This window comes from Zingiber officinale, chromosome 8A (assembly GCF_018446385.1).
Source record: "Zingiber officinale cultivar Zhangliang chromosome 8A, Zo_v1.1, whole genome shotgun sequence".
NCBI classification, from domain to species: Eukaryota; Viridiplantae; Streptophyta; class Magnoliopsida; order Zingiberales; family Zingiberaceae; genus Zingiber; species Zingiber officinale.
Genome location: NC_056000.1, coordinates 25,626,424 through 25,749,513, shown reverse-complemented (window position 1 = coordinate 25,749,513; position 123,090 = coordinate 25,626,424). Strand labels below are relative to the sequence as shown.

General features: G+C 41.0%; 6 protein-coding genes across 12 annotated transcripts; 4 read left to right on the top strand and 2 right to left on the bottom strand.

Moving 5' to 3' along the window:
* The first annotated feature begins 29,245 nt into the window (after nucleotides 1-29,245).
* On the top strand, nucleotides 29,246-40,082 carry LOC122008089 (zinc finger protein CONSTANS-LIKE 10-like). 5 transcript variants are annotated; one of them, XM_042563688.1, is made up of 6 exons: nucleotides 29,246-29,406; nucleotides 30,307-30,342; nucleotides 30,434-31,034; nucleotides 31,523-31,756; nucleotides 37,062-37,378; nucleotides 39,563-40,082. In XM_042563688.1, the coding sequence occupies exons 3-6, from the start codon at nucleotides 30,450-30,452 to the stop codon at nucleotides 39,690-39,692; spliced, it is 1,266 nt and encodes a 421-aa protein (XP_042419622.1). In that variant the 5' UTR covers nucleotides 29,246-29,406; nucleotides 30,307-30,342; nucleotides 30,434-30,449; the 3' UTR covers nucleotides 39,693-40,082. The 5 variants fall into 5 exon arrangements, with proteins under 5 accessions (XP_042419622.1, XP_042419623.1, XP_042419619.1 ...); XM_042563685.1 differs by having other exon boundaries at nucleotides 29,248-29,406; nucleotides 30,281-30,342; XM_042563689.1 differs by lacking the exon at nucleotides 39,563-40,082 and having other exon boundaries at nucleotides 29,247-29,406; nucleotides 30,281-30,342; nucleotides 37,062-37,383.
* A 6,588-nt stretch (nucleotides 40,083-46,670) lies between these two features.
* On the top strand, nucleotides 46,671-50,799 carry LOC122008088 (protein kinase G11A-like). Its single transcript, XM_042563684.1, has 3 exons — nucleotides 46,671-46,829; nucleotides 47,556-48,641; nucleotides 49,710-50,799. Exons 2-3 carry the CDS (start codon nucleotides 47,698-47,700, stop codon nucleotides 50,578-50,580), a joined length of 1,815 nt encoding a protein of 604 aa, XP_042419618.1. The 5' UTR covers nucleotides 46,671-46,829; nucleotides 47,556-47,697; the 3' UTR covers nucleotides 50,581-50,799.
* An 896-nt stretch (nucleotides 50,800-51,695) lies between these two features.
* LOC122010621 (inactive TPR repeat-containing thioredoxin TTL3-like) lies at nucleotides 51,696-53,811 on the top strand. The gene is made up of 5 exons (XM_042567137.1): nucleotides 51,696-52,663; nucleotides 52,730-52,925; nucleotides 53,012-53,187; nucleotides 53,255-53,588; nucleotides 53,680-53,811. Exons 1-5 carry the CDS (start codon nucleotides 51,696-51,698, stop codon nucleotides 53,809-53,811), a joined length of 1,806 nt encoding a protein of 601 aa, XP_042423071.1.
* Nucleotides 53,812-54,283: 472 nt separating this feature from the next.
* On the top strand, nucleotides 54,284-54,904 carry LOC122010620 (ethylene-responsive transcription factor ERF084-like). The gene has a single exon (XM_042567136.1). The coding sequence runs from the start codon at nucleotides 54,284-54,286 to the stop codon at nucleotides 54,902-54,904; it is 621 nt and encodes a 206-aa protein (XP_042423070.1).
* Nucleotides 54,905-55,912: 1,008 nt separating this feature from the next.
* Nucleotides 55,913-75,273, bottom strand: LOC122008087 (phosphatidylinositol-3-phosphatase SAC1-like). 3 transcript variants are annotated; one of them, XM_042563682.1, is made up of 16 exons: nucleotides 74,999-75,273; nucleotides 74,699-74,903; nucleotides 74,446-74,611; nucleotides 73,880-74,102; nucleotides 71,904-71,980; nucleotides 69,560-69,735; nucleotides 69,304-69,401; nucleotides 67,280-67,413; nucleotides 67,067-67,201; nucleotides 64,312-64,684; nucleotides 64,059-64,180; nucleotides 63,774-63,890; nucleotides 63,386-63,598; nucleotides 56,911-57,102; nucleotides 56,541-56,652; nucleotides 55,913-56,464 (listed from the first exon to the last, which is right to left on the bottom strand). In XM_042563682.1, the coding sequence occupies exons 1-16, from the start codon at nucleotides 75,125-75,127 to the stop codon at nucleotides 56,216-56,218; spliced, it is 2,721 nt and encodes a 906-aa protein (XP_042419616.1). In that variant the 5' UTR covers nucleotides 75,128-75,273; the 3' UTR covers nucleotides 55,913-56,215. The 3 variants fall into 3 exon arrangements, with proteins under 3 accessions (XP_042419616.1, XP_042419615.1, XP_042419617.1); XM_042563681.1 differs by having other exon boundaries at nucleotides 69,560-69,747; nucleotides 74,999-75,272; XM_042563683.1 differs by having other exon boundaries at nucleotides 69,560-69,747; nucleotides 74,977-75,112.
* An 18,548-nt stretch (nucleotides 75,274-93,821) lies between these two features.
* LOC122008086 (BTB/POZ domain-containing protein At2g13690-like) lies at nucleotides 93,822-103,550 on the bottom strand. The gene is made up of 2 exons (XM_042563680.1): nucleotides 102,672-103,550; nucleotides 93,822-94,899 (listed from the first exon to the last, which is right to left on the bottom strand). Exons 1-2 carry the CDS (start codon nucleotides 103,386-103,388, stop codon nucleotides 93,976-93,978), a joined length of 1,641 nt encoding a protein of 546 aa, XP_042419614.1. The 5' UTR covers nucleotides 103,389-103,550; the 3' UTR covers nucleotides 93,822-93,975.
* Between the last annotated feature and the right edge of the window lie 19,540 nt (nucleotides 103,551-123,090).

Here is a 123,090-nt window from a genome sequence, read left to right as displayed (position 1 = left end):
AACGTGTTAAGTTCCGCAGGAGATCCAAGTCAAAACCTAAAAGAACAAATAGATTAAGTTTTGGATCAAACGTGTTAAGTTCCGCAGGCGATCCAAAATTTAATTTAAAAGAACACATGGTAGCTAGGAAAAGGTTCAGACCTTTGTACAAAATTTTTGTACAGTGGAACCTCTAGGTTTTCCGAGTAGCAACCAACACTTCTCAACCCCGAAGCATCAGGAAGGCTAATCAAATGGACGACTGAGTTGAGCGAATTCAACATTCAATATCAACCCCGAGCAGCAATCAAGGCTCAGGCCTTGGCGGATTTCGTCACACAGGTCCAAAATGTCGAGTAAGAGGCAACATGGAAGATATATGTTGACGGCTCATCCACTCGGCAAGGCAGCAAAATTAGCATACTGCTTATCTCACCACGAGATGATCGGATGCAGCTCTCTTTTCGACTGGACTACAGAGCCACTAACAACGAAGCAAAGTATGAGACACTGATAATCGATTTACATGCAGCTCGGCATGTGGGAGCCACTAAAGTCCTCATCCACTCGGACTCTCAATTGGCCGCCCAACAGCTATCCGGGGCATTCGAGATAAGCAATGTCCGACTCAAGCTCTACGTGGAGGCCTTCGAGAAGCTGAAGACCAACTTTCAAGATGTCATCATACAAAAAATCCCTCGATCGGAGAACCAGGCGGCAAACAAGTTAGCAACATTAGCCAGTTCGTTATCGCCGATCTTCATAGGGTAGCTGATTGAACAAGTCTCACTTGTGGCAGACATCGACCGAATGGGAGGAATTACCTTCTCGAGCGACTAGAGAACAACCCTAATAGAGTTTTTGCGTTCGGGGGGCGGTAACACCTTCCGATCTAGAAGAAGCTCTCTTACTGAAGAAGCGGGGCGAACGGTTCACCTTGGTAGGGGACCAGCTCTATAAGAAAGCCTTCGCCAGGCCCTTACTCAAATGCGTCGGTTCGGAAGACGTTGAGTATATTCTACAGGAGGTGCATCAAGGCACCTGTGGAGGACATACGGGCGGTCGGGCATTAGTCCGAAAGATACTCCTTGCCGGATATTTTTGGTCGACCTTGCAAGATGATGCTGCTCGAACAGTGGTGACTTGCTTGTCTTGCCAAAAGTTTCACAACCTTTCTCACCGACCGACAAAGGAAATAAAGGTCGCCACTCGACCTTAAACCCGGGATCACATCAAAGGTCGAGCAGCAACCTTAAACCTAGGATCACATCAACGGTCGAGCGACGACCTTAAACCCAGGATCACATCAACAGTCGAGCGGCGACTTTAAACCCTCGGCTCAGTGAGGAAAAGTGTTGATGAATAGCCAACCATGAACCCGGGCTACGCAAAAGCTCAAAGTCTTCAAAGTATAGTGATCGTTCGGCACTATTCTTCGAGATGCTCTTAGAAGCCGATCGGAAGTTCGCAAAATCATAATGGGAACTCTGGATATAAAAGGGATCGGTCGGCTGGATAGACTAATCATGGACGATTGGAGTGACAAGGCCATGAGTTCTTGTAATGCTCAAAAGAGTTTAAAAAATATACAAGGAGATAAAGCTTGTCCGAACAGACAAGAATTCATTAAGACTACAAAATTTTACAAGAAACTTCAAAATTACAAGAGCTCTCGGCCTCACTCAAGGTAGTCCAGGACATCATCAGGTAGAGACGAGGTAAGCTTGTCCCGGCTTATGATATTGCTGGTCAGAGCTGGTCAGTCATCTCATAGATGGCTAGATCAAAAAGGCCCAAAGCCCGATCGGCGACCTTCTCGTTGAAAGCATCCGAGCGAAGGTAATTCTTCTTCATAGCCTCGAAACGGCTAGGCTCAGCTTCTTGGCAGGTCTTCAGGGTCACTCGGGAGGCCTCCAGCTCATCCTTGGCGATGGTCAGCACAATGTCCTTGGAGGCGAGTTGGCTGCGAAGGGCAGTTTCTTCTGCCGATCGGCTGTTCCGCTCGTCGACCAGGAAGTCCTCAGCTTCCTTGAGTTTTTGTGCGAGGGTCTAGGCCTCCTTATTCTTCAGCTCGAGGTCTTCGATGGTCCGATTCTTCCGCGCGTTGGCCGACTCAATTTTATTGTCGAAAGTGGTGACCTGCTTATTAAGCCAAGCCAGAAGAGTCCATGCCCGGAGCTCTTTTCCCACTCGGCCTCGAGCAGTTTGTTGCTCTTCGCCAGATCGGCTTGAAGTTTGGCCACCTCAGCATTCGTCTGTTCTTGAGCGGCGGAGAATTGGTCGCTCGATGCCTTCATTTTCTTTACTTCTTCCTCAAAAAATGCGAGCCTTTGGCACATGGCCAAGCTCTCCACCCAGTACTGCAAATAACAAAGTGAATATAAGCGTCGATCGGAAATAAACTATGCAAATGTAAGACTTACCCAGTAGACATCTGGGTGTGGTTGTCCGTGAGTGCCTCCGGAGGCGTCACCGTCGCACAGGCCTGGGCATCTTCCCATATTTTGGCGAGCGACCCTTGGATGATGATCTGGTGTTCCGGAGCTCAGGAATCAACGCTGGATTTGCGCCACTCCTCGGTCGGCAGATGCAGAATCACCGTAATGTGGCGTTGGCCGCTCGGGGCTGACTGCGCAGAAGTGGCCCGCCCCGACGGTCGGATGCCCGACTTTTTAGTCTTTGATTTTGGAGGCAGGATGGCCACCAGCGGCGCGCAAATCGTCCCCAGAGGCAAACCGAACAAGGAGGGCATCCAATCCGACGACTCAGGGGCAGTGAACTTTTGGATGGGAGCAGGGGTCGATGTCTCGACCCCGTTCGACGGATCGCACCCCAGAAATGGCGGAGCGCGACGAAGGCTCCGCTCATCGCCTCTTGCGCCTAATCAGTGGCTCGGCGGAGGAGGCTGGGCCTGAAGCCCCTCGATCTCGACGACCGGCTGTCGTTCATAAGTAGGTTGGGAGCCACCGATCGCTCCACCAATGGCCAAAATGTGAGCCGCCTCGCTCTCGTCCTGCGACTCCTCTTGTGAGTCAACCGACTGTAGGCCGCGGCTCCCCAGTTCTTCTGCAGCGCCTGTGTTGATCGCGGCATCCGCATGCTTCACCTTGCCGGCCAGACGTGCACGCAGTATGACTTCGACTGCACGAAAGGAAGAAAAATCAGTTAAAATCAAAGAAAGAAGTAAAGTGGTCACATACCTAGGCTGAACGGAAGTCGGCTGTAGATCGGACTCAAGCCGAAGATATACAGTACACCCTCTAGTAGTAACTTGTGGATGTCGTGTTTCTGACTGTCCAACATTGAGGCTGCGTTGAGGTAGTTCGATCGGCTCTTGTACTTTCTTAATGAAGGTTGAGCCGCCAAATCGAGCTGTCAGGAGGTGGGAAAGTCCGGCCACTCAGGAAAGCGCACCAAAAAAAAATATTCCTTCCAATATTTATTAGAAGTCGACATTTTATCAAAGAAAACCAAGCCCACTCGAGCTTGGAAAAGGAAAGTCCCTGGCTCGGAAGATTTGGGATAATAAAAGTGATGAAAGAGCCGAGAAGTGAGTGGAATGTCGTGCAAGCGAAAAAGAACCACCATCCTGCACAGCAGCCGAAAGGAGTTCGACACCAGTTGATGAAGGGAGACTCAAAAATATTTACACACGGAAGAAAAGAATGGGTGGATAGGAAATCGCAAATCAGCAGTAAAATGATCTTGAAAGAAGGTGATACAGCGGCGCGGTGGAGAATTCAGTCGATCAGAAGGAGAAGGAAGGATGACTTCATATTCGGAAGGAAGCTCAAAAGTGGCTTTCAGACTCTCAGCATTGCCGGCGTCAAACCGGGACTCGGTAGCAGTGTACCAGGGATGCCGGCGAGAGGCTGTGATGAACTTGTCATTGCAAAACAAGACAGAAAGAGAAGGAATAAAGTGGCGGAATGGTCGTCGGAACACTGAGACATCGAAAAACTCGAGAACGAAGAAGAACATATGCCGAAAGATGTGAAAACGGGGGGAGACGGGGAGAAAACCTACTGGACAAAGATCGCCGGAGGAGCAGTAGAGGAGAGATGTCGCTGGAGCACAAAGAATCTAGCGTCGAAGAGCACGAAGATGAGGATGCGAAGGAAGAAGCGGTGACACACACTAGGTTATAAGCCTCGGGGTTGGCCGACCGGAGTCATCCGATCTACGTCACGGAAATCTAGGCCAAGATCTCACCGTTGAATTTGAACTGTCAAACGTCATATCACAACGGATATCTGCCTGTCACGTCAGGCGTGCAGCGACAGAAAGCAGGACATGTGGCGCATCACCACGGGTCGACATTTAATGACAGTATAGGAGCGCGCTCAGCCTGAATACGCAGATATTTGCATGATTTCTCAGAAATCTAGGTGACTTAAGCCTGGCTCGCGCTCGCCCGAGACAATCCAAGAAAAGATTTCACCAAGTAAAAACCTTTGTAATGCCGATCGGATTGAGGGAGCATACCTACAGTCGAACAACAAGCTTTAACAGGTCGATCGACAAGGAACGATCACACCCCAATCAAAACCCAAGTTGATGCCGAAGGCCAATCGGGAGGAAATTTGCTCAGACAATTATCTAGTCAGTTGGACTTACAACCTCCTTCGGCTAGACTTGATGGGGAGGCTTGTGATGCGGTGATGATGAAGGGTCCCACCCTGCTGCCACGGTGGAAGTCAAAGGAAGTCAAAGTCAAGGTGGTCAACACGTAGATGGCATCGGCCGGTCCAGCGAAGAATGCTCCGACCGGGGAAAGGGCCCAGACCCGCTGCCGCCTTCGATACGGGGAGCAATCAAACAACCGACGCTCGTGACAATGTGCAGAAGCTGAGCTGAGCGACTACTTCGCTCGACCAGACAACAGAGCTTGATGTGTGTAGAGTTCAACTTTGGCCGAGCGGCTACCCCCGGTCGGCCTGGCAATGACTTCGGCTGAGCGGCTACCCCACTCAACCTGGCAGCAAGCTTCGACAATAACAAAGTGGACCTTCGGTCGAGTAGACACACTAAGGAACAACGAGGTTCTGGCCGATTAGACGGGGCACCAGGGCGGCAGAATTCAGGCTGAGCGGCCAATCCGCTCGTCCTAGCAGTATACTCCTGATGATATCCAGTGATATCCTTTTGAGAGTTAGTGTCGTTGACACGGGCCATGGGTTGCCAGAAAATCGTAGGCAGAAGCTTCCACTGTCACTTCAGAGATATGCTCGACCCGTTAAAGTACTATGTCAGGGATATTTTACTGTCAAGTCTTTTCAGGGAAAGCTTTGAGAAGTGTGCTCGCCTTGGGAAACGTGCATGCGCACTACCGAAGCTCTATATAAAGGGGGGGGGTCCAAACATCAGCGGAGGTACGCAATACATGCGATATTCACTGTTTGTGCTACAGTCTTCTTGTTGCTCCGCTTTACGCTTCATCGTCGGTGACTGACTTGAGCGTCGGAGGGCCAATGTCGGGGACCCTTTCCTTGGCTCGACACTTACGTAGTTTGTGTTGCAGACCCGAGCGAAGTCCACAGGAGGTCAGTGTGAGCCATATCTCCAGCTTTCCGTCTCTTCGACTTTCAGACAGGATCAGACAAAAATGGTTGATTCCTCAGTAGGTTTCAAATTTTCCTTTTCAGATTCAGCTACTTCATCTAATTCAGCGACCGCTTCATCTTCAGATTGAAAAGCTACTCCCTTTACTAATGGAGTCAACTCCCGCTCATCCTCCTCGACCAAGTCCTCACCTTTAAGGTTCTTCAAGCTCTCTATCGTATTATCAGCAACATCAGTGTTGGTTCTAGGAGCACAATATTGAATCCAAAGTTTTGATGTAGGACTAAGATTAAAATTAGATTTGTTGAGATCTAACAAATTTGTATCAAGTGTATAAGAGCAAGTTACTTGACGGATGGTAAAGTCCTGGTTGGAAACAGACATTGGCTAAGTTCTAGTAAAGTTAGGCAAATGAAGCCCTGATTGAGAATTAGGTAGAAACTAAGTCTTGGTTATGAAAAAGGCACTAGCTAAGTCCTAGTAAAATTAGGCAACTGAAGTTTTAATTGGAAATCAGGCAAAAGCTAAGTCTTGATTGAGAATCAAACAAGCATGTCTTAGTTGGGAACTAAGTGGATCAAGTCTAAGTAGAATCAACTGGTAGTTAAAATCTTGACAAACAAATCCAAGTGAAGTCAGCTAGAAGCTGAATATTAGCAACTCACACTAGATGAGTCAATTGGGAGCTGAAAATCTAACTAAGGTAAGTGTGGAACTTAATATGCTATATCCTACTCATTACATATAAAAAATGAAAGAAACAAAATTTAATAATTCTAGCGATCGGAAGGGAGTTTGGCTGTTTGGGCGACCGACTAGTGATAACTCTTGACGTGTAAAGTCAGGAGTTTCCAAGTGACCAGAGATAAGGTCAGTGCGACCGAAGCATATAAGTGACCGGAGATGCTTCCATACTACCAGTAGAAGACAAGATCCAATGATCCGAGTGAGACGATCAAGATCATATTTGACCATGCTTCAGATGATCGGAGGGATTCCAATCGACTGAAGACCACAGACGACATTATATAATGAATAACAACCACATCAGTAGCTTCCAGGTGGTCGAGGAGGTTCTGGTTAACCAGAGCTTGTCACGTTAACAATCAAGGAAAGACTATAAAAGGAACCTCAAGACGGAACTTTAATATCAACTTTTCATCTTGGTGCTACTCTGCTCGTGCTTTTTTTTTGCTCCCTTGCTTTTTATGCTATGACAACGTCACATTGCAACCTTGTACTCAAACTTCGATTGACAACACTTGTGTAACTTTTTATTATTTATCCTATTATCACACATTCATGTTTTTTTATATTTTTTTCTGTAAGGTTTTCTCCCCTCGAGAGGCTTTTTAAAAAGAGAATTTGAAAATAAAATTAAATTTTTTTTATTGTGGGTGTGTTTCGGCTTAGTTGTTATTAATCATTGCATGTTTCTAGAGATTAAGTCTAACTAATTTTGCAGGCTCTAATTAATTGAATTACTGTCTAAGTCTTGCATGTTTTGTGTTATCAATATCTGACTAATTTGTTAAGGTTACATCACTGACGGAGCTAGTCCAAGTGATTTATTCAAGCTATGGACTATATCAACACGGACGCCCGAACTATCTTCCACTATTGTTTTCTCCTTTTTCCTTTTTCCATAGGAAAATCAAACTTTTTTCTTCTTTTGACTGGCGTTGGTCCCCAGGCTACAGCCCGAGTATCACACCACTTGGCTCCACCATTGGGTTACATGCTTGCTATCTTTTGTTCAAAAATTGTTTGTCTGTTAAACCTATTAAATCATTACTTGTTACTTCTTATGTTGCTGTATTACTTTGTTTGATTTAAGTTTTTGTTAAATTAGCTCATAAAATCTGTAACATTATTTATCTCCCCCCTCTAATATTGAGTTCGATTTGTACCGTCAGATCCAAACCACTCTTTGGAGAATAAAGGGTTTTGGTTCTTAGCACGGGAAAAAATTACGACGTTGAAGAAAATGTTGGGGACTGGCTATGTAGCTATCTCTCTGCCCTCGTGCAGCACCCGATCCTCAAGTTACTTAGCATCCGTCAAAATCACCTGATGCCATGAACCGAAGAGAAAGGCAAAAGAGTAAATCAAAAGGAAAGAAAAAGAAGATACCTCAAGGAGGATCGGAAGGGGAGGGAGTCTTCATTTGTTCATCCATTTCCTTCTTTCGCCTGGCGGCTCTTCTCTTCCTCGAACTGATGGCATGGATTGGAGATGAACAAAGGAATCAAGAAGCAAACAATTTAATCCAGTGGAAGAGGAAGGGAATTAGGAGCGGAATCGAGGAGATTTGCTATCCTATCGATTGTTGAGGACAAAAAGTTTCTATAAGTACATTTATATTTGATGTCGACAACTTCCTATCCACTTAACCAGCAATTATCCTATATTTTTCCTGATAAAAATTTGCTAAATGAAATATAGGAAAAGATGAGATGATAATGTACTCGTGCTAAGTGAATTCGGATCTTTTCTAAGACATCCTTGGTGAACTTGGCCAAGTGGGGACAATCCAATACACTTCTAATTTTTAGATTTGTCCCTAAAAATGATATAAAGTCACTGATATGGGTTGTTACGAACGAGACCCAAATATAACGTGGTATTTAAAGTCAAGATGAGGTGACGGTCCAAGTCATGAGGAGGTGGCAGTTAAAGGGTTAACATCAATAGGGCGTGGCTCCTCGCCCAGTGCTAAGGCCCCTAATCTAGGGACGACTGACCTTAAGGTCGTCCAGGTCTAAGGAGCCTAATGCATTGCCGCCGCACCAGGACACAACATATAACCAATCGTCTTTGAGCCCAATCGTTCCTTAGAAAATCGGGTTCAAGAAAGGACCGGTCTGTCATGAGACTAGTCAAGAATATATTCGGCCAGCCCCAAGGACCCGGTCTTCCATTCTCATAGTATGACTCCATATACAACTAATCTAACATATGGGTTTTCATTATTCATTATCCCGCCCTCCTACATATGGGTAGCCGGGTATAAATTTGACTGAGTTCCAGGGCTCAGCATCCTTATCTATGCAAGGTAAACTTACAAGGCAATTCTCAGAAGACATTCGACCGAATTCCTATAGCTCAGGATATCACTCAGGGACATGGCTCCAAACATAAAGACGACCAGCTGAAAGTACAGGTCAAGCCTTTTGGGGCTCAGATGCCCATTCTCTATAAGCAAACATCCCTACGTAAGGCTGGTCGGTTATAGAACTACCTGGACCTAGTGTTCGGTTCTCTATCACTTCATAATCAGATCTACATCACTAAACATATATCTGAGCGATCTTAAGGGTTAAACGTCCTACCATACTCAGTACTCTGCTTATACAATATACAGTCGGTCGGCTAAGTGTCCGACCAAGATATACTCAGGAGACAATATTGTGAGAGAATCACAACAACTTGTCAGAGAATATTCTTCTGTTATCATATAGGCATTCAATGGAACCTTCCTCGAATGTGACTCTACACTTTCTCTTAACTGACACATTATTACAGCATATTCCTTCAATCGTCTCATTAATGACATCAATTATAAAAAGAGGTGCACATGGTTGAAGGAAGATTCCTCGGACGGTGACTATACACCTTCCAAGTTATACATATTCCTTTACTCGATAATTTCTGACACTTGACATTCTTTGTCATCTCATAATTGTGGAGATTATAAAAGTGATATATAAAGGAGGTCCTCTCCGACAGCAAGGTTCGCTTACACACACACTAAATACATTTACTACGTGTGTGTCCTGCTACTCGTTTATTGTTCTACTTCCCGCTAGGACAATACATTGACCTGAGCATCAGGGGGCCTTTGGTAAGGATCTCTTTCTTGGGTTTTGGGCACTGACATTCTATTTGCTCGTTTGAGTGTGTGTAGAGAGGATTTATGCACCAGCCCACAACCCCTTCATTCGAAAGGTCTTCGTCCCATCAACATCGCAACCATCTACCTAGCGCACTATCTCTAGCTTTCAGATAGGATCAGTCACAGGCTCCGAACCAAGTAAAACTAACGTGTATCACATTTCTTTAATTGTTCTTATTCCGCTGTAATTTACTCTATTCTTTTAAAACAAACGAATTAATCATGAGCACTATTCATCCCCCTCTAGCGCTTTTCGATCTTACAATTGATATCAGAGCGGGGTCGCTTCGAATTGGTGAAGCCACCATTCAAGCATTTTTTTTCTTCTTTTCGTGTTTTTTTTTAATTTTCGGAATCAATCGAAATCGGTAAAATTGTCGCCTTCCGATTTGTTTTATCGATCGAGTTCTTTCATTTCTCGAAGTCGATGCAAACACCACTTGAGTTTCTATTATATTCTCTTGTTCCTACACTACCAATCCAAGACCAAGTCTTGAAATCTTTGCTGTTTTTTTATTGTATGCAAGATTTTTTCTTAAATCGCCCACCAAGAAGGGTATAGCACTGCATGCCCTCCCCTCTTCTCTGGCGAGGATTTAGCTATTGGAAGAGTCGAATGAAGTATCACCTCAAGACGCAAGTCGAGATGTGGATAATTATCCAAACGGGTCTCAAACTTCTACTCGACAGTGTTGGAAAGCCAGTGTCATGCCAGAACTGAGACACAATCTTGATGAAGAAAATTGAGGCCAACACCAAAGCAACATGCGCTCTACAATGCGGCCTGATAAAAGAAAAGCTGAACCGAGTCGACCCATTCTCAAGCGCAAAAGAATTATGGGAAAAGTTGATCGAGCTGCACAAGGGTACTTCTGACACAAAGGTAAGCAAATGAGACTTAATTCTAAATAAATTATATAATATAAAAATGCAGGAGGGAAAGTCAGCGAGCCAACTTCATGTTGGCATACAAGATCTGCTGAACGGACTCCACGCGATCGGACAGAGGGTTGAAAATTGCGACGTCATTAGGTATGCATTAAATGCATTTCCAAGGAACACCTCGTGGGCGTCCATGATATATGCTTATAAAGTGTCTAAGGATTTGTCATTAATTAAATTAGATGAATTATTTTCTGAATTCGAGCTTCATGAAAAAACTAATACTACTCCGGCCGAGAAAGGTATTACTTTGATTACAGGAGCAAGCAAAATGTGGGAATCAAAAGAAAAGCGCACAACTGACCTCGAGTTCGAAGATGAATCAGACTCAGAAGATGGCGAAATTACCGTCGAGTTCGTAAAATTGGTACGAAAAATATGCAAAAAGAAGAAGGTAACTCAATCGAACACAAAGGTCAAGTCTGGAGTTACCTGCTACGGCTGCAACTAGAACGGACACTACAAGCCAGAGTGTCCGAACTAGAAGCAACGAAGAAGGAAGGTCTTGAAAGCAATGTGGTTCGAGTCCTCTGAAGATTCTAATGAAGAACATGAGCAAGCAAGCTTCCTTGCTCTACCAGTACAAGCATACATTGCCGAAACCGAGTCCGAGTCTGATATCGAGAGCGAATTAGAACCCGAGTCTAAGAGAAGCCACGGATCCATATTCATTTCCGAAGGGCCTAATCACATTGTAAGCTCTCTAATTTCTGGTACTAAAATTAATGAATTACAAAATTTAGTTTCATATTTGTCAAGAAAGTTTGCAAAATCCAACCTCTGAGTCAAGTCACTCCAAAAGGAGGTAACAATCCTTAAGGAGGAGACTAACCAAAGTCCTTTGATTAAGCCAATTCAAAATGGAAGTTCAACCCAAGTCCAACAACTTGAGAAAGAAAATTCTAATTTAAAAACTCAAGTTAAAAAACTTAAGGACACGTTGGAATGGTTCACCATGAGTTCTAAGAATCTTGATCCGATTCTTGAAAAACAAAGAGACGTTTACAACTGATCCGGACTTGGATTTAAGGCTAAACAAAAATACAGATCTTACTTATCACTTGTAAATAGAACAAATAGAAAATTAGTTCAAGCATGGGTCCCCAAGTCAAACTTGATTAATCAAGTTGGACTTGGTCAATATTGGATCTCCAAGGATCAGATTCATTACCTTGATATACCTTATCAAGACTATGATCTAGGGGGAGTCAATAAAAAGACCATTTTTATCATAAAATAGAATTATCTGATGTTTGATTTACCGCTTTTTATTATTCATGCTTAGAATAGGATAGATAAAGACCTATACTTGATTCACACTTAACTAGTTAGATCGAGGAGTTTCAGAAAAGAAATTAAATATCCAATTTCTTTGAAAGACTTTGTCTAGAAGTGGTGGATGATCCCATACCCAAGAAAACATAGTGTCTCGCCACAGCCTGGAAGTCAATTATTGAAATAAATATTTAATTGACTAACTATAAAACCTTAGTCTAACTCAATTATAAATCAATCCTTAGATTGGAATTTAAATTGAAGATTAAATTAACCATCTCACAAAATTATTAAAGTTCCCTGATTAAAAATCTAGAAAAGGGTGAGATGGACCTAGGTTTAAAGTGGTTAACCAAATCTAAATTAATTAAATCAAAGCTAACTCAATTAAAATTCATTATAAAAGTTTAATTAATTTCAAAATCCAATTAATGTCAATCCGAATTAATTTCAAAATGTTAATCTTAATTAATTTCAAAATATTAATCATAATTTCAAAATATTAATTATTTTCAAATCATAATTAAATTATAATTATTTTTAAATTATAATGAATTTTAAAAAAACCTTAATTATTTGATTATTAATTTTCAAATCATAATTAATATGCAAGTTTATAATTTCAAATTTAATTAATTTTTAATATATTTTCAAAATTGTAGTTATTGTCAAATGTTTAAATCTAATTAAACTTATATTTTAAAATTTAAAAATGTAAAGTTATATTTTTAAAAATCTCAATTTCAATATTTTTAAATATTGATAAAATAAAAATAAAATTTAACCCCGTCTCACACAAACTCATAAGTTTTACATGTCTGATAACTTAAAAATGGTGAGATGAAAAATCAGGAAAATAGAAAACTACCTTGGAAAATTAGAAAAATAGATAATTTTTTTTATCTTATACATGCTTGAACTCTAGGATTCTCAAAATATTCTTAAGACATTAATCAAGGGAGAGTGAAGGGAGTCAAGTTAAGTTAATTTTTTTTTGAAAGGTTAAAATATTCTTTTCAAAATTTCAAAGTTAATTTTTTCTTTTTGCTCTTTGAAAAGTTAAAAAGGAAGTTCAGTTTTCTTGTTTAACTATTTTTAAAAATAAACTTTATTTGAAAAAGCAAGTTCAAATATTTTTGAATATTTTTTTGTTTAAAAAATACTTTTAACTAAGTTCTTATCAAAACCTTTATAAAGCTAAAATACTTAACTAAAGCTTTTATGAAAATCCTTTTAAATCTAAGTATTTAACTAAGCTTTTATCTAAGTACTTAACTAAGTTTTTTATCAATTTTTTTTTAAAGCTAAATACTTAACTAAGTTTTGATAAAGCTAAATAGTTGATAATTTTTTTTAAAAAAAATAATTCATCTTCTTAAATAAGTTTTTTTTTCAAAGAATTCTTTTTAAAGTTAAATGTTTTACCAAAATCTTTTTCAAACCTAAGTGTTTATCAAAATCTTGCAAAAGCTAAGTATTTTCAAAGTATTTTTTAAGCTAAGTTTCTTTTTGCTACCTTTCAGGGGAGCTTAAAATTAAACATTTTCTTATTTTTTAAACAACCTTCTCTCTACTTATTTTCTTTTTGATATATGTCAAAGGGGGAGAAAGGGGTTAAAGTTAAGTGAAACATAGTGAAACTTAATTTTTGTGAAAGGGGGAGCATAAGGAAGTTTTTTTACAAATTATTGTATTTATGCTCATGTTAAAATTCCTTAATTATCGTTATGTTTTACTTAACTTTGAACCAGGTTGCCATAATAAAAAGGGGGAGATTGTTGGAGCGGGAAGCACCAGATGATCGGACCTGTGTTTTGATTATGTCAAAGGGTTCAAAGTTAATGTTATTTGTTGTTTGACAAGTTTGAATGAGATTGAAGGAAAGTCCTATGTGTTGTTAGGCAAAAGTTCTAGTGGATTCTAGACAGGTGGAAAACCCTAGATGATGAAAAGTCCTAGCCGTGGTTAGGTAGGTGGAAAACCCTAGGGGGTGGTAACCCTAGTTCCTAGAGGGTGGTAACCCTAGGCGGAAAGTCTTGGTGGGTCGAGCGCTTCAGGCAAAATCCTAGAGTCGGGGACTCTAGGTTGAAATTTTGGTGTTGTGAACCCGGTGGAAGTCTGGATGGGTCATGGAGCGGATGTTCAACATGAAAACCAAGAGCCTCGGGCGCTGAGCAAAAGTCTAGTCGGTCTGGAGGATCGATCTAGCAACAGGTAAACTCTCCTGAGTGGAGTAGGTGAGGACGCATTCCCTGGTGAGGGAACAGTAGGCGTCGGTTCAACCTAGGATTTTCGGAGGGAAATCCGAAGTCAGAACCGGATAGTCTGATGACTGTCAAATAATTATTATTTGTATTTTATTGTGCTAACTTAGTTTTGCAGGGTATACTTTGTTTGTGGACTAATATGCCTTGCAGGAATGAAGTTGCCCAAGGGAAGCCTCGGATGAACAGTACGCGAGGCGCCCACCATGGAGCTTGGAGGTGCCTCGGGTGCCTTGGATGAAAGCCTCGCAGCAAGGAGCGAAGGTGCCTTCTAAGGAGATGGGAGGCGCCTTGAACGTTGGATGGAAGGCGCCCTCCATGGAACTTGGAGGCGCCTTCAGGTGGATAAGCAGCGAACGCCGCAGAAGCTTATCGACGCTGTGGACTCGGGTTGGAGGCATCTCCTATGGAGGTTGGAGGCGCCCTCAATAGGCTATTTAAGCTTGGTTCAAGCAGAGGCAAGAACACACTTCTCTTTATAATCTTTCTACTGCACATTGCTCTACAAGATGAACCTGCTACTCAATAACGCAACTCCGGCAACCAGGTGATGCGACTCCGACGACCTAAAGCACAATCTTCAAGATCTGAAAAGTCGTTGGTATACCTTTATTGTTGCACTTAAAATATAAATCATTGTACTTATACTTGTAATTTTCGAATTTGATATGGTGATGATGAGGGGCCCCACCCCGCTGCCACGGTGGAGGTCAATGGAGGTCAAAATCAAGATGGTCAACGGATGGACTATCTTGGCCGATCGGATGGATGGTCTTGGCCGATCAGATGGATGGTCTTGGCCGATCAGGCGAGGCATATTCCGACCGTGGATTAAGCACCGACCCACCGTCTCCGACACGGAGTAATCAAACCAATGCTCAAGGGACGCACAGAAGCCGAGTCGAACGGCTCCTCCGCTCGGCCTAGCACCAGACTCGACATCAACCAAGCACGCGGATAATGAACTGCCCGCCGAGCGACTATCCCGCTCGACCAAGCAATACAGCATGTGGACAATGGGCTTCCGACCAAGTGGTCATCCCGTTCGGCCCAACAATGGACGACACTTGGACAGGAGACTTTTAGCCGAGCGGCTATCTCGTTCAGTGTGGCAGCGGACGCAAGGATATCATAATCCTGGCCGAGTGGTCATTCTGCTCGGCCGAGCAACAGACTCAACGGGATATCCTTCAACATCCTTTTGGGAGCTAGTGCCGCTGACAGGCAACATGGTCAGATAGAGGATCGTACGGTGAAAGCTTCCACTGTCACTTCAGAGATATGCTCGACCCATTAAGGTAATGTGTCAGGGATACTTTACTGACATGTCTCTTCAGGAAAAGCTTGGGATAGCATATCCGCTTTAAGAAACGTGCACTCCGCTACAGGAGCCCTATATAAAGGGAGGTCCAAGCATTGGTGGAGGTATGCTTTTCTCGCGATTTCTACTATTGCGCTACAGTTCTCTTTGATTCTTCTGTTAGAGTGTATACTAAAAGTCTAGCTTTTGATATAAACATTTATCTAGAAATAAGAATCACATTGGTCAAATGTCTACATTTGTGATAAATGTAGTTGTTCAATTAATTTATATTGTAGATAACATGGTATGTGGTGTCACACACAGAGGATCATGTTATCAGTACCTTATAAATTATAAACAGTAGCTCACGACCAAGATGGAAAGGAACAAACCATTTGAAGGTCGTAGTGTAATTAGGTATTAGTTTATCTTAACTATATAATTACACTAGTACACTTAGAGTGTATTGAGTAGGACCATTGGAGGTCGTTTCTTTTATACTGACTTTATAAAGAAACAAAGACCTCAGTTATTATGGAAGTGTGTGCTCTTAATCCTAATATAATAACAAGCACATATATTTGATATTTATTTCTTTAATTTGTCAATGAGTGAGATTTAGTTCGATGAATCAATAAGCTCGATAAGTTGGGAAATGATATCACTTATAGTGTGTGTTGTTGATTAGAAGGAAACTATGTCCTAGAGATACTAGGTTGAGAATGTCCCCAAGAGGAGCTCAAAAGGATTGTCATGTTAAACCCTGCAGGTGGACTTAGTCCGACATGACGATGAAGTTGAGTGGTACTACTCTTGGAGCTAGATATTAATTAAGTGAGTTGTCAGTAACTTACTTAATTAGTGGACATTTGTTATCTTAAACACAGGGAGACTAACACACTCATAATAAGAAGGAGCCCAAAAATGTAATTTGGGATTGGTGCGGTAGTTCAATAATAATTCTCTAGTGGAATGAATTATTATTGATAAAATTAAGTTGTGTGTTCGGGGCGAACACGGGATGCTTAATTTTATCGGGAGACCAAAACCAATTCCTCCTCTCAGTCCCTATTGTAGCCTCTTAATTATAGAGTACTATACCCACCTTCTTACCCATCCTATAGGGGGCCGGCCAAGCTAGCTTGGAGACCAAGCTGCCGGCCATGTTTTGGTTCATGGGTGAATTCATGTGGCCGACCCTAGCTTGAACTCAAGCTTAGGTGGCCGGCCCTATTAAAATTAAAAGGAATTTTATTTTTAAAATTTTTCTCATGTGGATAACATGATTTAAAAGAGAGTTTAAAAATTTAAATCTTTCCTTTTATAAGATTCTACAAAAGATTAAGAGAAGAGTTAAATCTCTTTCCTTATTTGTAGATTAAAAGGTTGATTTTAATTTTGATAAAAACTTTCCTTTTAATCATGTTCATGATTTAAAAGAGAGTTTAAAAATTAAATATCTCTTTTATAAAGCTTCTACAAGGATTAAGAAAAGATTAGATATCTTTCCTTATTTGTAGATTGGAAGAGATTTTAATTTTTTAAAGATAACTTTCTTTTTATCCACATGTTTAAAAGAAATATTTTAATTTATAAAATTTCCTTTTTATTGACCATCATGAAGGGAAAATTATTAGAGAAATTTTTATAAAATTTCCGGAAACAAATTAGGAAAGTTTTAATTCTTGATTGAATTAAATTTCCTTTGCTTGGTTTAAAGTGGTCGGCCACATTGTTGATGAGAAAAAATTATTTTTAATTAAATAAATTTTCCTTATCAATGGCAAAAGAATTAAGGAAATTTTTATTTAAATTTCCTTATTTGCCAAGGCCAAGGATTATAAAAGAGAGGGTAGAGGTGCCTTCATGGAGAACAACTCTATTATTTTTCCTCTCTCTTTTTCTTCCTTGGTGTGGCCGGCCATCCTCTCCTCCTTTCTTCTCTTTGATGGCCGAACCTCATCCTTCTTGTGGAGACTCATATGGTGGCCGGATCAAGTTTAGAGAAGAAGAAGAAGAAGGAGAGAAAGAAAGCTTTGTTTCTAGCATCCCTTGGAGCATGGTGGTGGTGGCCGAACCTCTTCATCCTAGAAGAAGTTTTGATGGCCGAAACTTGCAAGGAAGAAGAAGGTGCTTGGTGGTTCTCATATCGGAAGATCGTTGCCCACACAACGTCCGAGGTTAGAAGAGGAATACGGTAGAAGATCAAGAGGTTTTTCTAAAAGGTATAACTAGTAATTTTTCTTTCCGTATCATACTAGTTATTTTTTGAAATAATACTAAATACAAGAGGCATACGATTCTAGAGTTTCGAATTTGTTTTCGATATAGTGTTCTTTTGTTTTTTTTCCTTGTGATTTGATTGTTCTTTTCGGTTAACCTAAAGTTATTTTAGGAAATTAAATATTAGCTTTCTATAAAAGGTTTTGTCTAGTCGGTGGTGGTTGCTCCCATATCCAAGAAGGCCATGTGCCTCGCCACGTCAGTACTGGGAACCGATTATGGAAATTAATATTTGATGGAATTAATAACTTAAGGTGACTTGGGTCGAACGTGTTAAGTTCCGCAGGAGATCCAAGTCAAAACCTAAAAGAACAAATAGATTAAGTTTTGCATCAAACGTGTTAAGTTCCGCAGGCGATCCAAAATTTAATTTAAAAGAACACATGGTAGCTAGGAAAAGGTTCAGACCTTTGTACAAAATTTTTGTACAGTGGAACCTCTAGGCTTTCCGAGTAGCAACCAACATCTTCTTGCTCCACCGGAGACTGACTTGAGCATCAGAAGGTCATCGTCGGGGACCCCTTCTCTGGCTCGGCACTAACGCTGCTTGTGTTGTAGGTGGGAGCGAAGTCCACCCGAGGTCAGCAAGAGCGCCACGTCCCCAGCATCCATCTCCCTGACTTTCGGACAGGATCATATTTGGCGCCATCTATGGGAACGCCACCTAAATCCAAGCCGAGGAGATAGAAGACACTGTATGACTTACCACCGTGACACTCACTCAAGAGGAGTTGGAAATGCTCATGCAAGCACGGACAGCAAAAATGATGGAGCAACAACAACAACAAGCAATAGCCGATCGGCAAGCACTGCAACCTGCAACCTCGGTGGCCGACAAGTGAGCGGGGCAAGAAGATCGAGCGGAGCAACTCTCCGTATAGGGACAAAATTGAAGGCCAACTAGCACTCAAGGGGAAGCACCTCCCGTGTCGATCCCCTTCTATAGGGCTCTATCCAAACCCCCTCGGAGATAGTCCAAGTGCATCAGGAGCGGGGATCATCTTTCAACGAAGCCCCTGTTCGGGATGCGCGGAAAGGAAAAGCACCCCGAAGCGCCGCATCCCCCGAATGGATCAACAAGCAGTTCTCACAGAGGAGATCTTACAAGACCCTCTGCCTCGACACTACACCCCGTTGGCGATCAGGACGTACAATGGGACGACCGACCCAGATGATCATCTGGATCAGTTCGACAATGAGGCTACGCTACACCATTACACGAACGGAGTAAAGTGCAGAGTCTTTCTCATGACTCTCTCCAAATCGACGCAGCGCTGGTTCAGAAGACTGTCGGACGACTCAATACGAAGTTTCAAAGACTTCTGAGCCACCTTCCAACACCACTTCGCTAGCAGCCGATGCTACTATAAGAAAAGCATCAGCCTCTTCGCCCTGAAACAAAGGCCCAAGGAAGCGCTCCGAGCGTACATCCAATGCTTTAACCAAGTGGCCATGGATGTCCCCTCGGTCTCGTCCGAGATCATGATGAATGCCTTCACCCAGGGGCCCGCCGAAGGAGACTTCTTTCGGTCACTCATCAAGAAGCCACCCTGGGACTTCGACCACATGCTGAAAAAGGCCAATGAATACATCAATGTGGAAGAAGCCCAGGCGACCAGAAGAAAGGAGGCGCCGACCGAGAATTCGACGCCAACCAAGCGTCGACCGGCTAATAGCCATCTACCATCCAAGGGGCCGAGGGCTGAAGGAGCACTGCTGCACCAAGAGACCCGGGCGCACGCCATACAACATGTGGCATCCGATCGGCCCAAGGCGACGAAGGGCAATGTATGGGCGCCCATGTTTTGTTCATTCCACCAGTCGACAACGCACAACACATGGGATTGCTGAGGATTGACACCAATCGTCAGTCGACCGACCCCCAGGGGATATCGCTGTCGCTCCCCATCTTCTGATCGACGGGATCGTTGCCGCTCAACCGAGCGACGAGAAGAAAGAAGGGAGCCCGAGTGCCATCACCATCAGCAGAGGGAGGAAACCGATCCTTCCAGGATCTCGGCCGAGCGAAATAGGTCGTCTGCCCGAGAAGAGGAAAACAGGAACAACGCTTCCTAGGGAGAGATAGGCATGATCGTCGGAGGCCCGATCGGCTGTGACTCCAACCGAGCCCGAAAGTTGTATGCTCGGCGGTTGGAGATTCCTACCGTAGGGTGCAGCAAGGAGAAGGCCGAAGAGACTCAGATCAGCTTCAGCCCCAGCTATCTGGAAGGGGTCAAAATCCCTCATGATGATGCTTTGATCATCCGAATGATGATCACCAACTACACCATTCATCGGACCTTCGTCGTCACAGGGAGTTCGGTGAACATCATTTTTAAGAAGACATTTGATCAGCTGCAGATTGATCGCAGTGAGCTACTGCCCATGGCGACCCCACTTTATAGATTCATAGGCAATGAGGTTTTGCTGATCGGCCAAGCAAGGTTGGCCATCTCGCTGGGAGAAGAGTCATTGAGGAGGACCCGAACCACCAACTTCATAGTGGTGGATGCACCATCGACCTACAATGTTATTTTGGGTTGACCAGCACTCAACGAATTTCGGGTGGCAGTATCCACTTACTGCCAGAAGATAAAGTTCTAGAGGACAACCAGGCGAGGTCAAGGGTGACCAACTGGCCGGTCGACGCTGTTATGTGGAAATGGTCAAAACCACGGCCAAGGCCACTCGAAAGACTCCACAACTAGAGGTAAATGCTATCACCGAAAAACCTCCCACTCTGATATATAAAGAAAAGGAGGAGGTTCAGATCCACCCGAGCCAGTCGGAAGCCATGACCTTCGTTGCCGTCGACCTGGAAGAAGAAAAGAAGGCAGAGCTGATCGCCTACCTCAAACAGAATCATGATGTGTTTGTTTGGTCGACACATGAGCTGCCCGACATCTCCCCAAGCGTGTCCCAACACAAACTTCACGTCCGACCGGACGCTCGGCCAGTTAAACAAAGAAAAAGGGATTTCAGTGCGGAGTAGAATGTGATCATCCGGGCAGAGATAGAAAAGCTATTGGAGGTCGGCCACATCAGGGAAGTCCAATTCCCGAGCTAGCTAGCCAATATGATGCTAGTCTCCAAGCCGGACAACAAATGGCGGGTCTGCATCAACTTCCGCGACTTAAACAAGGCATACCCGAAGGACTTCTATCCGCTACCCAGGATAGATCAACTGGTGGACTCGACAGCGGGTTGCGAGCTGATCTGTATGATCAACGCGTATCAAGAATACCATCAAGTGTTGCTCGCCCGCGAGGACCAAGAGAAGGTCAGCTTCATCACAGTCGACGGAACATACTGCTATGACGTCATTCCATTTGGACTGAAGAACGTCAGAGCCACCTACCAAAGGCTAATGAATAAAGTGTTCCGATGGCAGATCGACCGTAATATAGAGGTATACGTCGATGACAATCATGACATAGTCATCAAATCCCTCCGAGTTGCTGACCTATACGCAGATATCAACGAAACCTGTCGGACGCTAAAGGCATATGGAATAAAGTTGAACCCGAGCAAGTGTCTGTGTCGACGCAAAGAGTGGTCACTTCCTAGGCTACATCGTCACCAAGCGGGGCATCGAAGCCAATCCTAACAAGGTCCACGCTTTGCAAAACATGCCTCCACCTCGGAATTTGAAGGAAGCTCAAAGGCTGACTGGTCAGATCACGGTGTTGCCCCGGTTCATATCCAAGTCATTCGATTGAAGCCTGCCATTTTTTAAGATATTGCGCCGAGCCATAAAATTCCAATGGGATGCCGAGTGTGACCGAGTGCTAGAGAAGCTGAAGGAGTATTTGAGTTCACTACATGTGTTAGCCAAGCCAGTCGTGGGTGAGTCGCTCTGGATATATTTGTCATCCAACGAACATATCGTTGGATTATCTCTGGTTAGGAAGAAAGGCTAAGATTAGTAACCTATATATTTTTTGAGCCATATATTGAAGGATGCTGAATCTTGCTACACTGGTCTCGAAAAGTTGGCCTAAGAACTGGTACTCACCACGCGGAGGCTTCGTCCATACTTCCTTGTGCACTCAATAATAGTGATGACCAACAACGCTTTAGGGAGGGTTCTCCTCAATCTTGTGACGTCCGGATGGCTGATCAAGTGGACAACCAAACTTAGCGAGTTCGACATCTAATATCAACCTCGAGCGGTGATCAAGGTTCAAGCAATGACGGATTTTGTCATAGAAGTCCAAAATGACGAGCCGACGATGACGTGGAAGATATATGTGGATGGTTCGTCCACTCGGCAGAGCAGCGGGATCGGCTTAATCCTCATCTCACCTCGGGAAGATCGAATGCAGCTGTCTGTCCGGCTGGACTATCGAGCTACTAACAACGAAGCAGAGTATGAGACATTAATAGCTGGCTTGTAAGCGGCTTGGCACGTAGGAGCTGATAAAGTCATCATTTACTTGAATTCCCAGCTCGCCGCCCAGCAACTACCCGGGGCCTTTAAAATAAGTAGCACACGTCTAAGGTCTATGCAGAGACTTTTGAAAAGCTGAAGGCCAACTTCCAGGAAGTGGTTATACAGAAGATCCCCCGATCGGAGAGCCAAGCGGTGGATGAGCTAACGAAGCTGGCCAATTCGCTATCGGCGATCGATGTGGGTCACCAGTGACCTATGACAGAGAGAATCATCTTTTTGAATGACTGGAGGATGGCCCTGACAGAGTTCTTACATTCGGGTACTGTACCTGCTGATCCGGATGATGCTCGCTTGATAAAGAAGAGGGTTAGCCGGTTCACGTTGATTGACGACTAGCTCTATAAGAAAGCCTTCTCCCGACCCCTACTCAAATGTGTCGGACTAGAAGATGTCGATTGCATCCTGAATGAGGTGCACCAAGGCTCTTACAGAGGTCATTCGAGCGACCCCGCATTGGCCCAAAGAATACTTCTAGCTGGATACTTTTGGCCGACCCTCTAGGAGGATGCCGCTCGAACGGTTGCAACCTGTCTGTCTTGCCAGTAGTACCACAACATATCGCGCTGACTGACCAAGGAGATGAAAGCGTCCACGGTATCATGCCCATTCGACCAATGGGGCATGGACATCGTGGGGTCTTTCCCTATGACAACTGGTTAGCGAAAGTTTCTACTGGTGGCGGTGGACTACTTCTCAAAATGGGTAGAGGCCGAGCCGCTTGCAAGAATCACTGAGCGGATGGTCACCAAATTTATTTGGCAGAACATTATCTACCGATTCGGAATCCCGCGCCGACTAGTATCCGACAATGGAAGGTAGTTCGTCGGCCGGGAGCTCGAAGAATGGTGTGAAGGCTATGACATCCAACAATCCTTCACCTCGGTGGCCTACCCTCAAGGCAATGGACAAGTGGAAGTCGTCAATCGGGAGATCCTTAGAGTTTTGCGCGCTCGGCTCGACCACATGGGAGGTAGCTGGGTCGACGAGCTCCCTAGTGTGCTATGAGCTCTCCGCATGACTCTGAAAGAGGCAATCGGCGTAACCCCATTTCAGTTGGTATACGACGGTGAAGCAGTTGTCCCCGTCGAGGTCGGGGTAGAATCTGATCGGGTGCAACACTACGACGAAAGGAACACCGAATGGAGGCTGATGGAGCTCGACTTGGTGGACGAAGCAAGGGCAAAAGTCGTCATTCGGATAACGGCCTACCGGCAGCGCATGAGGCAAAATTACAATCGGCCAGTGATCCCGAGGTCCTTCCAAGTCGGCGACCTCGTCTGGAAGAAAGTGAAGTCGATCGGTAATGTCGCCAAGCTCGAGGCACCATCGGCAGGACTATTCAAGGTCATGCGTAAGCTCCGTTTGGACACCTACTATTTGGAGGATGAAGAAGGGAGGCAACTCGAGAGACCCTAGAGCGCGAACCATCTTTAACCCTACAGGGCTGGAAGAGAGGTGCGCAAGTGAATCCTGTATTTCGTAGCTGTTGTATGTTTGCCGAATGTAGGGCAAAGTTTGAATGAAAAAGCAAAGACCTCTTTTAAGTGCATCTCTCTCAATAGTCGAGCGGCGACCTTACACCCCGGTGCGAGTGCATGTCAACCGTCAAACGACAATGTTAAACGCGTGTCTCCGCCAATCGTCGAGCGGCGACATTAAACACATGTATCCAACAACCGTCGAGCGGCGACGTTAATCACGTGTCTCTGCCAACTGTCGAGCGGCGACATTGAACGCGTGTCTCCACCAACCGTCAAGTGGCAACGTAAACGCGTGTCTCTGCCAACCATCGAGCGACGACATTAAACGCATGTCTCCACCAACCGTTGAGCGACGATGTTAGACGTGTGTCTCTGCCAACCGTCGAGCGGCGACGTTAAACGCGTGTCTCTACCAATCGTCGAGCAACAACGTTAAACGCGTGTCTCCAACAAAGGTCGAGCGGTAACCTTAAACCCTCGTCTCCATCAATGGTCGAACGGCGACCTTAAACCCTCATCTCCATCAATGGTCGAGCGGCGACCTTAAACGTGGGCCTGCTTATAATCGTCAAGTGGCAATGTTAAACCCGGGGCTTCATCAAATAACCAAGCGGCAATGATAAGACAGGAATCTACACGGGTTGTCTAACGGCTGACTGCGAGTAAGGGTTGCCCAAGCCCCCAAATTCGTAGATGAACGACCCATTCGGGAGAATGTACCAAAATACTTCAAGCTCCGTGACTTGAAAAGAAAGGCGAATCGAGTAGACGTGCATACAAGCCACGACCGAGCGGAGGAGTTATGGGGCTACAATACAACCAAAGGAAGATCAAAAAGCAAACACAATAAGAAAAAGCTCTGCCAAATGACCAAGGATGCATTAATACTTCAAAATTTACAAAGGGGAGATTACAAAGATAGAACCCTTAGTCTCACTCTAGGTAATCTAGTACGTCGTCAGGCAGGGCGGCTGTCAGCTTATCTTGGCTTATGACCTTACTGGTCACAGTAGTCGGCAGGTGGCCCCCCTTGCGAAGCTGACTGATCGTCCCTTCGATCGCCAAGTTGAATAGTCGAAGAGCCTGATCAGTGAATCTGTCGCAGAATGTGTCCGAACGGAGGTAGGCTTGCTTCATGGTTTCAAACCTACTCCCTTTGGCATCCTGGTAAATCCGCAGCGCCGCGCGGGATCCCTCCAGCTCATCCTTGACGGCGGCTAGCGCGACATCCTTGGGGGCCATTTGATCATGGAGGAACTTTTCTTCGGCCGAGCGGCTGTTCCGCTCGACTACCAAAAAATCTTCGGCCTCCTTGAGCTTTTGGGCCAGGCTCCGGGCCTCCTTGTTCTTTAGTTCAATGTCATTGATGGCCCGTTGCTTCCTAGCAGTGGCCGACTCTATCTTCTTGTCGAAGGTGGTGACCTATTTGTTGCCCTCATCAAACCTAGAATCCATGGTATTGTACTAGAGCCCGAGGATGGAGGCTGACGACTGTGAAGAGCTAGCCATTACGAAAACATGCGGAAAAAGGGGACTGGAAGGAAGAAAGGCGGATCGAGCAAGGAAAGGTGCCCACTAGAAGATCATTGGAATAGCAAAAAGAAGAATGCTCGAAAGAAAAAGGTGACGGGGAAGATAACTTACTGAGAAAAAGAGGGGTCGCAGGAAAAGGGGAACGGAGGATCGCCAAAGAACAAAGCGCGCAGAAGCACGGAATTTAGAAACATAGCAACGAAAGCGTGGAAAAGGCAGCGACGTAGCGGGCTCATATACCCCGAGTTCGGTCGATCGGAGCCATCCAATCTAGGTCACAAAAACCTAGGATGGGATCTCACCGTTGAATTCAAACCGCCAAGCGTCGCAATCAATGCATGTCATGTCAGGCGTGCGGCAGCAGTGGACGTGACATGTGGCATGCTACTACAGGTCGACAATTAATGCAGCCGTGGGATCCTGTTCTGCTTTAATGAGAGAGGATTTGCATAATTCCCAAGAAATCGGGGTGAGGTCAGCATAGCCCGCGCTCGCTCGAGATAGCCCGAGGAAAAAGTTCTACAAGTGCAAACCTTTGTCCATCCGATCGGATCGAGGGAGCGTGCTTATGACCGAGCGACAAGCTTCAAAAGGACGATCGGCGAGGATCAGGCCTATCCTGATCGGAGTCCATGTAGTGACGAAGGTTGCTTGGGAGGGAATCTGCTCATACAATGGTCCAGTCAATCGGACTACAATCTCATTCGACTAAACTTGAAGGGGAGGTTTGTGATGCCGTGATGATGAGGGGCCCCACCCCGCTGTCACGGTGGATGTCAAAGTTAAGACGGTCAATAGATGGATGGTCTTGGCTGGTCGGGCGAGGTATATTCTGACCGTGGGTTAAGCACCGACCCATCGTCTCCGACACGGAGTAATCAAACCGACACTCAAGGGACGTGCAGAAGTCGAACCGAGCGGCTCCTCCGCTCGACCCACAACAGACTCGACATCAGCGGAGCACGCGGACAGTGAACTGCCTGCCGAGTAGCTATCCCGCTCGGCCAAGCAATAGAGCATGTGGACAGCGGGCTTCTGGTCGAGCGGTTATCCCGCTCGATCTAGCAATGGACGACACTTGGACAAGGGACTTTCAGCCGAGCGGTTATCCCGTTCGGTGTGGCAGCGGACGCAAGGATATTAGAATCCTGGCCGAGCAGTCATTTCGCTCGGCCGAGCAACTGACACAGCGGGATATCCTTCGATATCCTTTTGGGAGCTAGTGCCGCTGACAGGTGGCATGATCAGACAGAGGATCGCACGACGGAAGCTTTCACTGTCACTTCAGAAATATGCTCGACCCATTAAGGTACTGTGTCAGGGACACTTTACTCACATGTCTTTTCAGGGAAAGCTTGGGATAGCGTGTCTGCTTTAAGAAGCGTGCACACACGCTACAGGAGCCCTATATAAAGGGGGGTCCAGGCGTTGGCGGAGGTATGCTTTTCTCGAGATTTCTACTATTACGTTATAGTTCTCTTTGTTTCTTCTTGCTCCGCTAGAGACTGACTTGAGCGTTAGAGGGTCATCGCCAGGGACCCCTTCCCTGGCTCGGCACTAACGCTGCTTGTGTTTCAGGTGGGAGCGAAGTCCACCCGAGATCAACAAGAGCGTGACGCCCCCAACATCCATCTCCCCAACTTTCGGACAGGATCAGAACTGATAGTGGATTGCCCAACGTAAGCGATCGACAATCGCGAGCCTTGGAGTAGGAGTTACCACAGACTCTGAACCAAGTAAAATCAACATGTGTCATTTCTTTAATTGTTCTTATTCCGCTGCAATTTACTTTATTCTTTTAAAACGAACGAATTATCCACGAGCATTATTCACCCCCTCTTCCTCTAGCACTTTTTGATCCTACAACCATCACATCGAATCCTAACAGTTGCTTGTCACATCGAACATTTGGTGGCACGAGAGTGTGATACATGGTGATCAACCATAGGATGCATTTATGATGAAGGGAAGTAATCGGTAGACTCATGATGAAAAAGCATGCTCGACACACTTTGCATTAATGAAAGGGGATTTGATCGATTTCTAAAAAATTATAATGACGTCAGTAGTGAGCCCAGGGCACTGTGGAGAACTAAGGTTTGCTCGAAAAAAGGGAGAGGCAGAAGCTAACAAACAACCAAGTGTTGTTGATAGGCAAGCCAAGCGCCACCCCATGAGGCCTCCGGTTGGGGAGTAAAGAGTTTACAGAGCAACTATGGATAAAGGTAGCGTTCATTCAAGCCAAGCGGTAGCCAAGAAAGTGAAGCGCTCGGCCGGAAAGGAGGAGTATAAATAATACAAAGGGCCCAATTAGTCGGACTCACAACCTCCTTGACTAGATTTGGAGGGGAGGCTTGTAATATGATGATAAAGGTGGACCCCCAAAAGCTGATCCAAATGAGGAAGACCAACCAAGGTAGCGGTCAAAGTCAAGAATAGGTCAAAGTCACCAAGGCACCAACAATAATAAGAGTGTGTCTAAATTGGCCACATGACCGGTCGGACGTGGGTGCCCGACCGAGCATCCTACTCGGTTAGACTTCGTGTCACAACTCGGGATAGGTAGACCATCCTTATTTGTTAAGCATTGAGTAACCCAACAAACGTCCTCAGTCGATCGACGATGTGGGTTGATCGGACAGGTTTTTCCTTTACAACCAAGGAATAGACCCAGTGAAGATCGGGTCGACCCATAAGGCCAAGCTGACGGTCCTCTTGAACGACGACCGGTAAGCCGAAGGTGGGCCCCATGTACTTACCTTGTCGTACTCTCTTGGAAGTTTATATTATAAAGGACAGAGAATATCTTACAGGCAAATCGTGCTTTTGAAGCTTTCAACCTATCAAATCACAGAGATTTGTGCGCTCATTTAAGAAAAAGTGTCAGAAGCACTTTATAACTTGTCTTTTCTTAGGAATGCTTTGGGAAGCGCATAAATACTTTGAGATGTGTGCATAAACACAATAGTAACATTATAAAAAGCGGTCTCCATCTATAGGTGGAGGTATACGATACTTTATATTTTCACATGCTCATTGCTACAGTTTCTTCTACTATTTTCCTCACCACTCGAATATTGACTTGAGTATTGGAAGGTCAATTCCGATGAATTACTCCTTCCTTGGTCCGACACTAATGCTCCTTGTATTACGCAGGATCATGCGGAATCTTCATTTGGTCAACAGTAGAGTCATGTTCCTAGCTCACTACTTCACTACTTTCGGACAGGATCAAGTAACATTTAGAGCGTCATTTTTAAGTCCATATATTGAATTTCAAATTTTAATCGTAGTAGTTTTAGCTAGTAAACGAGTTAAGTTAAAGTTAAATTTTATGCTATTTAAGCTTATTTCATAATATAATTGAGCTAAATTGATATCGAGCATATAATATATCAAGTCAGTGAAATGATTATTTAATTTTGAATCGAACTTGGTTCATTTAGATATTATCGAACTCTTAATTATTTTTTTTAATTTATTTAATTAGTTAGTAAGTTTAATAATATAAATTTATTTATTTATTTTAAAATTTTATTTATTTATTAATTAAGAGTTTTATTGATGAACTTCATCTATTCATTTACGTCAATAAATTATTTAAATTTATTTATTTAATTGATGGTATAAATTAAAAAAATATAAATAAATTCTTTTTTATTCGTGAATATTTACGCCCTAGTTTTACCTATCCACTATCTCATCGGACGGTCAGTATTTATTGCTGTGTGATTTTGCTTCCCGGGTGATTGACGTTGGGTTGACTTGTGGAAAGCCACCACGCACGCTGTCCGTTGGATGAACCAGAGCAGGTTGGCGTCCATCTGAAAGCTCGAAGTTGGGCTCGCCAAGAGCGCGTGGCAACCAGTGATTGGTTGACCAGACGGGATGCCAGATATCCAGCCTCGGTCCAGGTGTTCCTCAAAGGGCAGGGTGTATCCCATTGGCTGATAGAGTTCGTGGACCACATGTCCACCAATAAGAGTGCAAGCTTGGAAGTTTGAGGGCGGGTCGGCGACACCGAACAACATCAGTCGATGGCACTTTTAGGAACCTTTTCACGAAGACGCGGTACATTATCCACGACTCAACGTACCCGCGGGGATATCTACCTTGCCACTGGATTGCGATGCAAGGGACCCGTTTCAGGCTGTTCGGTTTTGGAAGTGAGTCGAGTGTAGGCGGATAATAAAAAGCGTTTTAGGCCACGGGAGACCGTGGAGCGTGGGCCCCGCGTTGCCTCATCTCATCCTCTTTTGCTTCATCTTTGTTTTTGGTCCCTTCGATTCGCTATTGCGGTTTGCGCTCCCCTCTCCTCGCTTCTTTCCTATTGCTCTGTCTGAATTTCTTCTCGTGGGCGGATTTCGATATCGCATCCTTCTTTTTGGGCTAGGGTTTTCATCCTGTCACTGATTCTCGTCCATGCCATGGAAGAGGTAAAAAAAAAAATCAAGATATTTTCCCCTGATGAGATCCCGCATAAGTCGTAGCTGCCTTTTATTCTTTTTATGATTTTGTCGCGCTGAGTTGGAATCTGTAGCTGGCTTTGTGCAAGCTTTAATTTATTTTTTTAATCAATTCGATGAGTTGAAGATCATGATTACACTTCACGAGCTGCGTGTTTCTTTATTTATGTTTTTTTGGTTATCTCAATTAACGTAAATAACGGAATTGTGATGCGAGACCAACGAATGGATAGTAACAAATCCATCTTGGAGCATTTTTTTAGTTTGCTTAATCTCTGAATTACTTTTGTATATTTGTTTGGATTGGTTTTTTTTTCCCACGGATTAGTTTGATTAAAGTACTATCTATTCAGATTCTTCAGCTTCCCAAAATAGCTGGATTCCACAAAGTGGACTATTTTAAACGTGCTTGCTGTTGAACTGATTTATGGCTGTGTCCAGATTTTGCCCTTTTGCCTTTTGTTTTATTCGAGTGTCTTGCAAGATCAGATAGTACTATTTATAGATGCCACTGTATGTAAGTCAACTGGAGCTCCTAATGAACCTTAAGGCGTTATGAGTGGTATAATCTTTGGGAATTTATTTGTTGGATAAAATTTTACTAAGATATAAATATTCATGGCGTTACATATTTTAGCAATTTTTGGAGCTTGGCTTTGATCTTGCCTCGTTTTTTTAATCATGAACTCTGATTAATAAATGTACAACTTAAATATACTCCAACCTTAGTTAAAAAGTTGACACATTCTCCAACTATCACTGCTAAACTTATGTTTCTCAGCAAATTTGAGGTAGATTCAATTTTAGCTTATCGTACCTAACGCATCCAATTTTAATTTTCAAGTGTTTTTGGTTTTTTTGGCTTGGGAGAATGAATGCACCAGCTAAAACTCAGGAGCATCGTCGGTATGGACATGATGGAACTTTTTCTTAAAGAAGAACGGTGTTGTTAGAATTACCAAGAACTATAACACATCTCATTTGGTTGCTTTTTTAGCTGAGACTGTGGAAGCATGAATCATTTTTGTGATTATTGTGGGGAGCAAAGATCCATAGTCTATTGTAGGTCTGATGCTGCTTCTTTGTGTTTGTTCTGTGACCGGAATGTCCATTCTGCAAATGCACTTTCTCGGCGCCACTCTCGCACACTTGTGTGTGGGAGATGCAATGCACAACCTGCTGTTATCAGATGTATCGAGGAAAGTGTTTCTCTTTGCCAAAATTGTGATTGGAATGGACATGGCGGGTCAGCAATGGTTTCAGGGCATAAAAGACAGACAATAAACTGTTACTCAGGCTGCCCTTCTGCTGCAGAACTTTCAAGAATGTGGCCATTTTTACAGAATTTATCCTCTGGGGTTGAGTCTGATTGCGAACAGGGACTAGGCTTGATGACTATCGATGAGAACAGTGTTAGTAATTGTTGGGAACCTTCAGGAGGCAACATTAACAGAGATACTTCATTTCCACAGAAAGTTAAAGACCTAGAGATCATTGATAAGCAAAATCCATGGATTGGATCATCCTCAGGGTCTGCATTATGTCCATTGCCATCTACTGCTGATCCAGCTGGTTCATCACATTCAGTAATTGAAAAGGTACTCTCAGATCATTTCAGTTGCCAAGGCTGTTGCTAACTTACTAACTAACTAACTATATATTCACTTTCGAAGTTGATACTAGCAGTTGACTGTTTCATTGCGGCAGCATATATTGCTTCCTACTAAAATGTGTATCCTTGCTTTGGACAAAAACAAAAAAAATATTCAACCTATCATAATCCTTGTCATTTTCATCTTTTTGATGTTTGAGCTGCAATTAGAACTTGTCCTAGTTAGATGATTTTCTCCAATTCAGTGAAGAAATTAGGAGCCTCTTTCAAGTTTGATTTCATACTGTATGCTTTGTTAACTAAACAATCAGCCTCTTGACTTAAAACCTTTACAACTCCTTTGAAATTAATTTATAGTTCAAAAAATCATGCACTTCTACTAATGCAGAACAGGTCACATTGTCACTTGTAAACTTAAGTGTTTAGCTTCCATTTTTGATGGCAAGTGCTAATTTTTCTTTGATTCATTTGCAGCTAGGTTGTCCAGGGATTAAAGAGATTGAATTCAACAAAGGTGATTTCTATGCAGATTTCAATGTGGATGATGTTGGCTTGACATTTGAAAACTATGAAGAACTTTTTAGTGCATCTCATAGCCAAGCAAGTCATCTTTTTGATGATGATGGTGGAATAGATAGCTTTTTTGATATTAGGGAGGCTTCTGCTGCAAACTCTGACTGCCAGGATCTGGTTGGACAAGCTCATCTGGTTAGCTTTCATTATGCCATTTGGGATTCAATTATTATGCCAGCTTCTATGCATCATGTTCTGTTCTATTATATAATGAAACATGATCAGCTATTCCTTCCTCTAGGTCTTTCCGTTGGGGCACACTCAATATACACATCGCTTAGTCTCTGTTGATCTTTGATTTTATACCATGCATTGGCTTCTTCCTACAACTTATACTCCATCATTAATGTTTATCAGTAGGGAAGAATAGATGACTTCATAGAATAGAAAAGGAGTATTCCTTTTGTTCTATAGTTATTTTGCTCCTTTAGGATACAAGTAGTGGTGGAGCTAGATAATTGTTTAATGTGCACAATAACTTTGCCAAGTTAATTTAAAAATAAATTATATTGGTGTCCATTGATCCCATTTAATTTTATTTTTAAAAAATATTTTCTGTTTTTTCCACACATTACATTTAAAAAACAATTATGAGGCCGATTGACCTCATAAGTCCAGTGCGGCTCACTTCTAGATGCAAGATGCCCTTGACTTCTTTTTGAATTTTAGATTTGTCAGAATCATAAACTAGTAAACTACTAATTGCCTAGTAGTGGCAAGAAAAATCAGACTGTTGAAGGACCAGCAAAAAATTGCTTTTGTATTTGTTTTTTGACCATACTCCTGAAGTGCACAGATGACCAGAATCATGAATAAAATAAATGAAAAATACTGATGAATCATAATTGTGTTAAAGCAGATATGGAATGTGCATCCTTTTTAGATAGAATTTATTCAATTATAGGCAACCTCATATGTTACATTGTTTTACAAAAAAAAAAGAATAAAAATACCTCCATCATGGATTTTATCAGCAATTGTTCATACATGTGTTATGTGATTCCTCACGTCATCACATCAATTACCAAGACAAACTTCTTCGGCATTCAAGACTTTGAATACATCTACTTTGCTTGCTTCAGGCCCTGTATTTTTTTTTAAGTTTTTGCAACTGCAGCGTTCATCGTTACCTTGTCAATATGTGAGAACATAATTTACAAATTCTTTATCTTCTTGTGTTAACTTGCTCGAGTTTGGTGCTACCTTGACATGCTGTTGATTTGTTGATGCTGTAAAAACACAAAACCTTTTCTTTTACTTTCTTTCAAAAATAAAATGGTCCATTTGGATAAATAGATTAGGGATGTAAATGAACCAAACGGTTCGCGAGTTATTCGGAGCTCAATTCAGTAAAAAGCTCGTTCGAGTTCGTTCGTTTATCTTATCGAGCCGAGCTCGAGCTCGATTTCAAGCTCGACAGTTTTATCGAGCCGAGCTTGAGCTTAAGGATATTCGGCTCGTGAGCTCGCGAACATGTTCGTTTATAGGCTTGCGAGTCAAAAAAACGAGCCTTAAACCGAGCCAAAAAAACGAGCTCTAAAACGAACCAAAAAAACAAGCTCTAAAACGAGCCTTAAAATGAGCTTTAAAATGAGCCAAAAATGAGCTCTAAAACGAGCCCGAAAACGAGCCCGAGCTTGTTTAACGAGTTAGGCTCGTTAACTTTGATAATCGAGCTAATAACGAGCCGAGCTTGAACTGTTCGCGAGCTTGATAATTCTAAAACGAGCCGAGCTCGAGCCTTATGATAAAAGCTCGATTCGAGTTCGAGCCGAGCTCGAGCCCAAATATAACTTAAATGAGCAGAGCTCGAGCCTAATACTGTTCGGCTCGGTTCGGCTCGTTTACATCCCTAAAATAGATACGTGGTATCATGCCTTGCACAAGCTAGTCCCATTGTGAAGCAAGCTTTACTTGTCACATGTGAATTGTAATAATGACATAGCAAAATACACACAAGAGCTAACTACATTAGATGAATAGATCTGAAAAAAAAACTCCACTAGTACCATGAGAAACAACATGGAGCCTAAAACCTCCAGAATGTAAGCATAAAGTGCATGATATGATATATCCCGTTAAAGAATCCAAATAGTGACAATATTCAAAGTTGTCATTGCTACCACCTTTTGACAATTTGAAACTCTTTAAGCTTTTCTCATAATTGACTTTTTAATTACTCTCAAGTGATTTTATCATTTCCTCATATTTTCTCTTTTAAACTGTAAAAGTTTTCCCACCTTAATGTATCTAGAAATCAATGGCTATTAAATATATGCACACATGAGGGAATTAGTGAAAAAGAATTTTATTCAACAATCACAATGTATTGTACCCAATAAGAATGCATTTTATATATGGGGTAAAAAAAGGCAGCCAATGCACGAAGCTTTCACCAATGCGGCATCCCGGGAATGGTCTATTGTATGCAGCCTTACCTATTTTATATGTTTCTGATACTCGAATCCCTGACCTTTAGGTCACACGGCAATAACTTTACCTTTGCGCCAAGACTCCCCTGCCCTATTTTATATACGGGGTAAACTACTAATAATTCATCCAATATAAAATATATTATATAAATATATATAGAGGGTGAACAACGTATAATTCATCTAATAAAAAAAATGCACCTCATGAAAGGACGAACAATTTGCATTCCACCTAGTCTGGAATACATCTTATATAAAATGGCTAAAACTTATATAATGCGTGAAAGGACCCAAGGTCTATTGGGGCGTAGAGTAAAAGTTTTATAGTATAAGTTATTTATCCATTATATTATTAGTGTTGTATAAATAGTTATACATTTTTGTCTGTCTCTTGTTAATAATGTCAAGAAAACAACAAAACTAGATAAACAACTAACTAGATTAAATAAGAACAAGCAACAAAAAAGCTTCAAGTAATCAAGAGTAGAGACAATTTTGAAAACGATCCTTTTTTTTTAAAAAAAAAAACAACAAATAATTAATCTTATATCATTTATTTATTTATTTTTGATAATCTAGGTGTCCGGGCTTCGCTCGATTAACCTTGGAGGCAAACGGTTCACCTACTTGGTAAATATGGAGTAAAGCTTATGCACACTCAGAGGTTGACCTCTAGAATATTCGTCACAATTGAGATTCAAATCATGGTCCTCTTAGTTATTCCCCTGAATGCTTTATCGTTGCACAATGTAAGTTTATGGGAACAAGAAGGAACACCCACCTCGAAGAACAAATCCTCTTCATCATAGCTACCTTGAAACACTTTATCCTATACTATTAATTATATATGCATAGATGTCAAAAAAAACTAACTCTCAACTACAAATTGAATTGTCAAGATAAAATCATGAAAAAAAAACTTACCTCGGACACAAATACACAAGGTAGGATACTAGGATCAAGCTCCCTTTAATCACGGGGCAAGATGAATGGTTAAGCATTGAACTAGAACTCCAGCTCAAGAACTAAACCTCAACTTAATTAAAGACACTTACCTGAGGATTAAGGATCGACTTCTTAGAACCCATAGAGCATTGTTAATGACCCTAAAATTTCTGCCCCCACTGAAAACTGTAAGAGAACTCAATAAAAAAAAACTGAATATAAGCAACTAAACTAAACTCTTACCTCAAAAATCACGGCTAGGATCTAAACTTGGCAAAACAACACCCCACAGTCAAATCACAAGCTTAGGGAAGGAAACATCATTAACGATTGCACCTCGAGTGGAATCAACCTAGCATCAAGTTGAAATAACTACCTTAGCACCACCACTTCCACTTTGAGCTGAATTCAGCATCTTCCATTTGTCTTGATACTCAAATAATATTTTCTCTCAAACTTGCAAAAATGCCAATTGATGCATGTAACTTTTGAGACTGCTAGCTGAGGAACATCTATTTAACCTTACATTATCAGGTTTCATGAGATGACTGGTTGAGCCGCACAATCCCTTCTCTTTCTACATTAAGTGGTATCAAAGCCAACCCTTAGATGTGCCTTGTGTCCCTAGTTGCCGTCTTCCTCTACCATAGTATAATTCTCTTTATGGTATGATGTCTCCACTCCCTTGTTATTTCTTATCAATTTCCCACTCATTGCCCCAGATGGAAATTCAGCAGTAACCTAGCTGCACCTTTTTTTTCAGCCCAGGACATGTGCTCAAATCTCTCCTCTGTCCTGCTCTTTTTCTTCCGATGCAGCAGGGATCAAGTCTCCTCCCCCTTGGGTTCATCAGGACAGTCATGCCTCCACCAACCCACCTATTCATCCACCCTAATGAGTTCCTGGACCTGGCCCATTACATCCTGATCACTGCAATTTTTCATTGTTTATCCCTAGGAGCCCATTGCAATCCTGCAGTTCTGATCATGTTTCTCAACATCACCAACCTATTGAACATTCTGATGTTTATTTCCTTCTGAATTAAACATTAATATGATTTTAACATAAAAAATTTGCTATCTTACCTCTGAATATTTGAGTCTGTATTCATTTGTTGATTTTTTTCTCAAATTATTCTCTAATTCTGGTGCCTGTACTCTCCTCTACAACATAATTAACATCTCAAATTGAAGATGTATTTGACACACACACAGTGCGAGCTCTGGGAACTCACATAGATATTTAATCTTTTGGAAAAGACTCCCTACTATAAATGACATTTTTTCATGAAAAATGAGATTTGCCAAACAGCATCAGAGAGGTTCTTTGAAGTTTAATAGCAAATGTTAGAATCATCTTTCCTAAGGATTTCCTTGATCAACTACTTCACACTTACACTTATTGTCTGAAGACTTGATATGTTTTTATTCTTCTCACTGGATAGGCTCAAACTCTTGATGTAGAATAATAATGCAATACAAAATAAAGTTAAAACCTTATTTTCTTAAGATAAATGGCGAATAAATTGGTACATGGTTTAAATTTTGTGACTTATATAATTATCTTGTTTTGAGTTTAGTGTTTCTAGCAAACCTACTTTATTGTAACTAAGTCTTAGGTGAAGGTAAAAGAGGCCTCCACCTCTTTACTTCATTTATCCGATCATTGATCAAGTTTTCTATTGGAGTTTCTCTCTTCTTTCCTGCAAGATCACCAAGGGGCACACCATCCTTGAGATCATTGGCTGAGGTGCATAGATCTATCCGTAGTTTTTAACCGTCTTCTTCTTACTAGATTGTTTAAGCAGTTTTTCCAATTTATGCCAACTTATGGAATGACATAAGTAATGCTCAAATTTATAAGAATTACATTGCATTGATTGTTGACAAACTACAATCCACTAGTCCTTGCAAAAGTCTTCAAGCCAAAAGGCTTGATACTTAATCAAGAAATTTTATTTTGTCAAACTCAGTCAGCTTGCTGACTAACATTTCTAATCTCATGCTGTCGCTATTAAGGTCTTTTTTTTTCTAGACATTTATTGTTCTTGCCATCTTTTTCAGATATCTCCTGGAGAGGAAAAGATTACACAGGCAACGTGTCATGCAGTATCTACTGATGCTTTGATGTCAAATCCAGGAAAAAAAGCTGATTTGAGCCTGTCTTTTCCTCCACGCAAAGCTCACTCCAACATATCCCTTTCCTTTTCTAGCTTGACTGGTGATAGCAACGGTGGGGATTATCAAGATTGTGTTGTATCATCAATGCTTCTTATGGGCGAACCTCAATGTTTTGTGGCTGGTCTTGAAAGTTCTTCACTGCCTATAGTTACCAGGGATAGTGCTGTCATGCGTTACAAGGAAAAAAAGAAAGCACGCAAGTAAGTCTAGCCTGTGGTAACTTCATAATCAAAATTGTACTTATACTCAATTTCTCTAAAATCTGTGGAATGTAGGACCCTTTAAATTTTTAGTTGAGGTTAGATTTGTTGGTTAAGCCAGAAAAAAGTTATGATGGTTTATTTAATTTGTACATATTTGATATTTCTATCGTCTAACTATGTTTTATGGTAGCAGAAAAATGTTCTAGATCATTTGCTTTTATATAGCCACTTGCTTAGCTCATGGTTTGGCCAGCCTCTTTAACTGAACATGGCTTATCTCTTTTGAACTTTCATGGTTATTATTCTAAATTACTATATATATATATATATATATATATATATATACGGTAAAGTGGTTGCTTTGTGACCAAATAGTCATGGGTTCGAATCCTGAAAACACAGCCTCTTACAAAAAAAAAACAGGGTAAAGTTATGTACAATGGATCCTTCCCCAGGACCTGTCAACACAGTTTATCTTTTATTCAGTTTATTGTTTGTTTCAACCACTGCTAATTATTTAAAGGCCAATAATATATAGATGAGCATTTTTTGTGCACTTGAGGATAAGAATATGATTATGATTTTGCACACTAATTATTTACAATGCCCTTTTTACTTGTCAAATCCTTTGGCCACTTGCTTAAGTTTTATAGGGTGGCAACTCTACAGTTACTAGAGAGGATGCTTTTGGAATTAAAGATGAAAAAAATTATCTAATGGTCTTCTAGGTTATATGTAACACAGAAAAACCAGGAATTCAAACAACACATTCATTAGGTATGAACTAACACAAAGAAGTTCCTTGGGTCAAAGGTGATCCCTCTGAATGAACAAAGAAAATGATGAAGTAACCTGAAATCACCATGCAATTGGCCTAACATGGTTTTTTGTGGTTGATGAAGTAACATGAAATGTGATTATATTTATTGCATCCTCTGAAAGCATAAAAAGACTATTTTGCTTGGAGTTCTGTTGATCTGCATTGCAGGTATCTCAACTATAAACTCATCACTCTGTGAAAAGAAATTAGCAGCAACCTTGTACTATTACATAATGAAGAATACAATAATCAATAATAATGGAATGCAAAAATATGTTTTGATCTTTTTAGATTTGTGATAGATCAATTGTAACAAAGGGTAGCCACTGAGGTTCTGTTTCCTCAGCGAGAAGGGAAGGGAAAGGGAAAGGAGAGGAAGGGAGAGGAGAAAAAATGAGAAGGAAATCAAGAAGTTATTTACTTGGTGATGGGAAGGGGAAGAAGGAAAAGAGGTGGGAAAATGATCATATTATCTCCATTTTCTCCATTTCCTGAGACTTCCTCCCTTTGATTCCTTGACGACCTCCTCCATCTCCCATGACCTTGGCAGCTAGTTGCTGACATTGAACATCCTTCTGTTTGCTGAACACAAGCTCATGTTGTTCCCCCATCATCTGCCACAACCTCTACACAGTCATTCGCTGATGCCACTAATGGAGATGGGTGCCATGGATGAGAGGAGATGAAGATGAGAATGGGAAAGATTGATCTTCATCCCCACCTGTGTTAAATTAACCAAAACCCAAGGGTTTCGAGTCAGCACACACTCAATATCCACCCATGTTTGTCCAATTTTGTGTGGATGCCAAACTGGTGCAAACGTCAGTAGAAAGGGCCCAATCACCCTCTCTCTTTCAAAGTGAACCAGGGAATGGGTCTAAAAATTAGTCCCTTACCTCTCTTTCCATTCAAATAAACACACCCTAAGAATAGATTAGATTATTATGAATTCAATGGATCAGATACCATAATGCTAGATCCATCTAGCATCTTTTGAATGGCCTTAAAATTTTATAACATTGTAGGTACAACACATTGGAACATTTTTCTCCTTGTGTATTGGAGACTTAGTTTATGTTTATTTGTAGTCAGGTTGGGCGTTAGTAGAGAAAAGTTCATTTCTGAAGGTCGAACATTAGAAAAGATTGGCAAGGAATAGAATGATACCATTGGGAAGTTGTTGAATTAGTTGGATCATTGTGAAACTGAAAACTATGAGAATAACAAAATGGATAGACCTGTGTGTGTGTGTGTATATAACTTATAAGAATATTATGCACTACTTTCTAATTTTATTCGTAAATATATTCCTTAGAGCATTTCAATTGAATTATTTGGCTGTCTTCCTGGTATTTGTACAGGTTCGATAAAAAGATCAGGTATGCGTCTCGAAAGGCTATGGCAGAGGTGAGAAGGCGTGTAAAAGGGCGATTTGTCAAGGCTGGTGAAGCTTATGACTATGATCCACTTGCACAGACAAGAAGCTGTTGAGTGCACAGCTTATCTCATTTCAAGTAACATCAGTTGGTAGATATTTGTGTGAAGTGGAGACAGAAACAGGTTAGACATACCATGCAATCAGAATATTTATTTGATCAAAGATGAAGAAACAATGAGAAAGAAGACGGCATTTGACTGGCAGCAAAGGTTCCAAATATTAATTCAATCTTATACTGTCTAGTCTGGAAATATCAAATATGAGTTCTCCAACTCCAATGGCACAACCTTCTGATCTTGATATGTTGGTCTTAGTATTTGATTTGTTAGCAGATTGAATGAATATGTCCTAAATTCTCAAATTGCCAATGTACATGGTTTACTATGTTACTAATGATCCAATAACAAGTCCTTGAACCTCAATCATATAAATCTTCCTCTTCAGCTCCCCCATGCATTTCTTTGTGGTACATAATTTCTTGACTCCTTGAGGATGATTCAACATGCCATACACCCAGGGTTAAATTCTGATAGATTATACTCTATTGTATCCAAGAGTATCTCCCTGTATCAATTCACATGTAAAGGTAAGAAATACTTGGAAAATCAAGAACTCGATTTCCATGCCATCTGCTGTACAAATATGATATAACTAGCGCTTTATCTATATGTTTATTTGTTGGTGGATTTCTAAGCAAAGGCCACACTTGTTTGTTTTGCTCATCCATATTTCTTTCTTTATGTTTTTTTAATCCTTGTACAGTCATTCAACCCATTTATGCAATACTTACCAATGATAAAATGCCCTTTTAGACCTGCACAACCCCATTCCTAAATGAGCAAATGACACACTGTATGATCACTACTGATCTGCTCTGTTTAGCTGGGCAATGTTGGGCTAAAAGTTAGAACTGTGTCCTTTTTCCCAGGAATTGTTAAAGAGACGTCTCTTTTTTGTTGTTATTTTATCATTAAAAGTCATGCTATGCTTATTGCAAATTTACCCATCTTGCACCTTCATCTATCTACTCAACCTGGACTACGGTGCAATAGTTAGACTCATTAATCAGATATTTAAAGTTTGAATCCTGCTACAACGTTGTAAAGTTTGAATCAGATATTTAAAGTTAGACCAATGTTGTAAAGATTTTTTTTTTCAGTGAGATGAAAAATCTAAAAAAATTAGCCACTTGGATATATAGGTCTTCGTGAGTATTTCTCGATTTCTCCTAATAGTCGACGAAAAATTTTTATAGGATCAGATCAATCATTTTTAGGATTAATCAACTTGAAAAGTTGGATTAAAAAAAATCAATTTTGATTTTTAAAAGAAATATTAAAAAAATAAAAACTATGTATAAATTAACAAAAATATTAGAAAATACAAATTATTATTTTTTTTTAAAAAAATCATCTTTTAGTGATATAATAGTTTCGAAGCACCCTAATTTTTTTAAAAAAAATAATTCAATAATTTAGACCAGTTTAAAATTATATAGTATTTTTTTTAACAAAACTCATATTTGTTTAGATCATCTGGATTCAATATATGCCTCATTTTTCATTTTGAACTAGTTTAGATCATGAACTTAAATTGTATTAAATTTAGAAATAAATACTGTAATGCGTATCGTGGGTCATTTAGAATCGATATATGACTTCATTTTTTAAATTTAGACTGATTTAATGTTACTATATGACTCTAAACTTCTCTAAATTGAGAAACAAACTATTATATGATTTTAAAATACTCTAAATTGAAAATTAAATACTTTTTAAAAATCCTATATAGTCAACATTTACTTATGTTAAGATTTTTTTTTAAAAAAAAAGATTTATAGTGTAAAAAAGTTTTCATGAACTAACAATGTCTTAAAAAAATTAAAAATTCCTAAGAAGAATGACAATTTGGATTAGAAAACAAATGTTCAATGATATGGGTTGGATTAACATTATAATATCCTGAACTTGGACGAAGACTTTGATATTTGATAAACTTAATTAGTCTCATTGACTAATTTGGGACGATCAGTTTGGCTTCACAGAATTTTTCTATCAATCATCAGAATAAATCGGTAAACGCACGCTTATGACGGGCAATCAAGAAGCTCAGTATCCTTTAGTTGCGCTCTCCATTTGGGGGAAAAAATCCTATAAATATGCGTTAGCTGGAGATCGAATCGTAAATATTGGGTGACAATCTAAATATCGTGTCGTTGCATATAGCCCCGGGGCAATTATTTTTTGTTATTGAGCATTAGGATATCCATATTGGTGGGTGTTATAACACCCACCATCTCATAAAAAATGTGGGACTCACATACCACATACCCATTATATTAACACTTCATTCTTTTACATTCGTTTTAATATTAACCTTCATTATTTGTGGGGCCCGTTGTCAATTCATCTTTACTTTTATTACCATTTTAATTATATTTACACAATTTAAATAATTATTATTTAAAATAATTAATAATATTATTTTAAAATATATTATTTGCGTAAAATTAAAATATATTTATTTAAAATTAAAATAAAATAATAATATTAATAATTTTATTTAAAATTAAAATATTATTATAAATTTAAGATGAAGAAGTACAACATATAAAAAAAATTACACTTGCATAAACTTAAAATATAATACTTTCAAGGATTCTTGTTATATTATGACCAAATTGCAAGCTGCAATATATCTCATCATTGTGGTCGTTACAATACACACTATAAACACTATTGTAATTTGCATTGAAGCGATATACTTTTTTTTATATGGTATTGTGCCAATGCGATCGTATGACACTAGCAATTCTATTGGGTATGCCCGGAGGACGATTCTCATTGTAATAGCTTGCAATACGCCCCCAGAAATCATCCACCTTCTAATCATTGTCGATGATTGGATCATCACCGATAGTAACAAACAATCTTGCTAAAACCTCATCTTCAACCTTACTCTATGTTGATCACTTTCTTCTACTCACAGCGTTAGAATCCGCCTTCTCCAAATTTGCGAGTTCAATTGGGGATTCATGGTTAGATAGTTGAGTCTCTGGAACAAAAGTTGGAGTAAACGGTTCATTTTCCGTCAGAGATATAAAAGGCATAACGGTTGCATGTGGAATAGATGGATAATTTTGTGGATATGGATTATATGAATAATTTGTAGATATGAACCGTATGGATTTGGTGAGTATGGATTATGTGAATAATTTGGTAGATTTGGAAAATATGAGTAATTTAGTGAAATTTATGAATTTTGAGAAAAATAATTTTTATCGGGCAATTTTTGGTAATTCACAAAATTTTTAAAAAATTCTCTATTATTTTCATCAGAGAAAAATAAGAGAAGAATTTTAGATTTAGATGTTAAAAGATTTAAATAAGATGATAAATATTTATAGATGAAATTTTACATTTAAAAAAAATTATACATTGAAACTTGAAATAATCGTTGAAAAATTAAAATGATTGATTAATATCCATTGCATTGGAAAATTAAAACTAATAATTTTCTTTTAAAACTATCAATTAAAAAAATATTGAAAAATTATCCGTTGTTTACTATCCGTTTAAATGATTTTTTATATTTTTAATTGTTTTAATAGAATATATATATATATATATATATATATATATATATATATATATATATATATATATATATATATATATAAAATAAAAATAATAATAAATTTATGATGGGCCATATAGGGATTAAAAAATGTAAAAATATATATTGAACGCGTTCAATTCATTAAACACATTCAATGTTGGTGTGAGTTCCATATATGTTATAACTATTTCTGTATTGATTTTAACATTTTATGAACGTTATAATACTTTGATAATGCTCCAATGCATTGCTCTACTACTATATGCTTTTACCTTACATAATTATCTGAGGAGTGTTAGATGTAATTATTTTTTACTAAATTACTACTACATGTACATTTCTATAAATCTCCGTACACATGAAACTTAAAGTTCTTTTTTGATTGTTTGGTCAGTGTTTGATACTTAACCATGTTAGGGTTAGGTCACGTTGTCCACTGAGACGCCCGATTGGACATATAGAAAGTGAAATAATTGCTGGTCCCCTTGATTTCACCTGGCCATGTCCATTCATTCAGCCAGATGCATGAAAGTACAGCACCACAAATCTGTATAAGAATTCATAATCCTGCTGCAGAAGCAGACAGAGAGAAAGAGAACAGCTGATTGAACTACATTGAGCAGCCAGAACTTTGACTGTTTAGGCCTGTTTTTTTTCAAGCCCAAGTGGAGAACAGTGATGAGGAAGATCATCAAATCACGTCCATGTGTTGTTCATTCATGTGTTCTGTCCTGGTCATTGCGCAGGGTGTTCTATTGCCATGCAGCACAAGCCTGTGCTTGAGTGCTGGATCGTCTCTTGTGGCACTGGACTCCAGCTAAGAAATCTTATTCTAACTGCTGCAGGCATTTGCAAAATCATGATCCTATATATAATCTAAAACACCGCACAATCCTATAATCTAAAGAACGAATTAATTCTGGATGAACATGGTTTTTTAGTGGAATCGCAGCGTGATTAGTGGGATCGATAGGATCATAGTAGTAGGATCGGTAGGATTAAAGTATGATCGAAATAAAATTTTGAGAGATCATAATTTTCAATTTGGATTAAGTCCTTAAAATTATAATATATTTGATTTTGTCCAAAAGCGTGAAACTGAGAGGTGGCGGTTTTACTGAGCGGACAGGGACTTCACCTCACTCGATAAAACAAACGACGTCAGTACCAGACTAGGGAAAGGGTCCTCGGTGTTGGCCCTCCGACGCTCAAGTCAGTCATCGGAATGTGGAGAAAAGCAAAATAATAGTAGTACTCTAAAATAACACGTACCTCCGCTGGTGATGTACTCCACTTTATATAAAGTCTTGGTGGACAGTGTGTATGCTTTTCGAGACATGACCACACTCTCCCATGTGTCTCATGAAAGGATTTTGTCAGAAAAGTACCTCTGATATCATATCTTAACAGGACATGCATATCCCTAATACGACAGTAGAAGTTTCTATCGTACGATCTGCCTATTGACCATGTCTCGTGTTAACAACACTATCTCCCAAAAGGATGTCGAGAGATACTATAGTGATCCTGTTGCTTGGCCGAACGGGGTAACCGCTCGACCAGGACTCCGCTCCGTCCATGGCCAGATCCTGTTGCTTGGCCGAGCAGGGTAGTCGCTCAACTGGGACTCCTCCGCTCTATCGACCTTTGTGGTTCTGCTATGCGGTGACCGTGTAATAACATATCTTCCCCCCATTCAGACCAGCTATGTTGTCTCCCTCGGCGTCCTGCTGCTCCGTATTAAGTGTCGACTGTCTTGCGTATTATCCCGAGTCGGAATGGGGGTCGACTCGGATACATCTCCGCTGGTCGGGGCCTGATCGCCTGACCGACCATTGCAATTGTTCTCCGTTCGACCATGACACCTGGCATTGACCACCTTAACTTTGACATCCACCATAATAATTAATTTCGTGCCATGTAGACCTCTCTCCATCACCGTGCCAATATCAAATTAAAGTTTATTCAAAAATATATAATTAATTATTAGATTAAATTCATAACCATTAAATTTGAGAAAAAAAATATCTATTTTTCCCATATCCAAAAGATGTTTAGTTTTCTTTTTTATTATCTTTGACTATTCTATAATTTAAATTATTTTCATGCATATATTTAGTTATTTTTAATTATTTTTTTACCAATAATATTTTGTCATACCTTTTCCCAAAACGATAAATTTTGAATCCCTTTTATTTGATATTTTATGGAATTAATCGATTTTTAAAAAGTTATTTTTAACGATCATATTTAAATTAAAGATTTCAATAACTTTTACGAGCTGCTTTGTTAACTTTTAAATTGAATCAGATTGTAAACCAAAAAAACATTTTGATCCCGATCAATCCGATCGCGATGCCATATCGACCCTGATCACCATTCTGCAAGCTATGACCACAAGTTCATCCAATTTTTTTGCTCGCTACTGGTAAAATGCATTTGGATTTAGTCTTAGGTGTGATGGAGGATGGAAAAGGAAAAACAACACTGTACTTACTTCCTTTTCAGGTCCAGTACTACACTTTGATTGTAAATTTTGAATGTATTTGTCTCAGACATGAAACAGAGCTCGAAGGCCGAATAATTTTTTCATGATGCCTTGAACCAACCCAAATCAGTCAACGTGCAGTTGCACATGCCCCCCCTACGACACAGGCAGAGCAAAAGAATTCATTTTTATCTTCTACCTTTGGGGTAGAACAGGAGGCTAGCTGCCCCTGCCGACCGCCGAGGAGCCAACAGCCAAACTCCCATGTGCCTTAGCATACTCTTCAATGCGCAGGCAACTCTGGGCTTTGTTTCTTGTGCAAGAAGAGAGCATGGCATTGCACTTAAATGCCATAATTGCAGGATTTATAAGGGATGGAGACGAGAAGAGAAGAGAAGAGAAGCAGCATGAATGCCTAATGACAGGCACTGCCCCATCTTAAATCATGTTCAAAACAGAGCTATCTTGTGGGCACTCCACTGCCTGCCCAAGGATTACGCGGGGCCATGATCAGTTAAAATAAAACTAAATTATTCAAAATCAAATCAATCAAATTTTCTTGAACTAATTGATTGTATTTTTCAATAAAAATTAAACAAGTGAAAAATAATAAAATATTAATTAATTCGATCAAAAATTAAAAAGTCTTTCCAACACTGAGCAATTATAATATCCTGAGTTCTCTTTTCGTATGTGATGACTGACCGTGTTGGACCACTGGATTCCATTTTTACTAACATACAGCGGCGAGCGAATCTCCTGGCTCAAAGTGCGCACTTACCAAAAGATTAGTCTGTCACCATCTTGTCCCTCCATTTAACACAATTGCGTGATAAAGGAAAAAAGGCTTCTCTTTTCGCTTTGACCATCTCTTCTTTCCAGGCGCTTTATGCACCCTCACCATCTAAAATAAACTTTCTATTATTATTTTTTTCTTTTGCCAAATTTACCTTTCCCAGTTTCCCTTTCCCTCTTCTCTCTCTCTCTTTCTCCAGCTTGTGCTGTGGACTTCAGTGTGAGAGCTGTGGAACCCTTCCTCGCTGTCTGTCTGGCTGGCGATCTAAAGGTCTGGACTTGTCGCAAGGTAAAGTTTTTCTCGCGCTTGCTTCCGCCTCTTTGTATCGTTTCTCCTAACCTCTGATCTGGGAGCTCTGGATCTGTGTTCCTTGTGTTTCGGCGTTTTCGATTGGGACGCTTTTGCTGGAACAGCATTCTTTCTGGGCTTGATTTGTGTTAAAGGTCGCTTCTTGCAGCTATTTTGGGGGTTTGCGAATCGCGTATTTGTCAGTAATGTTTGTTTTTTCTCTTCCAAATTTTGTTTTTCTGGATTGATGAGATTTTGGGGGCTCCTTTAAAGAGAGAAGACATGTTTTTGTTCAACGATCTGACGCCCTAGACCAGGTTGAATCTATCCTTTGCCGGGTAAAACTTACTTGATTCGGTGTGGGCTTTGGTTTGTCGATCTCACGGATGAAAAATTGTTGCTTGATACCCTTCCGCACGACATTCAGTATAATGTTATGCCCTATAAGTCTTTTAGTTACATTTGGTTCATGCGGCTTCTATATTCTTGAATGCACTATTCTGAACATTCAAGCCGATTCTTAAAACATTCTTATTTTTATTTGTGTTGTTTTTCTTTTGAACTCAAACTATTTTACATTAAGCATGCTTTTCCAATCTCAGTTTTGGTGGCAATTACTTGATTTTCGAACTGACTGATAAATTACTTACTAACCGTACCTGGCTGCAATCTGCAAGCTAAATGTTCCATTAAATTTTATTTATCCTTGTCTTTTTGCAAATACAGAGCCCAAGTTGAGGAGATCTATCAACTCATGATAAAGAAGCAGATGTTTGTGACTTCTACAGTGGATGCTGCGTATCATAATTGAGCAATAAGTACTTAAGTTGCATTTCCTAGTTAGATAAGAAGTATTATACAAATAGCGATGGCTTCAAAGACTACATCACAAACCAATGCTAAGCTCCAAACAGAATCTTCTGGGAATCCCAAAGTAGAGCCAAATTCTTTTAGATCTTCCCAGATTCTGAGGCCAAGCAAATCAGATTGCAGTACTGCCAAAAAAATGGTAGAGATGAATCAGAATGTGTCAAAATATGCTCTGAATGGCCTAATGAAAGATAGTAAATCAGATCACCATCAGAAGGAATCTTTTGAAAATTCAACAGATAAGGTTCCTACTGAGGTTCCCTTGTCCTCTGAAACTTGTGATAAGCTCCCTTCAGATACTTGGAAGCAATCACTGGAGCAAGGAGATGCTGGGGAAAATGGAACCACAATTGGGGATGGTAATGGAGATCAAGCCAAGAAATCCGAACAGAGTGGAAATAATAACTTTGTATCTGCTAAATTTAGTGATGAAAACAGTAGTGTGACAGCTGACTTTGTTGAGAGCGGAAAAAGTAGCATGTGCCGACCTAGTACAAATAGTGATGTAAGTGATGAAAGCTCCTGTAGCAGTTTGAGTAATAGTATAACCAAACCTCATAAATCAAATGATTCAAGAGTTGAAGCCATTAGAAAGATTCGTACAAAAGATGGTGTTTTAGGTTTAAATCATTTTAGGCTATTGAAGAAGTTAGGTTGTGGTGATATCGGCAGTGTGTATCTATCAGAATTAAGTGGGACAAAAAGCTACTTTGCGATGAAGGTTATGGATAAGGGATTGCTGGCCAGCCGTAAAAAGCTTCTTAGAGCTCAGACAGAGAGGGAGATATTACAATGTCTGGATCATCCATTTCTTCCTACACTTTATACCCACTTTGAAACAGATAAATTCTCATGTTTGGTGATGGAGTTCTGCCCTGGAGGTGATCTGCACACACTTCGTCAAAGGCAACCTGGGAAACATTTCTCAGAACAAGCTGTGAAGTACATTCTGCACTTCAGTCCTTATTAGATTTGACTTGCTGTTTTAGGAGTGCATGCTAGATGATTTTTCATCATTCCAATTTCCATTTTTCCGACATAGTTTATTCAGCCTAAACACATCAGTTAATTTTTTGTACGTAAATGCTACAAACATGTCATGCCACTAGCATTATAAAATGCTATTCTTTCCTTTTTGTTTGTGTCAATTTATCAATTCATTATTTACTATTTGGTCATGGAGGAAATGACTTATACTTGTTTGAAGTAATTAAATCCCTTATGAATACATGGTGAGGGTGAACTAAGATCATTAACTAGAAATGTAGGTCGATTGCAATAGGAAAACCCATTTTACTTTTTTCCTAGCTTTAGGAAACTCCCTACGAGCACTTATTTTCTTGTTTAGCTTGTTAGCTAGAAGGCAAAAGAACCCAACTTTTTTTGTTGATTGATATCTTCTTGAGGTTATGTTTGAATTTAAAAACTGTTTTGTAAATTTTAGAGATGTGCTACATGAACAATATTGATCGTTCAGATACTCTAGGATTTTTCATGGTAATCTAATAGCTGTTTACTGATTTCTGATATCCCAATTTGTTCAAGGATGCATGCATTCTTTACGTGTAAGTTCTTGACTTGTTTTGGGGACTGTCCCAGCATGAGCTACCGTATAGTTGTGGGCCAATATTCCTATTGCTCTTTCGAATAAGTTAAGTTTGATTAGATGCTGTTTGTATCTAAACTGACCCACCTTAGGACTTTCGAGTTCAAGAATTCCAATCGAATCACTTGAGAGGATTTATGCATAAGGTAGTCTGGACTCTGGAAAACACTATTTTATGCTCATGACATTTATTTAACTCATTTCAGTGTCACTAATGGCAAATCCACCTCAAGTAGAGGTCACTCGCCAGGCTTATTATTGTTATCGATGACGATGTTATTCAGTGTGAATTCAACTTTATTGGTCTATATTCGATGGCATACTGTTATTGTTTGTTATGTGAGAATTGATTGTTTGCTGGTGATCGCCAAATTCACTGATCAATATTAAAATCTTGAATGTAGGTTTTATGCTGCTGAAATCCTTCTGGCACTGGAATACCTACACATGCTTGGAATTATATACCGGGACCTGAAACCAGAAAATGTCCTTGTTCGCGAGGATGGCCACATTATGCTTACTGACTTTGACCTCTCTCTCCGCTGTGCAGTAAACCCGACACTAATCAAGTCCTCGAACCCAGATCCTGCATCAGCTAGAAGGAACAACACTACTTACTGCATTCAGCCTGCTTGCATTGAGCCATCCTGTATTCAGCCTTCTTGTGTGGTGCCTACAACTTGCTTCGGTCCACGATTTTTTTCTAAATCGAAGTCCAAGGAGAGGAAAGCAAAGTCAGAAATAGGAAACCAGGTGAACCCGTTGCCCGAGCTCATAGCGGAGCCTACAGATGCTCGTTCCATGTCTTTCGTTGGCACACACGAGTACTTAGCACCGGAGATAATAAAAGGCAACGGCCACGGGAGTGCAGTTGATTGGTGGACGTTTGGCATCTTCATGTATGAACTATTATTTGGGAAGACGCCATTCAAGGGATCAGGTACCAGGGCAACATTGTTCAATGTTGTTGGGCAGCCGTTGCGCTTCCCAGAGTCCCCAACGGTGAGCTTTGCTGCAAGAGATCTGATGAGGGGACTACTTGTTAAGGAACCTCAGCACCGACTTGGGTACAAACGCGGGGCTTCAGAGATAAAGCAACACACTTTCTTCGAGGGAGTCAATTGGGCACTTATACGATGTGCAAGCCCTCCCGAGATTCCAAAACCTTTTGACACGGAACGACTCGCAAAGCCTGCTGTATCAGCAAGTGAAAAAGCCACGACAACTGTGAACCAGAAAGGTTCGAACAACTATCTAGAATTTGATTTCTTTTAGTCAATTCTCCTCTTGATCAACCAGTTGAAATTGTAGAATCTGTGGGAAGTTGTATGGGGAATGCATTTTTGTTTTACCCAGTAGAATCTCAGTGAAGTTCTGTTCCAGACATGTATCCCTTAAGGATTATCACTGCATCTCCTGTTTGGAAATGCACCATCAACTCCAGATATGTATTCCTCGAGGATCATCCAATATATCCTCTTTGTTCTTTATCAATGCTAGATCTTGTCCATCTACTACGATGTTAAATGTGAATTCGTTAAAAGTTTTACATTTTGTACTTTTGAGTCAACAATTGAATTCTTTCACTGCGCGGTTGAATGTTGTGATGGTATTTACTATAGATTGTTGTAAAATATTCATGTCTATTGAAAGAATTACTAATTTGAAAATTATTCTCAACTATTTTTTGACTATACATAGATTCAAAATGATTGTATATATATAAACATTATCACACAATCCATAAAATTTAGATTTTAACGAAAAAGAAAAAAGAGTAACTAAAAACAGAATAGCAAAAAAAGATGAAGAATTAATCACCTTGTTTTAGTTGCTAAAGACTAACCATTCACCGGGAGCGTAATCACTTTTGCTTAAAAAAGAATAATCATTCACCAACAATCCGAAATGCAAGATGCTAGATTTAGAGGGTCGAAACTCGGAGTAGTCGGGACGTAAATCTCTGGTCCCTGTGCAACTCACCCCACCTGTCACATACTCGCTCAGGATGCTATTTCGTCTTTTGCCACAAGATGCTAAATTTAGAAGTCTGAAAGAACCATTCGCCCATTTCCTAATCCCATAATCCTTCCTGATTCATGCTGCAAACAGCAGCAGAATTTTAATTCTACTTCTTTTTAATTTTTTTTACTGTTTGCTTTAATAATACAGAAAGATTTTTCCCTCTTTGCAATGCATGCATGTTGGCGTCCAGCTGATCTTTCCGATCTTTGCAATTCTATTGCAATTTGCCTCGTTTATAAATTTTACCATTTGTTGTTTTCATTAATTGTGATTTTGAGCTTCTCGGAATTCTTCTGTTCATGCGTTTCGCATTGCGATCATGCAAGATGATGGTCATGGTCATGCCAAAAGCACGCACTTTATAGATGACCCGCCCCCGCCGCCGCCTTCTTCTTGCTCCAGCCTCGTGCGCCATCGCTGGCATTCGCCTCCGCGGCCGTGAATCCCTGACGGAAGCTATGGACGCCGACGCCGACTCTCCCAGGATGTTTGGCTGCGGCCTGTTCCGCCGCCGGAGGGCGAGGTCGACCAGTTCGATCCCGGCCTTGGAGTCCGCCGGGGCGGCCGCGGCGAAGCGAACGCTGGACGTGGGCACGCCTCGGCAACGCAAGGGCTCCGACAACGTTACTTCCATAGTCCGCGTCCCGGTTCCGCTGCCTGCCGTGAAGGCCCAGGCGGCTCCGGCGGCCGTCCAGTTGCGCAGGCCGAGGAAGGAGGCCATGAGGGCGCTCCCGGCTCCGGCGACAGCGCCAGCCGTGAGCAAGGGGATCGTGGCGGAGCTCGACGGAATGCTGTACGATCGGCAGCGCGCCGCCGCCGCCGGAGGCGGTCACCTCCTCCGCGCCTCGTCGGGCAACGTGATGGTGTACGGCAACCTTGGCAACCTCCGGGGAAATCCAATGAATCCTCCAAGACGAAATAATATGCTCGATTCCCTCCCCAAAACGGTCAAGGAACTGAGGGAAGAGGCGAAGGACAACGAGATCAGGGCCTCGGCGCCGGCGAATCGGATCCCAATCAAGGAGAAGACTCCAGCTCCGGCGCCTGCTAATAGGTTCCCAAAGAAGGAGAAGACTCCAGCTCCCGCGCCAGAGCTGTGCCGCGCTCTCTCGACGAGGCAGAACCCGGAGGAGCTGAAGGAGATGGGGAACGAGGAGTACAAGAAAGGAAGTTTCGCGGAGAACCCCGGCAAGGCCTCCTACTACGTCAACAAGGCGGCTGCGCTCGCCGGCATGGGCCGCCTCTTCGACGCCGTGGCCCAATGCAACGAGGCCATCAGAATCGATCCCGCTCACTATCGCGCCCACCATCGTCTCGCTTCCCTTTATCTCAGGTAATTCCTTAACAGCTAGCATCCATGGAAAACAGAGTGATCTGTTCTGATTCCTACAACCATCAGACTGGGAGAAGCCGATAAAGCAGTTCATCATTTCAAGCAATCGAGAGACGAAGCCAGTGCCTGGGACAAGTCGAGAGCACAGGCCCTGCAATCCCACATTTCCAAATCCAACGAAGCTCGCAGGTTGAAGGACTACCTCACGTTGCTGAAGGAATCGCAGTCCGCTGCTTCCTCTGGTGCCGATTCTTCCCCCCAGGTTCCATTCCATGCCATTCGATTGTCGTTGCAGCTCTCTGACACGATCATCATCATCATCTCTTTGTTCTTTCAAAAATCAAAAAGGTCTTCGCGATGCAAGCGGATGCACTTCTGAAGTTGCAGAAACACGAGGATGCGGATTCGACCATGAGCAGAGCCCCCGAGTTGGGCGGCATGGATGAGTTTACCAAGTTCTTCGGTGCCACTGCAAATTCATACTTCCTCATGATCCAAGCACAAGTCGACATCGCCGCGGGAAGGTTAGTCGTAGTCATGCGTGCTATCGATCTGTTTCTTCGCTGCTAACATTTTTTGCATTGAATTTAGGTTCGAAGAGGCGGCGGAGGCGGCGCAGAAAGCTGCTCGACTCGACCCGGGCTGCCGGGAGACGGCCGCAGTAGCCCGACGAGCACGAGCCGTAGCCTCAGCAAGTGCGAGGGGAAACGATCTCTTCAAGGCGTCCAAGTTCGCCGAGGCGTGCGTTGCCTATGGAGAAGGCTTGAATCACGATCCACAAAACGCCTCCCTTCTCTTTAATCGAGCTACGTGCCGCTCGGAGCTTGGGCACTACGAGAAAGCGGTCGAGGACTGCAACGCTGCGCTTGCCCTCAGGCCTTCCTACGGCGAGGCTCGCCGACGGCGGGCCGACAGCAATGCCAAGGTTACTAGTCCGCCGCACTTGCCTTTGGCTCTTCTTGTTCATGGCTAACACCACAACAACCACAACAACCGATTGAGCTTGACATGCGCAGTTGGAAAGATGGGAAGCAGCAGCGAAGGATTATGGAGCGTTGGCCGCCGTCCAGGAAAACCCAGGAGATGAAGAGGTGGCCAAGGCTAAAGCCAAGCTCAAGAAGAAACAAGATGAACGATCGGTAGACTGATCAGCTAGCTGCAAGGTCGATCGATTCGATCTCTTTCTTTGACAACAATTAGAACATTTAATTTCCATTAGAAAGCTTTGAATTCTAGTGGCTGCTGATCAGTCCACTTGCAGTTATTGAATATTACAGAGGTATTGAATATTATTCCGCATGGCTGCTTCCTAGTGGCATTGTGCACTTACTTTGCTTCTGAAACTGTAAAATGAACTGCTCAGATCGATCTGACACGATAAATCCTGTCTGGCTGTCGTCACTGCAAATATATCGCCATTTCCGGGCTCGGCGTCCATCGATGGAAGTGTAAGAAAATCTGCAGTGCCTCACTGATATATCGTACGGCAGATCGCCAGAAGGACTGCCCTCTGCCACAACAGTCAGTAACGATATACTTCTCGACTCCTATAAAAATGCTACCAGCTGCACTCATCCGTTCGTCATTGGGTGACCTTCTCAGATAGTTCTGGTTCCGACCATGGAATCCACCGTCAACTCATCTACTGTGGTGGCTGACGATGCCTTTGATGCTCCGCCGCAACTCGAGGGGATCGCGGCCGTGGTTGGCTACCACGTTCTCTTCGGCCGGCCGCCGCCGAGCTCTTCGTCGCCCGGCGGGAGCGAGAGGACGGCGGCGGTTGATGGCGCGGCGGGCGCCGTGGCGCCGATTAACTACCGAGGAGTGAGGAAGCGGCCGTGGGGGCGGTGGTCGGCGGAGATACGCGATCGGGTGGGGCGGTGCCGGCTTTGGCTGGGGACGTTCGACACGGCCGAGGAGGCGGCGCGCGCGTACGACGAGGCGGCGCGGCGGCTGAGGGGGGCCAAGGCGCGCACCAACTTCGCCGTCCCTCCGTCGTGCATGCTACCGGCGGCTCCCGTCGGTAGCTCCTCTCCGCCGACCTCTGCCTCCGCTCCCGATCCCGCCGCCGCTGGCGGCGGCGTTGGGTCGACGATGAAGAAGAAGCAGAGGCGAAGGAGGGCGGAGGAGGGGGAAGCGATCAGCGACAAGAGGAGCAAAGCGGTGACGAGATTCGCGCAGTTGTTCGGGCCTTCGAGTTCGAGTGCGGGAGTGAACAAAACTGATGTGGATGGGATTTGATGAACCCTCAAACACGTCGTTCCTCATTTTGCAATATATATCTATAATTTAAGAACAGCTCCTTTTTATGTCTTTATATTAATTTTTTTTAAAAAAAAATGTTAAATCTGCGACTAATTTCTTCAAATAAAAACCAAAAAAGCTCGATGATACACGTTAGCGTTTGAAGTCTGACTTGCATTCTGAAACATGCTGCTGCTGATTGTTCTTCCTTGGAATGTCCCCTCGCTGGCGTTGAAGTACGTAAGAAAGGCAAAAAGATGCAGTATTAATTGCATGGCATTGGCATTGGCATTGGCATGTATGTGAATTGTGAAAACTGAGTCATCTCCATTCCATTCCATGCTCAAATATATAGATAGATATGTGAGCAGTGAGTGACGGAGCATGCATGCAAGGACGTGTATTGATCAGCGTTATCTGTACGTATTTGACAGGATGCTGATGGATGGATGGATGGAATGCATTCGATCTGTCATCCATCTATCTAGCAGTTATATTGAATATAACTCATACAATATGTGTATATACGGATTAATTGGGAGACAAGGAAGCACTCGAATACGTATGAATTGGGGTTTGGCTGCATGGTGATGGTGTGTATATATGGTGCGATACTATGCTCACTCTCTCACGTTTAAGATGCGCTTCCGTCATCAGTCGCTCTCAGCTCATATATTTTTGATAACATATAATAAAATATAGTAACAATTACTTTAAATAGTAAAATAAAAAAAAGAATAATATAATATTATAAAACTTTAATATTTATCATTATAAAACTTTAATAATACGATGATTTAAGTTCTCTCGTAAACTTGGAGATATATAGAGATAGAGAAGATTCCCAACTTCTCATTGACTCTATTTACTTGTGTGTAAAAAATGAGTACATCAATGTGGATTGTACCGTAAGGCATCTAGATTGGTGACTCTGCTAAGTGTATTTCACCTTTCTCAGTTTGATTCCAAGTAAAACTTAAAATCAACATAAATCCTTGTTCTTGGTGGTGGTATAAATGAGGACAGAAACAATTCATTTATAAATAAATGTCATCCTCGAAGACAAGTTTGGTCAAAATTATGTATCTTTTGCCAGTAAATTTACAATTTATACTAATTTGGATGGAGCTGCGAACCTCAACAGATTTATATACAAGGAAACGCAGCGTAACCAGTTATTTTTCAAGAAGCTTAAGCATTGCGTGAGGATAACAGACCGTTGCCACACTTTGTTAGAATGCATCATTTTGATGACCGAATCAACTATGACTAATAGGCATAGAAAAAGAATAATTTGTGATGAAGAGTTCATTTCTTCCATCCCTCTATCTTCTCTTCCCCAATGATCCATCTGGTCAACTGGCTCGGGTCCTCTGCCAAGCCTTTGAATGAAGAGACTATTCCGAGATCTGCTCCAATCTGAGCATACTCATTGAGATAAGCCAGCATTTCGACCTCTATTTCTGTGTCATTCATGTTATCGAACGACAAGGATAAAGCTTCTGCATAGTGTCTCTCTTTTTCAGGATCATGCTCAAAGGGATCCATAACTGCACCCTGAAAGAAAATCTCAAGAGTGAAACTTATATTCACATTCAATTTCTTTGAGCTATTAAAGTTCAAAATATGTTACCTGACATAACATGGCATAATGCTTGTAAGCCTCACTATTTTCATCCTGGTCGTATATCAAATTCCCGCCATACCAATTGTCATCTTCATCAACAGAGGTCACTGCATGGTATCTGGAAAAACAAGAGCATTGTGACCAAAAGTGGAACATATGTTTTCTCTAATAGTAAATCAACAAGGATCCAAAACTTGATTCTATTTCGACATGAAATGTAGAATTATTTAAGACTTAGTAAAAGACAATATAGGAACCACAGTCAAACATTCTATTATATACATCTCATAATTTTAAGAGACAAGTAGAGGATACAAATGTTACATTGATATACAAAGAAGCTAGAGTGCATAGATAATTTGGAAGAGATAATTACTTCTTGAAGATATCCTCCTCGCACACATCATCTATGTGAGAAAGCCAATTTAAGCTATCATAACCAGCAGCACAGAAATCATCTTCAAGCTTCCCATTTTCCATTTCATTAACTGTTACTTTTGAGGCAGGCATATTTTCTTCATACTTTCTATGGCCAAATAACCAATTTGGGCTTTTAAGTTGTATTTCACTGTAATAGGTTACACAGAAGTACATTAGCATTGCAAAATAACAATCACAGATGGCATATAATTAGGAATTATATGGAGTTGCATAATATAACTGGCAAAAGAAAAAAAAAATAGAAAAAAATCATCTACATTACACAAAAAATGCCAAGACTATTTACACTTGAAACTTGATGACTGTTGATAACTATCAAATGATGAGTGAAGAGAGCATTTCCGTGTTGAACAACAGGCCCTATGAGTGCCAGAGACCGTTGATCAACTGTTGCACCAAGCTAGCGTACCAACAACAAGATAGTCTCAGTGGCCCTCTAGCACACAAATCTATGCAAAGGGCAATTCACTATCCAGCTTGAACTGGCCACAAACTCCTTTGCAGACACTGCCTCCCTAGTTCACTCTCCACAATCAAGATCTGATGATCTCATTAGCCTTTTATCATACAGTCCAGTCACCAATTAACTCATCACACAGTTTAAGGCGCATGAACCACTTGGTAAAAGATAGAGGAACGTTCTGAAAGCAAATGTTATCATGAAAATAGCTACACTACCAACTGGTTGAAAGTAGTTAATTCGAGGGTGTAATCCTTCCACCCTTAAATCCGTTTAAATCTACACATATTAAGCAAATCTAAACTATCCGCTTGAATGTTTTCTTGTTATCATTTCTTGCTGTATAGGGAAACAATTGGCCTAGGTGTGATAAACCGCTTAAGGACTGTCTACCCACTGCTCAGTCAGCAAATGGCAACCATTTTTCTTATTTTCCTTTTGGAGGGGGCACAATTATTTCCTTCTGTTCATTCAGGAAACACAGTGAAATTTCATGGCAATCATGTATGACTGAAGAAAACCATCCAATGTGTCCCAAACAAAAGAGTAGAATTGAACTTTTATCCCACTATAAGTGGGATCAGCTATATGGATCCTCCTATGTCATTGGGCTTGATCCCCTACCATATCCTCATCTATATTTGAGGATATACAAGTAGGTGTTTGATAATAAAAACTATCTAGATGTACTTTCAAAACACTCCCCTCAAATTGGTTCAAAAATAACATAAAAATCCAACTTGTTAAAGCTATATTTAATTTCAGGTCCACTTTTAGATTTAGTTACAAATTCTCATAGTTGGTCAATGGAGCTAATGGGAATTTTATTGGATTGAGTTTGATTAAGTGAGAATCAATATATGCTTTTTCCACTTATGAACCACTAGATTCAAGGCTATGTGCATGGCATGTTAGTTGTCATGATAAAATTTCACTAGCTATATAAGAGCATGTCTCAGCTCAGGCATCAATTGTTTGACCCAGATAAGTTCACATGTTGATAAGATTATACCCTATCTCTCCCAACACTTGATTGCACTACAACAATCTATTTCTTTCTATTCAAGCAAATCATATCACCACCCAAAATAGTGCAAAAAACTGAAGTGGTTCATTTATCCTACCCAATTTGCATCAATATAACCAACAATATAAAAATGACCTCGATTATAAAACAAGAGACATTTTCTCAAAGATGCTTAAGGCATAATGTGTTCGTCCCACATGGGTTTTTTTATGGTTGACTAACATGTTCAAATGAGTCATTTGTGTTTAACTTAGTCAAGCCAATAGACTAGCTAAATGGATCAACTTGAGAAGTCTTTTGACCACAAAAGGATGCCCAAATATTTGTACTTCAGGTAGATGCATTATAATGTATAAATATGTGCCTCAACAGAAGTCAGTAACTTAAAACCCTTGAAAATTGATTTTCAATGTTGACTGTTCACTGTTGGCCTACTAAACATCTTGGTTTAGTTGACCAAGCACTATTGGTTGACCAAATAAATTTAATTTGGGCTACCAAACTGATGGATAGTGATCATCAAATGACTTGTGTGATACTTATCCATTCATCTATCCAATGGTGGTGCTTTGGTTTTATAGTGATCATCAAATAGACACGTCCTTTATAAAGTTCTTTTCGTTTTTTAGCAAATACTCTTTATGAGCTTTATGTATGTCTTTTACATAGACATTGGGCTTTGCTTTGTATCTCTTATTCTTCCTGCGCACTTTATTTATATTTTTTCAAAGAGATTGAGTTGTTTTCTTCTTCTCTCTTTTGTACTTATATTCTAAGAGTGTCAAAGTTTTAATCTAGCTCTTAGAACAGATCTGAAATTTATGAGACTATATTCACAAGATTGTAAAGATCATTCTTAATCATTTCTTAATGGTGAGATTTTTCATTGGGAAAGTGTAGCACCAAAACAACATGGGCTATGGAATAGAATGAATCTACGAATCATGTTAAAAGATCATGATAGCATTGTTTCTCCTTTTTATCTTAGTCTTTCGTGTTGCAATTAATTAAGCTTTTCTCGTAATTAATTAAGTTTTTATCATTGAAATACAATTCAAGAATTATGTTGCACTTATAAGATTTATCGTTACAATTACAAAATTTATCTTTGTATTTTATTTCTTTTCATTGCAATTTAGTTACTAAATTTAGTGTAACAAATATTTTGTTTTTAGAAATTGTTTTTTTTTTTGGCTAGAAATTATTAATACCTTGACACACTATTTGTTTTCAAAAATCTCATACTAATCATTTACGTCTATCATAGTAGCGTGGTTTAACATGCAGCGGTAAGAGTTGGTAAGTAATGAAATTTATAAAATTTATAATAATAGTAAAGCAAGGGTACAAATAAAGTGCTACGGTGATCTTTTCTCAACAATCAATTAAACTATGAAAGCATGATAAGAAAATACATGCTGACATTTTTTTCCTTTTTTTGTGATACAGAAAAAAACAAATGTTTTGTGAAAAAAATTAGGTAAATGCAAGAATTTAACACCCAAATAAAATTAAACAAAACTAATTTTCAAATGAGGAACGAGTTTACAGGAGTAATGTGAGTCTATTATGCTGCCAAAGTTTAAGGTGCACTGTCTTGATGGTGGGGGATGATATCTACCTCAAATGTATCATATTACTACAAATCTAAAAAATGGAGGACTAATCTACAAATCTACAATTTAATAGACTAATTTGTAAAAAACTTATCAGGTTGTCTCAGATCAAAGGATATAATTGTGGGTGGCTGGGGGAGACATCGATGAGAGATGGTCGCATGTGAGCATTGAATCCTGAGGCACTAAGGAGCCAAGTATTGATGTTGGGTAAAGGTGAGGACACCTAGGACAGCAGTGGCATTGACAAAGTGATTTGGATGAGGGAAGGGATACAACGAGGTCAGAGAATAAAGTGTTGCGGAAAGAGGAGTGGTAGTGAGCACCCGATTCATCCTCCCTAATGCGACACAAATGGTGAGCCACAAAGGACCATGATCTTGTGGCTTCATCCTTGAATGGCGCATGCAACCATGTAGCTTCTCGTGTCGATGAGATTGTCAAAGTGGCTATAAGAAACAAGAACTCAAGAATCGAAGAACTACAAGAAAACGACATAGCCAAGGGGAATGTAAGAACCGAATTAGGAATTTGACTTTGATACTAATTGATGCAACATTACGATCAACTCAACTTATTGAAAGGAGAAATACAAATGAGCCAACTTAAACACTTCGACAAAATCTCAAATAAATCTAACTCCAATAAGATTCCAAATAAACAAACTTTTTAAAAATTTAAAATAGCAGACTTAAAACCATAACTACATCAAATCTACACCATAAATTTGAATGTACCACTCAGCCACCAAGGGACCTTTCTATAGTCATTAGGAGAGATGAAACGTCACCTCAGCATCACCTCCAAGGCGACTAATTGGTATTGCTGCCTATAGTCATTAGGAGAGCATTTACCAATGAAGATTCACTTACAAAACCCACTTACAAGATTAAACTATGTTCTAATGACAAAAACAAAGTATAAGATCTCGAGACGTGGCGATCGGAATGATAAATTTTGTTCGCCGACTGGCATGGCATTGAGCTTGGAACCATGAGATTGCGGAGGTGCTTGCAACCTTGCGGCGGGTCGCGGAGGTGCCGCAGAGGCACCACGGGTCGTGGAGGCCCCCACAAGGTTGCAAGATTATTTATTTATTTATTTATTACCTTTTTTTGCAAATATTTCTTTTCCCTCCCTCTATTAATGTTTTCCTCTATAGAAAGAAAAATATATAATTTATTTTTCTCCATGGAGAAAAAACCTCTTTAAGGATAAAAGATACATATTATTAAAATAAATAAATAAATAAAATTATTAACCTTATAAAATATACTACTATCAATAAATTAAATTATTTTATATATAAATTTAGTTTAATTTTAAACTAATCAAAATAAATTCAAATAAAATCCAATTTATGTTAGTGCAATCAACCTCTATGGTTTGATGTCTGACAATATATTTAATGGAGCATTGGTTAATGTTGACCTAGTAAGGGAGAAGTCTAGTCAAATTTATGGTTTGATGTCTGACAATATATTTAATGGAGCATTGGTTAATGTTGACCTAGTCAAGTGAGAAGTCTAGTCAAATCAAGTTTGACTGAGTGATTGCAAGTGGTGAGTAGTCTACCGACTGACTAGCAAGTCCAAGCAGATTAAGGTGACCGCTTGGTAAGAGGAAAAACCCTAGGGGGATGTAACCCTAGGTAAAGAGGAAAACTCTAGGGAGAGGTAACCCTAGGTCTTGGAGGAGTGAACTCCAAGTAAAAGCCCTAGTGAGTGAAGCTAAGCCCTAATGCGTGAAGCTAGATAATAAAAGCCCTGGTGAGTGAAGCCAGATAATGAAACCCTAGGTACCTAGGGGAGATAGCCCTAAGTAGTGAGAAGTCTTGAAGGAGTGAACTTTAGGCATGTGTGATCAGATGGTTTCCGATCGACCGCGTGCGATCAACCGGGCCAGCGGATTTTGATAAACCTAAGTATAGTTTTACCAACACTATTTTACATTACTATTATTTGTTGTTGTGCTAATTAGTATTGTAGGAAAAGTCTTAGTGGATCAGGCCAAACACTGAGCAGAGAAAGTCCAAACCAGTCTGAAGGACGAGATGTTTGACAGGTGAGTTAAGGTAAACTACTGAAGGTAGTGAAGTGAGATCGTGTCCCATTAGGGACAAACCTTAGGTACTAATCCAACTAAAGAAATCGACAAAGGTTTCTAAATTGAGATCAGGCCCGTTAGTACTATCTTATTCATGCATACTATATCAACATTAATCTTGCTCTGCAAATTTATTTTCTAACTCCATTTTGCAAGGTAATTATTATTTATGTTACTAATATTATTTTTGCAGAAAATGAGGTTCCATTGAAGGAGCAAATGTGTTTAGTTGACAGATCAAAGAAACATCAGAATAGTGAAATTTGAATCAGAACAGAAAAGGAAAAAGTTGTTAAGTCGATGGATAAAGCCTTATCAGTCGACGGAACACCATGCTCTCAGGGATTGGGCTAATCAGATCTGAGCAAACAGGGAAAGCAAGGTTCAGTCGACAGAAAGATCTTGATCCATCGATGGAACAACGAGATTTCTGTGATCAAATGGATCGGATCACCGCAAACAAGGAAAGAACAGTGGATCCGTCGAAGGATAAAAGGATCAATTAACAAATAGGTTTAGTCGATGGAACCCTTTATCAATCGACGAAACAAGCCCTACAAAAAAGCACTCGAGCTCTGAGCCAAAAAGAACTCCAGCTTTTCAATTTTCTAATGCGCTTATTCTCTGCTCGTGCTAACTCCAACTACTAAGACACCGAGAGGCTTCCGACAACCTATGCTTCATCTTCTATACAATTGTTGCCGATATATTTATTTTACTTGCACATTGTAATCATAATTGTACTATTATTCTATCATTTAGTGGATTACCCAACGAACGTGATCAACGATCGCGGGCCTCCCTCCTCCTCCTCCTTCTCCTCCTCCTCCTCTTGTACTCTTACGATCCAACAGTTTAAACCTATTTAATCATGCCATGTTTACTTAGTGAACTTTATTTGGTGGACTTCAATTAACCCTATATCTATTTTTACTTGTATCGAACTTTTTATAAGATAATATCAAATTTAGCAATCAAATATTAATAATTTTTTAAATTATTATATTTTAAATTTTAAAAGTACTAAAATTGTATTGGCATGGCACGAAATACTAAAACCATATCGTTCCGTCATAAACCAAAAACTTCAGCCCTACTTGAAATTATAAACCTTACACAAATACATATTCGGTTTAAAAGCTTATATAAAGAAACAAATCAAAAATGTAGTTGACAAAAAATATCAAAATGGGAAACTTACGCTGCATCTGGTGCCATTCCAGAACTTCCTGTAATAGCATTTGCCTTTACATCAGATTCTTTGTATAGACTTACGTTCATTAAAGAACTGCATGTTTGTTCCATTAGCTTATCAAATGATGTCAATTTGATCCTCAAGAAATCTCTTTTGTAGGCAGGTATTGGTACAAGAGTTGACTGAAGTCCAGATAGATGAGTTGTGTCAAATGGTAAGCTGTAGAAGATTCAAATCATGTTAACCTAGGGAATTGGCTAGAAAAAATAGTGAGTGATGAATTTATTCTTAACTTTGCACTATAACTAGCAGATACTATAAAGAATAATAATAGTGCTTATGATGAATAAATAAAATACATGATTTATAATAAGTAGCCAAAAATTTTTTTCACCTTCTGTCAGAATCAGGAACGACTTCATCACCAATTCCGGCAACATGAAGATAGTAATCAGTCTCCAACTCCCAAAGAGCTGGTTTTCCATCTTTTGGTTGAAAGTAACCTAAAAAACTGATCATGAAACAAAAACAACAAGAAGATGGTTTAAAATGACAGCAGATGTTTCCAAGAAGACATGGATTAACCAAAGATGAGCAGATAAAGTGCAAAAACAGGAAATGCAATTTCAGGGACAGCAGAATAATGAGATACAGAAGAAAGACTTCTAAAGGATATTACAGGTTTATGGCATCTTGTTTTTCACCATCTGTGTAAGCATTGCTGTAGTAACGCCGTATAGACTTCAAAAACTCACGAGATTGAGTAGTGGCATTCCACTTGCCTTGCCTTTCGGGAAAGACCTAACAAGGGGGGGAAAAAGGTTTAAAAAAAATCAATGAAGTATTTATTTGATTTCATAATCTACACAAAACAAAAAGTCAACAACAAAAGAAGATAATGCAAACTAGATGTGTTGTTATCAGAACCATACAGTGTTATGAGCTGCAGAACCTCCATATTGTTGAGCAAGTGCATCACCCATACTCTGGTACATATCCATTAGAGCAGCAGCAATGCTGCTATCTGCGTCAATTTTTGGAACATCACTAAGTCCCAATGCCTGTAGTTGGCGGCCTAAAGCTGCCAATCCATAAGCATATTGTGCAACATTGGTACGGTCTAAACAGTCAATGCAGTTAGTACGCAGAACTCCACTTTGAAAACGAGGCCCACCAAGGATCTGTAGCTTCTGATTTAACTTCTTTTCTCTATCTGGAAAGACCATTGTGTTTAAAGCTTCAAGGTTACTTGCCATCCTAGCAAGGTCTCCAGAGCTGGCTCTAAGATCCCCAATGCTGCCGTCTCTATATACAACACATTTTACAATATTAGTAGTGTGCCCAAGTGAGGATTAAAACAACAGCATAAATATGATAACATGGGGAAAAAAGCAGTTAGGATTAGTAGCACCATACAAAGATTGAGAAGTTCACAAAAACTAGGGATCCAAAGAAATTAATTGGTAAGTAGCTAGATTGCATTAAAAATTGTTAGAAGTCGCCAAAAATTTGGTCAAATTAGAATGCAAATGGATGTAATCAGGTTAATATTATATTTGATCAAATTGAGATGCCTTTTGAAAATCCTAAGCGATCTAATCTTTTCTTTAACCCAAGCTTGATTATTAAAAACTCGCATGGGAAGAATTGCTTAGCATTCACCATAATATCAAAAACCATTCATTCAACCTTGTAATTACATGTTAGAGTTACACTTGACTCATCTTTTTCTTGTTCACTATTGATTGAGTGCTATTATTGTGGACCAACAGGGATAATTGTGGGTTGAGGACGTAATAATATTTCTCCCTTCTTAGAATAGATGATGAAACTGTAATGTTATATTTGTAATACTTTTATTAGTTTTAAAATTGTTAGTGAGTTTAATATTTATCCTTATCCAGTGTCCTCTTTCTTTTAATGAATATTTTACAGTCTTCTCAGACATCCTCATTTCAAATAGCAATATCAACCTTTATTCAATCTCTCTCTGGATACTATCTTTGTCTCAAGTGTAGATGTTAAAACTTTATTTTATCTATTACTCTGCAACCTAACTTGCTTCTTTTGTTTCACAGGACGTTAAAGAGGAAGATTATATCAGGACGTTAAAGAGGAAGATTATATCAAATCCTTTAAAGATCCTCATAAACTTCATCTTACAAAGATCTCTCTATCTAAGATGTCATCAACTTCAGTGTAACTATCAACTCTCTAAAAATCATTCAAAGCAACTTGTTGTCAAGCTTCTCAGCAGATGTATTATTGTTGTGTCTTCATCAAGTATCGTAGTTTTATTTTCTTTTTGTTAGATTTTTTGGTTCATATAACAAGTTGAACATAGAGGAGTGTCACAATTATTAGAACTAGTACTAATAGTCATGATATATTTAGTTATAGTTGTCTCCTAAATAGATGATGTAATAATCTTTCTTGATAACAACAAATATAATACAATATTTTATTCCCTATTTCAATAAATATAAGCATACAAGAAAGTAGAGACAGAGAGGACAGAGAAAGCAATGTAGTTAAGAATTAGACTGATATTATGGAAATTCTTGAAATTCGAAATCAATATCAAAGGTTGACAGCACTCTTCATCTGCATATACATCTAAGAACTGCTCTTTTTACCATAGCAATAAAAATTGGACCAAACCATCAGTTAGACTACAACAACAACCAAGTCTTTATCACACTAAGTGGGGAGACTATCAGTTAGACTGGAGAAAGAAAATCAAAACTAGATACTTCTCAAGGTCAGGTTAGCTCAGGAATTTGGCATGCAAGAAACACGTTGGATTGGCCAGTTTTGTGAAAAGACAGTTGAAAAGGCCAATTTTCAGAAAAGTAGCAGGTCAAGTAATTTTTAGAAAGTTGGGTCGATTGATCATGACTTAAAATGCCAAAAATGCACTTTTGTTTCAAATTATTAAATTTGGAATAAGAACAAAATTCTTTTTCATATTTTAACATACTAAATAAATTTTACAAAATAAAAAAACATTTAAAATAAAATTGCAAGCTGATTATTCTAACTTATAATAACACCTATTCCATATGTACTAATATTTTTTTTTTTTACATTTGGTGTCTAATCATATTCTAATGATTTTTATATTAATATGGAACTTGTCCAATATAATTATTCATTATTTTTATTACTATGGACAAATTTATAATACAATAAAAGACATGTGTCTTTGTGATGTGAATTATTTGTTTGACATAATTTCTTAATCTCCTTTATTACCTAAATTTATAGTTTAGGAATGCATGATAAATTTTCAGTTTCACCAGCAGATTTAGTCATCTAGGTCAGTCTAGCTAATGAAATCAGACAAGTAAATGTCCCAAGTCCACAAGTGGTTTGATCAGTTGGCCTGCTAGTCTGACCATTGCACAGTGACTCAGAGGCTGATTCAATTTCCAATTCAGTTTTTTTAACCATGCCTTTTAATCTAATTTAGCAACACATCTTGTAGTTAAAAGATTAGTCCCCTTTCATCATTCTACCCTTTCTTGCAAGATATTAGAAAAATTATAAAACAAAAGTCTTGTCACATAGCTATCCACACAGAAATGAAAATTTTTTATTTTGATTTTATATAATCCACACACACAATTCATACACAAGTGCCACAAGGTATAATTAATCCTAACTTCCCCAAAAAATATTATATACCTTCCAGTGCTTGTTCGACTGATCTGTGCGGATTTCTTTCTAGCAATGATTGGCTTTCCACTGTAATAAAAGCCAGTCAAATCAAGTGCTTCACTAGCCACCGCACCTAAAACAGCCAGCACATTGGCAGACTTGCTATAACGTTTGGAGAAGAAAAGAATCAGATGGTAATAGTTTTATCGCAAATGTATGAAAATAGCATATTGATAGTACCTTTTTGCAAATTTATGAAAATCCCAGTGAATAAATTTCAACTGGCTTTCTTCTGGAAGAATTTGGTTAAGATAGCCAACAGCATTAGCAAATTCGCGCCTCAACATCATTTCACGAGGTCTTTTCTCAAAAGTCTACATAAATCAGTAACCAAGTCAACAAAATTTCATAAATATAAAAAAAAAAAAAATATTGAATACACCATAATAGACTATGATAGAGGAACCATTAACTCTAAATTTGCTTTGGAAACATATTGTAGCATAATATCAAAGGTCTCACTATCCATCATACTGAGGTTTGAATTCTCGAGATGAACTGACATTTTGAACCTTGGGCAACTGAAGATTGTTGGGTGTGCTAAGTGTTAGCATTGGAGGTGTGAACAACACAAGAAGAGATGGAGAAGGAAGAAAACTTGCCCATTTTGTGAAGTTATTGCAAAGTTGAGAGAGACTTCTTAGAATCCTTCACTGCCTAGCTGAGAAATACACACTGTGAAGCTACAAAGCCACAAAGCCCTCATCGTGAAGCTGCAAAGCACTGAAGACCTCACCGCAAAGTCCTTGCTGCTGGATCTTGCCTGAGTTTTAGACCTTCACATCACTGGACTCACAATATAAGCCCTCGCTGCCTTGCGAAATCTTCAACAATCTTACCCAGGGTCATCCTTGACCTTGCATTGCATTGCATTGCAAGAAAAATCAAATGCCTTGGGGGAAGGCCGGTTCGTAGTCATCTTCACAGATGGAATGCAAAAGTGTTTTAGGTATTTTGAGTTGTTCTACATGCTGATCAGGAAAGCAAATACTTTGCCTGTACCAACTGGCACTGAACGAAATTTGGAACCACACATCACTTATGCAAATAAATCATGTCCTAATGCAACTCTCCAGAAAGGTGGTTTCAGTTTCATAAAGATCTTCCTTAAAAATATTTCTAAGATGTAGCCAAATTACTTGGAGTTACTTGTATGGTTTGTCCAACTTCCTAACTTTTATATGCAAGCCAGGATAGTCTTTTCTTATCAAAACCATGGTTTGAAATCTTGTACCATGCTGGGAAAAGATCCAAATATATCATTGAAACTCTGTATTACTTGATACTGAGACAATGTCTCCTGTGTTTTTAATCAATCATATCAACGAATATCATATCATGTCAATACTCAAATCCCCTTGAGATGCTAAAATTAAGATAATGTTGTCATTCTTTTTCTTTAGTTTGTCACCATATAAGATAATGTCAAAATTGTACTATTCCATATGGAAAGGAAATATTGAACTAAACTATGTATTAATTATATAGTTGTCATATCTTTTTCTTTTTCTTCTTTATCTCTTTCCTCTTTCCACCTCCAATTTACTATCGGTACCATTCATTATAACATCAGCACGATACCAAAACAATATCATTTTAGTCAAAGACCAAACACCCGTACGGCTCGAGATTTTGAACATTGATCAAAACCATACTTTTTGTCACGCATTCTTTATGGTGATTAGGAGGCCCCTATACCTTGAAACATAGCGAGTGAAAATCCAGTAATCAATTTCTAAGATATCTCAATTAATATGAGATTTTATACCCTTTTATGCTGGTTGACATTGTCTAATGCAACCCATCATCTTTTAACCAGAAATTGAGACTAACATTGGAGGTGTTACAGAAACAATTAATATGAAAATTGGATAGTTGAAGTATATAGATTTAATGGACAAGTTGTCTGCCAGGGCTCAATCGGCATTCATTAAGCTCACAGGCTAGTTGATTTAACCTTTTGAACCTGATTAATCATCTTTCTAACTGCCGTAAGCTCAGAGATCAATGTCTACAACTACAAGGGCAGGTTAGGATAAGTTATGAAAAACTGTGCAGCTCTTACTAAAATTCTGCATACCATTTATCTAAAGTATCTTCATCTAGCGTGTATACACTAAATCACTTAAGAGTCATAACAGACAAGTTAAACCCTTAGCAACCAAATGAGGAAAGAAGCCAACAATAAAAGATCTAGCAAGCACCTTAATAAGATTAAGAACAATGATTGGATTCCCATAACGTTTGGCCAGGTCTTCAAAATGCAACTTAGTTGATTGGTATGTAGGATCATATCTTTGTACTGCAATAAGGAAAGAAAAGGTGATAGAAATTCATTTAAGATTTTTTATTTAGAAAATTTAGCATTATTCTCTTTGATATTTACATCTTGCAACTGTCATTTGGTTTACAGCCTTCTCTTTGTCAAAGTGGAAAACAGATTAGAACGCACAAACTTACAGACAATATCAGGTTTAGGACTGAATCTTGAAGCCTCTTGGGACCAAAACAGGGGGATTGAGCCTCGCATCTGTACAACTGAACTCATTTTACCACTGCATGATCCAGCTTCTTCATCAAGGACTATTTGTTCAATCTCAACATCATTAGCAACTCTACCACAATCGTTTACTCCTCTTTTCAAATACCTTAATACAACAATGTTAGCACAACAAAAAGAAATATTGAAAGAGGAACAGCAATGTGAGTTCATAATATGCTTTAAGAACTGATGCCAACTCATAGATCGTCTAACAAAGCCGAGTATTAAGATACAACATCAATGTTTCATGGTGTATCCTGATCTCCTACATCATTTTCAAAAGCTTGAGACATGAACCAAGTAAAGCATAGTGACTGAAAATTTTTAATAGTGCACCTCAGATGAAACTCTATTTTCAATAGACAAATAATTGTATTGGCTGAGGTTTAGCACAAGGTTTAAAATTTCGACCAGTACTGAAATTTCGGTCCCAGATTGGAACAATACGATTTCGGTATTGTATCGTGTCGTGCCGATATGGTTTCGGTATTTTTTTATTTATATATAGTAATTATTAGATAAATATGTTTATGGTGTATAATTTAAAAATAAATTGTATATTGATTTTATATAAGTTCTCCATTATTGAACAATTTAATATTATTAAAAAATAATTAAATATAGTTTTCTTTAAAGAAAATTGATCTATCAATAACTCGAAATAAAATTGACACATAATATATTACCTTACTAATACCAAAAATAGTGGTGTGAATCAAATAGAAGCATTAGTTCTTCAGATTAAATAATCATAATTAAATAAATTAATACAAAGATGTTATTTTATATATAATAATTATATAATTTAATTAATTATTAATTTAAATAATATATATTTAAAATAGTAAAAAATATCAGAATATCAATTAAACAGTATAAATAAATAAATAAAATATCAAAATCTAAATTTGATTTATTATAATTTTTTAAGAATTTTTAAACAAAATGTAAATCAGTAAAAAAAATTCAGATTATCAATTAATAAATTTTATTAATTTTAAAAATTTTAAATATATTTTTATATATTTTATTGGGATAATTTAATTCGGGTTTATGAAAGCCTTTTCGAAGTATCATACTTAAGTTGGGAATTGTTTTAATTAATTAAATCTAATTTTAATTTTCATCGGGGAACAGGAGCATGGAGCACGCGGAACGCCCTCCAATGGCATCATACGTCGCGGGACGCTTCCAGCGCTGCTAGAAGCGTCTCGTGACATTTCCGGTAGCGTCCCGCGACGCTTCTGGCGGCGTCCCGAACGCCTCCGGACACCTTCGGACACCAACGACCCACCTTTTGACGCACAACACATGCGCATGACGCACGCGAAATTGTTCGTCATGCGGTGCCAGTTTCGTTCTGCCGTTGGAAGGGCAAAATTGTATGTGCCGCTCGGCACAGAACGGTATTTCAGTCCTGGTTTAGCATTCCACTCATGCCTAAGATGTGGAATGGCATTGATATAGAGTTCTTCCTCATGGGGACGAGGGGCTTCTTCCTCCTATTGATCTTTCCTCCACTCAAGACATGAACACTTGACAAGAGACGGAACAATTTCAAGGGCCCAAAACTCTCACAGTTTGGTTCTCTGTCAAAGGATCCCTCAACTTGGTCCTTGGCCCCCGTCTTCCTTGCAACTGAACAAGTTTGGTGAAAAGAAGGAACCCTTCCCTTAACCCAATGAAAGAATTCAAGGTTTATTAGTCATTAGCTATTGCACCATATCCTGAACCAATTGCATCGAAATTCATTCTCTCTCCTTGCGATTGGTATTGTGCGAGATACCATATCTTGGTCTAGCACTATTCTAATCTTTTTTGCCTTTTCTGTTGAAGTTTGATTTTTAAGATGGGTCAGACGTCAAAAATAATTGAATCAAAGTTAAATTACTATAATTTGCCACTTAATATCACAGAGATTGGAAACACAAACAAGATAGATTTCTCAAAGATCAACCTGCAAGAAACACTACCAGAAACAGTTCAAATATGAGATAAAGTACATCAACAAAAAAAATGATAGATGAGTTCCTTAAAGCAATATGATAAAAAAAAAAAAGGTTCACAATTGCTTTTAGCCTCAAATAATATCTAAGAGAACTTGACCCAAAAAGGCAATAAGAAAATGCAAGATTAAGAAACGCGCCAATGAGAAGACAAAATGTTTCCTTTCTATTTGATAATATGGAAACTCTTGATTACTAACAAAGAGCTACAAAACCAAAAGCATGGCTGCCACCTAAATAAATTTGTGAAACATACCGTGTTCCTGCAAAATGACGAGATCGTCTAGAAATGAGAATAACACTGAATTCCCGACCAAAAATTGAAAGCTTGATCTGCAATTTGAAAATGGTAGCTTTACAATAAAAATACATTTACAAAAAAGCACAAGTGGAATAATGTAGATATAAATTGACACCAGGTGTGAGCAATGTTAACATTTACCATGCTTTTATTCAAGTTGAAGAAAATTATCCAAGATCAAAACCAAATTTAAGAATAAGATTCAAAGCCCCTAACTCAACTTAAATCCAAAGAAGCTTCAATTGATCCACATAATTTAACTCTTAATTTGTCTTTTGATAAATTAACAAAACTCATAAATCTTAGCACAAACAATAGTGTAAAATTATCTAGTGATCTTTTCCACAAAGAACCATTAGCTAAGCCACAAGATTTCATATTAGAAAAATCTTGCTAACTTAAGCCTACAAGCTCTCTGATTGAATTGACATTAGAAGATTCTCCTTGTGAAAAAATCCCCTTAATTATTTAACCTTACAAAAGCCCTAACGGCATGATGTTAGAACAGCCTTGTTGATTTAACACTTTTAAAGAAAGTTCAGCATATGATTATCCAAAACATAAACTTACAAATTATAGCTCCTTCATATTGTCCTAAGCATATGCCCCTTTTTTAGTATTTTATAATTTTAATGTTCATCAATCTACAAAGTTATTTCTTTTATATGCTACTTGTCATCCCATTAAGATTTCTACTGAGTAGATACAAAAGATAAATGTTGAAACTAGGAACACAAGTATATTAAGTAATCATATTACAATAGTATGGCTCTAAGCTCATCAATCTATGAAGTTATTTTTTTATCTGCTACTTGTCATTCAATTTCTACAGAGTACAAAAGATGAATGTGATATGGTAAGTTTTCCTCTCGCATTCATGAATTTGAATTGTCTAACTACTTTAGAAAGCTTCATGTCTAATTTATTTACATGTGAGGAAATTTTATTTTAATGCATATTCATATAGCTTACTAATTTATTTGAATATTATTCAGTTTCGAATTTAAGGATATAATAATTACCTCAAAGAAATTCAAGTCTCTACCCTCCTATATTGAGTTTATCACGAGTTTTGCTTCTTCACTTTGGTGTCAAAATTCATGAATCAGCATTATTATCATTTCAGCATACTATGATTATGATAAAAATGTAAACTTCATTTTGCCCTATGATCAATTAAGGTGTTTTATTGGTCATTGGAAGGTGCAACTAAAAAGGAAGAGATAAAATAAAGGTTCAATTCCTTGAGGAACAAAACAAAATGCCAGATGCAATTATTACATACTCACTGGAACAGCAGTTGAAAGGAGAAGATAATAATGTGATTAATTTAACTTGTTTCGTATCCTAGTTTCATCGAGTCCATTTAGGTATATGATTTTTTTTTCTGTACTATAATACTTATAGTTTATTTCAAATTGTGTGGGTTGGAATTTTTAAAGGACTCTCAATTCCCTCATATTAATTATCTTTGCATAAAAAAATTTCCTCTTTTTGAGTTTTTGTTTTTTGTGTAAGCTTTAACCTGATTTCATGCTGCATCAGAATCAGAAGCATTATTGGTCAATATATCGTTATCCATAAAACTACATGAGAAGAGCGAAAGTTTACATATGAATACTGTTCAAAGAGCAGTAGATGCTCAGTAAATTGACAAAGTAGAAATAAACTAAAATTTTGAAACAACATCAAAGGTAGCTAAAATGCATCAGTGATTAATCTTCCTCAACTTTTAGTATGCACTCTCTAGACACTTGAGGGCTCTCTGCTGTGAGGACTTACATTAAACAAATAAAAAGAATAATTAAAATCAGCATAAAGATTTGAAAAAAATCATAATAAAAAGATATTAAAATGAGGAGGAGATGACCGTATGAATTGACATGGATATAAAGTTTTAGTGAAAAGAAAATAAAAAATATAGCATTTACCTGCTTGAAGTGTCCATGAATCAAAGCAATCGTCCAGCGTGTATTGTTACACCTTGATCTGATTGCTTGTGTGAGGTAGGCATTCCAAACAAACATATTTTCATAAGGCATCTTTTCTGTGTTTATTTCAAGGACGTTCGTCTGTAAGCTTTGCATGAGCGGATATGTATAGCTATAGAAGAAGTCTTTGGTCAAATCTACACTTGACAAAAGCTTCTTGTACCTGCAATAATTAATAAGATTTAAAGAAAGAGATGAAATGGAAAGTTGTATTTACCAGCAACAATAGAAGTAACTGGTTGAAGCACAGGTTTTCTGAAGAGAAATTCAGGTACTTAATAAATAGTATCTTTTGAAGTTGGTCTAGCAATTGCATCTATATAAGACACAATTGAAGTCCCAGGTACATTGCATATTGGTCGGTCATTACCTATGACCTACCATCCATATGTTGCTCTAGACCAATATGAATATTGTAGAAACTCCTTAGGCAATTCGTGAGCAAGAATACTAACAAAAAAAATTTACTTTAGTAACTGCATATGAGAAAAGAAATAGAACTAGACCGAAGCTCTGTCTTCGAGTGAGCGACATCAGATTGAATCGATGAATGTGGAACAGTGATCATCTGGCTTTCATCGATGCAATAAATTGCATGCCCGCATATACTCCCAATCTGCCGTCTCTTAGTGACCAAAATCAGGTAGTACGACTCCAGAAACTTAATGCAACCTAACCACGAAATGAGAAAACGAATCACAACATGTCTGTTATCTTATACAATTCTAGAAAGCAATAGAGAATCAAAGGGGTATAAACCTGCAATGCCGTAAACCTTGCCAAAGAAACTGAGGCCGCCAGTCGCACGATTCCCCTCGCTGATCCTCTGGAGAAGGCTCTTTACTTCCTGCGGAGAGTACACCACAGGATCCTCGCTGATGTTGAGCTCGGACGGTTCGCAGCGGTCGATCTTGAGCACCCTGAAGAACCGCTTGTCCCGATCGCTCCCGATCAAGTAAAATCTCTGCGGAATTCAACAAAACCAGAAAGAATTGAACCATGAAACCACAAAAAGAAAGGTTGAGCGCGAGGGCTACGAGGAGTGATGAGGAAATCTACGGCTCGGGTCTCATAAAGGCGAAATTTCTCGAGGGAGCAGGAGTCCGGATCAAGGTCCTGATCAAGGTCCTGATCTCCGGGCGGCGGCGAAGTAACAGGGAGAGGCGGCGTCGGTGGCCTCTTAGCCATTGTGGCGTGCGTGAGGGGATGCACCTTCGCCTCGCCGGGAGGAAGAGGGAAACTGAGAAGGATGAGCAGACGTTAAATCAGGTTCGAGACTTGAATCGCGTCTGAATTGAACCTTCAACGAGGTGGGTCGACGAGTCGTGATTCGTGAACACAGAACGGTATAATATGTTGGAAGAAAACGTTCCTGGCTTCTAGCAACACTATTTTATTACAGCGTTGTTGATATGAAATAATTGTCATAATATTTTAAAATAAATTAGTTTAATATATTACAAATATTATGTATAGAACATTTAAAATAAAATTATCAAGTTAATTAAAAAAATTTAGACTTATTAAGTTTATCTTAAGATAATCTAAAATAATTTAAGCAGCTATTTAATAGCTTCTAGATAACTGTTAGATTATTTTTTGATAAGTTTAAATAATTTAAATCAATTTAGTAAAGAGCTTTTTATATTAAAATATTTTTTAGGGATAAAAATATATTAAAGTATTGTTTTAACTACGTTGAATTTAAAAATATGTAATATACTTTTAACATATTGCAACAGTTGTTATATCTATATGTTATAGATTGTACCACAATAAAAATTATGCTATTACTTCAATAGTACAATTTTTATTATTAAATTTGAATCAATAAAAAATAGATTAATTCAATCAGTAATCAAATTAACAAATATTTCAAAAAAAATATTAAAACTTTTTAATAAAAACTTAATTGGTTTAATAAAAAATTTAATTTTTCAAAAAAAAACTATTATTTAATAAAAACAGTTTAATTAATTTAATCAAAATTTATAATTTATAATTTATAATTTATAATTGAACTTATTTAATTGAAATAATCGATATTTTAAATAAATAAATAAACTTCCAAATAGACCAAATTAAATTTCTAAATTTATTTAATTTGATCTGTAATTAAAATTGTGTTTACCAAACTATAATAAGAAGAGAATAAGTGCATTTTCAAAATAAAAAAAAATAGAAATCTGTAAAAATTCTTTAAAAAAAGGAAAATAACACTTATTTGTTTGAAGAAAAATACTTCCTATTCTTCTTCTTGCTGTACTAATTAACTAGCAATATGAATCACTACATCCATTATAATACACAACCATGACAATAAAGTTTTCAGTTGATGATTTATATCATAAGGTGAAGAATTAGGTATCTCATTAGTTGGAGAAGGACTTCCACCTCTTGAGCCAAAATCTTTGCCAAGATTAGGATTTTCATCAGTTTCAATCATATAACAGAGCTACGAAATTTTGGCACATTCCCATTGAGGTCATTATAAGTGGCATCTAATATTTAGAGAGTAGGGATCTGAGTTAAGCTGACGGACATTGTTTTGGTGAAGTTATTGTTGCTTAATAACAACTGAAGCAAGGATTTGCTGATGAACTAGGGGAAAGGCCCCTGCAGCTTGGTGAACTAAGCAAAAGGCAGACAAGGAAAGACTATGACACAACACCTTATGAAATTGTTAAACTGGAGTCCAATGATAGTATACTGAATTTTCGGTATTGTATAAATTTCATATCGTTTATATTAAAATTTTAGTATCGATACGATATATGCGATAGAAACAACCCTGGTATGGTCAAGGTGGGTGATTCTATCCGAAAGTCGATGAGATGAAAAGCTGGGGATGTGACGCTCCCGCTGATCGCCTGTAGATTACGCTCTACCCTGCAACACAGATGACGTTAGTGCCAAGCTAAGGAAGAGGTCTCCAACGTTGGTTCTCCGACGCTCAAGTCAGTCACCGACGATGAAGTAGAAGGCAGAGCAACAATAAGAATGAACAGTGTAGCACGAATAGTGTTTATTGCGTGCCTCCGTCGATGCTTGGACCTCCCTTTATATAGAGCTCCTGTAGCACGTGTGCACGCTCCCCAAGGTGAGTACATTTGCCAAAGTTTTCCCTGAAAAGACTTATTAGTAAAGTGTCCCTGACACAATACCTTAACAGGCCGAGCATATCTCTGATGTGATAGTGGAAACTTTCGTCGTACGATCTTCTGGTTGACCATGCCTGGTGTCAGCAACACTAACTCCTAAAAGGATGTCAAGGGATAACACAGCGAGGTAGTTGCTAGGCCGAGCAGGATAGCCACTCGGCCGGGACTTCGCTGTTATCCCGCTCGGCCGGAACTTCGTTGTTCCTGTGTACCGCCCGTTCGGCCTGGACTTCATTGCATCCGTTGCATTCGCACAGCTGGAATTCCACTGTGTTTGTGTCACGTCCGCTTGGCTGGGACTCCACTGTACTTGTGCCACGTCCGCTGGGCCGGAACTCCACTGTGCTTGTGCCACGTCTGCTCGATCGAAACTCCACTATGCTTGTGCCACGTCCGCTGGGTCGGAACTCCACTATGCTAATGTCGAGTCATGCTACCTAGCCGAGTGGGGTAGCTACTCAGTCCGGCTTCTGCATATCGTTTCCTCCTCCGTCCGATGTCTAGTACTCCATTGAGCGTCGATCATTTGACACCTCCCCGTGTAAAAGGCAGGCTTGGACTGGAACCTTCTCCTCCTGGTCGGAGCATGATCGCCCGACCGACCAATGATACCTGAGCATTGATCGCCTTGACTTTGACCTCCACCGTGGCAGCTATCCTCCGCGGGGTGGGGGCCCTCCTTACCATCGCATCACATGCCTCCCTCTCAAGTCTAGTCAAAGGAGGCTGCAAGTCCGACTACTGGACAAAATGTCTAAAGTTTTTCACCCGCTCGGCTTATGACGCTCCTGATCGGCCTGATATAATCAGTCGGTCAGCTATGAGACTGCTCTTCTGTAACCGAGCAAATGTTAACAACTTTGACTGGCAATTAGCATGTTGAAGATTGTCATTCGGCGACACGTCCGCTTCCTTACGTCGATTAACACAACGAACATTCATACTTAAAAAAACCTTTTCTTGAGTTGCCTTGGGTGAGCATGATCCGGGCATACGTCAACCATATTTCTGGGAGACCGTGCAAATCCTGACTCATGATGGCTGAGCATGATCCCATGCCTCCTTAATTTCCTCCATTAAACGTCATCCCGTGGCTAAGCACCACGTGTCCTGCCCGCCGCCGTCGCATGATTGACGTGATAGGCGGATATCTGCTGGCGATGTGACGTTTGCCGCTTTGAATTCAATGGTCCAATTTTTGCCTGGGTTTCCGCGACCTAGATCGGACGTCTCCGGTCAGTCGACCCCGAGGCTTATAACCCCATGCGCGTCACCTTCTCCTCCTTCGCATCTCCATCTTCGAGCTCCTTGGTGATAAACCCGTGCGTTTTCCGTCGACATTCTGTCTTTGTTCCTCCATGATTTTCTTCCTCCGTTGCTCTCCAGCGACACCCCTGTAAGTTTTTCTCCCTTCCAATCGTGTCTTTTCGCTCTCCTTTACATTTTTGCGATGGCGAGTTCCTCACAGCCTCCCGCCGACGTCCCTAGGCCTTGATACACCTCTACTGAGTCCCGATTTGACGCGGGTGATGCTGAGGGCCTGATAGCCACCTTTGAGTTTCCTTCCAAATACAAAGTTGTTCTTCCTTCCCCTTCCGATTGGTTAAATTCTCTGTCGCCCGACTGTCTTTGTTTTTTTAGGGATTAGTTTACCACCAGTCTATGGTTTCCTATTCACCCCTTCTTTTCTGTCATATGTAAATACTTCCGTATCTCCCTTCATCAACTAGTGTCGAACTCCTTTCGATTACTATGCGGGGTAGTGGTTCTGTTCCGCCTATATGACATTCCTCTCACTCCTCGGATTTTTCATTACTTTTATTATCTCAAACTGTCTGAGCTGGGGACTTTTCTTTTCCAAACTCGAGTGGACTTAATTTTCTTTGATAAAATGTCGACCTCCAACAAGCATTAGAGTGAATACATTTTTTTCGTGTGCCTTCCCGAGCGATCAGACTTCCCGACCAGTTGGCAGCTCGAAATGGTGAGTCAACCTCCATTAAAATAGTACAAGAGCCGATCGGACTATCTCAACACATCTTCAATGTTGGTCGGTCAGAAATATGACATCCATAAGTTGCTGTTGGAGGGTGTCCTCTACATTTTCGGCTTGAGTCTGATCTGCACTCAGCTTCCGTCCAGCCTAGGTATGTAACGTTTTCACTCCTTCCTTTGATTCTAACTGATTTTTCTTCCTCTTTTGCAGCTGAAGTCATGCTACACGTGCATCTAGCCTGAAAGGCTAAGCTTGCAGATGCCACGATCAATGCGGCGATCGTAGATGAGTTGGAGAGTCACGGTCTGTAGCCGGTTGGCTCTCAAGAAGATCCACAGGACTAGAGAGAAACAGCTCCAGTCTTGGTGGGCGGAGGGGCGGCCAGCCGGACGCCTAACGGTGAAGCGGCTGGTGGATCACAACCTCCCTCCAAATGGCTTTTAGTCATTCAAGTTGAGAGGGCGTCAGGTTTGACCTCCTCAGGAGAGCCACTGATTATGCATAAGAGGCACCAAGCAGATACTTCATAACGCTCCACTTCCTCAGTGATGCGGACTGCCGAGCGGGTTGAAACTTCGACCCCCAACTCCGGTTCAAGAGACTGCGACCCCTAACGCCCTACATCGTCTAATCGGACACTCTCGTTGTCTGGTATGCAGTAGGGAACTCTTTGCGCGCCGCTAGTGGCCTTTATGCCACCACCATCGAAGGTCAAAAAGTCTGGCATCCGTCCGACGCCCTCATCTTGGTCGTCCGACCGAGCAACCTCGACCCAATCAGCCTCGAGTGGCCAGCGCCATATAACGACGGTTCTCCACCTCTAGACTGAGGAATGGCACGAGTTGGCCAGCACTAAATCTTGAGCCCCCGAGCATTAAATAATTATTCAGGGGTCGCTCGCACAGATATGGGTTGACGCCCGAGCCAGTGCAACGATGGTGCTTCCGGGGGAGCTCGCGGATAGCCACACCCAGATGTCTACTGGGGGTAAGTGTTGTGTTTTATTATATTTTCTTAATTTATCCCTGGTAGACGCTTATACTTTCCTAGTTATTCGTAGTATTGGGTAGAGAGTCTGGTCATGTGTCAAAGGCTCACCTTTCTGGAGGAGGAAGCCAAGAAACTGAAGGCGTCGAGCGGTCAATCCTTCGCCTCTCAGGAGCAGCAGAATGTTGAGGTGGCTCAGCCGAGGGCCGATCTGGTGAAGAGCACCGAGCTGCTAGAAGCCAAGAAGGGAAAGAGTGTAGGGTAGGCCTCTCTACTGGCTCGGCTTAACAAGCAAGTCAACACTTTTGATTCCAAGATCGAATCAGCTAATGCGAGAAAACTCCGAGCCATCGAAGACCTGGATCTGAAGAATAAAGGGACCTGGGCTCTCACTAAGAAACTTAAAGAAGATGAAGAGTTTTTGATTGTCGAACGGAAAAGTCGGTCGACCAAAGAAGCTGTCCTTTGAGGCCACCTCTTCATAAAAAATGATGAGCTGGCCACCGTGAAGGACAAGCTGGGGGCCTCCTGAGCATCTTTGAAAACCTATCAAGATGTCGAGTGTAACGACCCACATTCTGGGTACTGGCTGTAAGGCCGGTCGCTACAATTTATGCTAAACTATACTGTGCGGAAAGCTGGGCTAATTAAAAGTTTACTCTACTAAGGACGGATACAACTGATAAGAAAGGTCTAAAGTCCTTCTTTGCTGGTGTACACATGCTAAGGAGGGGAAACTGAACATCCCAACTGAGCTAGGGACTAGAAACTAAACTTACCAACTACCTACAGACCTGCCGATTGATCCACAGATCGATCGGAGCTGCGGTCGCTCGTTTCAATCGATCGGTCGGCACCGATCCAGTGTGGTCGGATCGGCCGGCATCGATCTAGGTATGTCCGATCGGCCGATCGACCGATCGATCCAAACCCTGGGCAGTGCCACTGGGTCGGTCGGCCGACCGATCCGGAGGATCTGATATGTCAGATCTGTCTCGGATCGATCACCGACCAATCCAAGGGCATCGTTGTGCCCCGATCGGTCCGAGACCGATCGAGTTCGATTCCGAGAACTGATTTCGACACTTTGTGCCAAAACCTCACACAACAACTCTAAACCAATGCAAATCACACTAATATAAAACTACTAACATTCTAAACTGGCATACTACATAGTGCATGGTTTACTATCTCATAACACTTAACAATCAAAACTGAATAATGAAAACTAAAACGCAAAGTGCTAATACTGAAGTAAAACTGTTTAGATCCCAAAGATCTTTATTCCAACTCCTGCCCACACACATCTTGATAGCATTGCCCTCCAGCCTCCGCTACTGATCCACTTTTCCTTTACCTTTATCTGCAGTATAAGAAAAGTAGTATCTATAAGCTAAAAAGCTTAGTAAGAAACCATCTACCTCACAAAACATGCAACGATGCAAATATGATTTTAAATCATGCTGTTTAAAACATATGCTGGATATACTGAATAAACTAAGCATGACATGGCATATAAGCATACAATCATGGCATATCTAAAGCTGAACATAAAGTCATCATGCATATTCACAGGGAAAAACTAAGTTGATACTAAGAACTGAGCTACGCTAATACTGAGCTACTGCTAGAACTGTACTGAATTCACGAACTAATTTGTGAAAGGTTGAAAACCGTATACATATAATAAGTGAAAATACTAAACATGCTGCTGAGGGGCCCGGCAACTGTACGTGCTATGCGCGCATCTCTAACTAGACCCGGGGTTGTAAGTCCCGAATTTAGTAGAGCTATTAGGTTATCTAAACCTAGGGACCGACTATGGGAGCCCAGCCCAATGGATATCTAAACCAGTACAGTGCCAACTTAAAAGTAAAATACTGAGTATAGCTAAACTGTTCTAAATTGCTCTTTCTAGGTTATCTGAACATAGAGCTAGGTTGTCTGAACCTAGAGGCGACTGTGGAAGCCCACCCATTGGACCGTAGTCCCATATAAGCTAGAATAAACTGATTTACTAATTTAGATGCTTCTAATGCATTCAACCGTGCTAATAAAAATGCCTAAGTTGCATTCTTTTCTAAGCTGGTTATTTAATCGAACACCTAGTGCGCTTTAACTCCCCTCTCTATTAGGGAGACTACCTTTAGGCACCCAACAACATCTAAACCTCCAACTGAAAGAGAAAAGATGTGTCCGACCCATCTAAAGGTACTCACTAAATCCCTAAACCTGCGAGGAGGGTTAAATACACCCTATGTGTCGAAAACATACGCATATAACTAAACTAATGCACAGAAAAATCACACGGTAGCTATTATACTGCAAGTGAGGGGTTTCTTACCTCCGGTTCGTAATTTCTTACGATTCTATTCGCTAGAATTCCGGTGGATATGACCTTCTCGACTATTCGTTCGCGTCCACGCGTTCTTCTCGCGGAGGGGAACGTCCTCATATCGAAGATCTTGCCGGAAAGTGCTCCTAGAGCCCTTGGGGCTTGGTGTGCCGAGAGAGGAAGAAGAGGGAAGAGGCGGCGGTGAGGTCTCGGTGGTGAGGGTTGAGAAGTTGCCGAACCCAAAATAAACCAAAACCTACTTAAGTTCTTAATTTATATTAAGCGGATTATTGAACCCAACTCTAATATAAATATAATTTGTTCCTCTTTCTTTCAGCACGGCCCTGCTGGGTTCAACCGGTTACTAACATTATCCCTAAACCATAGGTCTTGGGTTCGATTCCCGCCTAAGCTATTTTGCGGTTCTATTTATTTTTGCTGCTTCCGCTACTCGGAAAATTCCGGAAAAATATCTAAAAATTCCAGAAAAATCGTAGAATATTTATAATGCAGTTTCGAGAATTTTCGGGCGTTACAATCCCTCATACCTTATAAAAAGTTCGTCCTCGAACTTAGAACAATTCTGGGTACTTCTGTCTCATGCTGACTTCTGTCTCCCAAGTTGCCTCTTCTGCTGTGTGACTGTGCCAAATGACTTTGACTAATGGTACTTCCTTGTTCCGCAATTTCTTAACTGCTTGGTCTATTATCTGAATATGCCGACTATCATAGCTGAGGTCTTCGCGGATCTGTACCGACTGGGGCTCAATCACCTGGGTGGCATCTGGGGTGTGCTTCTTTAGCATAGAGACATGAAATACGTTGTGGACAGCTGACATTTCCTGGGGTAGCTCTAGCTCATATGCTACCTTGCCCACTCTTCTGCTGATAAGGTATGATCCCACATATCTGGGACTTAGCTTGCCCTTCTTCCCAAAACGCATTACTCCCTTCATGGGAGCTACTCTGAGGAATACTGAATCCCCAACTGAAAACTCTAAGGGTCTGCGCCGTGTATCAGCATAGCTTTTCTGGCGGCTCTGAGCTGTCTCTATCCTCTGGCGAATCTGCTGTATAGCTGCTGTGGTATCTGCTACTAGATCTGTCTGAAGCTCTAGTTCCTTCTGTTCACCACTCTCATACCAGCAGATTGGAGATATACACCTCCGCCCATAGAGAGCCTCGTAAGGTGCCATGCCGATAGTGGCCTGATAGCTGTTGTTGTATGCAAATTCTGCTAAGCTCAGATATTTGCACCAACTTCCCTTGAAATCTAGGGCACACGTTCGAAGCATATCTTCGAGTACCTGGTTTACTCGCTCTGTCTGACCATCTGTCTGTGGATGGAATGTTGTGCTGAACTTTAACTTCGTGCCCAATGCTGACTGTACACACTCCCAGAAGTGTGATGTAAATCTGCTGTCTCTGTCTGGAATAATGGTACGTGGGACTCCATGTAGTCTGACGATCTTCTGGAGATACAACTGAGCTAGCTTCTCCATGGAGTAGGATATCTTGATAGCTAAAAAGTGGGCTGATTTAGTCAACCTGTCGACTATTACCCAGATGGCGTCAAAACCATTCATGGTTCTGGGTAGTCCCACTATCAAATCCATAGAGATATCCTCCCACTTCCATTCTGGAATCTGTATAGGCTGCAGAACTCCTCCTGGTCGCTGATGTTCTGCCTTGACCCTCTGACAGGTGAGGCAGATGCTAACATATCTGGCGATGTCTCGCTTCATCCCGGGCCACCAAAAACGTTTCTTCAGGTCTTGATACATTTTGGTGGAACCTGGATGCATCGCATAGGGAGTCCTGTGAGCCTCATCTAAAATCTGTCTCCGTAGTTCCTCCTGATCTGGAACACAGAGTCTGTCACCAAAATACAACACCCCTCTATCGGACACTCTGAATTCTCTACTTTCTGATTCTGCTGATTTTCTGAATTTCAGGGTCCTGCTCCTGAGCTGACTGAATATCACCAAGCAAGGTAGACTTTAAGGTCATAGTAGAGAGTTGTCCAACGATGAGTTCAAGACCGAAATCTACGATCTCCTTCTGTAAGGTTGGTGACATGGCTGCTAGAGATAATAAGGTAGCACTGGACTTTCTGCTAAGTGCATCTGCTACCTTATTTGCTTTCCTTGGATGGTAGAGGATGTCTATATCGTAGTCTTTGACCAGCTCTAACCATCTGCGCTATCGCATATTCAGATCCTTCTGAGTGAAGAAGTACTTCAGACTCTGATGATCTGTATACACTCTGCACTGAGCTCCATACAAATAATGTCTCCAAATTTTTAGAGCGAACACCACTGCTGCAAGCTCAAGGTCATGAGTAGGATAATTCTTCTCATAATCCTTGAGTTGTCTGGAGGCATAGGCGATCACCTTGCCGTTTTGCATCAGCACTGCTCCTAGTCCCAGCTTAGAGGCATCACTATAGATGTCAAAGCTGCTGCACTGGTCAATCTCCTTTTCAGCTCGCTGAAACTGTTCTCACAGTCCTCTGTCCACTGATACTTTCTGTTCTTTCTGGTAAGAGCTGTCAGTGGGGAGGCTATCCTGGAGAAGTCCTCTACAAACTTTCTGTAATATCCTGCTAATCCCAGAAAGCTCCTGATTTCGCTGGCGTTCTTAGGTCTCTTCCAGTTACTTACTGCTTCTATTTTGCTGGGATCTACCATAATACCATCCTTTGAGATGATGTGACCCAGGAAGGACACCTGATCTAACCAAAATTCACATTTCGTGAACTTGGCGTATAGCTGGTTCTGCTGAAGGGTCTGCAATACTAGTTTCAGGTGCTCTGAATGTTCTTCCTGAGTTCCTGAATAGATAAGAATGTCATCGATAAACACAATAACAAACTTATCTAAATACTCCCTGAATACTCTGTTCATGAGATCCATGAATGTAGCTGGAGCATCGTCACGCTAAAGGGCATGACTACGAACTCGTAGTGTCCGTGTCTGGTTCTAAATCTCGTCTTGGGTATATCCCTCTCTTAACCTTCACCGATGATAACCTGATCCGAGATCTATCTTAGAGAACACTTCTGCTCCCTTCACCTGGTCGAACATGTTCTGGGAAGGGATACTGTTCTTGATCGTGACTTGGTTCGGTGATCTGTATGCACAATCGCATGCTTCCATCCTTCTTCTTCACGAACAATACAGCGCTCCCCATGGCGAGTGACTCGGCGTATGAAACCCTTGTCGAGCAGCTCAGTAATTGCTCACGTTCCTTGAGTTCTGCTTGAGCCATGCGATAAGGCGCTTTGAGATAGGATTTGTACCGGAATGAGCTCTATCTCAAAGTCAATCTTCCGGTGCTAAGCCTGGTAACTCTTGAGGGCTGGGTAGTCACATACGACTTGAACCTCTGCTAGCTGTTGGTTCTTGTCCTGGCTGGCGTTGACTACATGTGATAGGAATCCTGTACATCCTGAATCCAGTAGCTTCTGTGCTTTCATAGCTGAGAGAAGCTTCTTGGCCTTTCTCTTTGGTTCCCCGCTGTATTCAAATTGCACTGCCGCTTCAGGTTGGAAGATGACTTTCTGTTTACGGCACTCTATGGTAGCACCGTACTTGATCAGAAAGTCCATTCCAAAGATAACGTCATAGTCGGTCATCTCTAGCACTATCAGATCACAAAAGAGCTCTCTGTCTGCTATAATGACCGGCACTGCTCTGAGCCAGTGCGTGGATGCCATGATCTCTCCTGAAGGTAGTGCCGTCAAAAACTGTCCACTGAGTACCTCTGAGGGTATTTCTACTTTTTCGGAGAACATCCTAGCTATATATGAATGGGTTGCCACAGTATCAAATAGAACAGTAGCATTATACCTAGATCAGGTGAGATGACTAAGAAATTAAAATTAATTATTTTAAAATTATTTATTAAAAAAAAAACTCAAATTTCAAAAACTTGAATTTCAAAATTGCTTTAAAAACTTAAATTTCAAAATTACTTTAAAAACTTAAATTTCAAAATTGCTTTAAAAAAACTTAAATTTCAAAATTGCTTTAAAAAAACTTGAATTTCAAAATTATTTTAAAAAACTTAAATTTCAAAATTATTTTAAAAACTTGAATTTCAAAATTATTTTAAAAACTTGAATTTCAAAATTATTTTTAAAAACTTAAATTTCAAAATTATTTTAAAAACTTGAATTTCAAAATTATTTTAAAAACTTAAATTTCAAAATTATTTTAAAAACTTAAATTTCAAAATTATTTTAAAAACTTGAATTTCAAAATTATTTTAAAAACTTAAATTTCAAAATTATTTTAAAAACTTAAATTTCAAAAATGTTTTAAAAAACTCAAATTTCAAAATTATTTTAAAAACTTAAATTTCAAAAATGTTTTAAAAAACTCAAATTTCAAAAACTTGAATTTCAAAATTATTTTAAGAACTTAAATTTCAAAAATGTTTTAAAAAAACTCAAATTTCAAAAACTTGAATTTCAAAATTATTTTAAGAACTTAAATTTCAAAAATGTTTTAAAAAAAACTCAAATTTCAAAAACTTAAATTTCAAAATTATTTCAAAAACTTGAATTTCAAAATTATTTTAAAAACTTAAATTTTAAAAATGTTTTAAAAAACTCAAATTATTTTAAAAACTTGAATTTCAAAATTATTTTAAAAAACTTAAATTTAAAATTATTTTAAAAACTTATATTTCAAAATCATTTTAACAACTTAAAATTCAAAATCATTTGTTTTCAAAATCCATTAAACCTTAAAATTTTTTATATATTAAAGGGTATGGCGCCTCCTGGAGGCGCCTCCCATAACTGGAAGGCGCCTCAAAGAGCGGCGGGAAAGTTCCCGCCGCATCACCATTAAGGCGCCTCGGATCAATTCGAGGCGCCTCCTAACCTACTCAAGGCGCCTTAAACACGCTTAAGGCGCCTTCAGTTTCCAGCATTAGAAAACGAACAGAATCCTTCTGTTCGTTTTTCTGCCGACGCCGAGCATTACCTCCGCGTACAGATTCGAGCAACCAAGGCGCCTTCATCCAATTTAATTTTCCCTCTACACTTGGCAATGCCTCCTAGGTATAATCTCAAGCCTTCCTGTTCATGTTCTCTGCAATATTTCTGCTTATTTCTGTCAATTTCGTGCAAAAGAGTCACACCTAACATATGTTAAAAGAATACTTAGGTATATTAAAGGAACTCTAAATGTAGGACTTTGGTATCCAAGAACTTGCACCTTTGACCTTTATGGCTATTCTGATTCAGACTATGCTGGGTGCAAGCTAGATAGGAAAAGTACAAGTGGTAGCTGCCAAATTCTAGGTCAGTGCCTAGTAAGTTGGTCAAGCAGAAAGCAACATTGTGTTGCTTTATCCACTACAGAAGCTGAATACATAGCTCTAGGAGAATGTGCATCTCAATTGTTATGGATAATGCATACACTAAAAGACTATCAACTAGACTATAAAAATACTAAAATCTTTATTAATAATATCAGCTCGATTAATCTGACCAAAAATCCTATTCACCATTCTAGGACCAAACACATAGAGGTAAAACACCACTTTGTAAGGGATCATGTAGCTAAAGGTGAAATTGTACTCAACCATGTTGAGTCCAAATCAAACCTAACTGACATCTTTACAAAACCCTTACCTGAACTTGAGTTCAGTGGACTTAGAAGGCAAATAGGAATGTGTTGGGTAGAATAGATATCTTACCATTATTTCTTTTATTGTGTTTCAAATTCTAGGAAAAACATATTTCAAAATTCCCAAGTTCCTAGATTTAAAAAAAAAAATTTTTTTTTAGGAATTAGCCTAGGCCTTCCCCCTAGAAATCATGTTCCCCTAGAATTAAGCCAAAGCATCTCACAAACATCTAGGTTTACCTTGATTGTGATTGAAAAACATAGAACGGCGTGAGATGCATAGGGTATAGCCTGGACTCAAGAATGCTTATATCTGTGCATCAATATGAGTCTGGGCGTTAAATACGCAATATACATTAATCAAGTTAAGTCCTCCAGCTTTAGTCAAGTCTATCTGGACCAAAATAACTTAACTTGACTAACCAAGTGAAAGCTATTGTCCTGTAGACAATCAGCAAATAACTAAAGGTTAGACAGTTGGTAAAGGATACTCAATTCTCTAGTCAAGAATGTTTTGATCTTTAGGGCTCTGATACCTAGTAAATCAATCTAGTGAACATGACTTGTGCTTGGACTTAAGGATCAACTGAACTTAAATGAATAACATTGTCCTAAAACTTAAAATATTATTGAAACTAATTTCCAATTGACATTAACTTTCAAACCCTGTTGAACTTAGCTAACCTGTTGACCTTAGTAAAATCATGTACAACTCAATCAAATACCTATTATTGCCCATTTTTGATATATGGCAAAGGGGGAGAGTAGCAAAAATGTAAAAATAGAAATTCAAGTTAAAGTTAAAAATTAAGGGGGAGCAAAAGTTAAGGGGGAGCATATAAGGCAAATTTGCTTTAGTTACTTTGTACATCTATACTTAGCAGATTTGCCTGTGTTAAAAATGTCTATGTATTCGTTTGTTTACTTAACTTTGAATTTGAGTTGCCATAATTAAAAAGGGGGAGATTGTTGGTGCAGGGAGCATCCGACGATCGAACTCGTGTTTTGATAATGGCAAAGAATTCAAAGTTAAGATGTTTTGTAGTCTAACAAGTCTACTTGAAAATTTCAGGAAAGTCCTAGCTGCGGTTAGGCAAAGGGAAAACCCTAGGGGGCGGTAACCCTAGGTCATAGGGGGTGGTAACCCTATGCGGAAAGTCTTGGCAGGTCGATGGCTTCAGGCAAAAGTCCTAGGGGTGGTAACCCTAGGTGGAAAGTCCTGGTATCGCGAGCCAGGTGAAAGACTGGACTAGCCGGGAAGCGGATGTCCAGCAGAAAGTCCGGAAGTATCGAGTGCTGAGCAAAAGTCCAGTCGATCTGGAGGATCGTACTGGCAACAGGTAAAATCTCCTAAGTGGAGTAGGTGAGGGCGCGTTCCTCGTAGAGGGAACAGTAGGCGTCGGGTCGACCTAGGGTTTCCGGTTGGAAATCCGAAGTCAGACCCGGACAGTCCGGAGACTGTCTTAAATATTCTTTATTATCCATGATGTTGTTTTGTGCTAACTTTGTGTTGCAGGATGTTGTTTTGGGACTAACATATCTTGCAGGTACAAAATAACGATGATTTTCCTCGGATGAACAGTGTCCGAGGCGCCTCCATGGGGCTTGGAGGCGCCTCGGGTTCAAAATCCTGAGCTGGCGCGAAGAGCAGGCTTAAGGCGCCTCGGAGGGGTCTAAGGCGCCTTAGACAGCTTGGAGGCGCCTTGAATGGACTTAAGGCGCCTTCAAGTCGCGGCAGTCAAAAGATTATCCCAGCGAGCAGATCGGGATAAAATTCAGGTTTAAGGCGCCTTGGAGCTTGTTTAAGGCGCCTTGAACACTGTTTATAATGGGGGTTCGACCAGCAGCTCAATCTAACGTGTTCCAAGTCTTCTTTACTCAACGTGCTACTCCGAAAGACTCCCGGAAGTGCTGCTACAAGTCTCCGACGACCCAGAGCTCCGAGATTTCTCGTTTTCGTCGTCGGTATAGATTTCTTTTATCGCATCTCTTGTAATACTTAGTTTGCAATAATCGAGCTTATAGTTGTTACCCACCGGAAGCGATCAAGGATCGCGGGCCTTCGAGTAGGAGTCGTCTTAGGCTCCGAACGAAGTAAAATCGACCTGTGTTCTTGTGTGCTTGCTTATTTTTTCCACTGCTTTAATTAACTCTTACGCTTTTTACGATTCCGATACGAACGAAATAGCCACGAGCGCTATTCACCCCCCTCTAGCGCGTCTCGATCCAACAAACATATCTTGTAACGCTTTGACTTTGTTTGGATTGACTTCAATGCCCCGCTCGGTGACGATGTAACCCAAAAAGCGACCACTCTTCGTGTCGAACAAACACTTACTCAGATTCAGCTTTATTCCATAAGCCCTCAGCGTTCGATAAGTTTCCTCGATATCTGTGCACAGGTCAGCAGCTCAGCAGGATTTTATTAATATGTCATCGATGTATACCTTCATGTTACGACCGATCTACCGTTGAAACACCTTGTTCATCAGCCTATGGTAAGTGGCTATGACATTCTTGAGTTTAAACGACATGACGTTGTAGCAATATGTTCCATCGGTCGTAATGAAGCTGGCCTTCTCCTGGTCTTCTCAGGTGAGCGGCACTTGGTGATACCCTTGGTATGTGTCGAGCATGCAAATCAGCTCGCAACCCACCGTTGGGTCCGCCATCTGGTCTATCCTGGGTAACGGATAGAAGTCTTTTGGGCACGCCTTGTTCAAGTAGCAAAAATCGATGCAAACCCGCCATTTATTGCCCGGCTTGGAGACTAGCACAACGTTAGCGAGCCAGCTCAAGAATTGGACTTCCCTTATATGGTCAGCCTCCAGCAACTTCTCTATCTCCGCCCGGATGATCAAATTCTGTTCCACGCTAAAGTCTCTCTCTCTTTGCTTCACCGGTCGTGCATCCGGTTGAACGTGAAGCTCGTGATGAGCCACACTGGGGAGATGCCGGGAAGCTCGTGTGTCGACCAGGTGAACACATCATGATTATTTCTGAGACATGAAACCAGCTCTACCTTCTTCCTGTCCTCCAGGTCAGCAGTAATAAAGGTGGTTGCTTCTGTCCGGCTTGGGTGGATTTGAACCTCCTCCTTTTCCTCGTATACCAGTGTAGGAGGTTTTTTTAGTGATTGCGTTCACCTCCAAGCGCGGATTCTTCTAAGTGCTTCTCGCTTCGGACTTGACCATCTCGATGTAGCATTGTCGAGCGGCCAGCTGATCGCCTTTGACTTCGCCCACCCGGTCATCCACCGGGAACTTGATCTTTTGGCAGCATGTAGACACCACCGCCCCGAAATTCGTTGAGAGCTGGTCGGCCCAAGATGACGTTGTAGGCCAACGGTGCGTCCACCACGATGAAGTTTGTGGTCCTGGTTCTCCTCAGTGGCTCTTCCCTGAGTGAGATGGCTAGTCGGGCCTCTCCATGTGGCTGTACTTCATTACCTGTGAAATCGTAAAGAGGGGTCGTCATGAACAGCAACTCATTTCGATTGATTTGTAATTGATCGAATGCCTTCTTGAAGATGATGTTCACTAAACTCCCTATATCAACACAAGTTTGGTAAATAGTATAATTAGCAATTACCGTCCGGATGATCAGCGCGTAGAAATAACACAAACCCAAAGAGAAAACTAAACCCTAAATCTTATCTTGTTCATAAACTCAGTTTTATTCAACCTCACAAATTTTGAGCATTATATTACTTAAATTGGGTACAATACTTTGTTTATTGATAATCACTACAAAATATCCACATATCTCATTCTTTCCTTGAATTGAAAATATGCAATACAAGCTCATTCATAAATTTGCAATTCTGAAATAGAAATCAAATTTTATTCAACCTCAACCTCACAAAATCGAAAACACCCATGAACTAAAACACCCATGACCTAAAGCTTCAATTTTTCGCACAAGAATAACAAATTAGTCGAAATCTAGGGCAGAAAATTATAACTTACCGATGATTCTTAGGTTGAAGGTGAAAGTAGGGTTCTGCCGGTTCTCGATTTCTGCCTTCAATGTCGATAGAGATGCTTTAGAGTCGAAGTAAGGCGAGGTCAGGTCATCGTCGATGGTTTGGAGGGGAAGTCGGGGACTGCGTCACTGATGCCTTGGAGTCACGTAGGCTCAAAGTAAGGAGAGGGAGTGTGTCGGCAGTTGGGAGAGAAAGGAGAAATAAGTAATATTTGAGGGTTTTAATTTAATAAGAGGGTAAGTTGGTAATTTCGCATGGGTTAGAGAGTTGAAACAAACAAATTGGTTTGGTCAGATATCGGGAAGAAAGAAAATCTGACATAGGGACTAAATACAAATGTTTAGATTTGCATGGGGATTTTAGAGCAAGTTCTCCCTAAAAAAAAGAAAATGTATACTATTTACATCTCCCTAAAAACTTAAAATTCCCAAATATATATTTAGTTTTTATGTTACGTTAATAAAATTATTTTTATAATATCAATTTTATTATTTTTTATATGAATATAAAGGATCTATTTTTTTCATCGAACTCTCAAAATCTAAGATCGGTCCTGATATGTGATATACCAATACTAAATCTCATATCGATCCTCATATCAAAAAATTTGATATAATATAATACCATAGCAAAACTTTTGATACATCAATAATATCAATATAATTCAGTATATTTAGATATGATATTTTTTTCAATCTTAGTGGTGAGGGTTATTCAAATTAATATGGAACGGTATATAATAAATGATCCTTAGGATCCATGTTGGATGGTAAGATAAATTACTCATCTCCTGAATAGTGAGCTTGTTACATACTTCTCTATCTCATTTACCTACAAAAGTTACCAAATACTTAGTTTAACTAGAATAAGAAATATTTTCGAGATTAAATATTTTGATTTTTGACCAAATATTAATATATTGACCTCTTTGTTGTTGGCCTAAGTATTAGGCGCAGATTTGAGAATTATTATACGGTAATGATACATGATCGTAGGTAATAGGGCCTAACTATTCTAACTTCCCCTTCCATCCAGTCAACTATGCGACCCATCGCCCCCGCTCATTTCGGCGACTGATGTGAGAATAATCATGATGCAAGATTATGTAATCATTAGGCAGTAGGCCTAACTACACCAACTTTGCCTTCCATTTAGTCAACCCGGTCGCTTCCTTCGTTAGCCTTAATCAATATATACTTGCATAGAGAAAGAGGCTAGAAACTGAGTGGGAGATCGAGATGGAAGAGTTCAGCTTCCCGATCATTGTGACAGATCCGTGGCCCCACGAAGGCTCCCGCCCGCCGTTGTTCCGCTCCTTCCCCGCCTCCGCTTGGTTCCACTCCCCGGAGGCGGACCCCGGGCACCTCCTGCGAAGCTTCTCCGAAGGCGGCGCCAACGACGCCGCCACCGCATGGAAGCGAACGCCGAGATCCCCTGTGCTCAGCGACTGCGGAGGTGACGACGACGACGAGAGTGTGCTGGAGTGCGAGGAGAGGATGGACATGCTGTGGGAGGACTTGAACGAGGAGCTCTTTCAGATCGACGACGGCGTGGAGGAGACGGGATCGAGGAGGAGGAGGAGGAGGTCGGTGGGGATGGAGGCGTTCCGTTTGCCTGCCGAGGGAGGCGAACCGATAAGCAAGAAGGCGCACCGCCTGCTGCTGGTGCCGGCGACAATGGAGGAGCCGAGCAACAGGTCATCGCTACGGCGGCGGAAGAAGCCTGGTCTAGTGGCGATGTTGAGGATACTGAAACAACTTTTTATTGCCCAGAAGATCAAACCAAAGCAACAAAAATAAGATTATATATATAAGTTTGTCTACAATTCTATCTTACTACCTCAAACAATACATTATACAATTCTACCACAAGTTTGTCTACGATATACTTACACCACACAAACACTCGTGACGTCGTTAATAAGAAGAAATCATCTCGTCGCTTCTGAGGTTCTTACAAATGATCTTCGCCACCATACCTGAAAAGCCTTGCTCAAATCTGGACATTCATTGCCATGCCTGGCAAAGCAGCGGAACCATTCCTCAAATAAAACCTGCTGCTGCTTCAGCGTCAGTGTAAGAATAACTTGGCCTAGGCTTTCCTCCAGAATCCTCATATCCAGCCCTTTCGAGCAACGTTGTAGCCAGCCGAAATCAAGTAGCATAGGTTTAAACCATGATCGGAGAATGCTGAATCTGATCCCAGCTGGACATTGCAACCTCCTCCTGCCGAGTGCAATGAACACACTTGCTGATATCCGACTGAGTTCGTATCTCACCATGGGTGAAGCTCGCTCATGTAAACTGACTAGTTTCTCTTGGTTGGCCCATAAACTCACAAACTCTTCTGCCATCTCCTTGTCTATCAGAATTTCTAGCAGCCAATTCAGATTTTCAACTTGCCTAGAGACCCTTTCGATCAGAGGCTTGGTTTCTTTCCTGGTTATAGTTTGATCGATAGGAATTGAGTTTAAGGCATCTTCAAAGAGATTCACCAAGGAATCTAAACAGGAAAGGCAAATATCATATAGGTTGTCCTTGTTAAGCCCCACAGAGTCCTTTTGGTAAATTGAGCTCTTTGACAGAATGCTATTCACTAAAGACGTCATCTCCTTTCTTGCACTACTGTTTGTTGCATTTGTGACGGATTGAATCAGCCGTAGTGCAAGATCACCTGAGTAGTTGCAATCTTGTGGATCCAATCGGGATAATACTTCTCGGCGCACTGCCTCATCAAATTTACACCTTGTGAACAACCTCTTCAACTTCTCTTCCTCAGCTTCAGTCCATGGAACAGCCTCAATATAACTGAGACAGAACCTGATACCTCTGTCAAACATAATTGTTGTGCATACCTAAAGAATGAGAAGCAATTAGTTCCAAGCCAAAAAAGCCAAAAAACACAAGACAAACATATAAAACTATCAACCAAAAGTGTGTTGTTGAATATTTAATATGAAAAAATACTAAATTATAATCACATTTCGACATTACCCTACTTTTCAATTTGAAATACTAATGTATTCTTGACACAGATTACCAAATACTATCTAGTATACTAGTATCAAATTGTGAGCTACTTGTCAAACAATTAAATGCTGACAAAAGTTGGAAAGTCTTATGCATCATCATAAATTGAAATGCCAATTTACATTTTACGGTCCTTTAAGAAATCATTCCATAGATGTCTCATCATACTTGGTTGCAAAACCCTAGTTCATGTGCCACTGAACTCATGAAAAATTTCAGACATTTATCACCATTATATAAAATCTGGGAAGGATTGATACAATGCTTCCACTATTAACTAACCGAAATAAATGACAATAGAATATGCCAGTCTATCTCGCGACCACCATGAGAAAGTCCCCAAAACTCACACTACTTTTTTCAATAACTTTGATCAATACAAGAACTTTAGAATCGATAATTCTTGAACAATTCAAGAACCATAAGAAAAGTCCAAATCCATCAATGTAATGGGTGAATAAACATAACTCTACTTAAGTCCCACAATCTTCAAATATGATGTAAAACATAAGTCCACTTCACCCATGATTGACAATGTCTTATGATGTGGATATGTCTTAAGGGTAGAGGAGGAATTAGGAGGGGAAGGAGGGGTAATTTTGTCTTTTCATTATTTAGGCTTTAAGGATGGGGGAAGGCACTATTGCAAGGGGGGCTGCTTGCTTCGGATTTTTTCCTCGCCGCCACGACGAATGCACAGGGGAACGCCGCCTCCGTCACTCACCGGACCGTCGCCTAGGGGTGTCAAAAATGAACCCGACCCGACGACCCAACCCGAGTCGACCCGAAAAAAATCAGGTTCGGGTTGGGCATTTTCGGGTTCGGGTCGGGTTCGGGTTGGAGGGTTGGAGGGTTAAATATTTTCGGGTTGGGTCGGGTCGGGTTCGGGTTGACCCGGGTTGACTTAAATATAGGGTTTTGTGGGGTTTTTTGGGGTTAAATCAAATTTTATTTTAAAAATTTAGATGTTTTTATGTATATTAATATCATGTTTGTATGATAATGATGGAGTATTGAGATAAAAGTGAAGAATTATAGGGAAAATATCCCAAAAAAGTCGTTTTGAATCGGATTTTCGGGTTATATGGGTCGGGTTCGGGTTGATCGGGTTGGTCGGGTTCGGGTTCGGGTTTAGGTGTTTTGGGTTGAAGTCGGGTTCGGGTCGGGTTCGGGTTGGGTTAAAAAAAATAAAAAAAAATCCAACCCGACCCAACCCGACCCGACCCACCCGAATTGACACCCCTACCGTCGCCCCTCGAGGGTCGCCTCGCGCCATCAGACCTCCCTTTTCTCATCTCTCTTTATCTATCTCGATGCCTAGAGCCGCTTTCTTCCTCCTCCATGCCGACATCGCCTAAGCTCGCCACGTCAACAACCCACTGCCTCCTCGTCGCTCGCCCGATTGTCTCTATCGTCGGTCGTCTCCTTTTCTTCTTCTCCTCCTCTTTGCGTAGTCGCCACCACCAGACCACGCCTCTCGTCGCCAGCCGCCACTCCCCTTCTTCTCTTCACACTGCCGGTGCCATTGAACGAACTCGACACAGCCTTCATCATGTAGCCGCCTCCCCTCTCGCCTATATCTAACACCAGCCGCCTCCCATGCCGGTCGCCTCTCCTTCAACGGCCAAGCGCAGCCCTCCCCCGGGTCATGCGTCCGACAGACCCCCACACTGTCGACAACCCGTAGTGCCGCAACCACCTCTCGCCGCACAACGCCGCAGCTTTCATATGGCCTCAGGCACTGCTGCCGTCTCCTCACGGGCACGCCGGCAGTCCACGCATCACCTCTCTTCTCTTGGCACGCTGGCAACCCGTGCATGCACCCCCACTAATAGATCCGACCACTCGACACTCTTGTCTCTCGGAGTCTTAGTTGCTATTCTGTTTCGGCCATCGAGCCATTGTCACAACCCGACCTATGTATCGCTATCATCTCCCGGCCTGCGTGCCGATGTCATATCCCGATCTACGTGTTGATGTTAGGTCCTGGCCTGCATGTCGTCTTCTGGATCCAAGTCGCGAGATCCAGCTCTTCATCCTGCTCAGAGTCATCTACTCTTCCGAGTCACGACAACTCAAGCAGCATCCCAACCAGCTCACTGATCCACCAGAGGGCGCCCCCCTGGGCCAAGGTACGTTACCGTACCCACTCTACATTCATTTCATCATTTTACTATTAGTCTATTCCTTATATATTCGTCGGATCTGCCTCGAGCATCGGGGTACCTGAGACCGGAGCGACCCGATCATTGGCTGCAAGTAGCGTTGACGAGAGGACTTCTAACGACTTGGTCAATATAGAAGTCATCTCAGCATACCCCCCTTTGGGACATCGCGATTCGGTCAACATTCCATCTACCTCACCCGGTGGTCTGTTTGACTCAGTTTCCAGGCAAGATCAAATTTGTCGCCGTCTGTGGTAATCTTCTTCACCTGTTCTGGAATGTGAAGATGGACGATGTCGGAAGGTTCTCTGCCATTATCATAGTTCAGGAGGATCCTGACGAACATATTATCTTCTCCCCTAGCTCCACGGGTATTTGGGAGTCAAGGGATTGACTTGGAGCTTCAGCTAGCCGACAGGTTAGTTTTTCCATTATATTTTTTCCCCGACTCCACGGGTATTCAAAAGTCGAGGGACCGAGACAGATCTTCAGCTGGTTAGCACGGCTCCTCGATCAGGTACGCTACAGGCTCTGCTCCGTTTTTACGATTACAGGATCTGCAACAACTCCCTGATAAGAAAGTAAGAGTCTAGTTCCTTGAATCAGGACTAGGGCCCTAGATCCTTGATCAGACACTAGGGGCAGCTTCCCGATCAGACACTAGGCGCACAACTCCCCGATTAGATACTAAGGACATAGCTCCCAGATCAGACTCGCGGTACAGCTTCCCGATCAGGATCTAGAGGCCTCACTCCTTGATTACAGGTTAGGGAACTTACCCTCCGATCAGGGACTAGGGGCTCAGCTCCCCGATCAGGTGTGCTACAGGCTCTGCACCCTCCACTCATAGGGCTCTGTATCCTCTTATGTTTACGGGCTTTGCACCCTCCACCCATGGTGCTCTGCTTCCTCCTATTGCTACGGGCTTTGCTCCCTCATATTGCTATGGGCTTCACTCCCTTTGATGGTCAGGGCTCAGATTATTCTCTCCCTGACTCCGCGGATGTTTAGGAGTCAAGGGATCGACACTATTTCTCTCCCCGACTTCACGGGCATTTGGGAGTCGAAGGATCAAGTCAGATTCTCAGCCAGTTGACACCACTTCACGATCAGGTATGATAAAGACTTTGCTCCCTCATATTGCTACAGGCTCCGCTTCTATGGACTTCAGGGCTTAATCTCCCTCGTTCGAAGTCGAGCTATCACCACTGGTCTCAGGCCAGAGTATCGCCATCGGTCCCAGACAGGAGTATCGCCAATGATCTCCCGGTCAGCATTCCAGACTCTCGCCCCAGTGCAAGTTATAAGCGAGCATGCTCTTGCAACCAACGACCTCTCGGTCGACTTTCTAGACTCTCGTCCCAGCTCGAGTTATAAGCGAGTATGCTCTCGCGACCAACGATCTCCCGGTCGGCTTTACACACTCTCGCCCAAGTGCGAGTTATAAGTGAGCATGCTCTCACGACCAACGACCTCTCGGTCGGGTTTCAGACTCTCGTCCCAGTGCAAGTTATAAGCGAGCATGGTCTCGCGACCAACAACCTCCTAGTCAGCTTTCCAAACTCTCACCCCAGCGCAACTTATAAGCGAGCCTGCTCTCGCGACCAACAACCTCCCGGTTGGCGTTCCAGACTTTCGCCCAGTAGGAGTTATAAGCGAGTATGCTCTCGTGACCAACGACCTCTTGGTCAGCTTTCTAGACTCTCGCCCAGTGCGAGTTATAAGCGAGCATGCTCTCGTGACCAACGACCTCCCAGTCGGTTTTCCAGACTCTCGCCCTAGCACGAGTTATAAGCGAGCATGCTCTCGCAACCAATGACCTTCCGGTTGGAGTTCCAGACTCTCGCCTCAGTGCGAGTTATAAGCGTGCGCTACCCACACACACATCGACTAGCTGGTTAGGTTTCCTCCCTGGCCGGGTAATCTCCTCACTCGCCGCTTTGCCCGACACTCACCACTCTGTCAGCACTCGTCCCACTCGCCACTAGGCTCACAGGCTTCATGCCTACTCGGCTTATGGGCTTCGTGCCCACTCAGATCTCCGGCTTTGCTCCCTTTTGCATTTGCCTTCGATGGGCTTCATGCTCGCTGGTGCATCAACGTTGTGCTTTTCAATCTCTCGGGATCCGCTCTCCCTTGGCTCAAGGGCTCTGCTCCTGTTCGCCTTAGATCCCACAAGCTCCACGCTCGTTCCATTCACATTCGCTTCCGCTCAGCTCACGGATTTCGCTCTTATTTGTCATCGACCTCTGGGTTCCGCTCTGCATTGTCTCTGTTGCCCACTCGACATTATCTCGATCACCCGTTCGGTATTATTTCAGTCACTCAGTCAACATTTTCGTAGTCGCTCGATCAGTATCGTCTAGTCGTTCACTTGGTCGCTCACTGGTACCACTCGGCAGCTCGTCCAACATTCTCTCGAACGCTTGATCAACATTCTCTCAGATGCCCGATCGACATTCTTTTGGGCGCCCAGTCGGCATTCTCTTAGTCGATCGATCAGTATCGCCCGACCATCCGTTCAACTACTCACTTGTATCGCTTGACATTCTTAAGTCCACTCGCTCGACATTCTCCCAATTGTCCGGTCGGCACTTTCTCGATCATGAGTTTGACACCGCTCGTCTATCGTCTTTCGACTCGCTCGGCATTCTCCCTGTTGCCCGGTCGGCATTTTCTCGATCACGCGCTTGGCTTTGCTCGCCCGTCTTTTCACCTGCTTGGCATTATCTCAGTCGCCCGCTCGGTATTCTTTCGGTCACTCGGTCGACATCTTCAGAGTTGCCCGATTAGTATCGTCCGGTCGTCTACTCGACCACTCGCTTGTATTGCTCGACATTCTCGCGGTCGATCGATCGCGGTTTACTATTGCTCGATCGACATTTTCTTGGTCATACGCTCGACATCGCTCACCTGCCATCTTTCCACCCGCTTGGCGTTCTCCCGATTGCCCAGTTGACATTTTTCGATTGCGTCGACATTTTCTCGATCGCACGCTCGATATCACTTGCCCATTGTCTTTCCACCCACTCGGCGTTCTCTCGAGTGCTCGATAGATATTTCTTCGATCTCCCACTCGGCGCTACTCGGTCTTTTACTTTGTTCCATTTATATGCGCGCTCGGCATTCTTTCGTTCGCTTAGCATCCGTTGGGTACCATTCTGCCGTTCGATCAAACTCTCTCGGTCGGCTTTCCGGACTCTCGCCCGAGAGTAAGTTATAAACGAGCAGGGCTTTTGTGGTCAACGACCTCTCGGTAGGGCATAACGACTAGTCGGTCAGGTTTTCTCCTTGATCTGGTGTTGGTCTCCCTTGTCGCTCTATTCGACACTCGTCGCCTGACCGACACTCCTCTTATTCATCGCTCGCGCCTCACTCGCCGCTCTCCCCGGCACTCATCGTTCGTTTCTCACTCACCGCTCTGCCCGACACTCGTCGCTTGCGTCTCACTCATCACTCTGCCCCGCATTTGCCGCTCGGTTAGCACCTGTTTTTACTTCTTGCTTGGCATTAGCAGAATCGCTTGATTGCTTTGCTCAGCATCGCCCGATTGTCTTCTAGATATCACTCGGTCTCCCTCGCATTTGATCGATCGCTTACTTAGCATACACTCGGCACTATCTCTTACGTCGCTCAGCTCGACATTCCGTACGTCGCTCAGCTTGACATGCCTTTATTCAATTGATTGCCTGCTCGGCAATATTTTTTGTCACTCGCTCAGTATTGTTTCAGTCACTATCGCCACAGCTATTCGTTCGACTCAATTTCGCTTTACATTAGGCTTGGTCTAATTAGTCGGACTTGCGCCTCCTTCGACTAGACTTGAAGGGGATGCTTGTGATATGGATATGTCCTTAGGGCAGAGGAGGAATTAGGAGGGGGAGGAGGGGTAATTTTGTCTTTTCACTGTTTAGGGCGTTAAGGATGGGGGAAGACACTGTTGCAAGGAGGGCAGCCTACTTCGGGTTTTTTCCCTGCCGCCGCGACGAAGGCGCAGGGGAATGTCGCCTACGTCGCTCACCAAACCGTTGCCCCTCGAGGGTCGCCTTGTGCCATCGGACCTCCCTTTTTCTCATCTCTCTTTATCTATCTCGACGCTTGGAGCCGCTTTCTTCCTCCACGCCGACATCACCTGAGCTCGCTAGCACGCCGACATCGTCTGATCTCGCCAGCATGCCGACAGCCCACTGCCCTCCTTGTCGCTCGCCCGACTACCTCTGTCGTCGGCCGTCTCCTTTTCTTCTTCTCTTCCTCTTCGCGCAGCCACCACCACCGGACCAAACCTCTCATCGCGCAACCACCTCCCCTCTTGCCGATCTCTAACGGCCCTTCTCCTCCTCCCCTTTTCCTCCTCATGCTGTCGCTGCCATCAGATGGACTCAACACAGCCTTCATCACGCAACCGCCTCCCCTCTCGCCGATCTCTAACGCCAGCCGCCTCCCACACTAGTCGCCTCTTCTTCAACGGACAAGCGCAACCCCTGTCATGTGTCCAACAGCCCATGCGCTACCTTCGGCAGACCCCCATGCCATCGACAATCCGCAGTGTCGTAGCCACCTCTCGCCGCACAACGCTGCAGCTTCCATGTCAGGCACTGTTGTTGTCTCCTCACGAGCACGTCGACAGTCCACGCATCACCTCTCTTCTCTTGGCACGTTGGCAGCCCGTGCATGCACCCCTACCGTCAGATTCGACCACTAGACACTCTCGTCTCTCGGAGTCTTAGTCGCTATTCTGTTTCGTCCATCGAGCCATTGTCACAGCCCGGCCTGCATGCAGCTATCATATCACGGCCTACGTGCTGATGTCATATCCCGGCTTGCATGTCGATGTCCTATTCCGGCCTGCGTGCCGATGTCATATCCCAGTCTACGTGTTACTGCTAGGTCCCGACCTGCATGTCGTCTTCTGGATCCAAGTCGCGCTCGACTAGGTGCTGTCAAATCCAGCTCTTCATCCTACTCAAAGTTATCTACTCTTCCGAGTCACGACAACTCGAACAGCATCCCGACCAGCTCACCGATCCACCAGAAGGCGTCCCCTAGGTCAGGGTACATTACCTTACCCACTCTACATTCATTTCATCATTTTACTATTAGTATGTTCCTTATATATTCGTTAGATCTTCTTCGAGTATCGGGTACTAGAAACCGGGGCGACCCGGTCGAGGACTGTAGGTAGCGTTGATTAGAGAACTTCTGATGACTTTGCCAACATAGAAGTCATCTCAGCATACCCTCCTCCTCCGAGACATCGCGATTCGATCAACATTCCATCCATCTCACCCGACGGTCCTGACTCAGTTTCCGGGCATGATCATCTTATAAATAGTGTTTAACAACGACAACATTAGGAAACATATTGGGAGATAAGGCAACTATCAAATCCGCATATAAATCTTGATCTAATATGAAAACTCCAGCATTCTGACCTCTAAAATATCAATTGCTCGGGAGACCCCTGCCTTCACGAGCCAACTTGTAGCATCCTTGGCATACATCAGCTCAATTGTCTCCTTAAATGCATCCACATCCTCTATACCAGTAACCTCAATCTTCGTAGACTGAGTATCCGAGACTTCCAGACTAGAGCCCACGATCATAGCTGCAAAAAAAGGGCTGCTTTCGCACAGAACCCTCGAATCCAGCTCCAGAAGAAAGCATTTTTCATCTTTGCCTTTCAAGTAAAGCCTCATGTCAGAAGATTTCTGTCTTACCCAACTCCGAGGGTTTGTATCCATCATATCTGGAACCAAAGGCCGCTCTTTTGGCGGCGGATCTGGAGATTCAGGCTCCGACTCAGCGGCCACCGTGGAGAAAGATGTGGAGTCCGCAATCACCGGAAGGGGGCCAAGGGGGGCTTCGGAGTCAATGGGAGAGACCCTTCCGGGCGAGAGGATGCGGCGAGGGTCAATGATGCCGAGTCCGAGCTTGCTGCTGGGGGAAGGGGAGCTGTGGAAGGAACCCGCGTTGCGAGGTTTGTGTCGGGGCTTCAAGGAGGGGCGCAGGTCGCCACTGGGGGAGGATCGGGACCGCCGGAGGTGTTCGGGACTGCGGGGTGAGGAAGAGAAAGAGCAGCACCATGTCCGGCGGAGGATGGGGCCACGGCGTCCGGCGGAGACTGATCCCTGCTCTCCGCGATCCGCCATTGTTGCAAATGACGAAAGAGACAGTGAAAGAAAGAGCAGTGCTGGGTTAGGGTTTCTTCTGGCGAGCCATGGATTCGGAGAGGCCGCTTCGGCAGCTTTGCAAGCCAACCTTTACCTTTCGCTTTCCACGCTGGGCGGAGAAGAAAGACGTTGAAAAAGAGGAGGAGAACCGATCGGGTCCAAGGTACATTGTAAATGATCGAGTACAAAGTAAATTGTAAATTGTTAGGTTCAAAGAGACTTAGTTTCAGGACACGTGAAGAAAAGTTGCGTCTTGTGCAGAAGGCGACAGCCTTAACACGTGCATGGACAGGACAGCAGAGCAATCATCTGATGACAGAGATGACGATCGAATGAACGGACCGGATCGGAAACTGAGATTGCATGTCATCTCACACTTATCCGGCTCTGTCTTTTTGTATCATCGGACCGGACCGGATGGAGACATTATTGTATTTAAAATTTAGGTTAAAATAATTTAATTAATAAAATTATTATTTTTATTTCAAAATATTATAAATAATATTATATATATAATGGATTTATTTATTATTATTATTTTTAATAGCTTATGATCCTGTCCGAATGCTGAATCAGCGGACGCTGGGCACGGGGGTGTTCTCCGACTGTTGACGTGGATCTTCGACTGGTGCACGAAGCTCCGGCGAACCTGCACAGAAGTCGGGCCGGGAAGGGGTTCCCGGCGGCGACCCTCCGACGCTCAAGTCAGGTAAGCAGGTGGTGGAAAAAGTAGCTCCCAAGGTCTTGAACGCGTACCTCCGGCGAAGTATGCGGCTCTTTATATAGAGCGGTGAAAGAGCTCCTACACATCCACCGAGGCACGTACGTATTCGCAGCCCATACCTCGGTATGTGTCTGTCAGAAAGCTTACCTGACGCCATACTGCTACAGTCCAATCACGTCTTCGATGGGACAATAGAACACCCCGTTGTCAGACTTGGAGTATGGCCTAGCCATAGGACTTGACGACTGTCAGAAGATGTTCCTGTCCTTCTTTACCCACCACCGGCCGGGACGTCCATCCGGCCGGCTGGACGAAGAGCATCGTCCGGACGGCCCTCATCCCCTGCGCCGGCCGGGCGGCACGCCTATCACGTCCCGCCTGTCGTTTGCATTGATATGCTGGGGAGACTTCCGGGTGGGTGCTACGTAAGGACTGTTAGCACTATGCTACCTTATATATTCGACCAATCCTGACTTCCGCTCGGCCATTCTTTACTGTTCCATTGAGCGTCGGAACCCCGATCCATGTCAGGGCGCCTTTTTATTATCGGATGTTCATCAGTCGGCCGGTCGGGAGGCCGACTCATCTTTCTCTGGTCGACCGATCGGTCTGTCCTTTTCTCATGAGTCCGGTCGGTTCACCCTTCTTCGATAGACCACCTGACCCTTTGACTTTCACATGACATTGACCCCTCACTATGGAGTCCCGTGTTCTAACAACCGGATCAGCTTAGATATCTTTCAGTCCTATATTTTCATTTCTATTATCAGCTGTTATACAGGAATTATTTAATGACCTTGGACTTATAATAAATAAATAATAGTTAGTTTGAGGCGGATCCTAACCATTTTTCAGCAAAAGTCTAAATTTAAAAAAGTCTCTAAATAATACTATGTATATATACTCCTTTAGTTCCATAATTTTTCAAATTAAATCAATAGACAATATAAAAAACTAAACAATTGTAATAATCAAAATACTTTCTATTATAATCAAATAATAAAGTGAGTCCACCCACTAGATAATATTTATTATTATTATTTTATATAATTAAATAATAAGATAAACATCCTCTTACCATTTTAAGTTAAAAAAATAATCAAGTCTTATATAATAAAATTGTTAAATAATTTCTTTCACAATTGATAACATAATAAATTTATTCATTTTCATTTTTTTTTTTGCATGATTGATCAAAGAAATATTTTGATGAACTATAACTGGGATAGTCAATGAATAATGTAAGCATTTGAGAAAGATCCATCCTTTTTTTAAAAAAAAATAATTTACTATATCAATTGTTAATTTTACTACTCTCGATAATGTACCCTTCAAGAATGTCAACTGGATAAAAAGAGCATCCCTATTAATATCAGAACAATCTTATGGATTCTCTCAAAACCTCAGTAAAACTTTTTCATCTGCATGTTGGAACATCTTAAATTTAACAAGAAATATTTCATCATATTTTTGAAACGGTTCAAATCAAATTTTTATATAATAAAGAGCTTCATCGATTATAAATAGAAAGTATTTAATTTGAAAATATTCTGTAGTTGACTATGTTATTTCTTCACTTTACTTTTACCAAATTATTTCTTTCTTTTACTAACAGCTTTAATGCTCATCTCACATGTTATGTATTTAGCTTCAACCATGGCATTATCTTATCATAACGCTCTTCTCTGAATTTTCTAGAAATAAAATAAATCCTTATAAAAGTCTAATAGCAATATTAATATACATATATTCGTATTGAAGAAATTTACTTTATAGTATTGATAACCTATAATAACTTGTATAAAATTACCATACCAAGTAAGAATTTAAAATTCTTAAGTTTATATAACACTAAGGACTCAATTCTACTAAAACGAGATCTTTGTTATCATTTGTCAAATTAAACAAAGCATTTTTTATTTGTGCAATTTGCTCTTTTATAAGTTTAACACTCTCAACATGACTTTCCCAACATATTTGTGATGACTTAATTATCAAACTCATAACATGATCTTTAAAAGTCTTCCATCGCTCGGTAAAAGAGGAAAAGAACAATATATAGATCTATCGTATCACTCTAAAAATTGACATAGCCTTGGACAAAATTTTTTCATATCACATAAAGTTAAATTAAGACTATGACATCCATAAGGAGTATAAAAAATCCTGAGGGTGTGTTTGATTCAAGGTTATTATTGACAACATTGATTATCTATTCAAGGTTATTTATGACTTCTTTTTCTACTCGCTTGGACTCCTCCTTCTCAACAAATCCTACTTTCATAGTACGTCATGGCTCTGAGACAATAACATATATTAGAGTCGGGTCGACTTCTCCAGTGTGACCCCTCTAATGCTTAAGTTAGTAATTCATCGAGAAAGAAGCAGTGGCGGATCCAGGAATTTAAGCATGGAGGGACGATTTTTACGTGGAACAAGGGATGATATCTTCTATCTCCACCGGTGGAACCCCATACTACTAGGGGTTCTATTACTAGCAAGGGGGGAGGGACCGCCGATGTCAACCCCCCCCTTGGTGCCTCTCCACTTCTTCCCGCCTAGGTCAACGAGAACGCAGCTTCTGATGGTTCATTATTGTGCTCCTAATCCCTGACCGCCACGTAGAGTGAAGAGGGTTCTAAGGAGGTCGCCTCTGATAACTACTATTCATCCACGATTGACTAATCACTATGTATTATGAAGAAGGAACCAAGGGAACTGTCTCAGACATCCATCACTTGCTTACCTAATCATCAATTACCACATAAGATGAGAAGGGATTAATGGGAATGCCTTGTACCTTTCTCTATTCATTTATTGCCCAACGAACCTTATAAGATTGTTTTGCAAACTTTGCGGGTCATATAGTTATTACTCTACGAAAACTAAGTAGCATTACCCTACAGATTTTGAGGATATTGCCCGGTGAACATCATAAGGTTGCTCTGTAAACTTTACAGGCCATATAATTATTGCTCAGCAAACCTCATAAGATTGCTTTGCAGAAGTTAAGTAGCATTGCTTTGCAAGATTTAAGGATATTGCCCCCACGAACCTCATAAGATTGCTCTGCGAACTCTGTGTTAGATTTTGAGGGATGTCCTAAGTCAATCGCCTTATGTTTTACTATTTATTTGATAAATATTGATTCACTATTTGAATATATATTATATGTTTGATGGTTTTAAACTCATTTACTAAATGTTCGTAATACAATTCATAGCATGAGAGAATTTGTTATTGAATCACAACTTATGATTATCTGTACATGTGCAATTATGAACGTATTAGAATTTTCCTAGTCGTCGAAATGATGTATTCAAACATCATCAATTTTGTAAGACTAGCGGTTATACTCCTTGATTCGCCAAGCAACTGCTTTGTCATTAGTTGGAAACATTGGAATATCGAAAGTTAAATGTGGATGCTAGTTATGATAACTAGTTCATTGGAGTGACTCGCTGTAAAATTTCATATAGTTATCTACATATATGAAGATGTCTGTGAAGCTCTTACTGCAGCTCAAGTGTAAGTTTCCTTTGACTTGAGGTATAAAGTCATCTTGGTCATGGAGACTTATACTTTGATATCTTAAGCAAGCATCTCATCGAAGTGTGGACCCGGGATGATTGAGTATAAGTTGAAGTGTCCGAAGGTGTTTGAATAACCCGCAGAGGATTCACCACTCCTTGCAAGGAGATGTATACCCTATGACCACTAATTAGAATTATTACTCAATGTCTTTGGCCAAAGTATCACATATTAAGAGTGTGAGACTCTTAGACACATGTATGAGTAATTTGAATTCACAAAATGAGGAAGTATTACTTGAGCTAGGTATGACGTACTCAGCCTAGTAAGGACAAACACATAGATCATATCTTGAACTAAGTGGGTATAAGACGAGTGAAAGGAACAAGACACGACTCATTAAAGCTATTGAAGAGTTTAGAATCAGTTCTAAGATCAACTATGATTTTTCGGCTAATTGAGGATCATAATGTACTATTAGATGTCACTCAAGATCATTTTATAATTAAGTAATTAATTGTGATCGATTTTTATTGAACGGTCGCTAATTCCGGCCCATGAAATGCAAGAAGCATGACACTATTAGTGGCCGAAAACTATTCGGTCACTATATTAACGACTAAAATTTAATTACGGTCACTATTTGTGAAACGGAAAAAAAATAACATTTGTTAATTTGCGACCGAAAAAACAAATTTGGTGGCTAATATTAGTAACCGAAAACTTTTCAGTCGCTAAATATAACGATCGAAATGAAAATTCGATCGCTAACAGTAGCTACGGAATTTTGGTTTCGGTTACTAAATAAATTGCGATTGAAAAAATACCGACATCATTTTTCGGTCGCTAATCAGTCGCTAAATTAATATAGCTATCGATTAGCAATCGAAAATTTGGTTGCTAAATTTGGGTTTTTTTCTAGTGAAAGGAGAAAGAAGAGAAAAAAAAGATTCTTTGATCAATTTAAAAGAAGAATTAGAGTGCAAGGGATTATACGGGACCAATTTACACTTTTATATAATAGGTTTTTTTTCAAAATTATGGAGATAACTCTTTTACTTTTTAACAGACACGACCCTATTAGTTTATCTAAGTAGTAAACAAATTATATTTAGATGACTTACAGTTTAGAATCTGAATTTAAATTCATATAAATACATTATTTAAAGAAATTTAACCTTGTGTTAAATGAATAATTGTATGGAAACACCTTATTGTCCATCCTTGATCCTTCTATAGAATCCATAGGGTTATATTAGAGTTACCAAATATTGGTCACAATTAATTATGATCTAATGTGAAGAAACCAAACTGCTCTTAGCAACTGTGGCATCCTTTGATTGCAATATCAAATCCAATTAATTGACATTAATTTATTCAAGTATACAGTTTTTTATTGCACTAGCTATACAATTTATGGATTAATTATGGAATAATCCATCCTACGACAGTTTTCACCAACCACTTGAATAAATCAAAAATTACTCCCAATATTTTTATATCAATCGCTTATTAAAAAGAAATCATTTGTTAATTAGTACATGCATGTCTCGTCGCTACACCCCAGCTGCTTTGTTAAGTCTTTCTTGGATTTACTTTGTGTATCTTAATAATAAGTTTAAAGGCTTGCATGGTCGGAGCTTACATGGGCCCAGTGTGGGCGGTTGCCCACACTGGGCTCAGACCAAAAAAAATTATTATTAAGTTTTTTTTTGTCCTAAGTTAACCCTAACTAAACTAATCACTCTCTTCTCCTCTTCACAATAACCTCGTGACAAACGACCACGCGTCCACGCCGAACTTGCAAAGGCCAGAGCCAAAGGAACATGAGTTGGGAGAAAAGTGTTGGAGCAATCCCAATGGTCCGCGAGACCATGTGTTTTGGTGTTTGAGCAAAGGGTTTAAGTTAGGTTCACCCTTGTATTTGATATGTGTACTTGAGTTGTGCATGACTGCAGGATACACATGTGACTCAGGTTGATGGCTTCGGGTCCGGTGAAGGATGGAGCATCCGAGGGACCGTGGATAAGACAGCGAGGACAAGGGCCGAGGGAAGCGACTTCGAGGCATACGCGAAGGATGACATTGGGGACGAGCCGCAGGCTTGTATGCATCCGAGGGACGAGAGCCAAAGGAAATAGGCTTGAAGGTAAGAGGTCAAAGCTGCAAAGGAAGCGTCAAATGAGTCGTAAGGGTGAGGGTACGAGTGCATGAGAGATTGTACTCAGAGTAAAATCCTAGTTTTAGGGGTTTACTGTAGCGTTACTGTAGCAATCGACTGCATGTTTTAGCAGTCGACTGGGTGCGAACAGAATGGTTCTGTTTGTTCGGTTAGTGTGGAGCAGTCGACTGCTAGTTTTAGCATCGACTGGTATCGAGCCGTTGGGATGTAACGGTCGAATTTCCACAGAGGGCAGTCGACTGCATGTTTTGGCAGTCGACTGGTAGGCGGGGTTTTCAACCCGCGGCCTATATAACCAAGGCTTGGAAGCTTGGTTATCTCTGACGAAATTAGACTTGGTTAAGGTCTAATTAGTAGTCTACAAGTGCTCAAGAGTTTCCCTTGTGTCCAAGAGGTCTTGGTGAGTTTGTGGTGAGGTTTCTCCACCCACAAGGAGGTTTGAGCTAGCCGGAGGTCTTTCGGGGAGTAATCCACCGACGGATAGGGATCGTCCACCTTAAGGACAGCCGTGGAGTAGGAGCTTTATCTCCGAACCACGTAAATCGGCGTGTGTTGATTTGCTTGCTCTTTCTTGTTCTTTGTATTTGTATTTAGCTTTCGTATTTGTGTTTGTATTATTTGTATTCCGCTGTGCAACTAACAAATACGTAGAAAGCGATCGATTTGGGGGCGCCGTCTATCCAACCCCCTTCAAGCCGGTCACCGATCCCCCAACAAGTGGTATCAGAGCGAGGCCGCTCTCCATTGGACTACCCGCCAAGGAAGCAAAGATGACCGGCTTAATTCAACCGCCAAAGCTTAAAGGTAGAGGCTTGTGGGACATCACGTATTGGATGATGAAGATGGAGGTCTTCTTCAACACGGATTGGGACACCATGATGGTGGTCAAAGAGCCGTTTGAAGTCCCTAAAGACAAGAAAGGGAAGAAGCTTCGATCACGACATTGGACGGAGGAGCAAACCACACTATCAAAGGCAAATGATAAGGTAATATCCATTTTGATTGATATTGTGTCTAATGACGTGATGAGCTGTGTAGGAAAATACGAGAATGCTCACGATTTGTGGAGCAAGATAAAGAAGGTTCAATGGGAAGAACCTTTGCCTACACAAGAAGAAGAAAAATCCGAAGAAACGGATGAAGAAGCTCGAGTAGAGGAGGAGCAACCGGAAGGTGACTAGCACTCAACATCCGAGGAGAAGAAGGATGAAGAAAGGTCATCCACAAGTGTGGATGAGGAAGATGAGTCATCATCAACATCCTCAAGAATTGAAGAAGAATCCAAGACAAGTGAAGAGGATGAAGAAGAGGTCTTGGAAGTGGTCAACCTAACAAGCACCTCCACCGAAGTGAAGTCAAAGGACCATATCACTTGCTTCGGGTGCAATGAGAAGGGACACTACAAGAGTAGATGTCCTATGGGTAAGAAGAAGGTAGCTCCTAAACTCAATTCAATTCATTTTGAATCTAATTTGAGTTATAGGAAGAAGAATGAGAAAAAACACATAGTGTGCTTCACGTGTGATGAGCGAAGTCATTACCACACCAAATGCCCAAAGAAGAAAGAGAACAAAAAGTTGGCACATTTGAAGAAGGAGAAGAAGAAGTGGAGGAAGAATGGAGGCTCATGTCAAGGGGGGCTCCAAAGGTAAAGGGTAAGGTAAACCCAAATTTAAATTTGAAATCAAATTTAAATTCCTCCATGCATGCTAGGAATCATTGTTATTATTTACCCATGCAAAATTTTGGATTTAGATACCATGATAGGAATAGGGTTAATGTAGATCAAAACCTTAGGAAATCCATGCATGAAAAATCTAGAAACAATAGACCTAGGGAGACCCAAGGCATTAATCCCAAGAAGGGGAGACACATGCCTAGGAAGGGTAGGTCTAGGAATGTCCAATTTGGACAAACTAACTCTAGGGTTAGAAACCTAGAGAAGGAGAATCAAGCTTTAAGGGGAAAGCTTGATAAGTTAGAACAATTCCTTAAGAGATTCAATGTTGGATCTAAGGAATTAAGGATGATGTTGGGTAGCCAAAGACCCAACAATGATAGATCGGGCTTGGGATACCGATCTAGTCCCTCCAAGGCCAATGAGAGTTCATATGCTAGGGTGGCAAATGATCATGGCAAGGGAGAGGTCTCCAAGGCTAAGGGAAAGTCTTATGCTAGGGTTGCATATGACTATAGCAAGGAGAAGTCAATAAATGGCAAGGGAAAGTCATTTAATGGTAAGAAGAAATTAACCAAGGACAAGGTGTCCAAGGTTAAGAAAGTTACGTTTGTAGGCCAAGTGTCACCGAGGGTGGACCGATGTGGCCTAGCCATTGTGGATAAGTCACCTAGGGAGGTGGCTAAGGCTAAAAGCTCTAGGGGGAGGTCTAAGAGTCAATTTGGGACCCATGGCCAATGAATCTCAGGTGGGTTTTACTTGGGAGTTTAGGTTGGGTCATGGACTGTGTCAACTGGTTTGGAGACGGACTTGAGTCTCAAACCTAGGGATTTGGCACAATTGGATTGTGTTTCATGCAAGAAATATGACATTGGGGTCATATAGCATGATAATTGGTTTTGGATGTATAGATGTCATATAAATCAATGCTAGGGATGCATTGTGGGTTGACATGGGCAAATACATCAAGAGGAAGCCAAACTAGGACTTTAGGTCAAGGTTCTATTGAACCATTTAAGCTAGTTTTGGATTTTGTGTCAATCTTGGGATTGGTGATAGATATATTTTTGAATGTATTTTTCCCAAGTAGACATGGGTAAAACAAACCTCTCCACAAAATTTGGGGATTTTTGGAGGTCTGTGGAATTATTGGTGTATTTTGAAATTGGGTCAGAAATGCTGAAAAAGACTGAAAAACTATTCCAGTCGACTGCATGTTTTAGCAGTCGACTGGCAAGAATGAAAATTGAGCACAGAATGTTTCTGTGTGTTGTTTCGATAAGGGCAGTCGACTGATACCAGTCTGAAATTATTTTCAGCATTGGATTTTGACCAAGTCAACTCATACAGGTGTATGAAATCCATGAGGGATTAATATATGAGTTTAGGGTAAATTTGGATGATAAATTTTCAACAATTGGGATATTGTTGGAGAACTTTTTGGATGTTAGGCAAAGGGGGAGAAGTAAGGTTAAGTTGGGAAAACCTTAATGTCTTTGCGTAGGGGGAGCCTTGTAGGTTCTTAAAAAGCCCTGTGGTAAAATCTTAGCTCAATTGGGAGCTTAGGTAAAGGGGGAGCCTTGGAATAAGTCCTTAAAAAGCCTGTGGTAAAATCCTAGCTCAATGGGGAGCATAGGTGTAGGGGGAGCCTTAGGATAGGTTTCAATGCATGATACATTGTTACGATGGTTGCCAAGTGTGTAACCTTGGCAACGTAAGTCCATTCGGCAGTGTAAGTCCAAGGGTGTAGCCTTGGCAACGTAAGTCCATTCGGCGGTGTAAGTCCAAGTGTGTAGCCTTGGTAACGTAAGTCCATTTGTTTTAGTATGTTTATTTGCTATATGTTTTCCCTAACTTAAACGTATTGCCAAATACCAAAAAGGGGGAGATTGTTGGAGTAATCCCAATGGTCCGCGGGACCATGTGTTTTGGTGTTTGGGCAAAGGGTTTAAGTTAGGTTCACCCTTGTATTTGATATGTGTACTTGAGTTGTGCAGGACTGCAAGATACACATGTGACTCAGGTTGATGGCTTTAGGTCCGGTGAAGGATGGAGCATCCGAGGGACCGTGGATAAGGCAGTGAGGACAAGGGGCGAGGGAAGTGACTTCGAGGCATACGCGAAGGATGACATTGGGGGCGAGCCGCTGGCTTGTATGCATCCGAGGGACGAGAGCCAAAGGAAGTAGGCTTGAAGGTAAGAGGTCAAAGCTGCAAAGGAAGCGTCAAATGAGTCGTAAGGGTGAGGGTACGAGTGCATGAGAGATTGTACTCAGAGTAAAATCCTAGTTTTAGGGTTTTACTGTAGCGTTAATGTAGCAGTACTGTAGCGTTACTGTAGCAGTACTGTAGCAGTTGACTGCATGTTTTAGCAGTCGACTGAGGTAGTCGACTGAGTGTGAACAGAATGGTTCTGTTCGTTTGGTTAGTGTGGAGCAGTCGACTGCTAATTTTAGCAGTCGACTGGTATCGAGCCGTTGGGATGTAACAGTCAAATTTCTACATAGGGCAGTCGACTGCATGTTTTGGTAGTCGACTGGTAGGCGGGGTTTTCAACCCGCGGCCTATATAACCAAGGCTTGGAAGCTTGGTTATCTCTGACGAAATTAGACTTGGTTAAGGTCTAATTAGTAGTCTACAAGTGCTCAAGAGTTTCCCTTGTGTCCAAGAGGTCTTGGTGAGTTTGTGGTGAGGTTTCTCCACCCACAAGGAGGTTTGAGCTAGCCGGAGGTCTTCCGGAGAGTAATCCACCGATGGATAGGGATCGTCCACCTTACGGATAGCCGTGGAGTAGGAGCTTTATCTCCGAACCACGTAAATCGGCGTGTGTTGGTTTGCTTGCTCTTTCTTGTTCTTTGTATTTGTATTTAGCTTTCGTATTTGTGTTTGTATTATTTGTATTCCGCGGCTCAACAAACAAATACATAGAAAGCGATCGATTTGGGGGCGCCGTCTATCCAACCCCCCTTCAAGCCGGTCACCGATCCCCCAACAAAAAACATCGTGTGCGACCACGCTGTCGGCTACATGCCTGCAGCAACCTCACAAACACCTCTGGCGCAAGTCATCGTAGGCTCGTAGCTCACGCCTAACGGTCGAAATACTTCAAATACCCATTCTTAGTAGTTAGTGTTCCCTCGGCGTCTCCTCTTTGACTTCATCTTCCTCCCCTGCCGTCGCGCTCCATAGCAAACTAGGAAGCCCAAGGTAACCCTCAACCCTAAATGTTTTTTTTTCCTCTTCCAAAAAAAAAGTTGGCGAGGCACTTCTAAGTTCTAAGTTCTGTTTCCACAACTAATATTAAACAATTTTCAACAAAAAGTTATCTGTATATTATTTTATTTTCTACCATATGCTTACAAAATTAAGAATTACTAATGTGATAGTTAACTATGAGAGAAAATTAGTTTACTTTTACAATAATTATTCATATACAATACACGGGTAAAGAAAAAATATGGATATATAATATGTTGAAGAAGTCAAGTACTGCATCCCCTACTTTGAATTCAATGACAACCTCATTAGTCATTAAATAATCCAGAACAGAGGGTAGTGTTATTCTTAGGAATGTTTTTATAACAATCTTGGATCAACTATGTATGCTAATCCTGGATCAATTATTCTAATAGAATAAAATAGTTCAAAGATTGCAATGTCTGCACGCGATAGCGTACAAGTGCAACCAATTTGGTCCTGCACTCAATGACCATCGCTGCCTTGGTGTGACCGTGTTACTGCTCGACATAAATATATTTTTTATTCATTTTTATATATTGATGGTTACTTAATTATCTTTGATTACTTGCTTACACTTTGATTATGTAATTAAGCAATAAGCATGGATCTTATCTTTGATATTAGGTGGTTTTAGGATTTTGTTTAAGTTTGGATTGTTAATTCATTTTTATATTTATTTATATTAGCAAATTGCTATGTCTACAATATATAGATTTTTTAAAAGAAAAACTCCAGAATCAGAAGAACAAAATATTAGAGATGTTATAGTTGGAGAATTTAATTTTTCACAATTACCAACAGATCTTGGACTAAAGATTCCAATTTGTTCTTATAATGCTAACATTATGGATCAAGTTCGAAAGATATATTTGCAAAGGGGCCCATGTCAACCTTCAGGTTATGAATTCCCAAAACGAAAATTTGGAGTAAGCCAATTTAGACGGTTCAATCCTTCATGGTTTAAGGAATTTGGTGATTGGTTGGAATATAGTATAGAAAAAGATGCGGCGTATTGTTTGTATTGTTATCTCTTCAAGACAACTAAGGGAAAACAAGCAGGAGGAGATGTTAAGTTCAATTTGTAACTAGAGGAGGGGGGGGGGGGGGGGAATAGCTCATCGCGCTTCATTTTCTTGCTTCGTGATGATGATATGTAGCGGAAAGAACTCGAAATAAGACTCACAACGCTAACACGTAGATTTACTTGATATTCACACAAGAAGAGGTGACTAATCCAAGGATCCACACACAACACACTCTCCATTATGAAAAACATTCTTTCTCGATAACTACCAAAGGTGGAGAAACCTTGTACAATCTCTCAATACAATAAGAAAAAAAGAAGAAGCAAATACAAATAAAGTCTTACAATATTTTACACAAATGAAACCCTAGCTAGCTTCTTCTTCTTGTGTGAAACGCCTCTTGACCTTAGAAGTGTAGTAACATTTTGCTCTAAGAAGCTTCAAGAACTGGCGTAAACCTATGAGAAATTATCACAAGGAGTAGAGAGACAAGAGCTCTCGAATTGCTGCGAGGAAGAAGGCTTTTGTGCACTTTCCTTCGCAATGGTCATATCTCAATTGATTGAGGAGGTTTGAATTGATCGTCTGATCGATTCAGAGTGCCTCTGTGCTCTGTTGGAAACTGCCTGAATCGATCGACCGATCAATTCAGGCTTCCTCGTAATCGCGCGAGAAAACTAGTCTCCAATTGATCGACCGATTGATTGGGCTACATTCTGTGCTCGTGATTTAGCCTCCCAATCGATCGGCTGATCGAATCGATTGAGCTGCTATTTATGGTAGCACTGTGCCCAATCGATCAGCTGATCGATTGGGCTTGGTTCAATTTGATCACTTGATCAAATTGACCAACCCTAGTTTGCTTGAGTCAAGTCTAGGGCTCCCAAACCTAACATTCGGTCAACCGTGACCTATTGGGACTCCTCGTGCCTAGCATCTGATCAACCTTGACATGTTGGGACTTCTTCGCCAAGTGTTCAGTCAATCCTTTCACCCACTTGGACTTTTTTCCTCGTGTCAAGTGTCCGGTCAACCTTGACCCACTTGGACTTACTGTCTCGTACCAAGTGTACGTTCAATGCTTTGACCCACTTAGATTTTTCTCCTCGTGATAAGTGTACGGTCAACCTTGACCCACTTGGACTTACTGTCTCGTGACAAGTGTACGATCAATCCTTTGACCCACTTGGATTTTTCTCCTCGTGCTAAGTGTCCGGTCAACTTTGATCCACTTGGACTTACCGTCTCGTGCTAAGTGTCCGGTCCTCTATGACCCACTTGGATTTCCTTCCACCAGATGTCTGGTCACCCTTGATCCATCTGAATTTCCTTGTGCAAAGTATCCGGTCACTCCTTTGACCTACTTGGATATTTCCAACACCAGGTGTTCGGTCAACCTTGACTTACCTAGATTTCCACATGCCTAACTTCACTCACCAGGACTTTCCTTCTGCCTAGCTTCACTCACTAGGACTTTCAACTGCCTGGCTTCACTCACCAGGACTTTCACCTAGCTTCACTCACAAGAATTTTCGCCTTACTTCACTCACCAGGATTTTCGCACTGCCCGTCTTCACTCACCAGGACTTTCCATCTGCCTAGCTTCACTCACTAGGACTTTTCAACTGCCTAACTTCACTCATCAGGACTTTCACCTATCTTCACTCACTAGGATTTTCACCTGGCTTCACTCACTAGGATTTTCCCACTGCCCGGCTTTACTCACCAGGACTTTCCAATTGCCTGACTTCACTCACTAGGACTTGCCTTTGCCTAATCTCTAATTAGGACTTTCTCAGTCAAGTATCTAGTCAACCTTGACCTACTTGACTCTTCTTCATATCAAACTGGTCAAACCTTGATCAGAGGAGAATTACACCAACGATCTCCCCAATCGAACGATTGCACCTGCAATCTTCACATATTGTCAAACATCAAAATCTAAACATCAAGATTCAAGCTTGAGCCAACTCAAGCTTAGTCAACCTGGTTAACCTAACCCAAGGGATATTGCACCGATAATTTTCTCCTTTTTGATGTTTGACAATACCTTTAAGTTAGGCTAATCCTGTAGCCTCAACTTCTTCTTCATGACAAATCATGAATGAAAGTTTCCTTTATTCTCCCCCTTTCCTAAAGGGTAAATTCCCTCTTTAGGTAATAAAGGTCTAACTTAAACCCTACATTCTCCCCCTTTGGCACACATTAAAAACTCTCCCCCTGAAAAGTTACTCATACATTGTTCACAACTTCACTCATTGTTCACAACACCACAATAAAGGTCTCATACCCTTCATTGTGTCTAATACTCAACCTTGAGCATTAAACCATTTCACAATGCTCATCTTAGAGCAGTTTCTCTAAAGAAGGTAAACCACCTTCCATGATTTAAAAAAATAATTTTCATGTCCTTAAAGAGTGGCTCCCCCTAGAGACATGCTTTAAACTTCTGTCATTGCACCAACAATGACTTAGAATCCCTAAACCTTTAGGAAACCCAAAACTTGAAATTTTGAGGTTTAAGTTAGGGGTGGCAATTCGGTTCGGGTTCGGGTTGACAGGTTCGGGTTGGCAGGTTGACGGGTTGGCAAATGACAACCTGAACCCGACCTGATTATTATTTCGGGTCAAAATATTCAACCTGAACCTGATCTGTTTATTTGCACTTGACCCGAACCCGACCCGAACCCGACCCGTTTGACCCGTTTAACCCGCTTGACCCGTTTAACTCGTTCGACCCGTTTGACCCGTTTGACCCGAATATGACCTGAATTCATTAAATAAAATTTGTATATTTAATTAAAAATTAAAAATAACATTTATCTACACAAATTGAAAATTCATATCATAAATGATAAGTCATAGCAACATTGCAATCAATAGCATAACATATCTCTATGTTTAGGGTTTTTAACTTTTTTAAATTTGTAATTTTAGTTTAAATTTATAATTATTTATAAACGGGTTCGCGGGTTATAATCGGGTCATTTCAGGTTGACCCGAACCTGACCTGTTTATTAATTGGGTCAAATGGGTCGACCCAATTTCGACCCGAACCCGAAACTACCCAACCCTAACCTGATTTTTTCGTGTTCGGTCCGGGTCGTGTTTTCGTGTCGGGTCAAAAATTGCCACCCCTAGTTTAAGTATAAAAAATTGAATGCAAACCTCAACCTAAACTTCAATCTAGTGTTCCTTTACCAATTCTCCTTGTTTTCATCGTGAAAATCACCCTTAAATGTATATAAATATATTCCAAAGGACTAGGAGTGGTTAAAGGGACTAAAAGTAGCTTAAAGCGCTGAAATCAGGCTTTCCCAATCAAAATCAGCCTTTTCAATTGATTGGATTGGGATTCAATCAATTGCCACATGTTCAATCGGTCGTTTGATCGATTCCGCGAGGTTCTATTCACAGAAAATGTCTCTGAATCGATTGTCTGATAGATCCAGGCATAAATGAATCGATCAGCTAATCAATTTATTGAGACCGAAGGATGTTCACATATCTCTACAATGACATGATATTGTCCACTTTAGGTCTAGACCCTCATGGCTTTGCTCTTGGGCTCTCCCTAAAAGGTTTCATGCCAATGAAGATATTCTACATCCTTTTAAGCTCATGATCGTTACCAAATCTTTCCAATATGGAACTTTGATTGAACCCCAACAATCCTCCCCTCAAACGAAAGACCACAATTACTCTCATAGTTCGGGCCTCCCCGCGAGCATCTGGTTACCCTGACCTGCTCTAGGCCTCCCTGCAAGCATCCACACCCGGTCATCTTGACCTACTCCAGGTCTCCTCGTGAGCATTCGGTCACCTTGACCTGCTTCGGGCCTCCCTGCGAGTATCCGGTCACCTTGACCTACTCGCTTGATCGATTCTGCGAGCTTTTGTTTGTGGGGGAAACTGCGTGAATCGATTGCCTGATCAATCCAGGCATGAATGAATCGATCGGCTGATCAATTCAATGAGCTTTTGCTCACGGGAACATATCCCAATCGATCGGCTGATCAATTAGGGCCCTCCAATCGATCGGCTGATCGATTGGGGCTCTGATTTCCTAAAATTCAATTTCAGCGAAATTCAGAAATACCCTAAAAATTCTATAAAATTCTAAAAATCATGAAACTCCTTGTAGACATTATTTAAGGTATATACTATAATGGAAAAATAGTTTTCTATGAAAATACTTCCTATTTTTAAAGATTGACACAATCTTGAAAACTTCAATGTTTTCTTCTAGTTTGTGTCTAACTTTTCAATGATGATCACTATTAAAAGATAGCTTTCACCAAGATTTTCCAAAGTATATTTCAAATGATTTTCAAAACTAATTTCCAACCATGTTCTTTGGGCTCAATGCACATGACTTGTACATTAATTTTCCCCTTGAGTGGAGTACACATAACTATGTATTTTGATGAAATCAAAACTCAAATAGATACACTAAATCAACATCTTGAGTCTTGTTCTGTAACGACCACCCTTCTTACTATACTACTCTCTAAGGATAACCGTTACTTAACTACTAACTCTACTTAACCGGTATGATTGAAACCACGAGGAGTCTCTACCGAAAAATTTCGGCAGCATCTCCCATGTACCGATGACCATAAAATGAGATACATACATAGTATACTTCAGCCACAGGCGGCTGGAACATATATCAAACAACCACGCAGTTAAATAAGTGTCAAACTCATCTCAGCATACAATCTAAAACAAAATAATCTCCAATGACAAGAAATGTAAGATACAATCTCAAATATTTATTAATCACTAAAATGCGGAAACTTAAAAATGCTCAAGTATCTCCCATAGTCCTGGCATCACACACCATCCGCACCTCCTTATCGCCTTCCTTTATCTGCAGTAAGAGGAAATGCAATCTATAAGCAAAATGCTTAGTGAGCACTATCTAACTCACAAAAATCTCGATATGCATGTACATGTATCTATAACATGAGCTAACTGAATGCTTACTGAAGACTACTCATGTTCATCCAATTGTAATGACCCGACTTCTAACTACTAGGCTGTAAGGCGAATCGCTACAGTTGTACTGTACTGACTGTGTGGAAAACTGATCTAATTTAAACTTTCCTACTAATTGATGACTGTTCTTGGTTCTACATGTGCTAAAGGATGTAATCTGAGGAACACAAAGCGTATCCTACATCCCCCATGGACTAGAAGTTGATCTACTGAGTTTCTTGGTCGAAACTGAGCTTCCCAATCGATCCAAACTGAACTGGATCGATTGATTTCCGTTGGATCGATCCACGGATCGATCCAGGCTGCTACTGGCACGGATGAACACCCTGGATCGGTCAGCTGACCGATCCAGAAGCTGCATCGCTTCTGTATGCTGCTGGATCGGTCTCCCGACCGATCCAGGAGTATCGGTCTGTAGACCGATCCAGTGGCTCACTGATCGGTCGGCAGACCGATCAGTGAGTTTCTGAACCCACTGTTCGCCGCTGGATCGGTCGGCCGACCGATCCATAAACGACGCCAACTTTCTGTTCGCGCCTGGATCGGTCAGCTGACCAATCAGTGACACGAACCATCTCTAATCGGTCTGCAGACCGATCAGGAGTTTCTGATTTCGAATCAGAAACTCTGATTTCAGCACTGCTTCGTGCCAAAACCTCATACAACAACTACCTAATGCATAATATACTATTCTAATAACATGTAGTAACAATTCTAAACTGGTTCAGGGCATTTTACTCACTAAAACATATTTTAACAACTTAAAGTGCATGGAAGTATAAATTTCTAAAAGTTCTAATTGTTTAAACTTGCTAAGGTTCAAGAGTGCATAAAACATGAAAACTAGAACTAATAAATTGCAAAGTGCTAAAGTAAATGCTAGATCCCCAGAGGGTCTTTTATTCCAGTTCCTGCCACACACACCATCTTTGCATTGCCCTCCAGCTTCCTCTGCTAGTCCATTTTCCTTTTACCTGTATCTGCAGTATAAGGAAAATAGTATCTATAAGCTAAAAAGCTTAGTAAGAAACCATCTACCTCACTAAATCATGCACACGATGCAAATATGCTTTTAAATCATGCTGTTTGAAAACATACTGAATATGCAAGCATGGCATGACATGATATCATACAAAGCATGGCATAACATAAGCTGAACATAAAATAAAACTGATCATAACATGTCTAGAACTGTATATGAAGCTATCATATTTAACAACTGAAATAAGCTGAGTTGATACAAAAGTGAGCTAAGCTGAAACTGAGCTAATACTGAATTCCATTATGTGTTAAAACTGATTTGGAAAACTATTATGTATAATAGATAAAAATACTAAGCATGCTGCTGTAGGGCCCTGACAACTGTACTTGCTGTGCGCGCATCCCTAACTAGACCCGGGATTGCAAGTTCTGAATCTAGTAGGGTTTACTAGGTTAGCTGAACCTAGGGACGACTATGAGAGTCCAACCCAGTGGATATCTAATCCAGTACAGTGCCGCTGCTGAAAGTAAAATACTGAAATGTTAATTAGCTGAATATAGGTTATCTGAACCTAGAACTAGGTTGTCTGAACCTAGAGGCGACTGTGGGAGCCCACCCATTGGACATCTAGTCCCATAAAGCTGAAATAAAACTGATATGCTGGTTTAAATGCTTCTATGCATTTAACTATGCTGTTAAAACTGTCTAATGTTGCGCTAACTATTTTATCGAACACCTAGTGTGCTCCAACTCTCCTCTCTAATAGGGGGAACACCTCTAGGCACCCGACGACGTCTAGAACCTCTATCTGAAGAGGAAAAAAATGCGTCCGGCCCATCCAGAGATACTCAACTAACCCCTAAGTCTGCGAAGAGAATTAAATACACTCTAGATATCGATAAAACTACATAACACTAAATTATAAGCATGCAATCAAACGAGAGCTACTTATACTGCAGGTGAGGGGTTTCTTACCTCCTGTTCGTAATTTCTTACGATTCTATTCGTAGAATTTCGGTGGAGATGATTTTCTCGACGATCCGCTCACGTCTTCGCGTTCCTCTCGCGGAGAAGAACCTTTTTCGTGTTGGAGTCGTCGCCGGAAGGTGTTCCCTTGGCCCTTGGGGCTTGGTGTGCCGTGCGTGAGGAAGAGGAGAAGAAGGAGTCGGCGTGAGGGCTAGGGTGAGGATGAGTTGCCGAACCAACACAAAATAAACCAAACCAACTTATGTTTTCCTATTTATACTAAATAATTAATTCGGCCAAACCAATTATAAATATAATTGATTCCCTTTCCTTTCAGCACGGCCCTGCTGGGT

What these genes read in the sequence shown, in the direction of transcription:
- LOC122008088 (XM_042563684.1), top strand. Translation starts at nt 47,698, where the DNA reads ATGGCTTCAAAGACTACATCACAAACCAATGCTAAGCTCCAAACAGAA. An exon ending in TTCTCAGAACAAGCTGTGAA is followed by an intron (nt 48,642 to 49,709) that starts GTACATTCTGCA and finishes TCTTGAATGTAG; the next exon opens with GTTTTATGCTGCTGAAATCC.
- LOC122010620 (XM_042567136.1), top strand. Translation starts at nt 54,284, where the DNA reads ATGGAATCCACCGTCAACTCATCTACTGTGGTGGCTGACGATGCCTTT.
- LOC122010621 (XM_042567137.1), top strand. Translation starts at nt 51,696, where the DNA reads ATGACCCGCCCCCGCCGCCGCCTTCTTCTTGCTCCAGCCTCGTGCGCC. An exon ending in CTCGCTTCCCTTTATCTCAG is followed by an intron (nt 52,664 to 52,729) that starts GTAATTCCTTAA and finishes TACAACCATCAG; the next exon opens with ACTGGGAGAAGCCGATAAAG. An exon ending in GTCGACATCGCCGCGGGAAG is followed by an intron (nt 53,188 to 53,254) that starts GTTAGTCGTAGT and finishes CATTGAATTTAG; the next exon opens with GTTCGAAGAGGCGGCGGAGG.
- LOC122008087 (XM_042563681.1), bottom strand. Translation starts at nt 75,127, where the DNA reads ATGGCTAAGAGGCCACCGACGCCGCCTCTCCCTGTTACTTCGCCGCCG. An exon ending in GCCTTTATGAGACCCGAGCC is followed by an intron (nt 74,904 to 74,998) that starts GTAGATTTCCTC and finishes TGAATTCCGCAG; the next exon opens with AGATTTTACTTGATCGGGAG. An exon ending in GGAATGGCACCAGATGCAGC is followed by an intron (nt 57,103 to 63,385) that starts GTAAGTTTCCCA and finishes AACCTATTACAG; the next exon opens with TGAAATACAACTTAAAAGCC.
- LOC122008089 (XM_042563688.1), top strand. Translation starts at nt 30,450, where the DNA reads ATGAATCATTTTTGTGATTATTGTGGGGAGCAAAGATCCATAGTCTAT. An exon ending in TGGTTGGACAAGCTCATCTG is followed by an intron (nt 31,757 to 37,061) that starts GTTAGCTTTCAT and finishes CATCTTTTTCAG; the next exon opens with ATATCTCCTGGAGAGGAAAA. An exon ending in GAAAAAAAGAAAGCACGCAA is followed by an intron (nt 37,379 to 39,562) that starts GTAAGTCTAGCC and finishes GTATTTGTACAG; the next exon opens with GTTCGATAAAAAGATCAGGT.
- LOC122008086 (XM_042563680.1), bottom strand. Translation starts at nt 103,388, where the DNA reads ATGGCGGATCGCGGAGAGCAGGGATCAGTCTCCGCCGGACGCCGTGGC. An exon ending in GAGCAATTGATATTTTAGAG is followed by an intron (nt 94,900 to 102,671) that starts GTCAGAATGCTG and finishes CTCATTCTTTAG; the next exon opens with GTATGCACAACAATTATGTT.